Source organism: Anastrepha obliqua, chromosome 1 (genome assembly GCF_027943255.1).
Source record: "Anastrepha obliqua isolate idAnaObli1 chromosome 1, idAnaObli1_1.0, whole genome shotgun sequence".
In the NCBI taxonomy this organism is placed as follows: domain Eukaryota; kingdom Metazoa; phylum Arthropoda; class Insecta; order Diptera; family Tephritidae; genus Anastrepha; species Anastrepha obliqua.
Window position 1 is genome coordinate 38,731,115 of NC_072892.1, and position 121,896 is coordinate 38,853,010.

Genomic DNA, 121,896 nt, shown 5'->3' on the forward strand with positions numbered 1-121,896 from the left:
TCAAACTTTTCTTAACGATTTTTGATCTAGTTCTACTACGTGGATTTACTGACTATGCCATACTCACTAAGCATACCACACATAACTACGCATGTATATGCGCATATTCCTTCTACCTAAATATTAGTATCTCCTACATTTACAATATTTGCATATGAAACTACCAAAAATTCCGAACTAAATCCACTAACATACAACCAATTACGAAACTGAAATTACTGTAGTGCTTAGCCAGTGGCTAAATTTCGAGAAACTTTGCCACCACATTTACAAACAAATTGGAGATAACTCCACTAGCAGAAGCTAAGAAATCATTTACATGGATACGATTATTACACATGCATATGGATGAGTGTGTGGTTTCGAATTGCATAAATATGTATGTAGTGGTTTAAGGAGATGGATATAAGAAAAGTTGAGAAAACAAATCTTATATCCATTCAATCAGTCGAGATTGTGGAAATTCTTCATACTAAGCCACACTGCAGGTGAAATTTTTAACATGTTCCTTATAAATTATGACCAAAGGTAAAACTCATATGAGCTATGTATGTACAATGTTCACCATGTTATGCATATACAAATTTACATAAGAATTTGTGCATATGATTAACACACATAGTAAGTATGTGTGTAAGCAAATTTATGTATTTGTACAGTGGCGCAGCCCGGGAAATCATGTTGGCTCATTTGGGGATCTGTGGGTGAAGGTAGATGGGCTAGTCCTAGAAGTAGTTTACTCTATGGCCATAGTGGCTCAGAGTGATTTTTCCATTTTTATTCACACATATCCTAAAGCTCTACCGCTCTTTTGGAGTATCCCATCAGATCTTCCTGCAAAACTGTGACTGAACTGTTCACTTTGCCCAAGGAATGGTTGAAGTGATCAAAAGTACGTTGCTCAGAGTGTGGAGCACGTAGAAAAAGCATCTGCAGGTACAATTGCGCTGCTCTAAAAGCTTTAGAAAAACGCTGTCATCTCTTCAAGAATAGTCCAGGAATGTACTTGAATTTTTATGGATGCCTGGACACAGTGGTGTTCGAGGCGACGAACTAGCTGATGAGTTGGCGAGCTGCGGAGAATGAGATCGTGGCCTATTTTAGGACCAATCATAGCGCTTTCAATCAAATACATTAAGGTTTTCATTAGTAAAACTCAATCCATTGATGCAATATTAACCAACTGCAAAGCAATCTACTTATAGTGTTTTCTGAACAAGCAACGCAGGCATCATCATCTGGGTTCCCGGTCACAGCGACATTGTGGGAAACTGTGAGCCGGATGAGCTGGCTAGACAAGGGGCATGTGAGGTGATTTCCTCGCGAAGGGAGAGAATTGGGATCCCCCTGACTACCTGCGGTGTGCTCCTGGAAAGATGGGCATCGCGCCAACTCAGCGAGCGCTGGGCAAATACACAAACGTGTAAGGTCGCGAAATCCTTCTGGCCACGTGTGGACCGGAGGCGCTCGGGCGAGCTTCTGAGGCTGACAAAATATCAGCTTTCCAATTTAATGGGTTCTCTCACAGGACACAATGCGAGGAATGCATGCCGTGAGACTTGGAATCCCCTCGAGTCCTTTTTGCGCTGGATGTATGGAGGATGAGGTGGAATCATCTCAGCACCTTCTCCTTTGCTGCCCTGCTCTGGCGGGGCTAAGATCCAGGCATCTTGGCTCTTACTTCTTTGCCACGCCTGCTGATATAGCTGCCGCTGACATTAAAAATCTGATGAATTTCATCAGCAGCACAAAGCGGTTGACGCAAACATAGTCATCGTTCGTAATATGCACGCTCCTAACCATCCCATCACCACCTCTCCCCGCCCTCTCCCTGCATCCCATCGGTCTTTCCCTTTCACCTCACCTCCTTCACAATGGTATCACAAAGGACGAATCTTTCTTCGTCCAAGTGTGCTCACTCCCTGGGCAACCATACCAACCTAACCTAACGCAGACAAAATTCTGACAAAACCAGTCTTGCAATAACTTTAGAAGTTTTTAAATTCAAACAGCAGCGTATAGATCACTGCGATCCCATTGTCCATGAATGAAAGATCGCGACTTCTGTGTCGACATTACTGCTAGAAAAGTTCAGTAAACTGAAAAAACTCTCTTCCTAATAAATTAAATTTGCTTTGAACTGTAGGCACCATATCACGGCCGTATTTGCCTCAGTTTTGAAATGTTCTGTAAGCCGCCTCTGCTCCCAGCATTTTCAAGCATGTTTCCTACAGACCAAAATCTCAAGCTCTTCATTTTGTCGTATTACAATTGCTTCCCTCTTTTTCAGAAGCCTCGAAGTTCTTCCATTTCAACTCTCTCATATAGATCGTATTTCTCTGGATCGTAGCTTAATTAGTATCGGTACGATTTTTTTGGAAAGTGTTCTATATTTCATAATATTTTGCGAAAATGGCGTATGCAGCTATTTTATTTCATTTCTCAACATAAAATACAAAAGAGTATCCACTTAATTCACTTTAACGCAAAAAACACAAAAACATACAGAGAATTCAAACCCCAGCTTAAATGATACAGTGAAAAAAGATCAACTATTTATTTTTAATTTTTAAAATGTTAAGGGTATTAGGTACCTATATACCTGGGCGGAAAGTGGTTCTACTCTGGCAACCTCTCTAGAGTGAAATTTCGGCAACACTATCGGTGTGTAAATTCTTATAAAGGGTGATTAAATTGGAGGTACTTTTTTCATTAGGGTTTTTGACAGACCTCGCATGACTACTGTCAAACTAAACACATTTTTGTTCAGTATTTATTGACATTTCATCATGGAAAGACTTACGCCTCAACAACATTTACTAATCGTACAACTCGTGAGTTATTAAATGTCAAGTGGAAATTTTTTTATTAAATTTAAAATTTTTCTGAAAATTGGTTTATTTATAGGCTCGAATATAATAAGAAGTAGATTGATTTTTTTTTTTAAATTTACTAATTTTGAGATTTATCCAATGTTGAAAATTTTGATATAAAGTTTTTTTAAACTGAAATATCTTTGGTTCTTTTTAACATTTTCATAATTTTTTCAGAGCAAATATACATTTTAAGGAAATTTTGTTTTTGAAAAATAAAGGTTTCGTTTGTTAAAAATTTTTGAGACATTTTTTTTTTTGTCATTTTTGAAACATACTCACCACCTTTCAGATTTTTTCCGCCTATTTTTTTAATTAACTGCTGAGACTATGTTTAGTAGTCCTTGAAAGTTTCATAGTGGGATTGCCAAACATTTTCCAGTTAAATTCAAATGCGCACAGCGAACTAGTGAAAAATGTCAAATATCTGCTTTTTAATGTACGATGGATTTGTAAATGGACGAATGGATGAGTACGTAGAAATTTACATTGAAAAAAATAAATCTGTTCGCGAAGATCATGCAGCACTTTGTCCATTTTACGTGCGGTTTACACGCTGGCGGCATCATTGGTCATTATATCATTCGACGAAATGAAGAAGGAGCAGTCGTTTCGATTAATGGCGAGCGCTTTCGATTTCCATTTTTTGGCAAAAATTAATCAGCTAAATATCGACGACTTTTTGCCAATATTCAAGTCCCCCATTGGCGCCATACGGTCAGACTTACTATAAAAAGTAGTAAAAAAGTGGGCTGAGCAAATAATCACGTGACACGGAGATACATTGCCGGATATTATAGGGTGGGCCATGTAAAATTTGCTTTTTGAATCGGCTATAAAAAAAACTAATCAATATTTTTTCAAACTTTTTTTTTATTTTGAAGATTGAACATTTCATTTATGAATGAAAAATAATATCGTTTAAATGACTGCCAGGACCAAAAAAGCGCACCAAACAGTGACTCGTTGTGGATGCATTTGCTTCTCTACAGTAACGTGTGGATTTTCTGAGCCCCAAATCCGACAATTTTGCTTATTGGGGTAGCCACCGATGTGAAAATCAGAAAAGAAGAAGAAGACTCACCACTTTGGAAATAGGTTTTCAATATTTCCCAATTTTGTTCAAGCGTATAGCGTCCCATTTCGTAAATGTCAAACCTTTAAGTAAATTATGAACACATTTGACATGTCATTTGTGTTACCATTCTCAAAAAAATAGCTGGTTCAAAAAGCAAACGCTATATGGCACACCCCTGATATTCAAAAATAAATACCAAAAAATGATCTACCAAAAAAAAAATCATTTAAGCAATATTTATATTTTGTTTTACCATTTTAAGCTCCTAAAAAACCACCTGATATTTAAATTGTATCTTTTAAGACAAAATGAGATAATACTAAATGTTTTAACAAAGCCCCCCCTTCGTAAAAAGTCCAACTGCGCCACTTGACATATTCAAACAAATTCCTACACTGGCCGTGCCTGAGGTGTACAGGTAAAAGGTAAAATGTGAACACAGCTCAGGAAAAAGAGCAAAATGGTTAGGCAAGCGCTGGTGTGTGCAAATGTGTGCAAAAAACAAATGCATACACAAAAACCAACGCAAAATTGGTAAACCATTGCATAGTTTTAAGCCAACCAAGCTAGAAAATGCCTAACCCCTGCATAGACTTACCGCTGCACTTGTCGAAGGTACATATCACTAGCATCTTAAGCCCGTCATCCTCATCATCATCAGCGTTTTCAAACTTTGCCATGGGCATCGAAGTCGCTTGAGAAATCCTTTGAGATTGACATTGTTTTGTTGGTTTTGTGTTTTTTTAAACAGACGGTTACACAAAGTGTACTGCAACGGAGCAGGCAAACAATAAAGGGTGCATACACACACTTACTCTATGCAACGCTCTCAATTTCCCCACAATAATGTACATACATACATAAAACTGTACTTGTATGCCACCTTGTATGTATGTACGTATGTATGCCTGTGTATAAGGCACTTGTGTCTATTAGTGCCTTGCCATTGGCCTCGCTATATCACCAAACATTGATGTATTCCACCTTCGTTCGCTCCATTATGCATTCAGCTGAGAATTTTTTCCGAGCTTTACCCTCAGCACTTTCATCACTTAGAAATGAGCTTATGTAAGTTATGTAATTTATTTTACTTTGCTGCCATCCAATCTCCTTCGCTGCATATCCTCTTTGCATTACTTTACTTGCTTGCTTTGCTGCCGCTTTGTACTTTGCTTTGCTTCTTAGCTTTTCTTTTCATGGCTTTGGTAATTTAAAATTTATTTAATTTAATATGCTAATTGGTTGTGATGATAATTGAAAGTCAAGTAACAAAAGTTGCCTTCGAATGGCATTACTTGTTCGCTTGCAGTTGCATAAGTGATTGACAAAGTAGATGAGGCAGTGCGAATGGAAGGATCTGCGGGCATTGACAGTAGGGGCCAAAATATTTGCACTGAAGCTAACAAACAGTAATTTTTTTACATAAGATCAGTATTTGTCGTTAATGTAGATATCTTGTAATGTAAATCGCTTATTACCAAATAATTATTGCGCAACAGCAACAATCAATTACTAACTAGCCATGTTGCAACAACAATTCAGTTGCTCAGAGTAACTTAATGACTTTTTACTTTTTTAATAGGACTATGAATAAGTTCGTGCGGTTTTACAACAGATGGCGTAACTTGATTATTATTCCATCGATCCACATTTCCAAACATTCATTGGAGAGCTACTGTCGTAAGGCACAAACGTCAGTATAAGTTTTTTATTTGAAGCGTAAACAACAATATTTTTACCACACTTGAAAATGTCGAATTTCGTGCCAAATAATGTGTTTTTGCGGGGAATTCTTCTTCATTATTTTAATATGAAGAAAAAAGCAGCCGAAAGTCATCGTATCTTGGTGGAAGTTTATGGTGAGCATGCTCTAGCTGAGCGAACGTGCCAGAAGTGGTTTGCACGCTTTAAAAGTGGTGATTTTGGCTTGGAAGACGAAGAACGCGAGGGTGCGCCGCCAAAGTTCATGGATACCGAATTGGAGGAATTGCTCGATCAAGATCCGGCTCAAACGCAAGAAGAGGTTGCAAAAACTTTGGGAGTTGATCAATCAACCATTTCCAAACGTTTAAAAGCCATGGGAATGATCCGAAAGGTAGGCCATTGGGTGCCGTATGAATTGAAGCCAAGAGACGTTGAACGCCGTTTTATGGCATGCGAACAACTGCTTCAACGGCACAAAAGAAAGGGTTTTTTGCATCGAATTGTGACTGGCGATGAAAAGTGGGTCCATTACGACAATCCAAAACGTCGGGCAACGTATGGATACCCTGGCCATGCTTCAACATCGACGTCGGCGCAGAATATTCATGGCCTGAAGGTTATGCTGTGTATCTGGTGGGACCAGCTGGGTGTTGTGTATTATGAGCTACTGAAACCGAATGAAACGATTACGGGGGATGTCTACCGACGACAATTGATGCGTTTGAGCCGAGCACTGCGAGAAAAACGGCCGCAATACGCCGATAGACACGACAAAGTTATTTTGCAACATGACAATGCTCGGCCACATGTTGCACAAGTGGTCAAAACATACTTAGAAACGCTCAAATGGGATGTCCTACCCCACCCGCCGTATAGTCCAGACCTTGCGCCATCCGATTACTATCTCTTCCGATCGATGCAACATGGCCTGGCTGACCAGCACTTCCGTAATTACGATGAAGTCAAAAAATGGATCGATTCGTGGATTGCGGCAAAACCGACCGAATTTTTCACAAAGGGAATCCGTGAATTGCCAGAAAGATGGGAAAAAGTAGTAGCAAGCGATGGACAATACTTTGAATATTAAATTTGTAACCATTTTACGTCAATAAAGTTTCAAATTTCGAAAAAAAACCGCACGAACTTATTCACAACGTTCTTTCTTCCAAGTTGTCTCTTAGTTGTCGCCAAAACATTTAATATACAGGGCTACCGGGAAAGTCGTCCCAGATACTTAACCACTTAGGTCGGTCTCCATCTGATATCGCTAGGGACCAAAAGGTCTATGCGTGGCTTGTTGGCAACCAGGCTACCCTAACCGAACCTAAGCTAACCACTCTATTAGTTAGGTAATTTCTGAATTGGCGCCACCATAGCCGAATGGTTTGGTGCGTGACTATAATTTGGAAGGGCGCAGCTTCGAACCTCTGATAGAAAAAGTTTTGTTCTATATCGATCACTCCTCGGCAGGCAATGGCAAACCTCAGAGTGTATTTCTGCGATCAAAAACCTACTCATAAAAGCAATCTGTCAATTTAGGTTTCTCCATTTGTAGAAAAATGTCAAGGCGCACACCACAAATAGGAAGAGGAGCTCGGCCAAATATTAAATAAAGGGTATAACCACCAATTTTATATGCAAAGGCTGATCAATTAAGAGGCATCGGAGCTTAAATTGAAAAAAACAATGAAAATTCAAATTGATTAGGCAATCTTTATTATTTTCATGTAGAACCATTCATGAGATTTATTTTTTAAAGATAATCCCTTTCAAATGTTGGCCGAAATTCGGTCATTCGTAAACACCAATTTTGAGTGACTCCCTGGAGGAACTCGGTCGGTATCGCGTGAATAACTTCAGTACTGTTCGCTTTCAATGCCTCAATCGCAGCTTTATCTACAAAGCATTTAAACTTTACATATATATATATTATATACAATTGGCGCGTACACCCTTTCTGGGTGTTTGGCCGAGCTCCTCCACCTATTTGTGGTGTGCGTCTTGATGTTGTTCCACAAAATGGAGGGACCTACAGTTTCAAGCCGACTCCGAACGGCAAATAATTTTTATGATGAGCTTTTCATGACAGAAATACACTTGGAGTTTTGCCATTGCCTGCCGAGGGGCGACTGCTATTAGAAAAAACGTTTTCTTTATTTTAATCTTTCACCCAGATTCGAACCGACGTTCTTTCTCTGAATTCCGAATGGTAGTCACGCACCAACCCTTTCGGCTACGGCCCGCCGACTTAAACTTTACATACCCCCACAAATAAGAGTCCAAAGGTGTGATATCACACGATCTTGGTGGCCGATCCAGTGGTCCAAGACGAGAGATTAATTGCTTACCAAAACGACGACGCCGTTAAACCCTTTTTTTACGCGCGATATGGAAGGTAGCTCCATCTTGTTGGAACCATACATTTTTGAGATTACGGGCTTCAATTTTCGATATCAAAAAGTCATTTACCATGGTGCTTTCGCCATTCGCTGTTACATTATCGTCTTTGAAGGAATATGGGCTGATGATTCCTCCAGCCGATAGGCCGCACCAAATGGTTGTTTTGAATGGATGTAATGGCTGTTCTTGAATGGCTTTGGGTCGCTCTTCAGCCGAAATACGACAATTTTTTAATGACATGGGCATTAAGTAAAAAATGGGTCTCATCGCTGAAGAAAATTCGGGTTCCAAAACGCAGATCTTCGGCGAGTTTTCAAGAGCCCAAGCACTGAAATAATGACGCTTTGGAAGATCGGCCGGCTACAAATCTTCGACTATTTGTATTATATACGCTTCCATAAGATAGGTGAAGTTGTTGAGATCGACGCCGAATCGATTCCCACGGGACTTCGGCAAAACTCTCATTCACAGCCGCAATATTCTCTTCACTACGGGTTGTACGCGGTTTAATCGGTCGAGTATCATCAAATAATATACAATTATTATTAATTTTTCCTATGGTTTGCCGAATAGTGCATTCGATAGGACGGTTATGTACACCATAAATTGGTCTGAGCATGCGATGAACACTCTTCACAGAGCTTCGATTTTCTTAATACAATTGTACGATTTGTAAACATGATAAAATGACAAGAAATACTGAGAAAAATGATGTATTTCGTTTGGCAGTAGTCACGCGTGGTGTATCAAAAAATCCCAATTGGGAAAAGTCTGATGTGATTAGCCATTATATAATTTGGTTATATGTGCTGATATCCTCCACTATGCCAATTAATAAAAATTACCCATGAAATTCGAGCCAAGCCTTGAAAGTTCAAAAGGCTATTGGATAAAGTTTTGAGTTTCCACTAAGATTTTTCACTAAGTATCTCCCACTTTTCAGCATTAAAAAACAAATTTTGTTTGGAAACTATTATGCAAATTATGTACAGGCTATACAGTAAGTATATCGCGGCTCAAACTTTGTATAATCAAGGGATCGTGTAAACCCAACTAACAAAAGTTCGATAATTTTATGATATTTGATATATTTCTGAAAAATCTAGAAACGGTTTTCGTGTTGTAATGCCTTCTGTTATTTCATTCACAATCTCAGAAAATTCGGTAAGAATGGAGACGAGGAAACGTAAAATTAGTGATGAAAGTTCGGTAAAAAGTTTGCTGTCAATCGACCTGAAAGGATGATATTTACAGTTTTTTTATGCTACAGAAAGCATCGTATTGATTATTTATGTAGAAAATGGTGTCAATATCAAAAGAGAATTTTACGATAGGCTTTTTAAAAAATTAAGTTATACCGTTAAACAAGAAGAAGGAAGAAAACAGATTCACGGCGTGCTTCTTTCCCACGAAAATGCGTTCGTTCACAAGAATCATATTCTCCTTTAACTCCCCTGTACAAGATTGACTTCGAAACAGATTTATTTCAAACTAGCGTACCCTCGCCCACTTCGCTAGGCGATAAATTCAATGATTTGCTGAAAGAGAATAAAATTAATACGAAACAAAGCAAATTCTTTGATACAATTTCATTCGAACTTTATTTTAACACTTTTTGGTAAACAACGTTTTTGGTTTTTCCATCTTTCGCGTAAATGAATAATGACGATGGTTTGCCTACTCGTGAGCAAGCTGCATACAATTGTCCATGAGAAAAAATTGGGTTACCTAAATTAATGCCGCACATTTGTAGAGACTGCCCTTGCGCCTATTAATTGTCATAGCGAAGGCAAGGTGAATAGGGAACTGCAAACGTTTGAAATCGAATGGTAAATCCGTTGGAATCAGTGGAATTCTGGGTATCAAAACGTCTTCTCCTTCTTTGTACTTCCCTTTCAAAGTCTGGTACCGTTGCAAAGTCGTGGCACATTAATGTTGCGCAGCATAATAGTCGGTGCTCCAATTTTTAATCGTAAATTATGAGGTGGTAGGCCTGGCAAATCGAGTGAGTTTAAGAATTCAGTTGGATAATTTACGACCTCATCTTGATCAGTAATAGTGTCCATTGACTTATACGCAACTATGTCACCAGGTATTTGATCTAAAATAGCTGAATTTATATCATTGACGTCCTTATTTTTCCCAGCTAAAATTGCTCTTTCGCTGAGCCAATCATGGTTTTTGTAATGTTGAACTATGTTTGGAAATACACTCTGTATCAATGCCTCTTTAGACTGTGCAAAAGTGCAGAAATTGTTAGGCAATGTTATCATTCCTGTTGTTTTTGAAAAAAGGTTTATTTTTTTTGGTTAAAAAGTGTTTTTTGAAGTTTTGAAAAACACTTCGCTCTAACAAATTTCTTCTCAGTTAATTGCTGAAAATTAAATATTTTGAAAAAACAATTTTTTTTTTAATTTAACGTTTTTGAGAAAATTTTGGTCTTGAAAAAATTTCATACTTTTGTAAAAGTTTAAATTGATTTGTTAAAAAAGATTTTTGTCCGCTTTGAAAAACACCCCCTCGAAAAAATGTATTCTCTATTAATAGTGGAATATGAAATGCTTTGAAAACACCATTTTTTTTTTTAATTTTGTTTGGTTTTCAGAAAATTTTGTTTTGACAAAATTTCATACCCTTGAAAAAAATTTATTTTATTTTATTTGTTTAAAATTTTTGAAATTTTTTTTTTTGTAATTTTAGAAATACACCTCTTCGAAGAAATTTCTTTTATCTTTTTGAGGAAAATTTGGTTTTGAAAAAAGTTCATGCTTTCGAAATTTTTTTATTTTACTTTATTTCTTCAAAATTTTTTAAAACAATTTTTTTTATAATTTTCGAAAAACACCCCTTTGAAAAAATGTTTTCTATGTGTCATAGTGGTATTCCATTAACTTTTAGGATTATAGTCAAATACTTACAAATATCTACGCTTTCACAAATAGCAACAATAAACAAATTTCCTCAAAACCAAAAAATTTACTTTTTTTCTAAAAAAATTCTAAACAAACAACGTAATAAATTTAGAATTTTGTGTTCACGAAAAAACAGTATTGTTTTTATTGTATTAACTGAAAACCAAAATGTTGCAAAAAATCACAACAAAACTAAATTATTTTTTTGTGTTCATTTGGTCCATATGTTCCATAAAAAGTTGATATGGTAAATAATATGCAGGGTCTGATACACGCAAATTTCCATTGACCATTATAGTGACAAAATTATCGATCACCAATTCCAACAGGATTTCAAAATCAGAGTTGGAATGAGTTGTTGTGTGGTGTACTTCTGAAAAAATGAGAAATAAACAAAATAAATCTAAAAATTCGAATTCTAACTTTATCTTGTGTATGTTCTTATTACCTTTGAATTTTTCCAATGAAGCACCATTCATTTTAAATTTTCCAAGAATTTTTTTTATCATTTCGCGTTTCTTTCCTTTTTCATTCGATTCCAACATTTGTTCATAGCCGAAAACATCGTTTGCAAACGCATTCATTTCCATATAGAATTGGTCAAAGAAAGCATTGCTCAATTGAATTGAAACATTATTTTCATAAATACTTAGGACCTTAACTAATGCACCTTGGTACATACCTAACGCAGATATTCATCGCGATCTTGACATCAATACTATTGATGAAACAATACAAAGCGCTAGCAGAAGACACATAAATAGACTATTAACGCATACAAATCCTATGATGAGAAGACTACCAAATAAAGAAAAATCTACCCAAAGTCGGCTTAACCGTCAAACACCAACAGATCTTGCAAAATCCTTGTAATCAATTGTCAACTAATCGTATATATCATTGTTTGTTAACCACTTGTTTTTAAATAATATGTATATATTTCTTCTAAATGAGCTTGGGGGCATTGGCCCTTCAATATCACTATCATTCTATCTTTTTGTAAATCAAATTACTTATTGTCTAACGACAGGTGTAATATTTTATGGAAGAAATAAAAAAAAAATTTTTCATTCGAATCATTTGAAATTTCTGTATACAATACATTTCTGTATCACAATACAAATACAAAAAATTCAAAAAAAATTGTACACATAAAATTACACATAAAATGAATGTCGATTCGAAACTTACTTTAATCTAACAATCGAGCAAGTTCTGTTTTGGACAATATTTTGATTTTTTCTTTTTTTTTTATATGAAGAAAATATTTAAAAGAAATTTTTTTTTTGCTAAAAACCTTCCCCTAGTGGATCCCTATAATATGAAAAAAGAACGAATAAAATTGGCCTCGTATCGGCCCAAAAAAATGCGGACAAACGAACATCATTTCATTTTTATATATATAGATAACAGAATTTTGACATTTTTTGTAATTAAATTTTAACTAGTTTTCAATAAAAGTATAGTTCGTTCTTTAAGAAAAGCCATATTAATTAAAATTCCTAACTTTGTACGAAATTCAGAAATATGCATCAAATTTTCATCAAAAGCCCTACTTTTTAATTAGAATTTTCAGAATATTTTTGAGTAGGCAGCTTTGTAGTTCATGCAATTCTAATGTAACAGAATACAAGTTTGAAGTGACTCAAAAATCGCGTTGATTTTAGAAAAATTTATTTTGCTTACGGTGTTGAACTTTTCCTCCATATAAAAAAATGTGTTTAGATGGAAGAAAATGCACAATGCCAACCAAAAAAATAGTTATTAAGAATCAACCCGATTTTTAAAGTACAATACTTGAAACCTTCACTCTATTATACCAGAATTGAATGGGCTTTACTCAACATTTTTTAAAAACTCGTATTAAAAGCCGGAAATTTTGATGAAAATTGGATGAAATTTTCTGAGCTTTGTACAAAGTTTGGAATTATCACAATACCAACAAAGAAAGTACGACACAAATTATTTGCCATCTATGCCGTCGTGTGAATATTAAGGTCTCTTAGCTAAGCAGAAAAAATTAAAGTGTCGAGTGAAAAGTTGTGCCGAATTATAATTTACAAATTTTATTCTTAAATTGCTTGATCGGATAATATCGCGTAATTTTAAAAGTTTTCAGCTCCTGAAGCGTTCCGCTCCCTAGAAGCGATCAAGCAGTCAGCTCGGTTCTCACTGAATCAAACGAACGCCAGAGCCTAAAACTATCCTTAAGATATCATAAGATCATCACGTGATTCCAAAGGAGCATATGTATATTCACACTGAATGATGCAATTGAATGCTTTATTTTTAATAAAAACGAAAACTGGTGGATTGAAATATTTTCAAAAACGCGCCATCTATTGGTTTCATGTAGACATATAAAGTTGCAAATATTTTGACTAGTACTGTATGAGGCTGAGCTCCTGATAGAATCTCTAAATATTTTAAGTTTGTACTAAGTATGTTAATAAGATCATTGGTTGCCAAAATCTGACAAACAGGAAGATAAGTGAACCAAATTCAACTGAGTGCTAAAATAAAGTGAAATAAGCGTAAAGAAGTGTGTATGCGGATATTTATCATCAGCAATTTCACCTAAAGGCCTAACAATGATGATTTCTGATACCCTACAGAGGATTCAATAATGTGGAAATATATTTAAGTATATATTATACGAGTGGTCGTAATTATTATAAGCGAAATAAAAAAAAAACATTATTCAATTGCTCGCGAATAAATCTTATTATTTTTATTATTACTATTAGGCTAAAAGAAAAAGCAAATATACTCGCTGATCATTTTAAAAAAACATTTACAAATCAACATAACAACCAAGACATTGACAATTCTGAATTTCATGCCCACCTCACAAATAACATAAACATACCAATCAAGAAAATAACTTCAAAAGACATTCGTATAGCAATTGAGACAAAAATTGACGTAAATAAATCCCCAGGATATGACGGAATCACAGGAAGGATTCTAAAGGAATTACCTGACAAAGCAACTCTGTACTTAAGAAATGTATTTAACTCAGCATTACGAATGAAGTATTTTCCACTGCCTTGGAAGGTTGCTGAAATCATCGCAATACCCAAACCCAATAAAGATGCCTCTGAAGCTTCTTCATACAGACCAATTAGTTTATTACCATCATTATCTAAACTTTTTGAGAAGCTTATACTTGACCGCCTTGACCCCATTCTACAGGCGCGAAACTTATTTCCCTCACACCAATTTGGATTTCGTAAAAAACACTCAACAATAGAACAGGTACATAGAGTAACAAATAAAATATTATCAGAAATTGACAAAAGAAATACATGTGTTGCTGTGTATCTTGATGTAGCGAAAGCTTTCGACAACGTGTGGCACAAGGGTTTAATATTTAAACTTAAACAGTATCTTCCACTCGACTACTATTTGTTAATGAAAAGCTATTTAGCAAACAGAGTCTTTTATGTGAAATATAGAGACAAATACTCTAATATTCAACTCATGGAGGCCGGTGTACCTCAGGGCAGTGTACTAGGGCCTGTACTATATGTGCTGTACACAGCTGATATTCCCCTGCCTGCAAGTATCGACATGATAGCAACTTTTGCAGATGACACTGTCCTATTGGCAACTCATAAAACCTTAGAAGCAGCAACAAACAAGTTACAACAAATTTTGAGCAAAACACTAACATGGTTTAATGCTTGGGGTATACAAATCAATAGCGGCAAAACAATTCATGTAGTTTATTCCAACAAGAAAGTAAGACACAAGAATCTGACAATAAACCACTCACAAATCCCAATAGACACCAAAGCAAGATACCTTGGAATGACTATTGACTCCAAACTTCTCTGGAAAGAACATATTACGATGAAAAGAAATGAGGTAAAAAACAGATTCCGACAACTATATTGGCTACTTGGCAGGCGCTCGAAACTGTCATTGCTGAATAAAATACTTATATACAAAACTGTGATTGTGCCAATCTGGGCATACGGCATAGAAATCTGGGGTACTGCAAGCAAAAGTAACATTAACATTATTCAACGACTACAATCAAAAATACTCAGAACTATAACCAATGCACCTTGGTACATCCCAAACGAAGACATTCATCGCGATCTCAACATCGAAACAATAGCAGAAATCATCCGCAAACGCAGCACAAATCATATTGTCCGTTTAATGAACCATTCCAATAATGACATGCGACAACTCCCAACAGCAGAAAGGGCAAACTCTAGGCGGCTCAAACGACCAACCCCAACTCAGCTGATAACTAGAATAATTTAAAGCTATGCACATACCTACACTTGTAAACTTACACAAAAACTTAACCCAAATGTAATATTGATAATGATTAATGTTATAAAATCCAAGCTGCAGAAAGAATTACTTAGTGTCATACGACAGGTGTAATTAATAAAGGAGGCAAAACAAAAAAAAAAAAAATTAGGCTACTGCGCACTGCAACCGAAAAGGTTCTATTGTGTAAAACCTGCTAAGGTCCCCTATATTCCAAGGCTTTATAAAAGGCGGCCGCCGTAGCCGAATGGTTGGGTGCGTGACTACCATTCGAAATTCAGAGAGAACTTATGTTCAAATCTCGGCGAAACACAAAATGAAAGTTTTTCTAATAGCGGTCGCCCCTCGGCAGTCAATGGCAAACCTCCATTTCTGCCATGAAAAAGCTCCTCATAAAAAATATCTGCCGTTCGAAGTCGGCTTAAAACTGTAGGTCCCTCCATTTTGTGGAACAACATCAAGACGCACGCCACAAATAGGAGGAGGAACTCGGCCAAACACCCGAAAAGAGTGCACGCGCCAATTATATATATATATGTATATATTAGGGCGGTTCGATCGAAAAATCGCTCATTGCTCTGTGAAAATCGTATTCTAGGGATCAAAATAAGAAACTTTGCCGAAGGAACCATACCTCTAAAACGAGTTCTTATGTCCCCCAATTTAAAAATATCACCATTTTTGGCCTTTACATGAAAAAATCAGCTAAATGGTTTTGTTTTTTCTTTATTTTTATTTATTTATTTTTTCTCTTCAGAAATTTATTTAGTCAGAACATATGTAAATGAAAAAATTAATTTAAGTGAGTTATAGAAAAGAAACTAAAAAGTTCGACCCAAATTGGGGGACATCAGAATTCGTTTTAGAGGTATGGTTCCTTCGGCAAAGTTTCTTATTTTCATCCCTAGAATATGATTTTCACAAAGCAATGGGCGATTTTTTTGCCTCCCCACAAATCGACCCGGCCTATATAAATATTTTAGCACATTCCGGGGCTTATTGTTCCATAATTTATATGGATGCACGACAATACCACCAAGGAAGTGTAACCGTTTTCTGTGAAGTGCAGGAAATACACAGAATGGGAAGGAATAGTAATTATTTGTGAGCTTAATTTTTTTGATTGAAATTAAAAATTATGTTTTTGGTTTTATTTTTTTAATCAAACATAAAACTTTTTTGCCATGTCACGTCAATATGAATATGAAATGAAAGAGAATATATCCAGCTATTAAACAAAAAAGTTTTGAATAAAAAATAGTTCAACTTTTCTCCTATGAAATAAAGTATACGCAATGGATACTATGAAAAATCTTTATTTTTCTAGGCGAAAATAAACAGAAAAATTGTTTAATAGAATTTCTCAAAAATAACAAAATTTCTTTCGTTTTACATCCATATGAGCATCATTGAGTGAATATAAGTATTTAAAATCTTTTTTTTTTAATTTAGTCATTTTTAAACTCTGACAAAATCCTTTAAAAAAAAAAATTGATGAGAAAATAAAAGACTGAAAATGCAGCATTACTCTATTAGGTCTTTAGTAGGCGCAAACGCAAATTTTGCTGGACAACAAAACAAGTAAATTTTTGTTGCACGTTGTAATGTGACTTATCACAGGAAATCTTAACGAAATCCATACGAAACTTATTTCGTAAGTTTTGTAGCTAAAATTTTCTCTCCAAGTCGAATCCAGATCCCCTCTCCTCAAATTCTCTAAGCCTGTGCATTTCCTTGAAGCCAGTGTGCCTTAAATGCATAAATGTGGAGGAGGCTATTGCATCTTTGGAATCAGATATATTACTTTTAATTCTTCGAGGTCTTAAAGCTTTTAATAGCATCACCATAAAGTATCATACTAAACTCTAAGGAAGGCTGAAGATGGATACTTCACAATCTTGTACTCGTCAGCAACTTGCAATAAATTTTAGTATTTGTTCTATTTTGTTCTGTTTTTTTTTTTTTGGTTTTGAGTTTCATTTTTACTTAACCATACTCCCATTTTCGTATTTGGCATTTCCCAGAATTCGTAAAATTTAATACATTTTCCTCTTGAGAAGAGTATTTTCGCGTAAAACTTAAGCAAATCTACGTATGTACATATTGCACTTACTTAGTACATAGAATTTTATGTTTGAACTTCCGCTTCCCTCCAAAGTACTACTAATCTCGAGCGATTTAGAAGATTACCATTATTTTCAATTGGAAAGCGGTTTTGCTTTCATTTCAAAAAATGTGAGTACTTTTTCGTGGGAAATGTTGTATATACTTATACAATAACAACAAATATGTACATGCACACTTGTATTTCTGCGAATTGCGAAAAAAGAATATTGCAAGTTGTGACTTCACGCAGACCCAAGCAGCGAAACGCAAACAATCTTGATGACACTGACAGTCAACATAACATAAGCATTACATGCATACTTACGCATGTATGCGCTTTTGACATATGTATGTGTGTATTTGGTTTGTCGGTTGAAAGCTTTCGATGTTCGTACATATGTGTGTTTGTAATTTGTACTTATACATATTCATATGTGTTGGTACAACAATATTGCAACAGCAATATTTTCACTTAAATGCATTACAACAACACTTAAGTGAAATAAGGTAATCACTACAGTGGTGAGTGGAACACATAGCAAATCGGTATACATAAGTACATACATAAACATACATACATATGTAAATATATTTTTTTAGTATTGTAGTAATATGAATATGATATGCAATGTAGAGGCGCGAAGTACACTGGTCAACACAATTAAATTTTTGTTTACTAATTTGGTAATTCTCTGTAGTAATTTCGCTCACTGATCACTTTCACTGGACAACAAAATGTCTGGTTTTTAATGCAAATTTTCAATACACAATAGGAATACACTTTCCAACAAAATTAAATTTGTAGTATGCTAATTTGGTAATGCTAAGTACGAATTTCGCTAGAAGTACTTTGGTGAACATATTTCAAATTTTTTTAAACAATTTTGTTAATACTCATTAGCAATTTCGTACGAAGTACACTGGTCAACAAAAATTAAATTTTTTATATAAATTTGCATAATTCACTGATCAGGAAGATTTAAATTTGGTAATACTCAGTAGGAGTTTCGTGCGAAGTACACTAGTCAGCAAAATTTTAGTTTCTTATACAAATTTGGTTAGAATTTCGTGCGTAATTCACTGTTCAACGAGATTTAATATACATTTTATACAAATTTGGTAATACATACTAAGTAGGAAGTTCTTGCGAAGTACACTGATCAACATAATTTAAGTTTTTATGCTTATTTGGCCAAACTAAGTAGGAAACCAACATAATCTAATTTTTTATGCTAATTGTTTAGAACACAGCAGGAATACACTGGTCAACAAAATTTAAGTGTTTTATGCTATTTTGGTAGTACTAGACAGGCTTTTAGTGCGAAATACGCTGTTCAACAAAATTTAAATTTTTTATACTAATTTTGTGGCACTAAGAAGGATATTTGTGCGAAATACACTGGGCAACAAAACGAAATTTTTTTTACCTGATTTTATTGTCCTATTAATTTTATTATCATCCAAACACGAAGCTCTAAAATAAAAGTACAGTAAGGGTATTCACAGTGACATTTGTTATTAAAACTTTCTGTCCTAATTAGTTCAGATGACGTTTTGACCAACAATCGAGAAAGCCCTCCATTGCATTGGAATGCTATGTTGCATGCTAATTAAGAAGAAAATAGAATGAGATACCACGATTACAAAGTCTACATGGTGAAGTCCAAAATAAACAAGACTGAGCTAAAATAGAAATGACAGGAGCTTTGTTCTGATAACTTCGACTTTATTTATTCAAAATAGTCCCATCTGGCCTCGATACACTGTTTTTCACGATCTAAAAGCTTTCCGGAATGTCCTTCCGGATGTCGGTACAAGCCTATATGGATGTCCTCTACGGACGCAAAACGTTTCTCTTTCATGGCCAAATACAATTTCCCGAATAGGTAAAAGTCACAGGGAGCCATACCAGGCGAATGCGGTGAGTAATTTATGGTTAAAATGTGATTTCTAGTCAAAACTCAGTCACATGAGTGGATTGATGGGATGGTGCATTATCATATAATAAACGGCAGCTTCCACCTTCGCGGTATTCAGGGCGAATTCGACGAATGCGATGCAACAAACGCTTCAAAATGCCAAGATAGAAAATTAGATTGACGGTTTGGCCTGTTGGCACGAACTCCTTGTGGAGAATTCCCTTGGAATCGTAAAACCAAATGAGCATCGACTTGATTTTTGACTTCTCCAAACACGATTTTTTCGTCTGGGTCCGTCCATCCGGCACTTTGATGTTTAGTTTCAGGTTCATATTGGAAACACTACGTTTCATCACTAGTTACAATGACATAAAGGAAGTTCTCGTCTTTTCTCGCCTTTTTAATGAGCCCTTTCGAATGTTGAATTCTGAGCAATTTTTGGTCCTCAGTAAACTTGTGCGGAATGAAACGTGCACAGACATTTCGTAAGCCCGAATGATCAGTTATATTAAAATGCAATAAGTTGATGTTTTGGAGATATTCCATTCCGATTCCATAAATTTCAACGATGATTTCGGTTCATTTTTGATAAATTGACAATTTCGATGGAGTTTTCGGTGATTACTGATTTTAGATGACCCGTCTGTTCATTGTCATTTATGTCCACACAACCATCTGCGAAACGTTTAAATCAATCATGAACTCTGGTACGAAATAGACAATCATCGTCATAAGCTTTTTTCATCACTTCAAATGTTTCGATAAACGAATTATTTATTCGAGGCTGTGAATTTGACGATTCGTTAGCAATTAAGATTCGAATAAGTAGGTTGCTACCCCGCCTATCCTAGCTTGGTGATAGTTAAACAAACTGCCTACACTTCCAAGCAGGTGTTGCCTGTTTTGGTCCGCGAGTGGTGTTTTATTTCTTACCTACCCTGCCGAGCATTCCTCTCTCCGCCATCTGGTGAAGCGACCGATGGGAGACAGGCAACTCCACACGACACGCGAAGATTAAGATGCCTGAATTTAATTAAGAGCAGCTTACCTGTGAGTCTAAATACATACATATATACTAAGGCTCGTCTAAATAAAAAGCAAGAAGATACACAATTTTTAAAAGTAATAATATTCGTATAAATGCATTTATTGAAAAATAAAAAATATTTTTGTGTTTCTAATATTCCTTTTTTGTTTGTATAAGTAAGTCTTTCATTGTATTTGAATTAAGAAATTGACGAGTATATGTAAGTGTATATTTATGCCGTTCAACAATTACGAGTATTACTTTGATTTTCTTTTCAGGCTTTCATCTTTCATGGTACTGGCCTTATAGCCATGTGCACATATTTCAACGAGTATTCATGACCATGCCAGTGAGTCCAATCAATGCCTTTGCCATACTTGTCCTTACTATATTTTCCACGTAAATACTGACCATTTAAATTGCTAGAAATATAAGATGATTTTTTTTTTTAAAAAGATAGCATTTTAAAAAAAATTATATTATATATAACTATATATGTAAAAAATTGTATCGAAAAAACCAACGGCGAGTTTACCCAATGAAATATTACTTGAAATTTGTTTTCTCTAAAAACACTCACCTATCATGGCACGCCTTATACCACCATGCCCCAGTATACTCGGCTGCGCAATTGCGATCCCACATATCATGATCAGCATCTTTGGTGCTAAATTTTTGTGCTTGACTGGAACGCAAAGAGTCACCAGCGTTGCCCTCAAATTTGCCCAACACATTTAATGCATACAATTCATGCTCATCGCCGATAGCGAAATTCTCATAGCGTGCGTAACGCGTCACATTCTCAAAATCCTCCATCTGCACCCACAATTCATTGAGGCGCGCATGTGTCAATCCATGTAAACGCTCCAGGCCGATAAAGAACTCGCCATACAAATTTCCAAATCCTGCTTGATATTCATGCCAATCGCGATTGAAGGTAATGGAACCGTCTTGGCGGCGCTGCACCACAGTCCAAGCTGGACCACCATTTGCGTCCTGCAGACAGTAGACATAGAATAACTTCAAACCCGAATCGGGTAGATACAGTTGATAAATGCCGCTCTTGGCGTTAGCGCCCGCACGTGTCAACGCTTCTTCACATGTACTCGGTAAATTTGAACTGGGATAGAGACAAGGAGCGCTGTATAAGGCCGGTGCACAGGATGCCTGCGCATTGGCTGCAGGTGTTGTATTGTTGTTAGCCAGTTGATTTGTACCACCAGCCGAGGATGATTCGGCAACAGTTGGCAAAATATTTGCGCCGCCTGCAGAGGATTGCGAGCTGCTGGGCGCAGGCAAGTTTCCGCCACTTGCAGAGGCCTGAGTATTGATGCCTGGTAAATTTATACCACCAGCGGAGGATTGCGTGGACAGAGTGGGTGCGCCACCCTGTTCCTCGCCATGTACGCGCACATCAATCCATTGAGGTGATGACTTGACCGCCGGCAAACGTTCATCCAACAAATGTTTAATGTAATCCAATCTGCGAGGAAACCAAGCAATTAAATATGCACGCATGTATGTATATTACAATATAAAACTGCCTTTATACAGAGGACACTCACCTCAAATTATAAGTGTCCAACAGTAAGTGGACGTTCTCACTTGAAGCCTTAAGTTGAGTAACCTGTTGCGCCACATTCCGCAGAAGCGCATCATCGCAAAGTGTAGTGAAGGTCTGCAAAGGCGAAGAACCGCAAAAAGGTAAAGAATTGTTGGAAAAAATCTCCAATTAAATGTGTCGAACAAAACGTTTTTGCCGGCTAATAATTTGAAATACGCTTTGCTTACCGCATTGTTTGGATCCATTGAGAACAGCTGCTCGAAACTTGTTGGCTGTCCTCCCGGTGTGGCCGCGCTCAAAGTCAGCAACAATAGAGCTGATAAGACAATCGCGCTTCTGTGACGTTCATACTGAAGGTGTGTCCGCATTGCTCTTACTTTGCTTGCCCCGTTGTTGTTGTTGTTAAAGCTGGCTTATTGTTATTGAAGATGCTGTTCCCCGGCCGGTTGCCATATAACTGCGGCTTGCACTAAGCGATAAGCGCACTTTATACTGCCTGTATCTTGAAGTGTCGCAAAGTGAGTAAGCAAGAGAGCGCAAAGAAGCTTTGATAGCCGGTGATTTTTTGTTTAGTCGCATTGTTTGTTTTTCGGACAAACCCGCATTTGCTTCCTCTTTCTCGTTTGTGCAAAACAGTGTTGTGACGAATGTAAAAACTACATTTTAGCATTTCATGTAAGAATTGTTTTTAACGGAGAGCTTAAGCTCTATGAGTAAAATAAAAAAAAATTACGTTTGATAATTATGTTGCGAGTTTTAATTTTTTATAATAATTACGCTGTGTATCAATGAAAATATACGTTCTTTGAGGCATGCAGGGGCAGGGCACAGCTTATTTCGTGCAGTTTCAATTTAACAGTTTAGGCAATAATAACATGAAAAATAGTCGCAATTTAAATTTTTTTCATGTAAATACATGTTTACCCAAATCGTTTACAAGCATAGCAAGTACAGTAGTATTCACAGAAATTCCGGCTGGCAGGAAACGCAGTTGCATAGGAAGAATTTTGCTCACAATTAATTTCATGCTCGCGCTTGTCTGGGCGAGGGTCAGCGGCCGAATTGACGGTTTTTTTCTGGTTTATTGTTTCATGTAATATTTAACTGCAAAAATTGAAGTCAATTGAGCCACCGTGCGACTACTGAACAGCGGGAATCAGGCATAAATCATTTAAAACTGGAAAATTGGAGCGAAAATTGCAGAATTAGCTAATTTGAGCAATGCAACAGAGCGAAATACAATTGAGCGCTGCGTTTATGTAAATCGGATACAAAATAAATGCCGAGTGCACCAAATAAAATTTTAATATACGTGACAAGCGTTTAATTATGTGTGCAATAAAAAGAAATCCCGAACTATAGGTTCGCAAGAAAACCAAAGAACCTCAGCAGAAACCAGTACTTTTACATTCTGTCAAAAAAGTACCGGAAATTCTTCAATAAAACGCAAAATATTTCTTTAATCATCAAAATTTATTTTGTCGCCTTCAAAATAGGATAAATTCGAAACAATACACATATGCCAACGATTAGTCCGCTCATCAAAGCACCTTTTAAACGCGTTTAAAGAGATCTTCTTCAGCTCCTTCAGCGAATTCTCCGTAATGGCCTCTATCGACGTCCGCGGAGTGGCAGTTACGTTTTGAGAAAAGGAAAAAGTCACAGGGGGCTATATCCGGTGAATACGGTGGTTGTTCAATGATATTTTTCGAGTTTTTGGTCAAAAAAGTGTTCCCAATATGAGCCTTGTGAGACGGTGCGTTATCAAGTGCAAGATCCATGAGTTTTCTTTCCACAAATTGAGCCATTTCCTACGCACATTCTCTCTGAAATAGTGTGGAACGAATTCCGAGATTCCAAGTGCACAACACCATGATAATCAAAGAAAATGAGTAATACTTTTGACCGACTTTGATGTTGTTTTTTGGGTTTCGGCCGATGTGAATAGCGCCATTTAGTCGCCTGTTGAATGGTTTGCATGTCAAACTCATATAACCACGTCTCATCACCTATTTTAATGCACTAGATAAACGTTGGGTCCGAATGCACTTGCTCAAACATATCTTCAGCCAGCTTCTTCCAATGAATTTTTTGAAAGAAATTCAACTCTCTTGGAAAGAGTCGAGCAGCCACGCGTCTCATGCCCAATTGATAATGTAAAATGTTGCGAATTGATTCGTGAGACACGCTAAGGTCACGAGCTACCTTTCTCGAACTTGAATTATGATTTTCCAGCACCATTTGCTTGACTTTGTCGACGTTTTCATCCGTTGAAGACGTTGATGGGCGACCAGATCGAGGCAAATCTTTCACGACTTCTCGGCCCTCTGCAAAAGCCTTATAGCACTCGTAGACCTGTGTTTTTGATAAATAACACTCGCCATAGGCTTTTTGTAACATTTTCAACGATTCGCCACACGCAGTCCCGTTCAAAAAATAAAATTGAAGACTAGTTCTTTGTTCGATATTTTAATTCATAGTGAAAATCGCAGAGCCCATTTTGCGGTTGACTGATATAATTAAATGCCAAAAACAAGCTAATCGACAGATCACACTCAAACTCTGCGACACTATAGAGGACAGTTGTACCAACATTCCAGCGAAAAAAAATGTAGACATATGTGAAACGCACGCTTTTTGAATGAACAATTCCCAATATTTTTTTTGACAGAATGCATATTGGGAGTTTGTCAGAACTCCTCCTCCTATTTATGGGCTTCGTTTTGATATTTTTTCACAAATGAAGGAACCTAAAGTTTTATGCCGAACTCTCGAAGGTTTGCCATTGTCTGCCGAGGAGCGACTGCTGTTAGAAAAAAATGTTTCATTATTTGGTGTTTCGTGTCCGGGTTTTCGAGCCCGCGCACTTCCGAATAGTAGTCACGCGCCAACCCATACGGCTACGGTGGCTGCCGTAACGCAAATAATTATATTTATTTACTCAACTCAATGGAGCATTACACCTTTGCAGATTGAGGTTACAATTTATTTATTTACTTATTTAAGTCTTATGAAATAACTAGCGTACCCTCGCCCACTTCGCTAGGCGATAAATTCAATGATTTGCTGAAAGAGAATAAAATTAATACGAAACAAAGCAAATTCTTTGATACAATTTCATTCGAACTTTATTTTAACACTTTTTGGTAAACAACGTTTTTGGTTTTTCCATCTTTCGCGTAAATGAATAATGACGATGGTTTGCCTACTCGTGAGCAAGCTGCATACAATTGTCCATGAGAAAAAATTGGGTTACCTAAATTAATGCCGCACATTTGTAGAGACTGCCCTTGCGCCTATTAATTGTCATAGCGAAGGCAAGGTGAATAGGGAACTGCAAACGTTTGAAATCGAATGGTAAATCCGTTGGAATCAGTGGAATTCTGGGTATCAAAACGTCTTCTCCTTCTTTGTACTTCCCTTTCAAAGTCTGGTACCGTTGCAAAGTCGTGGCACATTAATGTTGCGCAGCATAATAGTCGGTGCTCCAATTTTTAATCGTAAATTATGAGGTGGTAGGCCTGGCAAATCGAGTGAGTTTAAGAATTCAGTTGGATAATTTACGACCTCATCTTGATCAGTAATAGTGTCCATTGACTTATACGCAACTATGTCACCAGGTATTTGATCTAAAATAGCTGAATTTATATCATTGACGTCCTTATTTTTCCCAGCTAAAATTGCTCTTTCGCTGAGCCAATCATGGTTTTTGTAATGTTGAACTATGTTTGGAAATACACTCTGTATCAATGCCTCTTTAGACTGTGCAAAAGTGCAGAAATTGTTAGGCAATGTTATCATTCCTGTTGTTTTTGAAAAAAGGTTTATTTTTTTTGGTTAAAAAGTGTTTTTTGAAGTTTTGAAAAACACTTCGCTCTAACAAATTTCTTCTCAGTTAATTGCTGAAAATTAAATATTTTGAAAAAACAATTTTTTTTTTAATTTAACGTTTTTGAGAAAATTTTGGTCTTGAAAAAATTTCATACTTTTGTAAAAGTTTAAATTGATTTGTTAAAAAAGATTTTTGTCCGCTTTGAAAAACACCCCCTCGAAAAAATGTATTCTCTATTAATAGTGGAATATGAAATGCTTTGAAAACACCATTTTTTTTTTTAATTTTGTTTGGTTTTCAGAAAATTTTGTTTTGACAAAATTTCATACCCTTGAAAAAAATTTATTTTATTTTATTTGTTTAAAATTTTTGAAATTTTTTTTTTTGTAATTTTAGAAATACACCTCTTCGAAGAAATTTCTTTTATCTTTTTGAGGAAAATTTGGTTTTGAAAAAAGTTCATGCTTTCGAAATTTTTTTATTTTACTTTATTTCTTCAAAATTTTTTAAAACAATTTTTTTTATAATTTTCGAAAAACACCCCTTTGAAAAAATGTTTTCTATGTGTCATAGTGGTATTCCATTAACTTTTAGGATTATAGTCAAATACTTACAAATATCTACGCTTTCACAAATAGCAACAATAAACAAATTTCCTCAAAACCAAAAAATTTACTTTTTTTCTAAAAAAATTCTAAACAAACAACGTAATAAATTTAGAATTTTGTGTTCACGAAAAAACAGTATTGTTTTTATTGTATTAACTGAAAACCAAAATGTTGCAAAAAATCACAACAAAACTAAATTATTTTTTTGTGTTCATTTGGTCCATATGTTCCATAAAAAGTTGATATGGTAAATAATATGCAGGGTCTGATACACGCAAATTTCCATTGACCATTATAGTGACAAAATTATCGATCACCAATTCCAACAGGATTTCAAAATCAGAGTTGGAATGAGTTGTTGTGTGGTGTACTTCTGAAAAAATGAGAAATAAACAAAATAAATCTAAAAATTCGAATTCTAACTTTATCTTGTGTATGTTCTTATTACCTTTGAATTTTTCCAATGAAGCACCATTCATTTTAAATTTTCCAAGAATTTTTTTTATCATTTCGCGTTTCTTTCCTTTTTCATTCGATTCCAACATTTGTTCATAGCCGAAAACATCGTTTGCAAACGCATTCATTTCCATATAGAATTGGTCAAAGAAAGCATTGCTCAATTGAATTGAAACATTATTTTCATAAATACTTAGGACCTTAACTAATGCACCTTGGTACATACCTAACGCAGATATTCATCGCGATCTTGACATCAATACTATTGATGAAACAATACAAAGCGCTAGCAGAAGACACATAAATAGACTATTAACGCATACAAATCCTATGATGAGAAGACTACCAAATAAAGAAAAATCTACCCAAAGTCGGCTTAACCGTCAAACACCAACAGATCTTGCAAAATCCTTGTAATCAATTGTCAACTAATCGTATATATCATTGTTTGTTAACCACTTGTTTTTAAATAATATGTATATATTTCTTCTAAATGAGCTTGGGGGCATTGGCCCTTCAATATCACTATCATTCCATCTTTTTGTAAATCAAATTACTTATTGTCTAACGACAGGTGTAATATTTTATGGAAGAAATAAAAAAAAAATTTTTCATTCGAATCATTTGAAATTTCTGTATACAATACATTTCTGTATCACAATACAAATACAAAAAATTCAAAAAAAATTGTACACATAAAATTACACATAAAATGAATGTCGATTCGAAACTTACTTTAATCTAACAATCGAGCAAGTTCTGTTTTGGACAATATTTTGATTTTTTCTTTTTTTTTTATATGAAGAAAATATTTAAAAGAAATTTTTTTTTTGCTAAAAACCTTCCCCTAGTGGATCCCTATAATATGAAAAAAGAACGAATAAAATTGGCCTCGTATCGGCCCAAAAAAATGCGGACAAACGAACATCATTTCATTTTTATATATATAGATAGTCCACTTGCAGACTGTGGTAAATTCTGTGTTTCTCTCAAATGACTTAGAAAGTGGTAGAATTATATAAAATTGACTCTTTACGAGGAGAAAGGTGGTTAAGGTGTTGGCCAAATGCTTGCTTTACTGCTGGAGGTATTACAACCTATCACGAAAAAATTGAAGGCAGTTTCGCTGAGAATTATTTTGACTGATACAATGTACAAGCGTCGTTCTCACATTATGGTAATAAAATACGAATTATATATATTATATAATTGACACTTACACCCTTGATGTAAGCTATGGAAAGGCATCGTTTTCAAAGCATTCATTGCGTTTAGTCGAAATCGTCTTAAAACTAATACAATAGGAAAGGAGAAGGGTTTAATAGCTCCCGAAAAAGTTCAAATCGATATCTTAACCTCAGTGGGAATTTCAAATCGCCAAATCGCCAAAAATATTGGTCGAAATCCAATCGTTGTGGATATTTATGTAAAGCAGGGTGCCTCCTATGGTAAAAACTGCAAAGGAGGAACTGTAATGGCCTTGACACCGAAGGAAACCTGCAAAGTCCTTAAGAGCGCATCAAATTCCACCCTTCCAACAGCAAAAATTTAAGAAATACCAAAGGTTGCAGCCAGGAAATCCACCTTTCGAAGGGCTTTTCTAAAAGCGCCTCATCTGAAGCATAAAAAATAACAAAAAAACAAAAACCCCCATCTTTGAATAAATTTCGCAAAGAACGAAGCCTTGATTTTGTAAGGGACCAAATGGCTTGGAGTTCGGTTACAAATAGCGATCCCGGTGAATGGGAGGAAGTAGTATTTAATGCCGAAACGAAGTTCAATCTGTATGGGCCGGATGGATACAATTACTGTTTCCAGGACTTTAGTAAGGAGCAAAGGTGCTTGAGTCGACATCACAGCCCTGAAGTTGGTGTTATGGTATGCGGAGTAATATTGTACTATGGGGCGTTTGAGTTGAAAATTGTAAACTACCAAATGGCGGGAAACAGCTATAAAGCTCTGTTAGAATCATTTTTTCCCGAGGTTCGTGAACACCTGCACACAGTTCATCATATCATATGGATAGATCTAAAATTTATCACCTGTTACACTGTCATAGACGTGCTGTGAACCACCGCGCTGAATTTCCTCAACATTTCTGTACATCATTTGACAGGAGTCTTGGTGCCTTTTTTGGGCAATTGTAATATTATTCGATATCCAACTAGAACAAATCTTCTTGACTACCAACTATTGCTCAAGGATGCTTCTATCTCGCGATATGTCACATAACGATCTGGCGTTATCAATTGACACACAGCATCGATTGTTTGTGGTATAACAACCGTTTTTGGACGGCTTTCACGAAATGCTTCGTGAAAGAATCGACGGAAACGTTGAAAACTATTATAACACATAGCCTGAAAAGTTCCGGGCCAAACAAAGAAAACACGTTTTTTTGTTCAAAATTAGCTTTATTCATCAACGTAATTTCCATCAAGAACAACTCAATCAATTCAGCGCCGCTCTAACTTTTCAATACCACTTTTCTTGAACCGTATTTTTCCCCATCAAGAAGCACTGTAAAATTTAAACACGAAATTATTTTGCCCCATTGTTTGGAAAATAGCAAAAGTAGCGTCTCTCTTAGCACAATATCTCACGAACTAATGAATAGAATATTATGAAAGGTTGGTACTAACTGAAAAAGAGGTGACTGTAATAAAACTAGTGCCATCTATGTGTTAGGCCCCATACTTTTGAGCCCACGTGTTACTAGCGTTTCACATTGTGAAGTTTGGTGCTTCAACAACTTACCTCGACTAGTGGGGTAAGTTGATCAATGCGCTCCTGTCTCGATATCATTGCTCGAAAATGTTCACTAATTAATTCCATCTTTTCGGCGAGATTACTTTTTCTCGTAAGTGAAAACGTCATATTTAAGTTTATAATAAAAAGAGGTTGTCTGTAAAGTTGGTTTACTGACGATAGTTTAACGTGATAACGTCATAAGAAAATACTGATTGAATGGTTGCATTTTTCAAAAGAAAATTTTAATTTTATTTGTTTGATAGATATTTTGTATGGATATAGAGAATGAGGTAACATTAACACAACATAATATACTTTAACATAACATAACATAACATAACATAACATAACATAACATAACATAACATAACATAACATAACATAACATAACATAACATAACATAACATAACATAACATAACATAACATAACATAACATAACATAACATAACATAACATAACATAACATAACATAACATAACATAACATAACATAACATAACATAACATAACATAACATAACATAACATAACATAACATAACATAACATAACATAACATAACATAACATAACATAACATAACATAACATAACATAACATAACATAACATAACATAACATAACATAACATGCTGTTCAAGCAAGGTAACGACGCATGAGCAAGATAACGACGCATTTTTTAGTGCGTGCAGCCGGCTACATAGAATTATTAGACGTTATAATAAAAAAATATATAAAAAATAATAATAACATTAAAACAACAGGTATTATTAACAAACTTGGTTTTATTTTAAATTCTTCAAGTAAATCAAATTAATAATAATCAATAAGAAGGCATATGCAAATACAAATACGCGAATTTATATATGTACATATGCGCATATACATACATATATACGCTCACTTAAGTAGGAGAGAGGAAGATGTCGAACGTTGCCGTTCGTTTGCTTTGTTCGTTCCGCGCTTTCGCTTGCAGTTCATTCAATGCAATGAGCAAGGTAACGACAAATAAGCAAGGTAACGACAATGAGCAAGGTAACGACATATGAGCAAGGTAACACTAATGAGCAAGGTAACACTAATGAGCAAGGTAACGACACATTTTTTCGTGCGTGCAGCCTGTTAAATCGAATTATAAGACGTTATCACGTCAAAAATACAAAATTTTCCAAAGAAATTTCGAATTACAGCTGATCACGCGCAGTGTTGCAAAGGCGCAAAATATAAACGGCAGCTCTCGTACTATGACAAATTGAAAACATGCGCTGGGTATATAAAGTTCGGTTCCACTCAGCACTCAATGACTTGTTTTAGCAATAAATGCTTCATTAATATGCAACTTAGTATAACATCGTTGCTTCGTACGGCCAACTTTAGTCTCTTTAAACGTGAATTTCTTTGTCACTTATTCAGCTTTAAGGCAGCTCTCACCTTCATTAGGAGTTTTTGTATTCTGCATAAGGCGAGTATTTTATTATTTTATTCCTTCAAAATTCCATAAAATTCAAATAATTTCTATTCAGGACTATGTGTATGTACGTGTGTATGAAATTAATTATAAGTGCCCGCAATTAATTAGATTTTATTGCTTAAATAAAATAGGTCCAAAGTGTGCAACGACGGCTCTTATAACAACAAAGAAAGCAAATAAAATAAACAACAATGCTGTTATATTTTTCAATTATTTGCGTGTCAGAATTGTTAATTGTGAATTATGTCGGTAATGCGGCAGGCACAATGAAAAATCCCAGAGCAAATGTCACCGAAGTAATGGTAGGAAGAGTTAAGTCATCAACAACAATAAGAACAACCACAGCAATGGAAAGCGTATCGTTTCAAACAACCACACCAACAACAATGAAAAGCGTGCTAAGCGTAAAAAAAGGACCCAAACGGTCGACTGTCTTTGCTTCAGGCTACTCCCACAAAAAAACTACCTCCGCGCTAAATGCCTCACCGACAACCACAACATTTATGAAACCACTGAATGAAGGGCGCACGCTTGGACTCTTATTCCCGAATTTGCGTAATGCTACCGGTGGCGCGGCGGCGGCAGGTACTGGAGCCGGTCTATTTGGTGCTAATGGATTGCTTACCCTGCTTTTGACCAATTTGGGGTCCAACGATAATATTGGCGTGATTGTGGCTAGTTTGATAAGCGCTATTGCGGAGAGAAGGAGAACTGCAACATCTGCAGCCAATACATCTGCGATGCCAGTAAAAAATGTATCCAATAATTATTTTGGTGCAGGTGCAGAAAATCCGCCATATCCTTATGCATATGCTGGTGGTTATCCTTATAATTATGGTGGTTATGATAACTATTATGCACCGTATGGTTACTACTATGGGAAATAAGAGATTGTATTATACAGGATATATACGCAGCGACTTATTGATGAAAATAAAATGCTATAAACTCTGATTTCGATGAGCAATAAACACGAAAGTTTTGGTTCTATGTTAAAAGAGTTTGAGCTTTATTTGTCACTTATGTTATTGAAAAAAGGTTTTAAATGGATATCTGTTTCTACTCGTAACAGTACCATAATCACAGAGCTTTAACAAACAAATTTTGAGACTCTATAATTTTCGATCAATAATGACGCAATTTTTGACCTACTAAAAGTTAAACTTTTTAATATTAAAATTTAATGGGCTATAAAACTGCATGCCCAGTAGGTTTCTCAAAATTTTTAGTTAAGTTTTTATGCCAGTTTATAGGAAATTGTTAAATTTTTGTGAATTTTGTACAAAATTTGGAATTTTTATAAAAAATGTAAGAAAAAAATTTGGCATGCAAAAATATTGTGAATATTGTTAATACGTAGATTATTATTACCTTGAACTCCTAGCGGAATAAGGGCACCAACAGCACCTACGCGCCATCTCGTCCAATTTCTGGATAATGTCTTCACCTGCTTTTAGCTTAAATCGAGTTGAGCCGTCGCGAAATCCACAGTTCTTTCCCAGATTTCCCTTGGCCAGCCAGCCGCTCTTCCACTAGCTACGAGTGGGCTCAATTTCATTGCCTTCTTTGCTATACTAGCGTCTTCTTTGCGTAAAGTGTGACCAACCCACTTCAATTTCTGTATTCTAATCCGAATGGTGCGTGACTACCATGCGGAAGTGCATAGTTTCGAATCTCCGTGCATGAAACACCAATTGACAATAAAGTTTTTTCTAATAGGGCTGTGTCCCTCCACAAATGGAGGGACCTACAGTTTCAAGCCGACTCCGAACGGCAGGTGGTTTTTATAAGGAGCTTTTTCAAGGCAGAAATACACTTGGAGTTTTGCCATTGCCGCCGAGAGGCGACCGCTATTAGAAAAAACGTTTTCTTAATTTTGGTCTTTCACCGAGATTCGAACCTACGTTCTCTCTGTGAACTCCGAATGGTAGTCACGCACCAACCCAGTCGGCTACGGCGGTCTCCGTATATATAGGGTTATTCAATAGGTGCGCTTCAACTTTTTTCCGATAGGGAGGGCGAACGACGCAATATTTTTTATTTTTCGCTTGTCATTTGTAAACTTCATTAGTATACATTTCATCATGGAACGCTACACACTTGAGCAACGATTGCAAATCGTGCAAATTTTTTATGAAAATAATCGTTCTGTTGCTGCTACTTTAAGAGCATTACGGCCATTTTACGGTCCATTTAACAAGCCGTCCCGTTTTGGGGTTATGTGAAGTCATTGGTCTACAGTAATAAGCCGGCGACGATTTGTTTGCTCAGAACCAATATTGAACGCGAAATTGCTGGAATTTCGGCCGATTTATGCAAAAGAGTGGTCGAAAATTGGGTTCAACGATTGGACTTCGTAAAACGTGCACGCGGTGGTCATGCAAAAGAAATCGAATTTCATACTTAAATGTATATGTTCAAACTCGATAATAAAAAAAAAATTAGTTAGTTTGTGTTTTATTCAAAAAAGTTCAAAAGTTGAAGCGCTCTTACTGAAAAACCCAAATAAATATATTGGTGCCCATTATATGTGTATATATGCATATATGTCATGAAAATGGTCGAACTTTAAGAACAACATATCGAAAAATTCGTGATTTTTGGTGGACTTGATTCGACAATTCAGAGGTTGGTGAAAAAATTTGAAGAAACTGTTTTTGTCGAAGATGGAGAAAGAACGAGCAGACCAAAAATTTCGATATTAGGCTCATTTGGATTCCCGATTACAGTGGCATAGAGGGAAACTGCTGAGCTGATGAGATGGTTAGATAGGGGACCCTCGAGTCTGTTTCATCATGAAATGAGAACCTGTGGTGTTTTTCTGGTAAGACGGGCATCACGTCAACTCTACAGGCTGGCGTACTAACGTGCAAAGTCGCGAGATCCTTCTGACCCCGGATAGATCGGACGCGCTCGAGAGAGCTTCTAAGGCTAACAAAGCCGCAACTCTCGAATTTGATAGGTGTTCGTATCGTGCATTGTTCGTTAGGTGTACATGCGGTGGGGCTTGAGATTGTTTCAAGTCATTTCTGCAGAAGCTGTCTGGAGGATGAGTGGGAAAATAAGATTCAGGCCTTTGGGCTCTCAATTTGCTACACTTGTGGATAAAGCAGATTTAAATATCACGCACCTGGTAAATTTCATCAGCTGCTTGAAGCGGTTAACGCCAATGTAATTAGACACCGTTTGGTCGTCATTCTCTAATCAAAACTCCATTTTATCTTTCCCCCCCTCGCTCGGTCCTTCCCTCTCTGTTGTTTCCCCCTGTATGACATCTCAATGAAAAAATTTGATTCATTGACCAAGTGGGCCCTCACATCGGCAGCCCTTCCTCCTCACCTGTATATTTAAAAAATTACACGGTGTGACAAAAAAAAAAATTAAATATGCTTTTATGGAGATCTAGCACAACTGGTAGGTATAGTAAAACTAAAAAAAAATGGTATAGGAGAAATTTCCAATACACCCCCAAAATCCCATTTTATGGCCATAAAACCGTTTTTCAGTAGGTTGATGTGAAGAATCACTCCTAACTTCGCCAATTTCCATCCGATTTCGAATTTGTTTTTTTTAGTTCGAAAGAACAAAAACAAGCCCTATTGACAGTGTGTTGACAATTTTTCCAAAATGACAACTGACGAGACTGTAGGCGGAAGTATTTGGATTTTTTTTATTTTTTCTCTATTTTTTCAACTTTGACATCATTTTTACGATATTATCCGTTATTGAGGATTGTTTTTAGTACACTACTGTTATAGTAAATTTAATTTTGCGTCGAATGAGCCATATTTGACTTTAATTGAATTAAAATTAATAGAGTTGTGTGAGTTTGAAGATTTTATTTTTTGTTTTTTACTAATTTGGTATGTAGTTATAACTTACGCTAAATGGGAATAAGGACGTGTTTTGATGCGTTATTATAGATACGTAATATTTATTGGAGTATATATGTATACATAAGAGTACACTGTACTGCATATAACAGAACTGGTTAGAACTTACGAAAAGATCTGACATATTATAGCACTTTTTTTTCAATGGAAATATGAAAAAGCTCCCAAGTGTACCTAAGTTCACACTGTATATTGATTAATAAAAGAAGTTTGTTAGTATAATTTAAACTTATTAAAAAGTTAAAGTTTTATTGTTCGTTTCATTGATATTCAAGAGATATAAATCAAAACGTTGCCAGAAAAGTCGAATTTCTCAATATTCTCCGATGATGTGGCATCATCAGCCTTCTCATAAACCAGATGATTGTTATTTTTATAAAACGGACGTAAACGGTCATCATTATAAAGCTCGAAAGCACATAAAGTATGATGATGTTGCAACTGTTAAGAACCCCGTAGTCTTGGACGATATGATTTACTCAACTGCAGGAACTGAAGGAAGTTCAACTCATTGCTGATGATGATCAAACTGATAACAATAAACCTGATGATGAAGAGTACTTTCCGTCTGGTTTTAAGTCTTCAGAACGACACATTGTATCAAATTCAGATTTTCAGGATCTTTCCCGTGATTTACTTCTATCGGGAAGACAATCTGAAACGCTCGCTTCTCGAGTTAAACAATGGAATTTAGTTGATGACGACTTCAGATGAATGATGATGATCGAATTTCTTACAGAGAAGTATTCAAAACTGATGAAGAGAATGACAAATGTACCGTACCATACCAAACTCCAAAGGGCCGTTTCCAATGCATTTTTAAGTTTGGAACCAGTTCCATTGTGTACTGCACCGTACCGCACCGTACCATACCGTACAGTGCTGCACTGCACAATACTCCAATAAATATTATGTGTTTATAATGACACTTGTTATCATTTTCATGCTTCGATGCATACATACCAAATTAGTAAAAAAAAAATAAAATCTTAAAACACACACAACTCTATTCATTTTAATTCAATTACAGTCAAATATAGCTCATTCGACGCAAAATTAAATTTACTATAACAATAGTGTACTAAAAAAACATCCTCAATATCGGATAATATCGCAAAAATGATGTCAAAGTTGAAAAAATAGAGAAAAAATAAAAAAATTCCAAATACTTCCGCCTACAGTCTCGTCAGTTGTCATTTCAGAAAAATTGTCAACACACTGTCAAAAAGGCTTGTTTTTGTTCTTTCGAACTAAAAAAAAACAAATTCGAAATCGGATGAAAATTGGCGAAGTTAGGAGTGATTCTTCACATCAACCTACTGAAAAACGGTTTTATGGCCATAAAATGGGATTTTGGGGGTGTATTGGAAATTTCTCCTATACCATGTTTCTTAGTTTTACCATACCTACAAGTTTTACTAGGTCTCTATAAAAGTATGTTTTCACTGTCGCACAGTGTTATGCATTAGCTTTTCACCAAGGTCGCTTAATAATCACTTTCGATTTCTGAAAATGAAAACAAAATTATTCCATTTTCAGGTGCAGTCTCTATTTGTCGTTATTTTATTTTATCTACCTATGCATTGCATGTCGTTAGACTATGGAAGCGGCACATTCGCTTAAACTATTAGGTGGCTGATAAGGTGCTCGCATGTGAAAATGAGAAAAAAACCGCCATTGTGAGCCATTAAGAATCCATTTAGGTTTAGCAAAAGTGTCAAGATTCAGCTGCTAAAATATCAACATACGTAAATAAATAAATACCTACATACATATGACGCAACAGTAATGCGTGCATTCGCTTTACCCAGTAGATAATTGAACTGATCGAGCTGACACATATTGGAAGTTCCAGACTAAGTCCGGCAGCACTTAATAAGGGTATTCGCTAAATTGAGTACGAGGTGTGACATGCTACTCGGTCTTGCCACAAATTCTTTGACAAATTTTGCAATGTATACGGCGAGAATGAATTGGCAGAAAAAAGTGCCGTTATTTTTGCTTTTATTCGTATGCATTGTCTACTCATAAATTATGCTCACTTTCGTAGCAAATTTCGCTTGTTAACTATGAAGTGGGGAGCTAAGGAAAATGCTGAAAAAACTTAATATTTTGAGAATGTTGTTTACCGCACGATAAATCGTTTTTGCCAAAAATGCCTGAATGAAAGACGGAATAAAATGTGGTCGTCCTGGCGTGTTTTGAACCAGCGCAGCCATTAAAGCCTTTCGAGAAAGATTTCGCAGAAATCCTCTTAGGGAGTAGAAAAATGTCCAAGGAAATGAATGTATCGACCACATCTATGTCAAGACTAATTGGAGATGAACTCCACATGACAACCATCCGTCGCTCAACTGGTCATCTTTTGACAATGCGCTTGAAGAAAATTAGACTCGATAGATGTAAGCAGCTCCTTCGGTGGCACGGGGTCAACGGCCATGAAAATATTATTTTCACATGAAAAAATGTTGCACAAATTTTACTTTATGGTGGATAGCGCAGCGAAATTAAATGAGCTGAATGTAAAACTGCAAGGAAAGGAAAATCCGGCCTATGTTTTGTTAGAAGAATTGGTTTGTTTTGAAGTAAAATTAATTTCTTTTGCAGAAGATATTCAGTCATAAAAAATTAAAGATGAATTTGCTGAGAAACCCAAGAAAACCGCTCTAGCATTCGGAGTAAATTCTGTCAAACAAATACATAGTAATGAAATCCACATTGAGCCATTTGGAATTGATACTGGATATCTAGAAATGCAATTGATCGATTTTAAAAGTAAAGCTTTGTGGAGTAGAAAATTTACAGAGTTTGAAGAGTAGTTTGGAAGAGTTTGAGGTCCAGAAATGTATTGCAACAAAAGTGGGCAGCTTTAAAAGAAACTCCGCAAGTTCAGGCAACAGTATTCGATGCATGGAATAGCCCTCCAGATTGCCACAGGTGATTCATTTGTGCGAGTACTATTTATTGTTGGCAAGAAAAAGTTTTATGGCCCTTTAAAAACTCTAAAATTTTGTAAATTGTAATTTTTAACGCTTTTGACTTAAAAGTTTACCGATCTCCGCTACTTTTTAAGTAGCCCAAGTCCTCCATAATTAAGTTTGCAAAAGCCTTTAGTATAGACCGTATCGAAAAAGCTCACCGTATACCTTTGATTTTAAAGTATTTTTGCAGGGCAATTTTGAATTTTTTATTTTGGTCGCACGTAAGAATCGCCTCGTTAAATTTCCTTTATATTTCGGCATTTACACAAATATCCAGAAATAAGCACACATTTCACGAAACTAAAATTATTGTAATTATTAAGAAAAGTTAAATCTATAGAACGAAAAATGTATAAGACCAATGTGGGGATTCTTGGGGTTAGTTTATAACTTGGTGCTTAGTAGTTTATGTTGGATCCTCCTTTGATTATAACTTGTTGAACTCGTCGAGGCATCGATTTGATAAAGATTTTGTATAATATTGTGATTAATTTTTGACGATTCAACATCAATGGAAATTTTATGGTACCTCTATGGCGTTTGACGCTATCAAACTGTCTTTTAGTTTTGAAAACCAATTGAGAACGTTTTGCTCATAAATTTTCGATTAGGTTAAGGTCAGGGCTGCAGGCACGTCATTCAGAAATTGGCATTTTTTCGCTGACAAAAATTTGTTGTAGCTTTGAAAGCATGAATGGTTGCGTTGTCTTGCTGGAGAAGCCACTCCTTATCGAAATGATCATCAAAAAATGGAATAAATACTTCGTCGAGAAGTTTTATATACTTGACGCTATTCACTTTTGTGGATATGAAACATATAGGCGTTTTGCCTTTGACACTAATGGCTGCCCGAAACTATGACAGAACCCCCTCCGAAATTAAGAGTCATTCACTCCTCCTTTTTCTTCCATTTATCATCCGAATACATTTGGAAGTCATCTGGGCTGTCCATATTGAATTTTGAATTGAATAAAATGTTTTGGTGACTATTTCAGGAGGACCCTGCTTTGAATGTGACACATAAAATTTTAATGATTAATAAATATTTTGTTTTTTATTGACAATTACAGGTACTTTTTTGCAGAGCGTATTAAGAGATATGTCTTTTTCCATGAATTATAAATAAAAAAAGATATGATTATAAAAGTTATGACGTCTTCCTGTTAAAAAATAAAATTTTGAAGCAAAAGAATATACTAAAAGGGTGCTTAAGCTTTGGCCAATACTGTACTTGTATTTATATGGGAACATTATTTCTATACTACTTAGAATTTTGTAGGCGTATATTCGCATTTACTCATTACTTATGACATATTGGTATTAATGAAGCGAAACAAGTTAAGATATTCCACATGAACGAGCATTGTTTTGTAAACAGAAAATTGGAAAAGCCGAAAAGCCGAAAAGTAATGACGACAAATTTGTTATCAATTATTTCGTGATGAGTGTAATGCTCAATTCTAAAACCTGTTTCATTTTTTCTATTAAACTTAAAATAAAGACAAAATGCACCTAAGCAGCAGAATTTTTTTTTATGATTAATGGCATTCAAGAAAAGTACGGGGATATGACTAATTTAATCAAATTAATCACCTAAATACATATATCTTCTTTATTTAATTCATCTGAGAAGCTACACTGTTACATACCTAAATATTTACTCTATGACGCATAACTGAGGCAACTTCTTGCCTACAGCTAAAAATTTCTTTCATTGTTCATTTTAATCTAATTAGTTTGGTTTTTCTTTCACTTTAGAATACAGCATCTTTCTATAAGTTAGAAATTAAATAAATAATTCCGAGAACTTCCGTAAAGAAGTTAAAAACAAATGTGATCTAAAAAATGGGCTTGGCAAAACTCATTGTTGACTTACATTACTTACAAATTTCATGTCAATAAGTCAATGTGAACCATAATTGACATTTAAGATGTCAGAATCACTGTAAGAATCACTTTATTGTTTTTCAAAATATTCTCCATGAAGATCTATACACTTTTGCATGCGTTTGAACCAATTGTCAAAGCACTTTTGCCACTCTGAATGAGGTACCTTCAAAACATGCATTCTGAATGCCGCAACCGCTTCTTCAGGTGTCGAAAAACGAAAACCTCTCAGTTTGTTTTTTACGTACGGGAATAAAAAGAAGTCATTCGGTGCCAAGTCAGGACTATACGGCGGATGACCCATTAATTCGATGTTTTGGGTGCTCAAAAATGCAGTTGTTTGAGCCGATGCGTGAGAGCTCGCATTGTCCTGGTGAAGAGTGATCCGTCTTTGGCGATTGGTTTTCCTACAATAGGAAATTATCATCAAACAATAGGAAAACCAATCGCCAAAGACGGATCACTCTTCACCAGGACAATGCGAGCTCTCACGCATCGGCTCAAACAACTGCATTTTTGAGCACCCAAAACATCGAATTAATGGGAAGACAACTGGCAAACAAATGGTTGTGTACCACTCAGAATTTACTGTTCTGCGTTGTTCTAGTGGTACGGTTGCGACATGTCCAGTTTTTCCGAAAAAAACACGCGACCATTTGCTTGGAAGTGCTTCGTACGCGAACAACTTTTGTTGGATTTGGCTCATCTTGAAACACCCATACAGTCGACTGCTGTTTACTTTCAAGCTCATACGCGTAAATCCATGATTCATCACCTGTCACGATGTCATAAACGTGTTTCGAAGCCCCGCAATCGTATTTTTTGAGCATTTCCTTCAACCAATCGACACGAGCCTTTTTTTTGATCGATTGACAAATTGTGTGGGATCCAACGCGAACAAATTTTTTTGACAGTCAAATGTTTATGCAATATTGAATGTATGCTAGTCCCACTAATGCCTAAGATTGTCTCAATCTCACGATAGGTCACATGACGATCTTGCAATATCAGTTCGCACACAGCATCAATAGTTTTCGGAACAACAACTGATTTTGGACGACCTTCACGAAATTCGTCTTGGAGTGAAGTACGACCACAATTGAATTCACCATACCATCGATAAACACTGGTCCTTGATGGAGCTTCATCGCCAAAAAATGAATTAAGTTCGTCCCTGCAATGTTGCTGAGTTAATCCACGTCGAAAGTTATAAAAAATAATCGCTCGAAAATGTTCACGATTTAATTCCATTTTTGGACCGAGATGAATCTTTTAAGTTACTGTAAACAACACAAATAGCGCTGGTATTTCAAAACGTTCCGAGTACGTAAAAGCCAAAAAATGTCAAATTTTGCGATACAGCTGTCAGTTTCCAGATTGCAACACCAGGGTTGCCAAATCCCGACATATAAAAGGCACCCCTCGTATTCTATTTGACTACTGAAGTCAAATCCCATTCATTTCGCGTGGGGAACTTTACCTTAAACTCTATTCCAAAGTATAGGGTAATAAAATCTGAAGAGTTGCTAGTAAGCCTTTGGCGGTCGAAAAAACACTAACCCAAAATAACATCCTAGCATTCCAAAAACCAACTTCTTTTCATTCTGAAGGCGGTATTCGTTGGTGTTAGTTGAAATTGTCTGAGTACTCCACTCTGGAGGTACTCTATCGAATTCTTTTTCGAGATCTATAAAAATAAAATAGAGTTTTACTTATTTTCCCTGTACTTCTCTATTTCCATATTTTTAAGCCACACATTCGACGCAAAATAACTTCTGCAATGTGGCGGCAGCTATTCAGCTGAGTATCAGCATCAGTACATCAAAAACGTAACTCGGTCGCTATATTGCTGTAATTATTGAGTGCGGCGAACACAGCCAAAATTGTTTCCATTTATTTTTGGGGAATGCTACTGGGACTACTTAAACCGGATTTAAATATGAATCGTTCTTGCAGCGTAGAATTGACTGTCGGTGGAATTAGATATGGTACTATTGTAAGTTCCTGCTGCCCATGGCCCACCCTGTATTTAATTTTTTTATTTATTTTCAAGCAAACATCCACTTGCATATTTCCAAGAAAAAACTGAAAGTTTGGGTTTGGTAAATTTTATTTAATTCCAAGTTGTGGCAACTGTTCTCAATTTTTCGTTTTAAATTTAGCTTTTGAATGAATTTATGTTCAAAAATGACTATATAAAAAAACATATATTAGATACAACTGCAATTCATGGATGGTCGGCAACCTTGTCATTTCTAGGTTATCGTTGTGAAAATTTTAATGTAAGGAATGTTGGTCACATTTTTTTATGTATGCGCGCTTAAAAATTAAGCACAAGAGTAATTTTTTTATTATAATTCAGATTTAATTTTTTTGAATTTTCACATTAAAATTTCCATACTTTATTCAGGAAGGATTAAAGTCTTTAAATTCATCAATCAAATTTATTTTTCTTATAATTTATAAATTTTTCGCTGCTTTTATATGATTTTTACTCTTACACAGATTTAAAATACTTCCTCTATTAGTTGATGCTCTTGTTAGTCAGACTATAAGATTATTTGTATAGGGATTATGTAATGTAATGTGTTAACTGGTATGAGTGTTTTCTCATATTTTTTATACTCATATTTTTAATGTTTTCATTTAACTTCTCTGCCACTAAACCCTTTTCTTTTTTTCCTTAATTTTAATCAACTTCTGGCATCGCAATTACAGCTTGTTTCTCATTTACTTCCTAATATTTTTCTAAATTCTTTTATTGCTCTTTAAAGCGATACTTCATTTAAGTAACAATTTGACGCACTATGTCCGGCGGCAACATAAAATTATTCTTCCTCAGTGGTATTTCACTCAGCTGACGATCGATTGGTTGGCGTGTATCATATAGAGATGGCGATTGACAGATTATGGCAAACGTACCAAAGACACACGATAGTGTAAAAGTCCAGAGAAAGAAGCGATCCAATACCATTGAGACGAACTTCCAATCTTCGACAATCTGAATAAATGGAAAAAGAAAGACATGATAATATTATAATCGTATACAAGTGGAATAGCAGAACCTTTAAATAACTGAAATAGTTTAATTGACTGATTATAAGTTTCAATAATCTGAGCTTTATAGCAACCTGGAATGAAAATATCAGCAAAAAGGCGCTAGCAATTGCACAACCCTCAATACAAGCGAAAAGTGAATGCTGCAAATGTGGATCTCCAAACTAGAAACTGTGAAATTACCAAAAACTCAGAAAAAAAATGCTACTAAGAATTTATGTCATTAAAACATTTTACAATAATTGAAGTAAGGCGGTATTATCTGAGAAGGTAATGATAATGTGGCATGCAAATCACCTCCGGCAAATCAAGAGACAGAGCTCCTCCTTCTCAAATCCGTGATGTTCGTCTTAATGTTTTCCGAGGTTAAAATGGTTGCACAGAGAGAAGGCACGGTTGGACGAAGAAATCAAATTCGTCCTTTGTGATACCATTGTGTATGAAGTAAGGAGGAGGAAGGAGGAGAAGTCAACAGATGCTGCGATAAAAAATATTCTACCGAAACTGTAGCAGCATCTTAAGCTCAAAGATAACATGTGATGTCTTCGAGTATTTGACAGCAAAAGTAATAAGTAAGGAAAAACGAGCCACATTCTGCAAGAGACTTCACTGGCAACCAAAATTCTTTATTCTTCTCATTATTGCCTTGTGATCAGCCTCAGCCAGAGCTTCTTCCCAGCAAGCAGGTAAATATAAATAAGAGTATCTTAATGCCTAAAATTTCCTTTCAAAAATTCAATGATATTGCAGGGGTCGTGTCAGTTGACAGAATCTCCTGGTTCTGACGATATCTTGCCTGTGATGCTTCAGAAAACAAGTACCTCGGTGGTTCCTGTCCTTCAAGAAATCTACTTGGCGTGGGTTGTTTTCATACCCAAGGATCACGACTCGGCCAAGAACTTTAGGCATATAAATCTTACCTCATTTATCCTAAAAGTGTTTGAAGGATTGATTGATCATCATATCCGAGAGCATATCGAATTCAAATTAATATAATTATCTCCAGAGCAACACGCTTACCTGAAAGGGAAATCCACGGAATCAGCCTTATACGAGGTCGTAGGGACTGTGGAAAAATATCTGTAAGGCAAACAATTCACTTTGGCGGCTTTCATAGATATAGAAGTTGCTTTTTATAACATCAGGGCGGAGTCAATTATCACTGCATTAGATAGACTAGAGGTGGAAAGACCTATCTGCCTCTGGATCTCGTCCCTGCTTGGCTGTAGGGAAGTTAATGCGGTCGCAAGAGGAACTAAAGTCACTAGATTCGTTCACAGGGGGACGCTGCAGGATGGTGACCTTTCGCTCCTACTTTGGCTAGTTGCTATTGACGAAGTTCTGATAATGCTAAATAAGGGTGGGGTTAAGGTAATAGTCAGTCGTGGCTAAAATTGTGGAAAGGTTCTCAGTCGCTGGGCTGCCACCTGCGGTCTTCGAGTCAACTCTGGCAAAACTGAGCTGGTGCTATTTAACAGAAACCTCCACCATTTCGACTTCCCAAATTAAACAACCACGTTCTCCCGCTCTCATCGGGAGTTAAGTATCTTGGAGTGATTCTTGACTCCAAACTCCATTGGAAGCTACACATTGAAAATCGAGTAAAGAAGGCCAGTATAGCTTTCTACTCCTGCAAATCTATGTTCGGTAAAAAAATGGGGACTCAAGCCACAGGTCGTGCTGTAGATGTACAACGCAGTGGTTTTGTCAATTTTAACTTATGGATGCCTAGTTTGGTGGGAAGCTCTTTGGAAGGGCTTTAATAACACTAAACTGGGGATAGTGCAAAGAACTGCATGCATTGGTATCACCGGAGCATGTAAAACTTGCCCCAGTGCTGCCCTGAATGTCCTTTTGCACTTACTTCCCATCGACTTTTCCGTCATGTCCATCGCAGATCAAAGTGCAATCAGGTTAAAGGAGATTGGCCTCTGGCGGCAATCTCTCAAGGGACATGTTAGCATTTTAGGGTAGTTAACAACGTATTTCTCCGAACTTCGAACAGATCTCTCTATCCGCAAGTCTGAAGTCTTTGCGATCCTGCAGACATGCAAAATACTTAGGGAACGCGGGAACGAGAAAGATATTAACATTATTTCTCAGGAAGCGCAGAAAAGATGGAGCTCCATTACTTCATGTGCTATTTCGAGAACCCTTTGGCCCCTATACGATATACGAAGGACTCAGAAAGTTCTTTGGACTCCTCGCCATTCAATTTTCAAACTTGTAGCTGTGTTTACCGGTCACTGGACTATCGGCACACACGCGGAAAAGCTAGGGTTACCATTTAACGCCCATTGCACAAGCTGTGTGGACCTATTAGAGAAGGAGACTGTAGAGCACTTTCTCTGTAAATGTCCAGGTTTGGCAGCTAGACGACTAAGGTCACTGGGCGCTCTTTTTTTTGACAGCCTGGGGCAGTGCGCCAACCTAAATCCAATCAATCTCCTCCATTATATCAACAGCTCTGCCTGGCTGTAGATATCTGCCTATTGGAGGTCTCATAATGGTATCAAAACGGCGCTTTAATGCTACTTGAGGAGTGCCAGACCGGCACTTAAACCATTTCTCCTACCTTCAAGGGTCGAGTCATTGCAACCGGTTTTTAATTGGGGCCCAAAAGGGTTATAAACAACACGAGATTTAATGAAGAGAGTAGGTGTATAGTGTGTTGAGGGGGAGAGAAAACAGCGAAACACATTTTATACCACTGCACTGGGCTTACAAAAACTCGCTTCAACTACCTAGGATATTCATAGCAACGGAAGATATGTAAGTAGTAACAAAGTTGCCAACAAAGTCAATCAGAGTGATATTGCCGATTTTCAAGTCAAAATGGAATGGTGATAAACCTAAATCACCACGGTTTCCAATTGCTTCACTAACGCTTCCTCAAAAATAATATAATCTAAGCTAATAGAGACGGGATTGCGCCATTCTATCACACGGTGAGGCCGGAGTTCAACACCAATTGCATGCATGTAACACCAAATAATGGAAAACCTTTGTTTTCTAGCGGTCGCCCCTCGGCAGGCAATGACATAATTCAGAGAGTATTTCTGTCATAAAAACTTCTCATAAAGAATCATCCGTCGTTCGGAGGCGGCATAAGCTATGGGTTCCTCCATTTATGAAACATCATAAAGAAACGCATATGTGCATGTAATATTTTATCGAATCAGCAATAAATAAACAGCAGATCAATGTTTCGTAATGTGCCTTTTTTAATTCAATGAGCGCGGAAAAAAGCCTTTGGCAGCATCGACAGGAAAAAGCTACCCTTCATACTACGCCGGCAAGAAATACCACAGACTCTCGCTTCACTAAGTACTATGTATGACTCTAACAGGAACAATATCTAATTTGATGGTACAAGGAAAAACCTCTCACCCTTTCGATGTTCTCACTAATGTCAAACAAGTTGGCACACTCTTCACTGTAATTTTTAACTGGGGTTTGAACTTTGTTGACAACGGCATCGACCTGACGCAACTATTTTCTCTAAGGGCATTCAGATCTATGACTATGCTGACGATACTGTTATCATCACAATAAATATGATTAACACCGTTTGGCTATATAGAAAATACTAAATACTTGGTTAGATCGCAAAGCAATGGTCGTTATGGTAGCCTAAAATAGGAACCCCACGTATTTCAAGAAGTCGAAAACCTTCAAGCACCTAAACTTAAGTAGTACAACAGATTCGCTTATCTGCATAAACGACAAACTGCTGGCTGCAAATAAAAACTATTAGGCACAACTTAAACTGCTTAAAAACAAACTGTTGTCAGAGGCGTGTAAGCTACAGATCTATAGGTCCCTTATAAGTCCAATTGCAACGTATGGATGTGACTACTAATATAAAGAACTATTTCTTAAATTTTGAGCACAATTTTTTGTCCTATAAGAGAGCCGCATGAATCTTATAGAATAAAACAATACAAAGAGGTCGAAAAACTGATACGTGAACAAAACATAGTGCGCTTGGTGAATGTGCAACGTCTTCACTCCGCATTTTGAGCAGAAGAAAGCGCGTACGATCACCAAGAACGTGAGCAGATGAAGTGGAAAACGACGGGCGCAGCATGAAAGCCAAGCAATAAACCAAGGCATTTGGAGCCCAACGGTAATGGAGGCATTATCCTGAGCTACAAATGCTATAATGATGATGATGACGCTAATATAATTGTATCCAATCTAGTATATTCTGATGTTATCCAATCTAATATAACTTCATGTAATCTAATTTGTTCTGATCGAATGGAATTTAATACAGGGTGGGCCAAATAAGACCTACTAATGTTAAACACAAATAACTTTTTTATTTTTTGACATATTTATTTTTCTCTTCTTGTAGGTTATAATTAAATTGTTGGAAATTTATTATGGAACCCTACCGCATGGCCACCAACAACGACTAAAATACGCTATTCGTTTTACACAATTAGCCACACAAATTGATTTTTTAAATAATGGTTTGATGTCGGATGAAGCGCATTTCCATTTAAATGGTTGTGTCAACAAACAAAACTGTAGATTGTGGGGCTCTGAAAATCCAAGGGCAACACACCAACATTAGTTGCACCCATCTAAATGTACTGTTTGGTGCAGTGTTATGGCCACTAGAGGTATCGGTCCATATTTCTTCGAAAATGAGGATGAAACGCCGGAATCTATTTCAGGAGCTTCTTTTAGAACATTGATTCAAAAATTTTTGCGGCTAATGGCGGAGCAGTATCCTAATATGTGGTTTCAACAAGATAGAGCAAATGCTAGGCAAACTATGGACCTGCTGCGTGAAATTTTTGGCGAACGTCTGATTTCCAAAAATTCAGATTTCCCTTGGCCACCTCGCCAGATCTAATATATATTTTCTTCTTCTTCTTTTACATTTCTTAATAAACCAGAGACCATTAGACAGCTGAAGCAAAATATTCGAGACGAAATATTGAGTCTTCAACCAGAAACATTATGTGGTGTAATGGAAAACGCGTTAAAAAGAGCCAATCTTCGTATCGAGAAAAATGGTGGACATTTGTCTGATGAAATACTTCATACATAATTTCCGTAAAATATATTCAATGTATAAAAACAATTAACTAAAATAAATGATTATTGCAAAAGTTATTTGTGTTTAACATTAGTAGGTCTTATTTGGCCCACCCTGTAGAAATTAACCTGACCTGAATTGATCTAGCCTCCAATATAATCTAATATATTATAATTGAATCTATTTTAATCTAATCTAATCCTAAGGAATAAAAGGTAATATAGGATGGAGGATGGTTCCATGTGTAGAAGTCCACGCAAGTGGGGAAAGTTACTGATCGCCATTCACTTGGGAATGGCCAGGACGATTCTTCTGCATATGGTTCAAGCAGGTCACATCGGCCGGGATTAGCCCACGTATCTTCTGGGTAGCTTCCGAACACCCGTTCGGGAGTGAGCTAACGTGAGAAGGCGAAACATTCCAGGATAGCTGGTTGTGCGTTGGGTTTGGGACCCGCCACTTAAAAATCCCCCCCAATGAAAACTTTAAAAGAGCCTCGGATAAGACCTCCCTATACTGATGACGACCCCTGCAAACGAACTAAGGACTATGATTTGAGGGCATGCACCTGGAATATCCAGTCCCTTAATGGGGAAGGTGCCTCTGCCCGGCTGGTTGATGTCCTCGTGAGAGTAAAGGCTGACATCACTGCCATCCAAGAGATGCGATGGACGGGGCAAGGAAAGAAAACCATAGGACATTGCGACGTCTACTACAGCTGCCATGTAAAGGAGCGCAAATTCGGCGTCGGATTTGTTGTGGAAGAGAGACTTCATCGCCAAGTACTGTCGTTCACTCCGGTGGACGAGCGTCTCGCAACAATCCGCATCAAAGCCCTTTTTTTTAACATATCGCTAATTTGCGCCCACGCCCCGACGGAAGAGAAGGACAATGCGACCAAAGATTCTCTCTATGATCACCTGGAACGTTCCTATGAGCGCTGCCCCCGCCACGACATAAAAATCGTGCTTGGTGACTTCAACGCCAGGGTGGGCAAGGAGGGAATTTTTGGTCCCCCAGTCGGAAAATTCAGCCTGCACAACAAAACATCCGGTAACGGACAGAGGCTGATCGACTTCGCCGGGGCCCGAAACATGGTATTCTGCAGCACCAGACTCCAGCATAAGAAGATTCACCAAGCCACCTGGCTGTCTCCTGATCGAAAAACACGAAACCAGATCGATCATGTTGTGATAGATGGAAGACACGCTTCTAGTGTATTAGATGTACGTACGATCCGAGGACCCAACATTGACTCGGATCACTACCTTGTTGCAGCCAAACTGCGCACACGCCTCTGTGCAGCAAAAAACGTACATCTACCTACGCAAAGAATGTTCGACATCGAAAAGCTGCAATCACAACAGACAGCCAGAAGAGAGTAGTGCCCAACAAACCGGCATCCACGAACAATGGAGCAACATTTCTCGTTCTCTACGTACCGCCGCCGAAGAAGAAATCGGATTTCGGCGAGCCCGAAAAAACAATTGGTACGACGAGGAATGTCATGCTGCCGCAGAAAGAAAGGATGCCGCCTATAGAGCCACGCTGCGATCGGGCGCAACGCGAGCCATGTGGGATCGCTACAGAGAGCTGAAAAAGGAAGAGAGACGTATTATCCGAAAGACGAAGCGAGAGGCCGAAATACGTGAGTGCGAAGAGCTTGAGATGCTGGCCAACAGGAATAACGCCCGAAAATTCTACCAGAAAGTTCGGCGGTTTACAGAAGGTTTTAAGACCGGGGCGTTTTCCTGTAAGAACAAAGACGGCGATCTGGTGACTGACGTACAGAGCAATCTTAAATTATGGAGGGAACACTTCTCGAACCTATTAAACAGTGACAGCTGCGCATGTCACCGAGAAAGTGAAGCATCCACGTCACTGTAGACAGTTATAACTTCGAGGTTGTAAAAGACTTCGTCTATTTAGGAACCAGCATTAACACCGATAACAATGTCAGCCTTGAAATCCAACGTAGAATCTCTCTTGCCAACAAGTGCTACTTTGGACTAAGTAGGCAATTGAGTAGTAAAGTCCTCTCTCGACGAACAAAACTAACACTCTACAAGACTCTCATCATGCCCGTCCTAACGTATGGCGCAGAAACTTGGACGATGACAACATCCGATGAAGCGACGCTTGGAGTGTTCGAGAGAAAGATTCTGCGTAAGATTTTTGGACCTTTGCACGTTGGCAACAGCGAATATCGCAGACGATGGAACGATGAGATGTATGAGCTTTACGACGACATAGACATAGCGCAGCGAATAAAGATCCAGCGGCTACGTTGGCTGGGTTATGTCGTGCGAATGGATACAAACGCTCCGGCTTTGAAAGTATTCGATGCGGTACCAGCTGGTGGTAGCAGAGGAAGAGGGCGGCCTCCTCTACGTTGGAAAGATCAGGTGGAGAAGGACTTGGCTTCACTTGGTGTGTCCAACTGGCGCCAGTTAGCACGAGAAAGAAACGACTAGCGCGCTTTGTTAAACTCGGCCAAAATCGCGTAAGCGGTTATAGCGCCAATTAAGAAGAAGAAAAGGTAATATAATCTCAGGGGCTTTGATCTAGTATAATTTAATCTTGTATAATCCTTTCCCATTGAGCCTAATCAAATTTAATCTCATCTAGCTGATCAAATGTAATCTAGTTAATTCAAATCATCTACTCTAATCCAATCCAATATAATCCATTTTATCTTTTATAACATAATCTAATCCAATCATATCCAATCTAATCTAAATTAAGATTGTCAAATCTAACCTAATCTGTTCTACTACTATCTATCCAGTCAAACCTATCAAATCCATTCAAGCCTGATCAAATTTACTTAATCCTAACCTAATTTAACTTATGCTTAACCTAAACCAAACAAAAATAAAGCCTATTTCAATTTAATCTAATCTGAGTTCTGCTTGTGAAGATATTAATCCACTTTTAAAATTTGCGCCATCCGCACTAGCTGTCCTTTTCTCTCACGATTGACTATATATTTAAATTATTACCTCTTGACAACTGACAAATAAACTTTGCCCGCACGAATGCCTATAAATCATAAATTCTGTTTGTTTCTATATTTGCTGTTGTTGTGCAATACGTACAACAATGAATATTTTTTTTTTTTTTTTTTTTTTTTTTTTTTTTTTTTTGTCGGGACAACTAGCAAGTGCAGCACTCAGACATTAATTGAGTCCATTGTACTACACTTGGATTCCCTTTTAATTTTCTTTAAATCTACCCGATCTCCGAAGAAATCTGAGTAGATCTTGTGGTGCCAAGGAGCCAAGATGGCCGCTTCTTAACACATCAGTGCCAAAGACCTCAAACCTGATTCGGGCGAAGGCGGGGCAGACACACAGGAAGTGGTCCGCCGTCTCATCCTCCTCTTCACAAGCTGGGCAGAGTACACTGTCTGAGATGCCCAACCTTTCCATGTGCTTTGCCCACAGAAAGTGGCCCGTCATTAGTCCAACCAGCCGTCTGCACTCCCCTCTGCTTAATGACAGAAGGGTTTGCGACAGTTGATCGGACATGACAGGTAACATCAGTTTTGTCCATCTGCAGCCTCTCTCAGCCTGCCAAGCTCGCTTGTGGGTAGTAGTTACCCATTTGCTAACCGTGGCCGTGATGGCCGCAGAGGGGAGTGGCAAAGCGGGCTCTGGGCCAAAGAAGTTGGCTTCAGAGCCCATCTTAGCTAAGGAGTCAGAGGTCTCATTACCCGCGATACCCACGTGTCCCGGGACCCATGTTAGCATCAGGCTGTTATGTCTGCCGACATAGTTCAGCCTGGATTTACAGGACTTCACTACCCCTGATGTGGTTTGAGGGCTGTCTAAGGCCATAAGCGCTGCTTGGCTGTCGCTGCAGACACAAATAGATCTGCCTCTCCATCGTTTTTCCACAACAAAGTTCATCGCTTCTTGAACTGCATACACCTCCGCTTGAAACACAGATGCATGCATTCCAAGAGCAAAGTGCAGTTTTGTCCCGCTGGATTCCACGTAGACCCCAGAGCCGGAGCCATGCTCGGTCCTGGAGCCATCCGTAAAAATGCGAAAACAGTGTTTGCCGGGCTCATTTTCTGAGTCTCCCCACAACTGAGCCTCTGGTAACACTACACTGTATCTCTTTTCAAGTACGACTCTTGATGGCATTGAGTCAAGGGGCATGGAGAGAATCGTTGGATCGATGTCCATGCCTTCTCTGTGTTCCAATGCTGGACAAGGGCCGTACCAGTTCCCACTGTGTTTCAGTCTGCAGATGGCCTTCAGGGCCTCTCCTCGGATGAAAGCATCAAGTGGTGGTAAACCAATCAGAGCATCTAGTGCCGGGCCTGAAGTAGTCGGAAAAGCTCCGGTGCAACAGATGGCCACAGTGCGTTGTAGTCTCGATAAGGTCCTCCTGACTCCCACTAGGGATAGTCTACTCATCCAGACCACTGATGCATAGGTGATAATGGGTCTTATCATAGCTGTGTAGATCCATAGGACCTTGCTAGGAGAGAGACCCCACGTTTTCCCAAAGACACCTTTGCACTGCCAGAAGGCTGTCAGCGCTTTGGATGCCTTTGTCTCAACGTGTGATTTCCATAGGAGCTTACTATCGAGGATTACTCCTAGATATTTAATTTCCTTGGATAGCTGGATTGTGACTCCTTTTAGCTTTGGCAGAACTATTCCGTCAAGCTTCCTCCTTCTGGTAAAGAGGACAATACCAGTCTTGGCGGGATTTGCCGACAGCCCGTTCGCACAGCACCAAGTGTCAATCCGATCCAGAGTTTTCTGCACTTTCCTGCAGATGTTCATAAGCGAAGAGCCTGTTACTAAACAAGCAACGTCGTCCGCATATGCTTGTGCGTAGACTCCCGAATCGTTTAAGGTGGTGAGCAGAGGATCGATTACCATGCACCAGAGTAACGGAGACAGCACGCCGCCTTGGGGGCAGCCTCTGTTAACCCCAGATGACACCAGCAGATCTTCCTCTGCTCGCACCGAAACGATTCTTTGGGCCAGCATCGAACGAATCCAATTTACTAGCACCCGGTCTACGCCGTGCCTACTAGCAGAGTTACACATACTATCAAAAGTGGCATTATCAAACGCCCCCTCTATGTCTAAAAAGATACCCATAGCGTAGTCCCTCCTGTCGATGGCCAGCTCTATCCTAGCAACAAGGTTTTGCAGTGCCGACTCGCAGGATTTTCCACTCTGATAGGCATGCTGAAATAGAGACAGAGGGTGAGCCTTCAGCGACTTCTGACGTATGCGCAGTTCCACCAGTCGTTCGAGACTTTTCAGCATGAAAGAGGTCATGCTGATTGGTCTAAAGCTTTTGGGGCTGGTGTAGTCGTCTTTTCCAACCTTTGGGATGAAAGCGACCCTCACCATCCTCCAAGAGCGTGGTATGTAAGCCAGTGCCAGGCATGCCGAGAAGATTTTCTTCAGGGCTGCTGTCACGAACTCTGCACCCTCCTTCAGCATGGCAGGAAATATGCCATCTGGCCCGGGCGACTTGTAGTCGTCAAAAGATTTGATGGCAAATCGAATGGCGGCCTCATTCACCACAGATCTGGCAACGAACCAGTCATGCCGAGAAGGTGTAGCAGCTCTGACAACTGCCTCTATCAATAAGGGCTGTTGCCGGCTGATGCTTATCTGATTACCAGGAAAGTGAGACTCCATCAGCAAGCTGAGTGTCTCACTTTTCCGCTCCGTGAAGGAGCCATCAGATTTCCTAAGTGACCCCAGCTTTGCCGTTGGGTCCCTTTTCAGGATCCTAACCAACTTCGCCGTGTCACTCAGAGATTCAATACCGCTGCAGAATTCCCTATATGAGGCTTTTTTCGATTCCCGAATAAGCCTCTTGTAGTTCTTCTGAACATCACGGTATCGCTCCCAGTCCTCTGCAAGGTTAGTCTTGAGGGCCCGGTTTAGAAGTTTTCTCGACTCACGCCTCAACATCTGGAGCTCTTGGTTCCACCACGGAACGGGAGTCCGGCTCGGGAGAGGTCGAGTTGGACAGGCTGACTCAAAACAGTCGGTTAGGGCAGCGTTAAGTTTCTCAACAGCCGCCTCAATGGCCTGTTCTTTTCGAAGTCTTGGTGGCGCAACGTCAAGGTCCCGCAACGCCTCCCTAAACTTCTGCCAGTCTGTTTTTCTTGGGTTTCTAGAGGGCAATGGCATATGTGCCTCCTCGCCACACTGAAACTCAATGTACCTGTGGTCCGAGCACGAATCTTCGGCAAGGACTCTCCAGTTCTTGATTGACCACCCAAGTTTTGAGTTTGATAGGGTTAGATCAATCACCTCCTGTCTTCTAGACGTTACAAACGTTGGCTGTGAGCCCTTGTTTTGTATGTCTAGGCAGGAGGACGCGATAAATTCGAATAGTCGAGAGCCCCGTCCATTGCACTTGCTGCTGCCCCAGATTGTATGCTGGGCATTAGCATCGCAACATAGGATGAGGCCCAGACTGCGCCGCTCACAGAACCTCACGAGACTAGTGGCCTTCCCGGGTGGTGGCCCTTCCAGAGCATCGTAAGGAAAGTAAGCAGATGCAATCACAAACTTCGACCATCCGCGTCTACCTCTATAACACACCTCAGCCGCTACCAGGTCTTGGCAACAGAATTGCTCAAGACCCGTCACAGTGAGATGGGATGATACTATAAGACCGGTCCTAGGTCTGCTAGAACTCCTGTCATATAGTAACGTGGCCCCTTTCAGCGCACTTAAGCCACAGAGACGGCCCCTAAAGACCCAGGGCTCTTGCACTGCTGTTATGTGGGGTAATGTGTGCAGCTGGGAAAGCCTTCTACTTAGTAGTGCAGTAGCGGCTTTGGAATGCTGCAAGTTAATTTGCGTCACCGTCAAGGGACGATAGCTACAGGAATCGTCCGAGTCAATCATTTGGGAAAGACATGGAAGCTGGCCGTCCCAAAGAAGAGACTCAGACGGTTCCCGTACCGTGAGCCCATGACATCAACACTGGCCTCGTCCACTCGCACCACAAGAGTAGCACCTTCCTTCCCGTCCCGGTTTTTACTCTTGGTGAACGAGACGACTCGCCAAAGCCTCGTGTTGATGCCCGGATTCTGGGCACGTAGACAGGATAGGACATCCGCCGTAGACAGGTCTGGATCCGGAATCCAGCAGATGGCCTTCCTGAGGGGTACACTCTCCTCGCTGTAGACAGCGAAGCGGGTGGTCCCCATGGGGGGCACGTTATTGACCACGGTCCTGATCCACTCGAAGTTGGCCAGAGACGCGCACGTCACCTTTATGGTGCCGTCCTTTGTCTCATAGCCCTTCGCGTTGGCTTCCGGACCGGAGGCAATAACCCGACGCATCAGCTGGCTTTTGCAGTGTTTGATTTCTGCATCCGTCAGCTGATGGTCAGGCCCCAGTTTTCCAATCACAGCCACAGGTCGTGGGCCAGCAGCCTTCTCGCTATAGGATGGCTTGGCCGCACCCTTGGATGTGCTTGGGCGAAGGTCCAGCTCCCGATCCTCCACTGACGAAGATTTCGCCGGGCAGACAGCTGTGCTGGACTTTTTGTCGAGGCGCCGATAGAGACGTGGCTCAGTAGAACCTTTTCCCCCCACATTGACTGGCGCCAAGACCGCGCTCGTACCTTGGGGGGTCGTGGCTCGGCCATTGGCGGCAACCGCAGGGCAGGGAGGTGTGCTGCTTTCAGCCGCCGTCCTTCTCCGCTTGCCTCGAGAGCGAGACAACTTGGGAGTGCCTGTGCCCACCGAAGACCCGGTAGCTTCCGTGGGTGTCACTTCCGCTGACCGAGGTCGTTTGGAAGACACAGACGCAGAAGGGCCGGCAGAGCCACATGAGGATTTCTCCCGCATGAGCTCAGCCCGCCGCTTTCTTCTCTTCCTCCTTGCCGCGCTCTTCGATTTCCCTGCTTCTTTGGGAGGTCGTGCAGCCACCGAAGAGACCTCACAACTCAGGCCCTCAGAAGCAGGGAAACGTTTTTCAGACTCTGAAGGAGAGGAGATTGCGATAGCAACCCCCGTCTCCTCCAGGATGCGCTCTCGCTCGTAGAGCTGAGAGACTTGGGTAATGGTTGGGGCCTCCAGAATCCATGCCCCTGCCGCCGAAGCGGGTGGATTGCCACTTGTGTGGATTCCACCTGGAGTAGTTAATCCATCGTTTTCCATTACCTTTTTGGTTTTTGTTCAGGACTCCTCCCTAGCCAGTTTGGTTCGCGGCTGGCACCCTGATTCTATGCCAACTTTGAGTCATCACACGAGTGTTGAACCCACCCCATCAGGGAAGGCCACTCTTGTGATGCCAGGGCTCCCTATCCACCACCTGGGACGCGCCCGATGGGAGATCAGGCAACTCCACACAATGAATATACATACATATATAACTAGTTACTGTATGATGAATGTCTATAAAGGAAAATATCCACGGCATCAATCGAAATCCCCTTAAGCAATCAATAAACTGACAACCAAAATGAAAATAAATCTTAGAACATTTCGTTCGCGCCTCTCCAAAGCCACATTCACCCTCTACAACAACGATACTGTTACGCAAAGTTTTCCCCTGATTCTGACGTAGTTACTATTTTATGATGAATGTTGTTGTTGCTTAGCATTATTATGAAATATAAAGAATAAAAAATGAAGAGGAGTAGACAACAACGCTTGCAACAATAAATGATTTTTTAGCATTGTTGTAATAACAAATGAATGTGGCAAAGCTGGAAAAATGAAATAATAAAGTAAATAAAAAATAGTACAGCAATAACGAAGGGATAAACAAATAAACAGCATAAATATTCAATTGAAAAATGCAAAGCAAGCAGCCCTTCATGTAAAATTTGAACTAGTGAAAGAAATTTCTAATTTAGGACTGGTACCATTTGGCCAATTGTGAGGCTCTTTAATATAGGGTTTTCCAATAAGAGGTGTTATTTTGATATTCAAAGAGAAATGCTATTTTTGAATAATAATATAAATGATCGGATGTTTATTTCATTATAAAGAGGAAGATATGCCGTTAATAGTGGAAAATAACAACAGGTAAATGACCACCACGACCACGCCTACAGGACAATATCCTTTTCATGAAATTTTCCATAACCGAATTGCAAAGTGGCTGCCCTATGTTCTCGATAGCCTCACGAATTCCATCCTTGAGGTCTTGAATCGACCCTGGGCTGTTGGCTGAGAAGGTCCTCTTTCATGTGGCCCCAGAGAAAAAGTCGCAAGGTATTAAATCACAAGATCTCGGTGGCCAATTGTGATCACCTCTTGGAGGGATAACACGGTCCGGAAACTTTTCCCGTAAAAGTTCAATGGTTTCGTTGCTTGTGTGGAACGTAGCGCCGTCTTGTTAAAAATAAATGTTATCCAGATCAATACCCTCCAATTCCGGCCATAAAAAATTGTTAATCATCTCTCGATAGCGCAATGCATTCACCAATAACACCTATTATTGGAAAACCCTATATTTATTTTGTCAGTAGCAATATTTGCATTTAGAATTGTGTCTCTCGTCGATTTATTTTTGTCGAATTTAGCTCTATGTATACTTCCCGAAACCATTATTTTTCTTTTTGCTCTTTTTCAGATAAGACATTGAAGACTACAACTTTACTCAGGAAATGAAGAGGCATGCAGTTATCGTCGCTATATATGTAAATCACACCGATTTAGAGATGCTATGGTTTTTTTTTCTAACAAAACAAATATTAACCAAGATTAAAAGACCAACCGCAGAAATTACCAGAATGACAGATGACTATGTTTCAATCCTACAGAGATACCTGGTGTCATGCATACGAAATTTCCAGCCATTGTTATGGTTTTGTGAGCAACAAAGCACATGTCACTTCTTTACTCAAAGATTTCGAGTGAATTCTGCTGCATATATCGAGGTTCTAGAAACTGTAGTGAAACTCCAGATTCATAGTGTACACGGTGACAGCCCATACATTCTTCAGCAAGACTCTGCTCCTTCACACAAAGCAATGTGGACACAAGAACACTGAACTTAGGGTCGCCTAACTCGCCAAACCTTAAAACCCTGGAGTATTATGGACTTTTTGTAGAATGAACTATAATTTCATAAAAAAATAACTTAAAATAAAAATAAATAGTCAAATTTTATCAAGATTTACAGTTTTTTAGTAAAGCGTTTTTCAATTGGCGCGGGTCGATTTTGGCGCCCTGTGGCAGCCATTTTGTAAGTATATTATACTTTATTATCAAAATGAGTGTTCATTAACGCAAACGTTGCGCGCATTGCGCCCATTTTTCGGTAGACGTGGTGGCCCTTCCAATTTCTTATGGCCCATATTGAACCATAAGGACCTAGACGACATGTGGTTCCAGCAGGACGATGCTACGTGCCACACAGCAAACGCCATTTTATTCCATTTCAACATCTACCCGCCCTTATTGAAAAACCCCTAAAGTTTACGGTAACAACTGAATCTGCATTTCGTCATAAGTCCCCATATGCGATTAATACTTCTGAGTGTAGAACTGATCAGTTGCATGAAAGGAGATGCAACGCGGACTAGTACTATCCCTAAATTGACCAGAAGCGCACTAGTGCGGTGCTAGTGCGCTTCCCTGCAGGGAGATACCACAAGTCATGAGGGAAACAGTGTGTTTGTGTAAAGGAAAACATCCACCTACTAAAATTTAATTTACTGGCGGGTCAGTAATAAATATTCAACATCGCTCAATTTTTCATACAAGTAGAATAATGATTTATTTGAAACACTTACCTCATTATCCTTGTCGGCATCCTTAATGTGTTGCGCAATAAAACGCACTGCACGTAATGCCTGCAGCACTTCGGGTGTTAAATTGCGAGGTATCACATTGTCGGAATCTGGCAAGTGAGAAACGGCATAGGAAAGGGAAAACATCAGTTAAACGATAGACAGACATGCAAAGCAAATGAAAGTTTGAAATTGCAAAGATTTGCAACTACAACATTACATATGTATTTAAAAGAAGCCAGTTTGATTTTTTCGAATAACTAAATATAATTATGTGTTTGGCTCAGTTTTTCTCCAACTTTGTCTTTAAGCGGAGGAGCCTACAGTTTTGTCGTTTTCAATTGCCAGTAGGCAAATTTTTTTGTCCCATGTTGTCCCTGTTACTCCACATGCGGGAATTTTGCTTTAAAAAGATTATTTCAAGAATTTGTTGAAATTTTTTAAAATGTGAATCCTTCTTCTGCACAGATTCCTCAACCACTCGCAAACCTATTTTATACATAAAATATATTATAAATGACGAAAAATTCTACGAGAACCCCAGAATGAATCCCATCGAAATATTAAAATACTCACCAATCGAGTGCTGCACACCATTATCGTAGGGCCCCTCTTGACTATCCTTGAACTCACTGGGAAAGTCGCTAATACTATCGCTGCTTGTGTTTTGATTTCGATGGCATAAGACATTTACAATAAAGAAGCAAAACAACAACAGTTTCAATACGTTGCAAAAACTATTTACAACTACATATAAGTATATAATAATAATCCGTTCTTTGCGAAGGTAGCTTTATTAATCATTCCAAAATTACATAATTCTTACAATTAAGTTAACAAATATGAGCTTACAAACTAATAGTGAGAGTCGCAATGTAAATTGTTGTTATTATGTAACAAAGAGAAATAGATTGATTTAGATAATGTCATTGAAGAAAATATCAGTTAGTGAGGGAGAAACTTGAAGAAGAGGCGCGAGAATATATATAAGTAGACTGACATTGCTATAGAAGTGCGCGTGGCCCAAATGCAAACGACCACGAGCTGTTCAGCGTGAATCGTTCTCTTTCTAATGTAGGCCTCTCACTTCTGGAAACAAATTATCATAGCCATAGCTTTCGGTCGCACTAGGATTGTTTTTGTTGTTGTTGCTTTTACAATAACAATGGAGCAACGAAGTGTGTGAAATTTCGCAACTGAAGCTTTACTGAATTTACTGAAAAAAGATGGAGGGCAAGGCGTATTTAACGCGGGAAAAAAACTTGTAGATATACTAGGTTGCTTAATAAGCTTTGCGGTTCGATAAGAGAGGGCGATCCCACTAGCCTCATTTTTTTTTTTTTGTTATGTCGGTACACTCTTCATACGAATGTGTGTAAAGTTTCATTTCAGTCAGTCAGTCACGCACCAAAAATATGTCAATTCATTCTGTATTTACAAGCCATTTAGTATCGACGTGCCACAGTATTTTCTACCATGAAAAAAATTAAGTATTAGTCCAGTAAAAAGAGACCAAAAAAATAGCCAAGTAAGTAATTTTAGGAGTATGCGAGTTTATGGTTTTATTATATAAAACCCATCACCGTGAACTTAAATTTGAGTTTTTGGGGTCGAGGGTTGTGTCCCGCGGCCGCCATCTTTGAAATAAGGGTGCAACTGGTTTTTTTTGCGTTTACCTCGTGAATTCCGAAAGTTACGAAAATTTTGTATGATATTTTTTTGTACTATAGATAATAATATCATCTACAACTTTCATTCAAAACTTTTTACTGTTAAATTAATAATAAAAAAGTTATAAACAAAATTACGCGAAAAATTAAGGGATGAATTGTTTTCAAGCGTAATAACTTTTTTTTTATTGATTTTATGGAAAATATACATCAGAGCTCTTTTATAGAGCATTCTTTTGTGAACATTTTTGTCTATAAGCTTTTCCTGCTATCTTTATTTAGTCTTATGATTTTGAGCTGCTAAGCGGAGCAACCACTACATTAGCGAAGAGCATAAGCGTATACGAATATCATATATTATACATTGCATTTATCTACTTTTCTTAGTGATGTTATTATGTATTATTGTATTGTTAATTTTGTACACAATTATATTCATATTTTATATAAATTATTGAGACTCCTTTTCGCACCACCTAAGAGGTAGAGTCTGCAGCGCGATTTTTATGTGGTCTCCCCTGTAGGCCTAATCCACTAATTTTTTATTTATTATTCAAGTCTTGATTTTTTTGATCGTCCAGGTTCTGGGTCGTCCATGTCAATGTCAGGTTCTACCTATATGTCGGAAAAACGCCGAGTGACTGAAAGAGTTTTAGTAGAAGCCCTAGGCATCTCATTGGGCATTATAAGCAATATTTTGACTGAAGCATTGGGTTTCAGAAAGCTGCATGGACAACGGGTGTCGCATTTGCTAACAATGGAGCAAAAACATATTCGAACGCGACTTTCTCAGCAACATTTAGAGCGTTTTGGCAAGGATAAAGTGGATTTTGTGCATCGATTCACCACTATGGATGAGACTTGGGTCTATCACCATAATCCTAAATCAAAACATGAGGCTAAAGAGTGGTGTGAACCTGGTTCTTCGGCTCCGAAACGAGTGCGTGTCCAGAAATCGGTCAAGAAGGAGTTAGCACCAGTTTTTTGGAATGCGAAAGGAATTTTGTTTTTAGATTACTTGAAAACTGGTGAAACATTAAATTCTGAAAATTATTGTAGCCTTTAGACTAGCGAAGGAAAAAATACGCGAAAAAATACTCAGTTTGCAAAAGAAAAATTTCTTTTTCATTAGGATAATCCACCAAGAGCATTTTTACAATGGCCAAAATCCATGCATTAAAACTATTTAGTATTGTTGGAGCATTGAGCCCTTAGCGACTTCCATCTGTTTCCAGACCGAAAAAGATGAATGCGAGGAAGGCGCTTCTCATCAAATGATGAGGTCATAACAACTTTAGGATCGTATCTTGCAGCCGCTCCAGATTCTCACCGCAAAACAACCTAGTATACTTGTATGTAATTGGCGCTCACACCCTTGTGGCGTACGTCTTGATGTTGTTCCACAAAGGGAGGGACCTACAGTTTTAAGCTGACTCCGAACGGCAAATGGTTTTTATGAGGAGCTGATTCATGGCAGAAATACATTCGAAGGTTTACCATTGCGCGCCGAGGATCCACCGCTAATATAAAAAACTTTTCTATCATATTGGTATTTTATGCACGGAGATTCGAACCTACGCATTTCTGAACGGTAGTCACGCACCAAAAATATGCTACTAATCAAATTAAAATGTTTCACAGGGTCAGTCTCATTATTTAGTAGCCTCCCCTCATATACCATTTCAGATTAGTTGTCAACTCAAACTCACCGCACATCAATTTCATTGGTGTAGCCATTGCTGGGTGTCGAATCGTCATAATCGGGCAGTGTGTATTGAGTGCGTCGCATCATCATCAACTTTGGCATGAAGTGTAAAAATAGTTTACGCACAAACGGTGACATTTTATGTGTAGACGGTGATCTAAAGTAGAAGCAAACATCATTGAAATTACAAAAAAAAATGGACGATAATTAAGAAGTAGCGCATTTCTAAGCACTTCTCCTCCGGCACTCCAAATTAGTTTATATAAATATGCACCAATTTTTAATTCTCAAAACTTCCGTCTCATCAAAATGCTCACTATAAATATTACTTACCTAAAATGTATATTTAATACACATACCGTTGTCCAAACGGACAACGAAACCAGGATCATTGTAAATAGTAGATATTTGCCTAGCAGCGGTACGGCCAGTGATGTTGGCGGAATAATTTCGGCCAACAGCAAGAAGAACACAGTCAACGAGACAAGAATTGAAATACATAACGTAACCTGTCAACGAAATTCAAGTGTAGAGTTTTCTTCTACTTACAAACTAATATACATAATTCATTATGCATTTTTACATGGTGATAGTGTAATAAAAATATTTTCGGCCTCTTTGAGATTTCTAATATTTTTATTACCTACCGCAGACAAGGAAATCCACCTAACAAACAAGCAAACAAATGAACGAACTGGTGTACGTTCAAATCAATAAACATATGTACATACATACATACACTCGCTCAAATCCATTTAATAAATGACAAAAGAAACAAACAAACGATATCAAAAACATTGCCAATTATGCATACACACATACATATACATACATTTCTGATAGTTACAAGACTGAAAATATATATAAACACAATTCAATTGGATAGAAGGATTTTAAAAATTTCGGTACAAATACAACTCACAGCGGTTTTTTTAGCGAAAACTGCTGAAAAACCTTCTAACGATTGGAAGCTTAAGAGCTCTTGGAAAGCTTATTTCATTCCATCGCTTATTTGAGCTAAAAAATTATCCACATTTACAGAAGTTATTGGGTCATAGTATGTCTTTTATATAGGTTGGCAAAAAAGTCTTGCGGTATTTCCGCAAGCTTGTCTTTGCAAGCACGTAGTTCTAGTTGTATTCGTCGCATCGGCTCACGCTAGAGCTTTTTGGAAAGCTCTTTTCACGTGCTAACACGTGTTTGATTAATTGTTGTTTGCTTTTAGTCGTTCGTGAGTTATAGCGTCGCAAACATGGAGCAAAATAAAGAGAAAATACGGCATATTTTACAGTACTACTACGATAAAGGCAAAAATGCATCTCATGCTGCCAATAAAATTTGTGCAGTTTATGGACCCGATACAGTTTCCATTTCCACCGCACAAGGATGGTTTCAACGTTTTCGTTCTGGTGCAGAGGTGATCGAAAATGCGCCACAACCCGGAAGGCCTGTCGTCGAAAATTGCGATAAAATCGCTGAATTGATCGAAAGAGACCGGCATAGTAGCAGCCGTAGCATCGGCCAAGAGCTGGGCATGAGTCATCAAACCGTTATAAACCATTTGAAGAAGCTTGGATTCAAAAAGAAGCTCGCTGTATGGGTGCCACACGACTTGACGCCAAAAAACATTTTTGCCCGTATGGATGCATGCGAATCGCTTCTGAATCGCAACAAAATCGACCCGTTTTTGAAGTGGATGGTGACTGGCGATGAAAAGTGGGTCACTTATGACAACGTGAAGCGCAAACGGTCGTGGATTGACGGCCAGGAAGGTTATTCTGTGTGTTTGGTGGGACTGGCACTGAATCATCCACTATGAGCTGCTCCCCTATGGCCAAACGCTCAATTCGGACCTGTACTGCCAACAACTGGACCGCTTGAATGCAGCACTCATGCAGAAGAGGCCATCTTTGATCAACAGAGGCCGAATTGTCTTCCATCAGGACAACGCCAGGCCACACACATCTTTGGTGACGCGCCAGAAGCTCCGGGAGCTCGGATGGGAGGTTCTTTTGCATCCACCGTTTAGTCCGGATCTCGCACCAAGTGATTACCACCTATTTCTGTCCATGGCGAACGAGCTTGGTAGTCGGAAGTTGTGCACAAGAGAGTCCTGTGAAAATTGGCTCTCCGAGTTTTTTGACAATAGGGAAGCGAGCTTCTATAAGAGGGGCATTATGAAGTTGGCATCTCGTTGGGAACTCGTCATCGAACAAAACGGCGCATATTTGACTTAAATCGCATTATTATAACCAATTTTATGAACAATTGAAAATTCAATAAAAATACCGCAAGACTTTTTTGCCAACCTTTATTTTCTTTTATTTTACATCGATTTATTTGCTGCTGGGCAAAGGGTAAGCATTTATTCAATAAAACTCTTTCTGCTCTACAGAACTACATATGTTAATTGTATAATATTTTTAAGTTATTTAGTTTTGAGGCTTAGAAATGGAATACCCTTGAGGTTAAAATCAACATTTACGACACCTGCTCTTTCATCGAGGTGAAAAAGCTGCCAAAGTAGCCCAGAACATTTGTGACGTGCATGGAGAAGGTATCATAGGCGAGTCTTCAGCATGGAAATGGGTTGCAAAGTCCAAAAATGACGGCAAAATAACGACGTCGATGACAGCGAAGGAGCTTCTTCGATGAAGAACGTCTCAAATCACTTTGGAAGGAGAATGGTCGCCAAATCAGTCATGAATTGGCAGAAAAAATTAACTGCAATCATGAAACGATTATAAATAAATCTTCATTCAATTGAATTTACCGAAAAATTGGGAGCCTGGATGCCTCACGACCTCAACAAAAAAAGCAATGAAAGCCGCCTTCGAATTGCTTCTCAGCATCTCGGCCGCCATCGAGCAACATGCGGTCATAAACAACGATTTTTGTACCAAACCTTCAAGGGAGATGAGAAGCCGGCATCAATATGAAGCAAAGAAAAGAGTAGTTGGTTCCAAAAGATACGCCAAAACCGAGAGTCAAGCCAAAGTGCATCCAAAGAAGATCATAATATGTGTTTGGTGGGCTTGGTGCACTGGGAAATGCTCGAAAAGAATGCCACGATCAACAAGGACCCAGCTCCACCGCGTGAATGAGGCTATTTGACTGAAAAGACCTAATCGGCATGGCCAAACCATACTCCTTCTGGGCAACGCCAGGTCCCATGTTGCACAAGTCGTCAAAGCCCCACTTCATGAGCTCGAATGAGAGGTCCTTCAACATACGCCGTATTCTCCGAACCTTTCAACGACGGATTACCATTTTTTCGTTCCCTGTCAAACCATATGAAGGGCGTTACCTTCGATAACAAAGAGGTCCTTAAAAACTGGCACAATAACTGCTTTGTCACCTGACCAGGCGATTTTTGGCGGTGCAACAAATTGGTCGAGGGGTGGGAAGAGTTTGTTAACAGCAACGACGAATATATAATTGATTAACTTATTGATATAAAATTTTCGGCAAAAACGCAACCAACTTATTCCCCGACCTAAGTTTTTTACAGTGAAACTTCCCTTGGACGTACATTCACCGTCAGTCTACTTTTGTTAACTCAAGAGAGGCTAATTTATTCGGATACCTAAGACTTTGTATAGGAGCAAATATCCGGCCAAGAGAACTGCCCATCTAATTCAGATGCCTGTTAGATCACACTCTACGAGGGTCGTTTGAAAAGTCTGTGCAAAGTCAGACAGATGGCACTAATGTGGCGTATCAAGCTTATGTTTAGTTAGTAGCATCTCTTGGAAGAACACACACCAAGTGTCAGCCAGATTGGTCCATTTCTTTGTGTTTGGCATTCGTTTGAATCGAGAAAGTCAAATGATTTTCCTTTTCCATCACAACAACGCACCAGCTGACGCCTCAGCAGTTGTGGTCGCAAAATTAATGGAAATAGGGTTCCAACTCGTTTCACGTGCCACTCTATTCTCTAGACTTGCCTCCCTTGGACCCCTCGGATTACTATTTGTTCACCAATTTGAAGAAATGGCTGGCGGGGCAATTAAATAGTTTTTATTTTTTTTTAAGGTTTTCATATTATCATTTTTGTGGCTTTACAAAACGCACAAAGCTGCGAAAATTTTTGATGATATTTTTTCTAGAGAAGCTTTACAATCTTCTGAAAATTATACACAAATTTCAGGTTCTTATACAATATTTACATCCTTTACAAAGAGCTTAAAGCTTCGATTGCTGGTATTTTATAATATTTTTCTAGGATAGCAAGTTTTTCTGAAGCTTTCGCAAAAATTTGAATCTTACATATTTTTAAGTTTCAAGTGAAAGCTTTCTTTCCCAACATGTTTTTCGTAGTTAAAAACCAGTGTGAGTTGTTTTGTAAATATTTCGAATAAAAACACAAAATTAACTTTCAAGATTTTTTTTAAGTTTTGAATATAAATAATAAAGTACTTATAAAACTTGTTTGGTGATTTTCCTTTGCCAATAAAAAAAATGTTTTATCTATGTACACAAATTAAGAAAAACACCCCATTAAAAAAGTTTGTTTATTTCTATTTTTTACTTGCACGCACTTCACCTCACATTCATAATGAAATCAAATAGTAGATTTCTGCTCGTATTTTGCCTGTCGTTAATCAATCTTTGTTACTTGATTATATTATATATCTATGAATCTGATTATATATTTATGAGGTCTTTCGTTAAATATATTAATATATTATTAATATATATTCTTTTGAAAACAAACAAACAACTTTGCTATCCGTCTCCAGGTCCTTCAAGCTTGGAGCAGACATATATAAGTAATACGCCAGTATACTCCCACCCTCCTAGGTAATTCTGCTAAGTAACATCTGTTGGTTAAATTGCATTCAACATACTAGGGCTATCAGAAGAAAAGGGACTCCTATCGGTCAAAGCTGCTTAGCTAATTAATTAAAGAATGGACACGAAAAATATTGGTCGGGCGAAAAACGTTATAACATTATTTTATATAAGCTATCAAACAATTTTTATTTTATTTTCTTCTTTATTAAGCGTACTATGTTAAAAAACCCCTATATCAATGCTCTTTGTTATAAGAAAAACGGCACAATTTAGACTCGACTCCTCTCATTAGACGAGAGACATTCGTTTTTGTTACGGTATCTGCCGCCCACATTGCAGCCTACGCGTATTATGTGGCTTTTGCAGTAAGAGGGAAATTTTCCGATGCGAAATTATGCAAGGACTATTAAATTCGGTTGGAAAAAGGTTGAAAGCAAACGGGCTAAATGCCAACCCAAAAAAAACCGAAATGGTTCAATTAACTAGGAAACATAATTAGGGAGGAAGCCCGCTACTTGGGATTAGTACTAGACAGACAACTCAATTGGAAGTCAAATGTCGAAAATAGAGTAAGAAAAGCAACTATAATACTTAACACCTGTAAAAGATTAATAGGATCAACTTGGGGACATTCCACTTACATTGATCCTTGATTTATACAGCAATAGTAAGACTAAACCTAACTTATGGCGTACTAATTGGTGGCCGGCTTTAGATAGGGTGTACATTAAAAAGACTTTTGATCATATATTATACAAAGGATGGCCAGTCTTTGTATTTTTGGAGCCCTTAGAAATACACCTACAGATGCATTAAATATTGTGCTGAACTTACTACCAATTGAAATATTCGGTAAGCAAGTAGCTGCTAAGTCAGCTCTTAGATTAAGGGAAATAAACAAAACGGCCTTATTGAAAATGAAAATGAGAATAAAAATGAAATAACTTTCTATACAGATGGCTCAAAATTAGATAATAAAATAGGTGGAGGGATCAACTCCGAAAAACCGTAGATAAAAGAATTAAAAAAGGAAATGAAGTCTTCATTTACTCAGCCAATCGGCTATCAAAGCGCTAGAATCCAAAATGCACTCGTCTAAAATAGCCGTAGAATGTTCTAATCTTCGAAATTACGTGTCTCAATACTACAAAGTTCACTTTATTTGGGTGCCAGACCACAGGAATATAGCAGGAAACTGCAAAGCAGATGAACTTGCTCGAATTGGTACAACTCTTAATATCCAATTGGATAAAGCGTTGATACCCATGTCCATTTTTTTTTTCTTGATCACGCCTCTCGGGAGCATAGGGCCCCGACAAGACTCAGTCTTGCGTTGGTTTCGTTAATCTGTTTTTGTTTTCTGACAGCGTAGGTGATTAGCCTGCCGCTACCAATCCCAAGTAGTGGGAATGCCCACCTGTCGTTGCCTACGAACAACGCCTTCTTACTGCTTGGAGCGCTATCTGTGTCTCACATTTTTCTGGAAGAAGGATCGCACAGATGGTTGAGTACTTCGCTAAATTTCGTGTGTCTGCGCTGTTACCGCGGTCGCCCGGTCCATAGCCACTTGTAAATTACTGATAGACAGAGACATTATTAAAATAGTAAATACAAAATGGCAAAATCTAACAACATGTGAATTAAGCAAATTGGCATGGCCGAAACTCAACAGGGGACGTTCGAAATGCCTGCTAAAACTCAACAGAGAGAATAAAACAACTTTTTCTAATAGATAACCTTGCTAGTATGCTGGGAGTTTCATACTACGATTATTGTAGAAGCTGCTATAATACAGAAGAGGAGGAATCTATTAGATACCTCCTTTGTGAGTGTGAAGGACTAGCTAGAAGAAGACTTTACACGCTTGGTAGTTCATTTTTAACAGTAGCAGCGACTATATCCGACTAATGAAGCCCCAGGATAATTTCAAAAGGATCCCACAATGTAAGGAAAAAGTTCCAGTGTTATCACAGTGGACTTACGTTAAATGTAAGTGTGTCGCATTGGCAGCCACCAGACCTCCCTACCTACCTGCCGCTATCTGTCAATTCGTTCTTAAACAACTACTAATTTTTAATTTTTTTTGTCTTGTTTTTGGCAATTTTCTTTTAACAATTGGATCCTTTTGAACAATATTTACCCCGTGATTTTCATACCAGTTCATGGCAAGACGTTAACGATGATAACTTGGGCCAGAACAGAACTGAGTTTTTATGTTACGATATTTTATAAATGGCAGCAAACGTTTTTGCAAAAACTCCTTCGTATAAATTTCTTGTTTCTACGTCCACGTGGTAATGAACGTTTTGCTTTTCATACCACACTGACAGCTGACTTGCCAAAATCAAATATTTTTTACGGAGCTTGTCCAACATTTTTTGCTTAAAGGCATCTGGGACTCCTCCTCTCTTCGTTGCAGCATAAAACACATCGTCTTGAATGTGCTTAAAGTCTGCTTTGACGTATATTTCATTATCCATAACCACACAGCCATATATGTGGATGTCTTCACTGTATAATTTTCGCGCACATGTCGATTGGGTGCTACAATCTTTTTACATGATTGTAAACCTTCACTTTTGCCCACTTTTTGGACGTAACTTTGCGACATAGAGACTTATTTTGCAGCATCTCGAAGTGAAAGGCAATTTTTTCGGAATAATGACACCGCTTCTTTGGCTTGTGACTGCGACAGGAATCCTTGTTTCTTCCACTTTCAGTCTTTCGTTCAATCGACAAGGTGTCACTAAACTTTTTTAGTACATAAATTGCCATACTTTTCGGACTATTGAAAGTTTTTTCGAAGGCATTGCACGACAAATGACCGTTTTCTTGCTTTGTGCGCACAATTTTCTCCGCAAGCTCACACTTAACTGAACACATTTTGAAGAATACATAGAAGTTACGACTAGTGAATACGCCAAATTAATAATGGCAACAAACACTATGAACGTGTACACTTATTTTTTATTTACAGTTAGTTTTACGCAAGTGATGGGTACACACAATCGACTCGTTTTTTTCATGTCCATTCTTTAATTAAAAATACGAAAATCGTTTTCTTATACAAACTATATCAGAAGAAAAGCACCGGTTTTTTTCTTGTAACTTCAAGATATATTTTTTGATTCCTTCGCGAAGGCAGACACCTTGCCGTGGTGCGGAGGCTTAGTCGAATCACTAATCAGACCTTACCAATGGATGATAGTGTTGTCACTTGAATACATTCCAGTATTGAGCGAATGCACTTCATTCCCTTGATTCGGGCTGCTTTTTGAACGATGACCAAGCTCTGCCCTGGGTCGGAACAAGGTGTTATACGACTCGTGCCGAGGTCCAGCCTGGCTGGGGACCCAGACCAAAAATAGCCCAGTCTTGAACGGAGTGCTCCGGATACCTGGCGACCTCCGGTTCTATCTAGCCTTACCTGTGCACACGGACCTCTGCACAGGCGGACCTCCCTTGTCCGACACTCGTGGGACCAAAATGAACATGACAAATAAGAAAAACATTTTTTACAAGGAGGTCGGTCCTCCCAAAAAACCAACAAAGGTGGCTTCGACTACTGCTACAGCTGAGAGCAAGGCAGTGGTCAGACCGCCGCTATTAGGAGCTAGAGGGGGCCTAAGCGAAAGGGCTGGTCCCAGCACGAGTACTGCAGGAGGCAGCGGGGGGCGAGGAGGCTTGGGTAAACCGGCCTCAAATCAGTCAATGGCAGAAGCTGCGGGGGCAGCCATCTGCTCAAAAGGCGACTTACGCTAAAATCATGAGTAAGGTCCAAAGAACAGCTTTTTTATGCATCTCTGGCGCTTTAAGGACTACTCCAAACAAAGCGCTGGAAGTGCTAATCAACTTACCTGCCCTAAATCTGGTAGGAAAACACGTGGCCGCCGCCTCGGCGCTAAGACTAAAAAGTATGGCGCTATGGAAAGACCGGTGCTTTGGCCACGCTTCCATTTTGCACTCTCTGAATAGTCATAAACAAGAAATAGACTACTCTATCCCTAGACTCACCTTTGAAAGGCTCTTCAAGACGAGTATACCGTCAAGAAGGGAGTGGCATACAACAAGGCCATGGAGAAGGGGGGAATTAAACTTTTATACAGATGGCTCCAAGCTAGACGATAAGGTTGGCTACGGAGTTTTCTCGAAGGAATTAGGACTGGAACTATCCGTTCGACTACCTGACTACTGCAGCGTCTATCAGGCAGAGGTATTAGCTATAAAAGAAGTGGCTTCATACCTAAATACGCACGCCGTAACAAAAACGATTATAAATATATTCTCGGATAGCCAGGCGGCCATCAAATCAATGAATGCGGCTTTACTAAGATCGAAGGTTGCACAGGAATGCCGGGCAGCTCTAAATGTCTGGCGTGGGGTTGACATCAATACTACGCTTCATAAGAGCCACGAAATGGTTCCACGAAGGAAGATAAATGAGGTTCCCGTGTAGCACAGTGGTACCACAACGGACCTGTAAGGTCTAAGTGAGTTGGTCGTGCAGACCGACTACCACCATAACCTAAACTAACGCAAACCAAACAAAAATGAGTGAGAAGTACGCGAAGAGGTTTGAGACGGAATTTTTATGCACGCATTCGAAAGGGCCGAAACTAATTTTCGTCGCGGCTGCAAAAGTGATTAAAAAATCAAAAAAGTTTATTGTGATGTGGAATCAGCGGTATAAGGTGTACAAAAATTTTGATGACTTTTCCGAGCGCGGCTTAAAGCGAGTGACGACAAAAAAGCAGGATAAAGTGATCGTCCAACTTTTAAGCAGGAGTCTTCTTTGTGACTACGCCAAGAACCCGAACAGAAAACTGTCAAACTTTCTACTAAAACTTAGAAGGAAAGACGTTCGGTTGATGCTCGGTATCGTTACAGGACACAACCCATGGGGTCAGCATATGACCACCATTGGAATCATTGAGGACCCAATATGCCTGTCGTGCTTGGAGGAGGCGGATAGCACTGATCATTTTCTCTGTGAGTGTCCTGCCTTTGCTAGAGCACGGCTACGAGTATTGGGTTCCGATGTCATGACAATGAGTAATATTCATTCTCTAAAACTGGAGGATATTTACAGATTTGCCAAAGAATCTGGAAAATTCTCACAGGACTAACTATCTCTATTCTTTCCTATCTCTTTCTCTGATACTTTTCTCCTTCCCTCCTTGACTATCTACCCCCTTTCCAGAGCTTTAAATACAATGAGCTCTTTAGCCTGAGTGTTTTAGGAGCCACCAAATCTCCTGGTACTCCTTGGTTCGACCTTTTCAAATTTCATTTCAATTTCACGCCAAGAAGATCGAAGGGAATAGATATGAGTATCAACATCATCGAACGACGACTGAAGGAGGTGAACATACCCTACCGTCCCACATTGTCAAAACCATTACTCTCAGACAAAAGACATTGAGAAACAACAAAACAAGAAAATGGCGTCCCAGTATTGGACTGGCCTTCCCAGTCCCCAGATGCTAACCCCATTTTAAATGTGAGGGGAATTATGAAACGCATCTTGTCGAAAAGGTAGTCCACGATTTAAAGCAACTCGTGCGTCAAGTTCGCAAAATCTGGTCCTCTTTGTCGAAGTATGCCGAGAAGATGTCAGGGTATACTCGACAACTATGGAGACTACACAGCTTCTTGAGTAATTGCGACTCGTAGTTTGGTACATACTATTATGTAAAAAAAATTTTAAATATATAATATATATTTTATACTTCATGAATAATCGCGTTTCCTGTTTTCTGACACAGACTGTATATCTCTTCCAATATATTTTGAAAATATTCATATATAAAAACAAGGGATTTTTAAACTTTACCAATATCTGAAAGCGCTTAATTTTTGATGAAAATTAAAGTTTATTTAATTCCCTTTAATGTGATACGGCCCTTTGCTTCTTAACGGACCGATAGAAACTTCTATATACTCTAATGTGATAAATCACTTGTTCTGATCGGCTAATGCATTCTCCAGACATAAGAAATTTTTAGGATCTACCCTTTTTTCTTTACTCCAAAATCATTAACATATCTGGCACAAAAAGTATGTGGATTTTCGAACTCAGCAATCGATTTTATATAGGGATTGGATGGTTTGGTTCTTGGGTACTGCTGTGAAATAATGTCTTCCTTGTCTCTGCCTTATGTTTAAATGTTCTAATATTCATGGAAAGGGCGGCAACTTCGAAACTAACTAGGGTGGTTAATTGCCTCAATCCGCTGCCAAATACAGTAATCAACTGAAATATTTATACGCCATTTATAGTATTTATGTAAAAGTCTCCGTTCTGCTATCGGAAGATGCTATGATTTTTGCAAATGGCATTTTAATGCGTAACTTCCTATGGTTTATTACTTTCCAAACTGCCCAAATATGCCCAAATATTAAGGGCATTTAAATATTGTTGAAATAAAAGAACTTTTAAACGATAAATACTTTTTTCAAAAAACTACATATCATTTTTATTCAAATTCGAACCCTCTTATCTTTCATGGCCCAAACTCAGCAAAATAAAAAACTTCAAACACACAACATTTTACAATCAACATTAATTATCGACAACTTACAAAACCAAAAAAAAAATTGATCAATTTGCAGGCAACGCAATGTGATAATATAAAAAATAAATAATTTCTCTTCTCTCTTCACACTTTCGTTATAACGATAACTGTTTTAAGTTATAAAAGTTCATTTTCTACACAAAAACAGTTACAACCAAAGAAAAAACCATATTTAACGAAAATGCATACATACAATTTCCAACTGTCAAAATGTTTGTAAATGTCAAAATTCTACAATCAAAACTGCGGCGCTACTGCGAGCAATCGAGCCGATCTCAGCTTACTTGTGTATACGAGTATGTGTATGAGGTGGTGTTGGTGTTTCCGTGTGCCTCTTTGCACCTTTTTTTGTTTTGTTTGTTTGCTCTTTGTATGCATGTGCGTGTGTGCGTGCAAGTGAATGTACGAGACTGAACATGTTTTTTAAAGGATGAGTGTTGAACTTAATTTGTGGTCATTTTTTATTCCGTTTCTTATTGTTGTTTACTTTTTACTTGACTCTTTTCACGTTTCAATTTTCGACTTTCGATGAAATTACGTTATGAGATTTCTTTACTTTTTTAAGCATAGCGCATACTTGCTTTAAGCTCTTCTTCACAGAAAAGCAATATCAATTTTTTGGATATGAAGTATGCCTTTGCTTAAATTGATGGGTGTTGGCAATCAAATGTGAAAAAAGAATGCGGCATTGTGACGAAAATGTTAAAAACTAATTGCTAATAGAAATTGTAAAATAAATCTATTCAAAAGTAGAATAAGTTCATTTAGTTAAGAAAAGCTATAAAAAAGTTTGGCGAATTGGTTAGTTAAAATTTTTTACAAATATTTTAGTTTTTATAAAAATACAATTCTTTCATTTTCTCATATTCTCTCATATTTGCTCAAGATGCTTTTCAATTATTTTTTTTTAGATTAATATAAAAAACTATTTAATATATTTTAATGACTTCGTGCGTTTAGTTTTGTAATTTATGACTTGTATTTTGAAATCTATTTCCTAAATTAATAAAAAGTAAATAAGCAATGAAGATAAATAAAAAAAAGGAGTGGTATTCACGAAACTAATTTGTTGCTTAGTTAATATAACTGCGCCGCCTACCACAGCCACCACAACATTCACGACCGTCCTACCCTCAAGGAAAGAGCGGAAACAAGACGTTGTAAAACAGAGCGACTTCTTCTATGTACACACAGACGGCTCAAAGCTCGAATACAGGGTGGGTGGAAGCGCATGTTGCAAGCATTTGAAGATCTCCTTTAGTTTTCGGCTCCCGACTACTGTAGTGTTTTTCAGCCTAAAATGATGGTAATAATTAAGACTGTGACACTGGAAAATCTCAGTACTATCGAAATCAGAAATATTCTAAAATGTTTGAAAGATTCACAAAAAAATTTTGCAAAAATAAGGACAAGTTCCCTATGCGGTACTACAATAGGCTATGAGTCTACATACATAAGTCTGTCCTATTCCAACTTCATCGGGCACGAGACAGACGAAACTGTTTGATTATACTTTCGATAGAAAGGACAATAGGTCATTAGGTAGCACTAGCATTATGGTTATTTATTGGCTACCTAACTGGCAAATTAACTACGTTTTCAAACGCATTAGTTCGATCAGTCCATTAAGAGAGAGAGATGTTCACCTTTGTCTTCAGTATAATGAGACGTTCAAGCCTAATATCCAACTTTGGCTAGGAAAATGTGCAAAATTTTAACCTAAGTTGGCCTAATTTTCTAGGTTTCCAGCCAATTAGCCACTAACTGGCATAAGACTTTGAATTTTGTCATTTATTATTTTGTATTATACTGCACCTGAATTTTCATTGTATGTATCAATAGACTCAGTGCCAAATTACCCGCTGACTTCTTTGCAACCAAGTCTATTGCGTACAGATTAAGTATTTTTCTTAGTGCTGGGTAAGACTCCGTCAGAAAATATGAGATTTGCAAGTGGTCTTTCGATTTCTTTGAAACTTTGGGAAATATTAGTTCTAGGTAAGATACATTCGAGCCTAAAAGGATTTTGAAAAATTTTCAAAATTGAGTCATCTACGCCATGTTGAAAATCGGGTCCGTGTTTTTTTCAAAAATCAATATTTCTTGAACCGTTGGATGGATTTCAATGCAATTTACAGACAATATAGAAACAAATAAGTAGTTTAAATTAGTATTATGTTAAAAAAAAAAATTCGAAATTTTGACCAAAAATAAGTCAAAAAAAATTTTTGAATCGATTTTTAGTTGATTTGGCCAGTTTTTTAGATTTACTATTATACACGTAACGATTCCTTATGATTTAACCTTTATTTTGAAAAAAAAAATTTTATGGTGTCTATAATAGTTCTCGAGATATTGCGATTTTAGTGGAAGCGCGCACCGTGAAGTTCGCGGTTACGCAGCGCGGGAGTAGAAAAACGCGCACAGACCTACAGCAGTCTGCTCCAGTCACTTCATACAGGAACACATAACGCAGCGCGAACCGTGCGTGCGCGCTTCCACTAAAATCGCAATATCTCGAGAACTATTATAGACACCATAAAATTTTTTTTTTCAAAATAAAGGTTAAATCATAAGGAATCGTTACGTGTATAACAGAAAATCTAAAAAACTGGCCAAATCAACTAAAAATTGATTCAAAAAATTTTTTTGACTTTTTTTGGTCAAAATTTCGAAATTTTTTTTTTAACATAATACTAATTTAAACTACTTATTTGTTTCTATATTGTCTGTAAATTGCATTGAAATCCATCCAACGGTTCAAGAAATATTGATTTTTGAAAAAAACACGGTCCCGATTTTCAACATGGCGTAGATGACTCAATTTTGAAAATTTTACAAAATCCTTTTAGGCTCGAATGTATCTTACCTAGAACTAATATTTCCCAAAGTTTCAAAGAAATCGAAAGACCACTTGCAAATCTCATATTTTCTGACGGAGTCTTACCCTGCTGCTGTAGGAATGCTGCAAAGGTACACAAATTATACCGAGAGAGACTCTGAACACCCTGCAACTCTATGGCTTTTGTGTTTTTATGTTTTTATTTTGGTGAAAAATAATCATCCGAATGAGGCGACAGTTCAAAGGTTGGTGGAAAAATTTCAAAAAACTTAGAAAAAGCAGACCAGGTTGTGGTTTTTTTATTTAATTTAAACACTATATATCTAAATACGCCAACAACAATTCGAGAGATGAAACACATCATCCGAATCGTGAGTGCTGTACTCAATGTGATATTATTTTAGAGAATTCTTGGATACATTAATACTCGTATGACACAAACGTGGGCATTTAAATTATATCATTTTTCACATTTTTTGAATAAAAGTAGTGAGCCTGAAAGAGTCTAAATTTTGCATGTTTTATTTTAAAACCACAACTAGGCGTGTCTTTTGAAAGACCCTTTATTTTTGTCAATTACGAGGAAACGCCTATTTTGATGGCTTTGGTGCCACAACTGAAATTTGGTGAACAATATTTTTGTAAAATATTGTATTCCTCAAATGTCCCATTTAAAAGGACTTTTTGGACATTTCGTATAAAAAAGACCCTAGCTGGCCCGTACAAAAGGAAGTTAGAGTGTCCAACAACAATTTCAGCAAATTTTCCTATGAGACATTGGAATTAGTATATCTATCAGACATCTATTATAAAATTTTTTATGTACATATAATAAAAAAAATAAAATAAAATAAAATAAATAATTGGCGCGTACACTTCTGTTAGGTGTTTGGCCGATCTCCTCCTCCTATATGTGGCGTACGTCTTGATGTTGTTCCACAAATGGAAGGACCTACAGTTTTAACTGCCGACTTCGAACGACAGCTATTTTTAATGAGGAGCGTTTTCATGGCAGAAATACACTCGGAGGCTTGCCATTGGCGGCCGAGGGACGACCGCTATTAGAAAAAACGTTTTCTTCATTTTGGTGATTCATGCACGGAGTTTCGAGCCTACGTACTCCGCATGGTAGTAGCGCACCAATCATTCGGCTACGGCGGCCAAATACTAAAACGTAATAAGTATACAAATTACTGACAAAAATTTTACGCGCTGGATTATAACTTTGTTCTACAAAAATGGTGTCCTCGTATGGTTGCTTTCTATTCCAAAATGCTGTTTAAATTGGTTTAAAACAGATCATTTAATTTGTACTTATTTATTTATACATTTTTTTTTTTCAAGCAACGATTGCAAGTTTGTTTTTGTATGCAACCTATCCATTTCGTGAATACCCTTCATAGATTTTTTATGCAATATTCGCCTATTGACTTAATTAATTTAATTTGGTGCTAAGCGATATTCGCATCTTTCCGACTGAATTCAGCAGTGCAATGACAGTATGATTAGAAAGTAGGTAAGTTCTTGAAGAGTATAAGTGTACTGAAATATTTGCATATAGTTTCAAAGAGATCGCATGCAATAAAAGCGTTATAGAGAAATACAATTAATACTATACTTGTAGATAGTTCTAACTAATCTTCTACGATACCAAAAAAGTGTAAAGAGAACTAAAATTTATACAAGCAAGTTGTACTGTGCAATCTTAAAATTCTAACCATGCAAAAAGTTGAAAATTTAAAGAAAAATCTATGTCATAAATATTGTATGAATTAATATTCCAAAAAAGTGTTTATACGAACATAGTTATTTCATTGTACACATTTTTCAACCTTAAATACACACATGCATACATATATTTGTACGAATTGAATACCTTCTCGCCAGAATCGCTGGGCAAATAAAATACCAACACTGTGAGAAAAGTCAATGCCACACAGGGGACAATTAAATTAACAGTGTAGAAGAGCGTTTTACGACGCATAGTGAGCTTAAATGTAATATCTGTGAAGAAATTTTGAAAATATTGCAAAATGTAGTTAAAATTTCAATAAAAACAATAAAATGCATAAGAGATAGATTATTTTTAATAAAAATCTTGGGTAATGGTAATAAAGAAATGATTGCAGATACTATGTACTATACAATAATATTTTCAATTTAATTGTTTGCTATTCAATTATCATATTTGGTTACTCATCGAAATATGAAAAACTGAATATTCTTCGCATTACCAGAAAACGGTTCCAAAGTGTCTGGATAATATTCCTCATTCTTAGTTGCAGGAACTTCGAGTATGTCCCATTCGACCGATAAGTAAAATTCACTTAAATCAATTCCAATTTGCACTAGATTACTGCCAGGAACCTGTAAGTGAAAAAAAGCAAAGCAAAAAAGAGCTACAGTGATGTGCGATGAAATAGCATCTTCATTAGAGAAAGTTTTCATAACCATTAATAACCATAACATAACCATTTGCATTTACATTTTTTTTATTCACCATTTATTTATTGGGATCTGTTTAATAACATTAACAATATTTATATTTAAAACTAAGATACTCTACGAGACGTGCATGGCAAGTACCCAGTGGTGCAACCTTTCCTAAATTTTTGCTTTTTGCATGAGATCTATTGTTAATTTCTTCAACCTGTTAAAGGAAATGGGATTGGTGGTAATTACTGTAGTTAGTGGGCTTGGGTGCGATTGAAGTCTTATTTTGCGTGGTGAGGAATGCATTTTGATTCTTTCAGCTTTTGTAGGAACTTTGAGATCACTATAAATTTGTGCTTTTGTGATATAGTATGGTGCATTTGCGATCATTCTAAGAGTTTTCGATTGGAATCTGTGGAGTATTTCGATGTTTGAGTTAGCTGCGGTTCTCCACAGTTGTATGCCATATGTCCATACTGGTTTGCCGATTGCTGAGTATACATAGTAGTGAGAGCTTATTTTCGAGGGATACAAGAGAATTGGGATTTAACAGCCAATAAAGACTTCGAAGTTTGATTCCTAGTACCTTGCGTTTAGTAAAGATATGGGTTTGCCATGTCAGCTTGCATTGTGAGAGTCAAGATCCATTTCGAGATATTTTGTAACATTACTTTGGGGTATGATTGTGTTCTTGAGTATATCGGGTGGGCAAGAATTTCGCTTCAGTGGCGGCCGCCGTAGCCGAATGGGTTGGTGCGTGATTACCATTCGGAATTCACAGAGAGAACGTTGGTTCGAATCTCGATAAAACACCAAAATTAAGAAAAACATTTTTCTAATAGCAGTCGCCCCTCGGCAGGCAATGTCAAACCTCCGAGTGTATTTCTGCCATGACAAAGCTCCTCATAAAAACCATTTGCCTTTCGGAGTCGGCTTGAAACTGTAGATCCCTCCATTTGTGGAACAACATCAAGACGCACACCACACCCAAAAAGGGTGTTAGCGCCAATTATATATAAAGCGTGTTTCAGTAAGAGCGCATCAACTTTTTTTTTGAATAAAACACAAACGGTTTGACTTTTTTAACTAATTTTTTTTTTTATTATCGAGTTTGAACATATACATTTAAGTATGAAATTCGATTTCTTTTGCATGACCACCGCGTGCACGTTTTACGAAGTCCAATCGTTGAACCCAATTTTCGACCACTCTTTTGCATAAATCGGCCGAAATTCCAGCAATTTCGCGTTCAATATTGGCTCTGAGCTCACAAATCGTCACCGGCTTGTTACTGTAGACCAATGATTTCACACAACCCCAAAGAAAATAGTCTAGAGGCGTCAAATCACACGAGCGCGGCGGCCATTCGACCGGTCCATTTCTGGAAATAATGCGCTCATCGAACTTACTCTTCAACAAATCAATTGTAGACTGCTGTGTGGCTTGTGGCCACGTCCTGTTGAAACCACATGTCGTCTAAGTCCATACCATTCAATTGCGGTAACGTGGCGATCGTTCTCGTCAACGAAAAAATATGGGCCAATTACGCCGCCGGCATATAAACCGCACCAAACAGTGATTTTTTCGGGATGCAACGGTGCCTCATGAATCACGTGTGGATTGCTTTCTGTCCAGTAACGCATATTTTGCTTGTTGACAAAGCCATTGAGGCAAAAGTGAGTTTCATCACTGAAGATGATTTTTCGACTTTAAATTTCTTAACAGAACACACATTTTTATAATAAAAAATGATGAAATGTATACAAATGAAGTTTACAAATGACAAGCGAGAAATAAAAAATATTGCGTCGTTCGCCCTCCCTATCGGAAAAAAGTTGAAGTGCACCTATTGAAAAACGCTATATATATATGTATGTAAAGGTAACTTGAACAAGTTTTGTTTCTTTTGATTTTATTTTCCAGTCTTTGAGCCATTGAGTTATTTCATCAAGTCCTTTTTGTAGTTTAAGAACAGCCACTTTCAAGTCAATTACGAGTAAGCCGGTGTCATCTGCAAAAGTTCCGACGAAAGTTTCCTCAGTTACAGGTAGATCCTGATTGTTGAGCAAGTTCATATAAGATGCGACCCATGATACTGACTTGGGATACACCAGTTAAACTTTCGCAGAGCAGAGATTGTTCTTCACTTTGTTTTACAAAAAAGTGCCGATTTTTTAGATAGCATTTATACCAGACGCGGTCGAACGCTTGAGATATGTCAAGAAATGCAGCTGTGCAATACATCTTCTGTTCAAATGCTTTGTGAATATTATTTACGAGTCTATGTACTTGTTTGATGGTCCATGTGTTTCTCTGAAGCCGAATCGGTGATTCGGGATTGATTTTTAATCTTCAACTATAGGCATCATTCTTTTGAGAAATAGTGACTCCAAAACTTTTCAGGTAATAGGGAACAAGGTGATGGGTCGATAATATTCCACTTTTGCGGCGCCTTTCCCGGGTTTAAGAATCATTTTTATTTGTGCGACCTTCCATTGAGGGGGAACAAAACCTCAATATTAGGCATTGTACTATATAGGTATATGCGTGAGAAAAGATATTCCTTCTGCTGGGAGTTGCTTGAGTACTTCTCCAGTGATGAGATCATATCCGGAGGCGGCCTTCATGGTTCTAAGCTTTTTTTCCGCTTCTTTCACTTCGTTTTTTTGAAATTTTTTATGGGTGGGTCCATCTGGTGGATGAGCTCCAGGGTGTCTTTAACTTTTTGAGCAGTACTTAGTGAGGGTTCGATATCATGGGGGGTCGCACGTTATTATTGAAAAAAAAAATTTCTTTTTTTTTTTGATAATAACTTAAACTACGCTTAGAAATTTTCGCTATTTGTGGATTTAAGTTGAGTACGTACAGCGAATCAGTGAAAAATACCGCAGTATCATCAACAACTCTACTAGTTTTGGCGCTAGGGCAGTCCATTTAACTGGCTCCCTGATACGCTTTTAAAATACTTTTAAATCCTTATTTATCGCACGATTCTGGCCATCATTGGGTTGTGAAAACGTAAAATTCTAAGTCGCAGAAGAGTTGCACCTATTTTTTTTACATTATGTGAACTTACTTAAAAAAAATACTAGTTTTTTAAAGTTCAAGCTCAAGACGGAACCCCTTAGTCTTCTCTCTAAGTCTTATACGATTGGCTTAATATTTTATGCTTAGTAGTTTTTTTCTGTAACATACAACATATTTCTAGAGGACGTTCCGAAAAATGCCTACAATTTCAGAAATAGCGGCCACTCAATAATTGACTTTTTATTTCAATATTGGAAAAGGGTTGGTTGGTAACCAGGTAGTTTCTTATAAAATTCTCTCATGTTGAATGCGATTATTTGGCTTTGGGTGTATTTTTAAAACGAAATCCTCCAAATATAGAAAAACAACACAATTCTAGGACTAGGACTAGGTCAGCCTAAAACTTCAGCATTATTCCTTCGAAGCCATTCTTTTGCCCTCTTTGCTGTGTGTTTTAATTTGGTATCTTATAGAAGCTCTTTCTGGCCGACATAAGGAACATATTTTACTGTATGTGAAATATTCTTATGTAATTGTGTTTCCGCCCCCTTTTTTACATGCGTAATATTATGCTAAGGGCGGAATACGGTTTTTAAGGATCAACGTACAAAGAAACCGCTTTGGTCGAAGGCAAATATATTAACTTAGGTGCCCTTTAATTAAGGAGTATTTCGCTTTTTCCTCATTTGCCGCTCAGTACTCTTCTGTGCAAATTGCAAACTTTTTTTGTATTTACTTTAGACAGCAATGGCTTTTCCTTCTAAGAAACTGCCGTAACTTGCTTTCAACCAACATTTTTCATTAAAGAGGCATCAACGTCCAAACTTCTCCTTCTTTTGTTCACAAAAGTGGGCTCCCTACCTTAATACAGAATTCACAATATTTGTAGACTTTTTCCTCCCATTCTCTGGTTGTATCTTATATTGGATGGCATTCTGGTAACGTAGACCCCATTGCCATGAGAACGAGAATCCAGCGTCTTTGATGTAATATGAATGTAAATATGTAAAATAATTTTCGAAATCAAGCGCGTTGGTGGAAAATCCTGCATTTACTTCAACCTTACTTTAAGTTAAACTTTTCTCAATTTTTTTTCTATTACGTGTCTTCATCTGCTATTCAACTATACGCGAAGGCTTTATTGGCTAGAAATGCATACTCCCTCGCTGGGTAACACCTCTGCAGTTTAGAGATCAAAATTTATAACAAAGCAAAGTAATAAAGAAAAAATCCAATCAAGCAAAGTTAAACTGGAACCTGTGGCACAAACTGGGCAGCAAATCAAACAAAAAAACCCCCAGCAAAGGGAGCTTGACCGCACTTCATGTTGTACTTTAAAAACACAAATGCACATTTTGCCAGCAATAATGTATGTTTGTACATCCCCTATGCATGTATGTGTTTTTATATTTATACATCCATACATATTTCAGCATATACAGAGGTACGCATGTGTGTACAGCTGTGGCGCATAAATTGCAATTGTGGTGCAAATGGATGAAAGTTTAAACGTATCCTAGGAGACATGTTCCGCAGACACGCACACATGTGCATTTCGAAATGAAACAACTTACAAAAAAAAGACAAATACTTGGAATACGTGTATTTGTGTATGTAGTGGAGCAAATGTTAAAAAGCCACAGTCAAAACAAAAAAGTATCCTCATTTTATAACTGCGGCTTCGGTTGCTATTTATTTGCAATATTTGCCCCCCTTCGTTTGCACTCACCTGGTCCAAATGTTTCAAATCCACTTGTGCGCCATTGTATGTCCATGAACCGAATTTCATGAAGCAGATTTGCTCATCGTACGGAAAATATTCGACATTCATTTCGCAGGATGACTTGTAGATAGCCGGCGGCTCCCAAAAGACCTCGCCGGTGAACTTTAGTGTTGCCTTTGTCATGAGTGTTACCTGAAAGAAGCACGAAAGTGTGCATGCACATACGCGTACAAGTACATACATATAGACACAAGCAAAATAGTAACTAAATTACATTACACACATTACACAATCATTTCATATTATTTCATTATCATTTTTTTTCAACGTGTAAATATATATGTATTTGTGTTACACGTCACTTTGATGCTCATTTATTCATTTATTTTATTTATTTCCTCATTCTCATTTCCGCAACCATTTCTGTAGACTTTTTGTTGTTGTGTGTACTAGTGTGATTATTTGGTAATTGTTGTATGTTGCATTCATCACTCACCTCATAATTGCCATCCCAGTTGTTGTAGAGCACTATATCTGGCACCCAAATATGCTCGGATGGCACATAAAGTTGTTCAACACCACCATATTCCTCGGGCTCCCAACGTAATTTATAATCAAACCAACGCTGTCGGCATGTTTTTACCAAAAAAAGCATAAAAATAGATGTTAAAATTTCTTTTTCAATACATATTCGGTGAAAATGTATTTATAGAAAAAATTGTACAGAGTGTAATATTTTTTTTTTTGCTAGGTAATGAAAAATTTAATAAGAAATGTCTTCTTTTTTTCAAAATATCCATTCCCATATGTACTATTTTGTTTGGGTATTAGAAGTTTGAGTTTTCCTTTTTTTGTTCAAGATATTAAGAAATAAGAATTCCCTTTCCAGTTACTTTGTTTTGTCACCGAGTTTCTTCTTTTAGGCCACCATGTGGCTGAGCTACTAAACCTAATCTAGTAGTAGTGAAATGAAATGAAATTTGAAAAGGTCGAGCCAAGAAGCACCAAGAGATTTGGTGGCTCCTAAAACACTGAGGCTAAAAAGCCCATTATATTTAAAGCTCTGGAAAGGGGGTAGATAGTCAAGGAGGGAAGAAGAAAAGTATCAGAGAAAGAGATAGGAAAGAATAGAGACAGAGATAGAGATAGTTAGTCCTGTGAGAATTTTCCAGATTCTTTGGCAAATCTGTAGATATCCTCCCGTTTTAGAGAGCGAATATTACTCATTCTCATGACATTAGAACCCAAAACTCGTAGCCGTGCTCTATCAAAGGCAGGACACTCACAGATAAAGGGTTCAGTGCTATCCGCTTCCTCCGAGCACGACAGGCACATTGGGTCCTCAATAGTGGTCATATCTGACCCCATGGGTTGTGTCCTGTAATGATACCGACCATCAACCGAACATCTTTCCTTCCAAGTTTTAGTAGAAAGTTTGACAGTTTTCTGTTCGGACTTGTCACAAAACACTTTGCAGTTCTGCAGCGTTTTAGACCGGACCATCGCTCTTTTTTTAGATTGCCTACATAATCGCTGATCCAATTCATGATTCCTGCGGAACTGATTCCGATTATTGGTTTTGGCCCTTGTGGGGAAACCGCTGATCCACGGTTAGGCAATTCATCGGAGATTTCGTTTCCTTGAACACCGGAGTGTCCAGGAACCCATATAAGTACAAGGCTCTGCGGCATTGTTGAAAAATCCACAATGTCTCCGAAGTCAGCTTCTTATCCAACATTACTCCTAGATATTTAACTTCATCGGAAAGACCAAGTGTCACACATTTCAGTGTTGGAAGACTGAGTCCATCCAATTTCCGTTTTCTCGTAAACAAGACTATGGTTGTTTTGTTCGGATTAAGGGAAAGACCTTGTCTCTTGCACCAGTCATCGATTTTGTCCAGAATCCTCTGCACTTTCGTGCAAAGCCTCCTTAGGGATTCATCCCTGAAACCGAGTTCCTGCATCTCCACTAGTAGAGAGTCTACGACCAAGCACCACAGCAGCGGAGAAAGAACACCCCCTTGGGGACATCCTTGGTTGGCCCTGACTGTGATTTGTTCGTCACTGCTCCCACCAGCGGTTAATAGCCTCTCAGAGAGCATGGAGTATATCCATTTTATAATGGCTTGAATAACTCCGTGTCGTTCGGCAGAAGAACATATCAAGCCGAAAGTGGCATTATCAAAAGCCCCCTCAATGTCCACGAACACGCCCATTGTGTATTCGTCAGCTTCCAGCCCAGCTTCAATCTTGCTAACAAGATCGTGTAAGGCTGATTCACATGATTTTCCACTCTGGTAAGCGTGTTGATTTCTATTAAGTGGACTTCTTGGCAATACCCCCACTCGAATATGTTACTCCACCACTCGTTCCAGACTTTTCAACACGAACGATGTCAAACTGATTGGTCTAAAACTTTTTGCTAAGGAATAGTCGTCTTTTCCTGGTTTCGGTATAAATACTTTTCTTACGCGTCGCCATTGTGATGGTATATAAGTAGTAGTATTATTATTTTTATTGCAAATAAAAGTATTAAGAAAAAAACGCCCGTCTGCCGATTTATTTTTCGTGCGAAACTATTATCTGATTTTCGGTGTTTATTAAGTAATCTCTGTATCTAGAGGCATATTTAATGAAACGCAAAAGTTTATCCCAATGAGCATTTTGCCCATTGAGAATCTCAATCAGTTGTGAATCATTTAAGGTAAATTTTCCGAAAAAGACTTTTCTCTATTCTCTTAATATTGGGCAACGCGCCTGAAAATGTGCTATGTTTTCAAGCTCACCTAAACTACACATTGAGCAAGTTTTATTTTCTGTATCAAATCTGTTGTTATTTAAAATTACCATGTCACCTCTAGTCCTCATTATCCACGTGCCTGATTCTAAGTCATATTTTTTTTAAATAAACCATCAAAGGCGGATATTTTCAACAATTGTGGAGATAAAGTCCACATCGTTGGAAGATCTACGGCCATACCGAGGCGATTTTTAGTCAGAGGTGGCTTGAGGATTGCATAGAAGGGTACAAGATAGATATTGATGAATAAATAAATATTTTTGTAGAAAGATAAAAATCTGTTTACTTTTTGAACACACCTCATATGTAGATATGTTATGTTTTGTTATTTGTGTATTAATAAAAATTAATATTGAAGATATGGAGTGTCTCGAAAATATTACTCTACGTTGCGCTGTTAGTTCTGCCTTCTCCAAACTGGATAAAGAGGCAAAGCGAATGGATCTGGTGGTGAACGAGGACAAAACGAAGTACCTCCTGTCATCAAACAAACAGTCGACGCACTCGCGTATCGGCACCCACGACACTGTTGACAGTTATGATTTCGAGGTTGTAAAGGACTTCGTATACTAAGGAACCAGCATTAACACCGATAACAACGTCAGCCTTGAAATCCCACGTAGAATCTCTCTTGCCAACAAGAGCTACTTTGGACTAAGTAGGCAATTGAGTAGTAGAGTCCTCGCTCGACGAACAAAACTAACACTCTACAAGACTCTCATCATGCCCGTCCTAACGTATGGCGCAGAAGCGTGGACGATGACAACATCCGATGAGGCGTTCTTTGGAGTGTTTGAGAGAAAGATTCTGTGGAAGATTTTTGGACCTTTGCACGTTGGCAACGGCGAATATCGCAGGCGATGGAACGATGAGCTGTATGAGCTTTACGACCATGATTCAATGATAAAAGGTTTGCTCAGTAAGCAGCTTTCTCGTTCTCTCTTGACAAATCGGCTCCCTTAGCAAGACACTGGGTTGCTGGCTTTAAAAATTTTGAGTAAAAGTGGAGGAAAAGTAAAATTTGTAGAAATGGTTTACTTACGAGCAACAAATCGCTAAAGAGTTTTCAGGGCTATGGTAGTATGACATGAAATACAGACCGCTTAAGTCAGGACATGATGGAGTAATTGAGACAATCCGAGATCGATGAGTGCAGAATTTACAAAGCTTTATTTCTTATGATGTGGTGATTTAGACAGAGTTCATGTTTTGCAAAAAGCTAGCATTTCCCAAAGAGTTACGACAGGGAGAATAATTGGATAGTCCCGACGCAATCGATAACATTTCAGACCTCATTATAAAAAAGTTGGGATTGACGGAACTTGTTTCCAATGAGCCCACCTTCCCATGGATGGATGAAGTGTCCAGAGGAGGCTTAGCAAAGCACAGTACCAGCATGAAAAAGCTCCACATAAAACTGTAGGTCTTTCCATTTATGGAATAACATCAAGACGCGCGTTACAAATAGGAGGAGGATCTCGGCTAAACACTTAACAGAATTGTACGAGCCAATTATTTATTTATTTTTAACAAAAAAGTTTCATATTAGCGAAACTTCGCTACCTCGCGATCGTTTTTAAATTTAAAAATTAGTTCAAAAATAAAATATTGTATTAAGTGAAATAATTTCTTGATTTAATATTAGACTTGGCGTATATTAGGCTAATAACTTCTATTTGTACCATTATTTACATCTAAATATCAATTAAAATTTATTTTTTAAACCGTTCGCAGTTTCTTTCAATTTAAGTAAGAAAATACTTTTTTGCTACCATTTTTACCAAAAAGGATTTAATATTTTCCACTTTATTCACCTTCTTAAATACAACCTTTTGTAAGGGAGTGTCAAAAATCGAATGTCACTAGTGAGCAAACCTTTAATAATTGAATCATGCTTTACGACGACATAGACATAGCACAGCGAATAAAGATCCAGCGGCTACGTTGGCTGGCTCATGTCGTCCGAATGGATACAAAGGCTCCAGCCTTGAAAGTATTCGATGCGGTATCAGCTGGTGGTAGCAGAGGAAGATGAAGATCTCCTTTGCGTTGGAAAGATCAGGTAGAGAAGGAAAGAAACGACGCGCACTTTGTTAAGCTCGGCCAAACTCGCGTAAACGGTTATCGCGCCAATTAGGGGGCGTACATAAATTACGTGAGATGTTTAAGGGGGGGAGGGGGTCGAGTCAAATCTCATCTAATCTTACGTTGGAGAGAGGGGGGGTCTCGGCAAATATCACGCAATTTTTTTTGTGATTGAAACAAAAAAAAATTATACTATTTTGGATTGTACATGCTTAAGATGTAATCTTAAGCGTAATCGTAGTATGATTAAGATTATTCACTAATTCGTTCGAAAGAAAATAATTTCATTCATACTTCGACGTTATACATTACTGCTGTCAAACCATCATATTTGTTTTATACCAAATAGCTCAATTTAATCTGAATTTACGGTACAGTGTAGCCCGTCGTTTGTTTTCGCGCCACTATCAGCCGAACGCGCGACTCGATGAACAAGAGCGTACGAGCTGAGTGGCAGCGACACACGGACAGGTTCCAACCTTCTTTGTTTATTCTTGTAAATGTTTCACTCGACTTAGTTCATGCTCTTACTAATTTAAAATGAGCTATCAAGATTTTTATAACGCATACGTCAAAATATACGTCTATAAGGCGAAGAAGTCCTGCCACGACGATGTGATAAAATTATGGAATATTGCGAAGCAAAAATTCCCGAAGAAAGAAGAGTTAATACATCGCATTAAACATGAGATTGAACGGCTTCTCAGGGAATCCACTGAAAGAAAAGTTCGGTGTACTTTAGCATTCCTTCAAAAGGTAGGTTAAATACATATATATTTTTTTAAGAAAATACTTTTTTTTATATAAAGTTTATTGTTACAATTAATAGCATAAAAAAAACTGAAACAGTGAAATTCTTGATAAAATATGCTAAAATCATAACTACAAAATATTAGCGCGGTCATTTCCTTCACTGTTTTCACATAATTCAAAATCAGCTTCTTGTGATCAACGATGATGAGGATGAAGCTTTGTCGAACACTACACCATCTAACGTACGTCCCACTCCAGCACAAGATACTATGAAGAAACAGATTGCTAAGCTGCATATGGAGGTTGACCTAAGTGCTGCAGCGCACGCCGGAGTGATCTGCATATGATTCTTCACGACCGTTTTCTGCCACCTCCATACCCTATCACTCAGGTTGATGGACGTTTGACAATTCCGGACTTTAAAGAACATGACGGAAAGTCATTTGCTCCATTTCTAATATGCCTACCGATTCAACCGCTGAATGCCTTCATCAGAACGCTTTATGATCTCTATTGCCCAAGTATACGTGATAATTTAGGGAAAAGATGCTGCAGTACATGCGGTATTTACTTCGCATCTATCACAAGAGCTGCAGAGCACAGGCGAGCAGCTCACATTGCACCAGCAAAGTGCGACCCTCACGGATTGTCACAAGACGAGTTAATGAGTTACTGTGCGCAAGCGTCAACGGCTTAGAGTGATTCTCCATGGACTGAATTAGAGTAGATATTCTTTTTTGAACCGCAGTAGTTACGATTCTATTGTTAAATTTTTATTACACTTATAACTCTCAGCAATATTGATTACTAGTCTTAACTAATTGTAAATAAAAGCACGAAGCAATTTTTTTTTCTCTTTTTACAATAACAATCCAACGCGAAGAAACCCACATTTTGAAAAATCTCACGTGAGATTGGGGGATGGGGGAGGGGGTTGAATAAAATCTCACGACATCTCACCAGGGGGGGAGGGAGGTATAGAAAATTAAAAAAAACACCTCACGTAATTTATGGACGCCCCCTTAAGAAGAACAAGAATAAATACCCAAATCTAAAGATGGTACTATTTCCTAATTGGTTTGATTTTCCTAATATCACACTACGTGGCGTCACGAAATTAATCATCATAATTTTGTTTATGAATAACTTTTTTGCTAAAAATGATTTTTTGTGATCGAAATCTTTATTTTGGCCTTTACTCGCTCCCTTGCTTGTCTGTTTGTATACTGCAGTTTTGCAATTCTAAAGTGCCAAATATGTTGGACGTACGACGACATTTGCAAAAATTTTAAATCTTCCCATAAGGTGACTAATACATACATACATACATATACATATATACAAATGCACACGACAAGATGTAAAAGAATTTGATGCGTTTCACCCAAGGCCATTTTATACAAGGTGGTGTTGTTTTATCAATTGACTGGTGCCCAATTGTAAAAGTTAGCGTATTTGTATTTTCTGTCCCTCTTCTCCATTCAGCTGAAATTTAGCAATAGCCCACCAAATTATAATATTTGTAGAATCGATGTCACCTTTCATAGATTCGCCTTGGTTTTGTCTTGAAGATGAGCAGTGCGAACGGAGTGCATCAGTTTTTGTTATTTTTACCACGTTTTTGTAATATAAATTTCAGGAAAACCTAAACAGCTAGTTTCCATTGTTTCCTTTGCCTTATTTACAAATTTTATTTACAACTAATTTTTAATAAATAAATAAACAAAATTTGTCGCATTTCCTTACTCACCTGTTTAACCCACAGATTTGTGGTCATCACTTGATTTCGCAAATTGACTTCAATGAGCTGAGACAACTTTAAGCCCAGCCATACTGTCAGTGTTTCCGTATTATTGACAACTGGCCGTATGAGGCGATTGTAATTGCTCAGCAAATCATCATAAAGACGTTTCGTATCTGGATTCGCCTCAAAACTAATAGGAGCTAAAAATGGAGATTTGTATTTTATTTGAAAAGTTTTAAACTCAATTCAAAAATTTGAATTAATAGTTTAATTATTTGAAAGCATATTTCCTGAAAAGGTAATGAAAATTAAAAATGTGTAATTATCTTCGAAATAACAATATTGGCGACACAATAATTCCAACTCAGAACGAAGGTAATGGATTTTTGCAGTCTATTAACCCATTCACTATTTAATGGAAGAGTGGTTTTTACCCTATTTTTTTAATAAAAATATATAAATTTGAGTAATCGCTAAATGGTTAAAATATTGCCGCAAACCTTCACTATGTGCTAGGGGCCTTCTCCGACAAAATCCGTATACGAAACTTGAAAAAAAAAAATACTTGGGTGCGCTAGAGTGGTAATATGTTCCATGAAAACTTCACTTATAAATGAATTAGAAGAAGGTATACATTGGTTTTGAAGTGAAACTTCTTAGGCGTAGATGGACGAGCGAGAATGGAGAGTAAAATTTCAAGGCCATACAATGTTTTGGGCATTTTCGTTATATCTTAGATACACTTAAGGGGTAACACCACTGTAGAAATTTCAAAAAATTGATTTTTTTATAAGCTTAAAAAATTCTTTGAACCTTTTAAAATACAGAACAAAAAGTTTTATACGTTACCGAAGTCTATTTCATAAATATTTTAAGCTTTTAACCAAGCGTTAGTGCCTGCTACCTAACGACTTCTCCAAATTTCCAAACTTTAAACGCGTTTTTCTCAAAACACGTTTTCTGAAATTGGCACGCAGCATAACTCAAACAATTTTAAATATTTTTAATCAGGTTCTTCACTACGTCTGTATAATAACCTTCTTAAGAGAAGAGCGTAGGGGATTTTCGATAGATGAATTTAAACGATTGTTATAATTATTTAAGTGCCGTTTTTTTAGTCCAAAATAGAGTTTTTTCCTTCAAAAGCTTGCTAATTCCACAAAAATAAATATTTTTTAAATCCCCTACGTGTTTCTCTAGCTATTCTTATCTAGATTAAGAAAAAAAATGTTTCTTTGTTCCAGATTAAAATTTGCACCCTCTGTGCTGCGTGCCGCGGAGCTCCTTCAAGAGAAGCCACATTACAAAAATGTCTCCAATGCCGCCATTTTGTAAAATTTTTCGATCAAATTTTGTAGTTTTGTATTTTAGTATATAAGTAATAACTTCCCAAATCAGAGTGATTGTTTCCCCTTTCCTTCTATACAAAAGAATTCTTTAAAAATCGTGTTTATTTTACGCGTGTACAGTGGTGTTACCCCTTAAGACTGTTTTTCCTGAGTTTTTCCTTGTGGTTGCTATTTTCTAGTGAGAAATAACACTGCCTACTTTTTGGCGCTTGTTTGTTGGTGCAATCCTGTAGGAAATATTTTTTTGGTGCCTACTTTTGGGCGTTATATTTCCTTGGTGCCTACTGTTTGGACAGTTTTTTGGTCCCAATTTTTTTGGCGTTTTTCTATTGGTGCCTACTTTTTAGCGCTTATTTCCGTTTCCTGGCTAGTGCTTATGTATGCTATAAAGTGCTATAAATTCCGGCGTCGGATTTATTGGTATTGCCTTGCGGTAATTTGTCACATTGCTGCGGTCCTGGAATCGCTGCATTTGTGCGGGTGATAAACGCTCGGAGTGGTGCGCGTTGTGGCCACGGTTTGTGTCCGGCGTTTACCTGCACCGGTTGTAAATTTTGTCTATTCGTATTCTCTGCAAATGTTGTGAACGTATTTAGATATATAGTCTTTCTCACTCTCTCTCTCTCTTATTCTCTCTCGGGTCTCTCCCTCTTTCTTTGTCTGCCTTGAAAGTTTCACTTATGTTATGTGTACTTAGCTTCACTTTTTTTTTAATTTTTTGTCAAAATTAAAAACATTGTCAGAACGACCCTTTCGTGGGAGAGTTAGTGGTTTCAATTGTTCCACAAACTCGTTAACTATTACTCCTTCAAAAAAAATCAGGTTATAAATATAAAACTTAATTAGGTAATACAAACTTTTAACTAAAATTCTATGAAGTTTCATGACTCTAAATGTCATCAACTATGGCTAACTACTTTTCCTAAAAATTCCTATGCAATCTTACACTTTTTCTCTAATTATCAGTACCACCACACATTTATGGGATATCCCAATGAAATATAGTTACTAAGAAGTAAACGGAAAATTAAAAAAAAAGAAAAAATTTAAATGAGATTAATTCAATGTTCAAAATTATGGTTTAGAATTTTTTAAAAATCTTCCGTTCTTTTTGAAATTTAAACTTTTTTCAATTTTTAGAATAACAAGTTTCTAGAACAAACGTTTTTGAAGAAAATTTTAACTTTTCTGTTCAAAAATTTCGGAAAAAAGTTTTTTTAATCTGTAAAAAACACCCCCTCAGATGTTTTCCTTAACTTTGTGCGTTAATAGCTAAAACTATGGCCAGTGAAAATAGAGACTCGATGTTGAAGGTTGTTCGGCAACACTTTGCGCTACAGCAGCGATATCCTCATTCATATCATAATAGGATCCGATTTCCTGTAAGAACAAAGACGGCGTTCTGGTGACTGACAACCAAAGCGTGCTCGAATTATGGAGGGAGCACTTCTCAAACCTGTTAAAGAGTGACAACTGCGCATGTCAATGAATGTGAGGATCCCGATACCCCAATCGTTGACGACGGTACTGTCATTCCGCTAACGGTCCATGACGATTTGAGAATAGCAAAAATGCGGCTAAAGAACAACAAAGCCGCGCGCGCCGACGGACTGCCGGCTGAGCTATTCAAACATGGCGCCGAGGAGCTGCATCAGCTCATATGTAAAATATGGTCGGATGAAAGCATGCCTGCCGATTGGAATTTAAGGGTGCTCTGCCCAATCCATAAGAAGGGCGATCCTGCAATTTGTGCCAATTACCGCGGGATTAGTCTTCTAAATATCGCCTATAAGGTTCTAGCGACCGTATTGTGTGAAAGGCTGAAGCCCACCGTCAACCAACTGATTGGAACTTATCAGTGTGGCTTCAGACCTGGAAAGTCTACCATCGACCAAATATTCTCAATACGCCAAATCTTGAAAAAGACCCATGAAAGGAGAATCGACAGATACCATCTTTTTGTCGATTTCAAAACTGCATTCGACAATACGAAAAGAAGTTGCCTATATGCAGAACTTAACAGCTCAGGCACAATTGTTTATAAGAGCGTACATTTGTTAGTATTGGTTGATATTGATATCATTGATTAGTTCCGCCTTTTCGAAATTGGATAAAGAAGCAAAGCAAATGGGTTTGGTGGTGAAAGAAGACAAAACGAAGTACCTCCTATCATAAAACAAACAGGCGGTTTGAAACAGTTATGATTTTGAGGTTGTAAGAGACTTCGTTTATTTAGGAGCCAGCATTAACACCGATAATAATGTCAGCCTTGAAATCCAACGTAGAATCTCTCTTGCCAACAAATGCTAATTTGGACTAAGAAGGCAATTGAGTAGTAGAGTCCTCGCTCGATGAACAAAACTGACTCTGTACTAGGCTCTCATCATGTTCGTCCTAACGTATGGCGCAGAAGCGTGGACGACAACAACATCCGATGCGGTATCACTTGGAGTGTTTGATAGAAAAATTCTGCGGAAAATTTTTGGACCTTTGTACGTTGATGGCCGCGAGTATCGTAGGCGATGGAACAATGAGCTGTATGAGCTTTACGACGACTTAGACATAGCAGCGGCTACGTTGGCTGGGTCATGTCGTCCGGATCAGAAAGTATTCGATGCGGTACAAGCTGATGGTAACAAAGGAAGAGGACGGCTCGGCTTCACTTGGTGTTTCACACTGGCGTCGGTTAGCACGAGAAAGAAACAACTGGCTCGCATTGTTAAACTCGGCTAAAATCGCGTAAGCCGTTATCGAGCCAAGTAAGAAGAAGAAGAAGCAATATCCTCAACAGAACGCCCAGTTTTTGGTCTACCAGTCCTTTTCCTATCCGCGACATAACCAGTTTCTTGAAAATTTTTCTCCAACCTTTGAATGGTTTCAATAACTTGAATGCAAACTTTAGAGTTTTGATTTAAAGGGTGTTTTTTTTAGAGGATAGGTTTTCAAGTTGGCACTACTTTTTTCGTAGATGGTCTTTTTGACAGCTGTCACTTGATTTATGCTCAGTTTGGTTTGCCATTTCATAATGAATAGACTTACACCTGAACAACGTTTGCAAATCGTGCAAATTTATTACGAAAATAATGGTTCGGTTCGCGCGACGCATCGAAGAAAATTTTGTTCAGCGATGAAGCTCACTTTTGACAGTTATTATGTATCTGTATATGTATATCATCGCCGCAGTTATAAGCGGAGCACGTGCGAAATTGGAAACAAAAACATAGACGTAAATGTAAACAATAACAAAAGCCTTCCCAAACATACTCAAACCCCAAACAAAAACAACTTAACCCATCATTTAAAAATTTCCCAAAACAAAAAATCGGCGCATGCGCCTCAATTGAATGTCTCACTGACAGTTGTCAGTCCACTCTCTCCTGGCATATTGCAACAAAGTATACACAAGATAAAAGCATAGCAAATTTCCACACCCAACCCAAGAAAAATCACTTATGCTTCTATTTTTTATTTGTTAAACACTCACGCGTTGCATTGGTGTATGCAAATAACAGTAAAAAATTCACAAAAACTATTTTTAACATCTTCGCACTAAGCCACCGTTATTCAATTTAATATTTTACGAGAAAAAATGGTACAAAATATTCTGGCACATTTTTGTAAATTTTTCTAATTAATTTAAAAAATCGAACGAGAGTCGAGCGCTTTGTCCGCGTGTTAAGGATGCGCTCATTCGTAGGACTAAAATGCGATACATGAGGCGAGTTGTGCGGATGCTGTATTGGCATCTTTCTGACAGATGAAATGAAGGGAAATTTCCCTTAGGAGAATTTACAGGAAGTTCCGCTGTAGAGAAACTTCCGCTAGAGAAACCTTTTTTGAAGTAATGTTTGTGTTAGTTGTAACGTGCGATAACATAAATATTGTAACGTTTTTCTACTTAATAAACTCGTATCTGACCTATAAGGAAATTAACAAATGTTATGTGTTATACATATGTATTTGTTTACTATTAATTAGCTTAAGGAGAGTAGGGCCCAGCAGTGAGAGAATGGGGAGTATGCGTGATAGCTCGATTGTGTTCAGAGTATTAGAGCCAATAGCCAAAGAGCCGAGAAAGCTCCTCAAAGATCACATAATCGGCCAACCGCTAGAACCGAGAATTATAGAATAAGAGATTGCGCCTTCCGAACTCACTGCAACTCGTGCTTCGAGAATATGCAGGGTGGCTGATGAATTTTGCTACATTAAGAAACTCAAATAACTTTTTTTTTAGTGCATGGAATTCATTTATTTTTTTTCATGTTGAAGGTCATTAAATTTTATTAAATGTAGCTTAACTAGTTTTAAAAATAATTGAATTTAAATGCCCCCCATGTTCGTTGACACAAGTGCGGCATCTTAGTAAAAAGTTGTTCATTGCTGCTTTGAGAGTTGCGACAGGAATAGCCGCAATTGTTGCCCGAATGGATTGTTTTAGTTCATCCAAATTTGTTGGCTTTATTTTATAAACTTCTTGTTTACATAAACCCCACAAGAAAAAGTCAGGTGCAGTAAGGTCAGGCGACCTGGGGGGCCAACGAAATTCGGAGTTTCTTGAAATCAGTTTATTGGGAAATTTTCGTCGCAACTCTGTCATAACAGTCTGGGTTATGTGAGACGTTGCCCCATCTTGGTGAAATCACACAGAGTTGAAAGGAATTCTCTTTCGGCGTAGTTCTGGATAGAAAAATTCTTTCAGCATTTTCAAATAACGGTCTCCAGTAACCGTAACGATGTGACCATTTTCTTCAAAAAAATAAGGCCCGACAATACAGCGTGAAGAAACCGCACACCACACTGTCACGCGAAGAGGATGCAATTCCGTCTCGTAGAGTATCTGTGGGTTAGAAGTACTCCATATTCGACAATTTTGTTTGTTCACATTGCCGTTCAAATCGAAATGGGCCTCATCAGACATGAAAAGGCAGTTTAACATGTTTTGGTCTTCTTCTACCATTTGCAGGATCTTCTGGCAAAATTCCAAGCGAATCGGCAAGTCTGCTGCATTCAGTTTGTTAACCATTTGAATTTTGTAGGGAAATAAGTCTAAATCTTTGTGCATTATTGTTTGCAAAGACTGTCGGCTGACACCAAGTTGAGCAGATAAGCTTCTTGTTGAAACCCTTGGATTGCTTTGTATAGCTGCAGCTACAGCAGCGATCGTTTCCTCCGTCCGAACTGGTGGGTTTCGATGATAAGGCCTTCTTGCGACTGTTCCTTGCTCAGCAAAATTATTCACCAGTCTCATTATGGTCCATCTGCTCGGGGGATCGCCGCCAAACATCCGCCTGTACTCTCTCTGTACCAAAACTACGGACTCCAGTGCGTGATAGCGGCGGACTATCCAAATTCTTGTTTGCGTGTCCCAGTTATCCATTTTAATAAATTTTAAAGATCAATCTGCAAATTAAAACAAAAATGGAACAGATAACTTAAAAAGAAAAAAAGTTATTCAATTTTTTTTGGTAGCGGCTTTCATCAGCCACCCTGTATTATACAAAAGGAAGGGGAATTACTTGTTTGTATAGAGGAAGAGTAGGCGAAAGTAATAGAAACTATCAAACACACACTTTCTTAGCACGGCGTCATACGCATAAGAAGGCAGAAAAATTGCATTTGGAGATATTTTTCTAATTCGTGCTTTTACAATTTAACACGCGGCACTTCGTCTTCATTAGTTTCTTTAGTTTAAATGTCACAAATCACAATATTCCCAAGCCATTCACTAAATTCTTGTAAACATCTAATTTCTCTTCCTTTTGTTTGTGTGTTTTGTATTATTGTGGTGCCTGTCGTCACACTTGTCAAAATCGCGAAAAACAAGTTAACAGTTTTCGGAAGGCGCCTCTTATTCACCTTACGCGTATGTAATTGAATTTGAGAAAAAAGTTGGTAACGCCACGGGACTTTTTCGTTTTCTTTACATTTCAGGATTCCTTAACATTTACATTTACATTGAAAAGCCAAGCCATTCTGCTACTTGGGAATTGTAAATCCATATCTATTTTTTATAAATACTTTTTGTTAATCTTCAACAAATTTTAACTACATACCGTGATGAACAAAAGTATTGGTACAGCAAGATACTTCCAGTTTAACAATATTTTTTATTATAACTCGCCAGGCAGATTATCTTTTGTTTCGTTATAATCACTACTTTTTTTTCTTTTATAATTAGGATTAATTGAATATAGCAGATAATAAAATGAATTAAAGAGAATATAATACATAGATAATGTGTTCTTCTGTCTAGCGAGTTTTTTTGTGATTAAAAATTACTTCATAGGTGGACACAAATAATGTTAAATTGGAAGTATCTTGCTGCACCAATACTTTTGTTCATCACTGTATATATTTTACCATTATTACTCGTATCAATAAATAGCATAATGATTGGCATTTATTAGATTGTTGAGATTGGTAGCGAATGGTTGTTCGTGAACTGAGTGGCGTCCTGTAGGCCGCAGCAGTCAATTCAAAAGTGAGATTAATCGAAGATAGTTCTGCGAGGTTCATAGTAATTTTCCTGAGAAAAACAACACTGCAACGAAAGTTATTTTCATTTCAAAATGAAGTCCTGCATTTTTAAGGCTCGGGGACACTTAGAATATCCTCGAATATTCAAGTGCATGACCCTTCTACTGAGTGAAGACTGGACACAGTTAGGAAGAGTGGATCCATCCATTTGTACACGAATGGGACAGTTGTAGGGGAAGTCTTAACGGCAAGGCTGAGACATTTAGGGTTCTAAGGTAGCTTAAGACTAACTAACTTACTCGAGTTGACCCATTTTATCTGTCATCGGTGATAGTCTTGTTAACTTAGGTCGATAATAAATACACAATGCGCAAAATGTCTAGTCACCGTCGATAGGCGGAACATTCGCCCATCAATCACGGTCTTTGTTAGACAATGATTGTTGGGTGTTCTTGTTGCGCGTTCTTTGGAACAACTTCTGAAGGGGAAGGAGAGTATACAAAACTTACTCTACTCCTATACGCCACTATCTAGGCAAACGCTTTAAATGCTCGGTAAGCACTTGTTAGAAGAGTTTATTGAAGAGAGTTATTGACTAATCCTTGATAAAGCATTTGGGTGTACATATACCATACTATGTCTATATCTATCTTAATTCCTTTAAGCTGTTACAGACAACAGTTATGTGAACAAAATTACGATACCCTTGACACAAGTGTACGGGTATAAAAATAGTCTATCTTTTAAACAAAATTTAAAATTATGTTAGTTTAATCGATCTTTGTAGGATAAATTTCGTGAAGGCTATCCAAAAATCGCTTAATTTGGCAATTACCAAACAAGGGCTCTTGTCGATTGGTGCAAAGATACTGATTTATGGAGCAGAAAACTCAAAAACAAAACTACTGATGCGTACAACTGAAATTCAAGTACTCCGATCAAACGTTGGAAAACACGGTTATATTGCATTAGAATCGATGTAAACCGAACCGAAACAGGAATAAACGACATCGTTTAGAACAATGTACTCCCGCAAAAACGAATACAAAATACATCTAAAAAAAAGAACACTGCTCAAATAGCAGCTATGGGAGTAGTAGTAGTGCAACATAATGGAGAGTAGTAGCGGTAGCTGAAGTACCCCAAGTAGCCCTTCGACCAATTCCAAGTTTTTGTTATTATCCAACTACAGAGAGTACTGAACATTTTTTTTAACTGTTACTCTCAGCTGCTAGCAGTAACGAATAGTAGCTTGGAGCGGAACAGCAAAACAGTTGATGCCGGATTTCCGCTACTCAGAGCAGATCAATATTTTCGTTGATATTGCGCTAGCCCTGTAAATTGTTCAATTTTATCTGTAAATTGTATGCAGAAATACGGTTGTAAGCCTATAGCAAAAGACTAAGAAGAAGAAATGCCAAAAAAATTCCACTGCGGCGTTTCAAGCTCGTCTATGACATCGTAGCACGTCTAAGGCATCTATGCATATAAGCCGGAAACGAAATAAAGATCGGCAGTATGGGTGTTCCAACACGAGCTTAATGCAATAAAAGTTGTTCGATGCACTTCACAATCTGGCTATGTCGCAACTACATATAACACTAAAGAAATTTAAAACAGTTAATTCTGGATGGTTCACAATCATTCGTTTCCCAGAAATTTTTCGGAGGTTTAAGGAAAACCAATCTGCGCAGACGAACCATCCTTCACCAACACAATGCGAGCTCTCACGTATTGGTTTCCACAAGGGAGTTTTCAGGCACTCAAAAGACCCAATTAATGAGTCTGATTTGGCGTCTTTTTGTTCCCGAGCATCAAAAATAAAATGCGGAGTCAACGTTTTTTAACGCCTGAAGAAGCTGTTGAAACTTTCAAAACTTATTCAAGCGAATGCAGAAGTATATTGATCTCCAAGGAGAATATTTTGAAAATCAATAAAGCAATTTTCATTACAATTTTCTTCTATAAATTAGTGGGCACAAAGCATTAAACGCAACTCTCGCTGGACCCAAAGCCCATCTAAAGAAAACTAAATATTTGGCGATAATTGCGAGTGACGCGTCCCTCAGTATTGGAGAGAAGAGCATTGTCACGGCAGACAATTGACAATTGAATATCAAATGCCCACTTACACCGACGACGCACAGTGCGGCCGATTCCCGAAAAGCTGGCCAAAACTCAAAAAATTAAGTAATTGATTAAAAATTTCTTACTCGGGGGTTGTCGGGGTCGCTGATTACGAATTTGATCTTAAAATTTTGAAAATCCACCCCCTTCCACCCATATTGGCCACCCTCTCACGTGAAATAGCGTATATTCAAGAACATAATCAAGATGCATGTAAATTTATATGTTTTCGGGGTCGCAAGGTAGCAAGTGGTAGCAGCTGAATCTTGTTTTATTCAGTAACCATTACTTTTTTGAGTAACCTTTAATAGGTTTCAAAGCAGCATATGACGGCGTTGTATTACTATACAGTTTGAAAACTCAAATTTTATAAAAAAAATTGCAAAAAATGTATCTACGTATTGCTGCAGCTAAAAATTTTGTGTCGAGGTATTGATATGTACTAAAGATTTCTTGTATTTTACTAACCTTCCGAAGATGATTCCATTTGGTTTTGTTCAATTTACTCCATTACAAAATCTTTCAAATGTGTACAACTTTCACTATTCATCGACAGTAAGGGGGGTAAGGGATAAACGCTAAAAAAAAACACTTTTTGCATGAATTTATTGTAGCGAAACGGTTCAAGTCAGTTTATTAAAAGTTGTTGCATATTATAAAGTAACATTTCAAGAATATTTGATAAAATTTTCATGTAAAAATATTGCAAAATGAGCGAATGAGAGCACATTTACGTAGACGTCTTTTCAAAAATACATTTTGCAGTAGTCAGCATATCTCAGCGTAGAATCATCTGAAATCAAAAAAATCGAATAATTTAGTTAAAGTATGAGTTAAACTTCCCCCAACGTTTATTTTGACGATTTATTTTCATTTTCAGCCATTTGGTAGTCGTTTGAAGTAAAAAGTGATTTTTGACGAAAAAATGCCGCCATTTTGTAGGTGTAAAACCACCTTAATATAAAAAAAAATGGCGAAAACAAACGTTTGGGGGAGGTTTTTTATATGTAAAATATGTGTGCAAAATTTCAAAAGGATCGGTTGAGTAGTTTTCAAATGCCAATGACTACGCACTTAAAAAAAAAAGGTTTGAGAAAACCGCGTTTAAAGTTTGTAACGGACTACGCGCGCAACTGCTGCGTCTCGGCAGATGTTTGAGGCGGCTCGGCTTTACGCTCTATAACTTAAAAAGTTTTGCTCGGATTGACTTAAAATTTTAACACGGTATTTTTGAAATGTTTTACTACAATAACATGCAAAAAAAAAATCGATTTTTATCCCTTACCCCCCCCATAACAGGCTACTGAATATTTGATTCGATAAACGTGAAGAAATTTATTAAATTTGTTGTCGAGCTCGGCCTATGAATAAATTTTGTTAATGTATTACTTGTAAGTCCCTAACTGTTGTTTTCTAAAAATTGTTGGGCGGTACGTTTAGTTCGATATTGGGTATATTTTTTAACATCTTCCTATTTCTATTTTATTTTTTCGAAAGCTGCTTTTTGAAACTCATCAATCAGTTCTCATAATCCATCGTCATTTTATTTTCTACCCAACCACCCCATTGCACACCTAATACATGAGGCGTACATATGTATTGCTTATAAGCCATGGTGCAATACCACCCTCCCAAACGTATAACCACATAGTTGAAAGGCGTTGCTTGGCGACCAGTGTCAACTGTCGCGCCAAACAAAAATAAATCCATACTTTCAGGAAGCACCGCATATTTTCATTTTATTTGTGCGTATATAAGTAGAATCAGTTAGCACTTCATAATGGCTATAAATTTTAATTACAATTATCCACAAGTTGCGCGCGAAGCCGGTTTCAAGCTGCGCCAATACAAGGATGGACCTATAGACTGGCGTATCTTAGGTAAGCTACCCACAGGCGTTGAAGCAAAGTTGCATTATCCGGTGTAAAAACTCTTCCCCTCCATAGGTTCCATCGAAATTGAGAGGCTTTTGCAAGATCAACGACTCGAGCAGGTGGACGCCTTATTGGCTCATCTCTCCGAAGCGCCATTGGCCACCATACTAGATACAAATATCTTAGACAGCGGCATTGCCAAGTACTTCGTAATCTCACAGTTTGCCATACAGTACCTGCTCTTCTGTCGTAAGTTTCTTGACGAAACAATACGCGAGTTGCGCGAAGCCCATGCCAATTCGCAAATGGATGTAGCGAAACTGCGCAAATCGCTGGCCGAAGCAAACAATGAAATTTTACAGCTGCACAAAAAGATCACACAAATCGAGGCCATACATGAAGTGGTATATCCATGTCATATGTGTACAAAGAGCTTCATCAGCAATGAAGCGCTAAATATACACATCAACCGGCGTCATATGGCACGTGTGTCAAACAGTGGAGCGGCAAATATCGGCAGCGCTGTTGGCAGCAATGTAGGCGGCATAGCTGAACGCCGCACCGACACACCCGCCAGCGGAAACACAAAGGAGCGTGAGCATAATGACCTGCAGCTGATTAATGCTATCAAATTGGAACTGGAAATTAAGCAGCTAAAAGAACGTCTAAACAACGCAGAACGCGATATACGTGAACGCAGTGCGGTTTCCTCAAATAGCAGACGCGCGTCCATACGCGAACCACCAAAAGCTTTGAAAAGCGTAGCCATACAGAGCGAATTGCTCGAGACAAAGGAGCAGGATGATGGCGCAGATGCCACTCTAAACAGCATCAGTACGGATAGCAGCGAGGTGAAGGAACGCAAAGCGCAATTGAGCAAACTGCAGTCGAAAATACAAGAATTCGAAGTGTGGCGCGAGTCGCAGCAGGTCAATAATGAAGAGTGCATAGCGGAGATAAATCGTAAGCTTGGCGAAATTGTGCACACGTTGGAGGAGACGAAAGCTACGCCAGTGACTATCATCACACCTGTCGAACCGAAAGCGAATCACAAGGCAGCGAATGCCGATGCTGATGCAGCAGCGCAACAAAGACGCGGCTCACCCTCGGTAGAAGATCTCGAGCGATTGTTAACCCAGAAAGTTGTTGAAATTGGACAAAAGAGCGCCGAAAAACTTGAGGAATTTGTACAAACCATGGAAAATAACTATAAAGAGAAGTTGGATGAGCTCGAGCGCGAGATAAAAAAGTGTAATCAAGCAGAGTTTGCGCGAGTGAAGGTAGTGAAAGATACTGCCATAGCAACTGCTGAAATGAAAACTGCAGGAGAGGAAACATTGCCGTTAACAGCTCCTACACCAGAAATGAATGCGCTGCCGCATAACATCACATATACTGTGGATGCAGTGGATCCCACTGAGAGCGATTCCAGTTTAAGTACCGAACCCAAGCCAGAACCCGCAAAACGCATGCCGCGCATTAAATGCAACCCAATTCCAGTACCAGAACTGGATGTTATCGATAAGGCTGCAAATAATGATGAAACATATGTTATTAACGAAAGTGGACATAAACAAAAGACGACTTTAGTGAAGCCAAAGCCAAGTGCGCGCAAACACAGAAATGTTGAAACAGCTTTGTCCAATAAAAAAAAGTCTTTGGGTGAAGATTTGTATTCGCTGAGCACGGAAAGCAACAGAACATTTGTGAAAGCAGAAAAGGCTGACGCTATGGTGAAAGATAAGGGTATGTAACGATTTATGAATGTTTCAAATAGTAACATAAAGGGTATACAAATTATATTTGAGTAGTGAATTATATTAGAGGAAATATTGGTGAAAAGAGCATTCATATTTCAAACATATTGCAGTTTGCGAAAATCAACAAATTAAAAGACGAAGCGCCTAAAAATATGCCATTGCCGCTACACCTATTCATCAGGCCTCTTCGTTTCGCCAAGCGTTAGCAAGTGGCGAATGGGGGAAGCAACTGGCATAAATGAACTGGGAATAGAGCTGCCTTAACACGTTGGCTGCCAAAGCCTTTTTAGAATTTTGATCGTTCAGTAGCAGTGTCATTTAACAATTTTGGTCACCTGAGGCCAACAACTTATTTATGTTCTTTTTTATTTCTTAGTGCCTAAAAATAAGTTTTGACTACTCGCGACTTTATTTTGGTCACTAATTTTGCAGTTATAATGGTTTTTTTGTGTCGCACATTTTCGTGCGACATGGCCTGGGAGATCATAAAACATGTTGTGGGGCCACGTCGCACGAAAATGCGCGACAGTAATTTTTTGTAGTTTTTGAGTTGTATTTGATATTTTTGGCTCATTTTACTTAGTTTTCCACCAGGAAGCAAAGGCAACGAGCTTTTGAAAAACCTCTTGCTGTTATTGATTACAACAAAGCCAAATTAGGTGTTGATATATCCGATCAAATGACCGCCTACGCCACCACTCTCAGAAGAGGTGTTAAGTGGTACCGCAAAGTGGCTTTTGAACTGTTACTAGGAATGTCTGTCGTAAATGCCTTTATAATTTATAAAAAGGCTACAAACAAACAAATTTCAATAACTAAGTTCCGGCACGCGACTTCAAATGCTTTGTTGGACTTCATGTCTCCAGAACCCATAACAAAAGGAAAACATTTTATAGAAAAAAGAAAGGACGAAACGGAAAAACAATAAGGCATGCTTGTGTATTGTGTTATGCCATGTCAAAAAAATCTGCTGATAGAGTAACAGCCAGAAAGAGCTTGAAAAAGCGCACCACCTACTGCCCAATAAACCGCAACTATGTGTAGAATGTTTTCCTAAATATTCCCACCCGAAAAATTAATTTTTGCACTGATCTCCATTAAAAAATTGAATTTTAAGTTTATTGTTTTTCTACTGATTTCCATTTGAATTTACATACATATGGGGCATTCTTCGCCAAAAAAGTTTTACTGTGAATTCTCCTCAAACATGATGCTCGGGGGTTTCTGGGTTCGCTGCTGAATATAAATATTGAAGGAAATTGCTGAAATTGGAATTTTTTTTTCATAATACAGGATTTTTTTCACAGTAAAACTTTTTTTTCTTCTGGAGAATTGGAAAATCTTTTAATAATCACTTCCTTTTTGTTTGAGATTTGGAAGCAATGGCTTTTTAGTATTTAAAAAGTGCCACATGACAAATTAAAGTACATGACATAAGCTTTTATTTCGGCATAGGGAAAAATTTTTTTTATAAAAACTGTTCTGGGCAGATGGGGGTGTCCGGTTGGCGAAGAATGCCCCATATATATTTTTATATTAGTTTTGTTCATAAATAAATTAATGTTTAAAAGAATTAATAAAAAGACAAATTTTAATTTACAACTTTTTTATTATCCAAAAAAATACCATTAAAAGTACACAACGGTCATGGGAAATACACCAAAATGTTCACCACAGGCCAGAGAATCCAAATTCTATGTAAAATTCCATATTAAAATGTACAAAAATGTGTGACGTGGCCTCAGAGTAACATTTAGGTGTCGCATGAAAACGTGCGACGTGGCAGCCAACGTGTTAAATTACATGTGCTTGTAAGATGGTGAGTTATACCAGTTTTATGAGGTATAACCATACTCGCTAGCGGCGAATCTTACTCGATAACTTTGTTGTTGCTTGCGCACGCAAATGTTTCGCAAGTTAGTCGAGCAGAGAAGTGGCGAATCGAAGGCGCATATTCTCATATACATACATTTTTCACATACAAAATTTAGTTATACAAAAATTATTTAAATCTACAAAATGTGTAACTGACGCGCCTAAAAGTGTGCCACATTATTACATAAAAAAGTTACTGGTTGTTCAAGAAGTTTTGCGGTTCGATAAGAGAGGGCTACTAGCTTAATTTTTTTGAAGTGAAAACTTCTTTAGAATCGTTGGGAGTGATTTGAGAAAAAGTGAAACGAAAAAGCGACACCAAAAAGAAGAAGAAAAAAGATATACGTATATATACGTCTACAAGCCTTGAAGACGATCCACGTCAAGGACTTCCAAAAACAGCAACAACAGAAATCGTATAAAAGAGGACAAGATATCGTATTGGAAAATCGCCGAGTGACGAAAGAGATTTATTAGAAGCCCTAGGCATCTTATTGGGCATTATAAGCAATATTTTTACTGAAGTATTGGGTTTCAGAAAGTTGTGTGCACAATGGGTGCCGCATCCGCTAACAATGGAGCAAAAACATATTCGAATGCGACTTTCTCAGCAACATTTAGAGCGTTTCGGAAAGGATAAAGTGGATTTTGTGCATCGATTCACCACTATTGATGAGACTTGGGTCTATCACGATGATCCTAAAACAAAACAAGAGGCTAAAGAGTAGTGTGAACCTGATTCTTCGGCTCCGAAACGAGTTCGTGTCCAGAAATCAGTCAATAAAGTGTTAGCACCTGTTTTTTGGAATGCGACAGGAATTTTCTTTATGGATTACTTGCAAACTGGTAAAGCAATAAACTCTGAATATCCTTGTAACCTTTAAGACCAGCTGAAAGAAAAAAATCCTGAAAAAAGGCCCAGTTTGCAAAGAAAAAAAATTATTTTTCATCAGGACAATGCACCGTGTCACAAGAGCATCTTGACTATGGCCAAAATCTAATGAATCAAGTTCGAATTGTTGGAGCATCCACCGTATTCCCCAAATTTGGGCGCTATGGTATGTGCCAGACCCAAAAACTTCAGGCACGGAAAGCGTTTTTCAACAAATGTTGACGTCATAACAGCTGTGGAAGCGTATGTTGCAGCCCTTTGTAAATGGGATTGATGTTCAGACTATACTGATAATAAAGTGTATTTCAAACTGCAAAACTTATTTAACAACCTAGTAATTTGAGCTCAGCGATATTTGCAATAGTTATAGTGGTTCAGCTCTTATTTCTTTTTTAATACTTTCAATATTTTTAACTACACTCTCACGAATTCTTCGATAACCTTAAAAATACCTAAAGGTGCTTCAAAGTTCTTTCCAGCATTCTACCAACCTGTTATTTTTGTATGAAGTTTATAATAAAACGAAAAAGAGTTTTGACCCCACTATTTTTCACTATTACTAAATAAAAAATTAAGTTTATAAAAAATCGAAATTGAGTTTTAACCCCACCATTTTTTCCAATAATTAATTAAAAAAAAAACTATGATACAAGTATGGTTTTTGCAAATGTTATATTCATCTTAAGTCCTGGTATTTCATATTTTGAACCTCTGAACTCACATCATCTTCTTTAATACGTTAATAATACTATTTTAGAATCACAAAAATCCCCAATCGACGCAAAGGAAAACGACAGCACAGACATTACGGAGACCCTAAGTAGTGAAAGCGAGAGTGAGGGAAGCAGCAGCAATACAGAGCCAGAACCACTTCCTACGGCGCCAGTAAAGCTCAAACAAAAAATAAAACTCAAGTAAGCACAATTACGTTCGGGAAAATTATCAATTCTATGTTAAGCATTTTAATTTTAAATAGAGAACCACTAAAACAAAAGCCTTTCACTCGAAATAATGCGCAGCAAATGTTAAATAAACGATTATTCGCAATCGGTTTGGAGCCAAAGTCAAATAGCATAACAACAGCAGCAATGAAACGGCTAAATGCAGAACTTGCAGACAAACGGCATAAATTGAAACAGGTGATGTACGGGTTCCTTAATAAGTAGCACTAATCAATAGCGTAATTCTATTTAAACACAGAAATATCCAAATTTCTACGCAACGCGTAACAAGATCAAAAAGCTTGTGGACAAACTTTGCTCCACACAACTACCAGCGCCTGTTGAAGATATGCTCAAGCACAACAAACCAATTAAACCACGAACAACGTACGATGTGCAACTTCAAGAGAGCATACCACTCTCTTCTAACGCTGACAGTTTTGAAACTCTAGAAGTCACTTCCACGCCAATTCAAACACCACAAAGTTTACACGAAAATGATGCATTCAAACAGCGTTTGGAACGCATTCTCGCATCCCCAATGCGCCGACCAAACTTTGACGATGGACGAGTGAGTGAGCAGCTAACGACTGCACAAGTGCATGCTTTGCCAAAAGGAGCGCCTATACCGCTAACGCGTAAACGTGTTATGTTCAATACGCTTAGCCAGAGCGCTACCGTAAGTGGTGCTACAAGTGAAGTTGAACCTGGAACCCGTAAAGCCACTGCCAACGAATTAATGTGAATTTGATTGTTTGATATGAAATATGAACGCATATTGCATTTGAAAAAAAAAAACTATAAAACAGTAATTTATAATTATACTAAGTATTAATAAGTAGTCACTTCTATTTATATTAACTGCGCTTGATTTTTATGAATGAGATCTGATACTAGCTGGTACGGTATTATGTGCGGCGAGCCCGCAGCTAAATCCACTTCCTCGTCATCAACTCCAACGACAACAGCAGGCACTATGAATAAAAACAATATTTTCTGTACCTGCATTTAACACAATTTGTAGCTCCGCGCTTACCCGCCACATTCGCTTTAATAAAGACGTGACTCATTAGGTTGGGCCGCACAATTCGTTGTTCGGCCTCTGAACGTTGCATATTAGGCATGTATTGCAAAGCCACTTGTTGGAAATATTGCTCCACATTATCCCCATACTCCTGCGCATACTTTGATTCTTCTGGTGAAAGACGTTTTTCAGACACGTCTCGTGCCTCATCCTCATTTAGTATATGACGCGTGTAATTCTCAATTTTTTGCAAGCGACAACGCAGATAGCTAGCCATCACATATCGTATGCGTTCCAGTTCCATTTGATGCACAATGAATCGAAAGTCATTCTTATCCAAATCCTTCATGTTCTCCTCCATATGTGCGACCTGACCCTGCATCAATTCCAACATGTCGGTTTGATGTTGAAGGATTTCTGGTGCGCACAATTCATTCTGCCATGCTGTTTCCACAATTTCCAACACCTATGAAAGAAAGAAGCGATTTAGAAGGCATATGATTAACCTACATGAGTATTTTAGCACTTTCTGTGCCGTAATCAGTTCTTCCTCATCCGCCTGTTCATCGAAGTCCTCTATGTGTTCGGAATCGCTTAAAGGCGGTATGATATCGCCCTCAGACATAACGTTCGTTGTTTTATCTTTTACTTAAGGAAAATCGTAAAAATACTTGTGATTTGAATTGTTTTTGGTCGTGCCGCGATAGTGCAAATAAAAATGTAAACAATATCAGGGTTGCTTTCGGCAATAATTAACCCTAGACTATTTGTGCAAATTCACAAGCGAGCAATCAAGCAAAATTATTAGTGGTATTCGTATAAACTGATCAACTTGGCAAAATGGTAATATGTATTATAAACTTGATATATAGCTGTCAAAATGAGAATGGAGATCTATCTAACTAAAGTTTATCAAACGATTTGTATGCTTGAATGTATAAATTCAAACAAAATGCAAACGTTTACAAAACAAGGTATAACATTGGAAAGGTAACTTATACCTATACGACAAAAGTTGCTAGAAACAAAATTTGTTTAGAAAATTTACCCAAATAATTTCATTAAAAAGTATGTTCAATTATTTTTATTTGAAATACCTTTTATTTTATTACCGCAGCATTATGTGCTTTGCTTTCGACTACACTTTGAAACAAACCATCATTGTAACAACTACAACTCGCGCTCCGCTATATACTACGTTTCCTTATCAATCGGTTCTACGTTACCGGAACGACCTGGGTTTATATCCAGCCAAGGACTGTCACTACAGCAGCATTGCGTAAAAATTCTTTGGGTAATGTTCAAGGTGGATTTATTAAGGTGACAGCATTCACCCAGCTGAATTTTTCACCGTAGGTATGGCTTACGTCAAAATGATATGCTTTGTTTGTATGTATTGGTATGTTTACATTCGTATGTTTACATTTGCTTGCTGATTTTGACGTGATGGTTGAACCAAACGCAACAACAAATACATGTAGGGTTTTGCTTATATGTGTTTGCTGCCACCTGTAATAAATTCGCCTTGGTAATGTTTATGCTGCCACAACAACAACAACGGTATAGACTGCGGTATACACTCCGTTATATTATTGCAATATTTGCTACAGCTCTACACAAATTATTGCAAATAGCATAGCTGAAGTTGCACTGCTGAGGATTTTTTCAATGCGATCTCAGGCCTCCTACACAGAATGGAGTTCTATGCAAAAATCTGTGGATAGCATAGCAGGAGTTGAACTGATAGGGTTGTTTCTTTAATATGCCAAAGAAAAATTACAAATGTTCATGTGATATTTCAAATGAACCGTAAATTATTATTAAGGTTTTATATTTGCACTGGAAATTTTCGAAACAAAATCGTTTTATATAACCGTTTTCTCCATAAAATTAATATTTTTTTAAAAACTCGCACAAAAAGTTAAGTTATATTAATTGTTTCCATTAAAATAAATTAGCTACCCAGTGGTGTACCTGGTTTCATAAATAGCCGAGTGATTTTAATAAATTAAATTGACCTATGACCTTTGATAACACTTTTAAAAAGCGTAAAAATTTATATGGAACCCCATTTTTGTTTAGCGAAACGGTGCGTATTTTTCATTTTTCCATCATTCATCTCAAAATCGGAAAAAAAGCAGAAACGTGAATTCTTCAAACTGCAATGAACATAGATCCAATTAGCACTGCATCTGTATGGATTTGTTATCTGAAAGAACGACTTCCAGTGCTTTCGGAATAGGCAAGATTCCAATCGGCTCTGTATCTCACGATCATTTTATAGATTGCTTATTTAATAGGCCTTGAAAATAGCAATATTTTAACAATTTTGTGTTTCAGTTGGTGATTCATTAAAAACAGTAATCCTCTATGGAACACAAATATTTTCCTTGCATACTTAAGTTGTATATACTGGCAGTTTGAAGATATTACTAATTCATAAGAAAAATTATTAGTTCATATAATAAATCACATCTTTCTAGTTTAATTAAATAAATTAAACAGCACACGACTTTCGGTGCATTGGCTAACAGGGAAATGAATTTCTAAGCCTGCTTAATACAACCCTACCTTCACGTGTAAGTGACATTTGTTTTGACAATATTCGCACACTTCTTTTTAAATCAAACAAAAATAGAAATAAGATGTCCCAAATAGATTTCCAAAAAAATTTTCGCTTAGTTTTGGAGCAAATATTCAATAGTTGGCAAAATCTGCGGTTGGCTGTAGAACATGGAATGGGTGGACGCAATGGGCAACAGGTACAATAAAGTGAGCCTAGAATTTGTTAAGCACAATAATACAACTCTAACTTCCAGCTAGCAATAGAGATCATGGAATACACTTATAAATATTGCATAGGAAATGAAAACATAACACAAGGTGAGCTGCAAGATGTTTTGGAGGAACTATTGGATCAAGAATTTGACACAATATGCGAGGATAATTCCATACCTGGTACATATCCCAAATGTAAATTTGGTAAACAATAACAGGAATATTAGTTTGATTTTCAGAAATCTGTCGCAATTTATTACGATATAAAGCACTATGCATCAATGGGGAGTATGCTCTAATAGAAAATGAATTGAGCAAATTGCCGAAAAGCAAAGAATGGCTACGACCTGATGTAAAAATTGTATATACACCCATTGCAGGAGAGGACTCATCTTCGGACGAAGAAGATGGAAGCGGTGACTCTGAGGATGGTATGGATATTGACGATGATGAAGACAATGCCAGTTGTAGTCGCGTTACACGTTCACAGACACGTCGAAAGCAGGAAGAATTTGTAGAGCCAGAAGATGGCTGGACAACGGTTCGTAGTAAAAGAAAATAAGTACTGATGAGGTTTACCACCACATCACCAACTTTGTAGAAAACATTGTAAAGTAAAATATCGATATTCTCAAGCACATCTCGTATATTTTTTATTTTTAAAATTTTAATCAAAAATACTATTAACGTCCTGTAAATCTAAAAACCGCAACGTTGATATCTGTTCATGTGCTGCTGGCAAGCGATGTGTGCCATGACAAAATTCACAATTGGGAAGCACTTTACGTTCTTTTCGAGGTGTCACTTGTTTAACATACCTCAGTTGCGCCCACGGGCAATTAATTTGGTTCTTTGCTATTTTATCACTTTCTGCATGTCGCATTAATAAAGCCGTATCCATTACGGATTCCACATCATCTACGTTAGGAGTCATAGCCAGGCCGATTGCCGGATATATAAAGAACTCGAAAACAAACATGCCCATAAGCACAAGTATGGGTAAATATGCAGCGAAATATTTATCTGGCAGATAGTTGAGACCCCAACTCTCTGTTGGTAAAAGCGCCCACAGTAAATACAGAATGAACAGAGTAAAGAATAGCAAATAGAAACCAAATCCATACACCGCCCTATGTGGTGTTGGCGCAGGTGTGTGTTCCGGCATTATTGTTAGCTGCTTCAGTACTCGGCGAAAATTCTTTGATTGTATCAGTACAAAGCAAGAGAGATCCAAAAAAGGATGTAATAGCTGTACGCAGGCTCTTTACTTGGTCGGCTATAAAGTGAACTTCTATTTGATCTCCCACTAGCCGCAATTCTTTCTGAACAAAATTACGACGCGGCTCTTTATCAACACTTAGCACACGATAAATTATCTCCGCACGTTGTGCCGACTCGAAAGGAATTTTAATGGTACTGCGAATTGAGAAATGTAAGAATGAAAGAAAGACGTTTAATAAAAATGCTTTGACTTACGCCTCAGTGGACTTCTTATTATTTTCATTAAGTGCATCCGATCCTGCATCTGTTGGAAGAGGCATTATGAATTCAGTTTGTGTGAACACTATTCCATTATCGCCTATACCGAAGAGTGAGTGGAAACAAAAGTGTTTGCTATGCTTCCTGCTAGGAGCAGGGTTCACTATATGAAAAAAAATTTGGTTTTAGTTTTGTTCTACCATCATCAGTTACTCCATTGGCAAATATATACTACTTAAAATACATTCAATGTAATTCACTTATTTGTGTATTGAACCCAATTATTAAATATATAACATTTTATAATAATTATTATAAAAATCTCGTTTATATGGAATGAATTTTCATTCTCGCTCAATGGAAAAGTAAGTACACCCTGTGCTGTCATTAACAATTTAGATGAGAAAATAAAGCACGATAATTCATTTGTTGACATCATTTCATTGAGTTTTTCTGCGATAGATGCATATTTTATACGATTAGACTAATATCGCAATTTATAAAAAATGGAAGCACTAGATATACTTGAAAAGCGTATAGATACACTATCACGCATGTTGGGACCGCTTCCTGACGATGGAAATAGGAACACTATTGGTGATACCTCGGAGTTAAGCAAACCTCCAGGAGCCGCACCCGAGACGGTCGTCGATTCTCTGCTTACAGTCAACAGCATGTTGAATGGGGTAATCGGTGATCGTGAGCAAATCGCAAAAGCTATTACACGTGCTCCAGAACTTGAAAAATACCTCGATCCAAATTTCTTAGAAGAAAACCAGCAAGTTCGTTCAAAGGAGGTGTATCTTAATGCAGTGGCTCCAGATCTACATGCGCAATTTGAACAATTGGAACGCGTTAAACAGCTAGAACCAACATTAGGTGCAGAATATTTTCGCAGTATACCTGGCGAGTGTACCGAAAAATTAAAGCAACATTCACTAGATAATGAACAATTTGCACAGCAAGCTGAGTTGATCGAGGAAAGTCTGATATTAGCGATGAAACGTTATGGAGAAATACAAGTGGGTTTATTGGAGTCACTTGAAGCCATGAACAAAAGACTTGAGGCGATTGAAGAAAAAATGGAACAAAAGAAACGCTCTGAGGCAGAAATGGAGCTTCCAATGCCCGAGTAATAAATATATTAGCTGTATTCTCAACTTATTTATCTCTATGTTTGTTAATCCAATGTGTGCTTTGGCTGATAAGAAAGTTGATTAAGAACTAAAAGGATTAGTGGAAACCCGACTTTCCGATGTGCTACTCTTGACGAATTAAATTCGAGGAACACAGACTAAAATTTGTAATAATATATTTTACACTTACACTTTTATTTATACTTTATTTTGAATAATAGTTGCTCCAAGTCCATGTCGTTTGCTCTGTCTTAAATATAATTGGAAAAATTAAACTGTACACTATAAACCTTAAAACAACTGTTTTAAATTATTCTTCAGCCACAACTACATCCGGTAAATGGCATTTTGATTTTTAATTTTCATTTATTTTGCTAATTTCTAAAAGACTTCATTTAGTATAGGGTTTACTTGTATTCACTCGTCTTCTTCCTTGTCTTTGCGATGAGATTTTTTCTTCTCGCTACGACTTGTTGAGGAAGACGTACTAGCTGTCTTGCCACTTCGATCACGTTCCTTTTCGCGAGATTTAGAACGCCGACGTGTTTTGTCACGACTACGCGATCGCTCTCGCCGCGATCTAAATACACAAACCATCAATTTTGGTGTTGTTTCGGGGAAATTAAAGAAAATACAAATACAAAATTGACAGCTTACCTTTCACGTTCGCGGTCACGATCACGCTCACGCCTTCTTCGTTCACGATCCTCATCTGCCGTACGGTCAGTGTCCTATATTTAATAATTATATTAATCAATGGTATATATGCACGTAGATGAGAAAACTAATATAATTTATTTACGTCAATTTTTTCACTTCTGTCTCGCTCTCTTTCACGATCTGGTTCTCGTTCGCGTTCACGTTCTCTATCGCGCTCACGGTCACGCGACTTGGAACGTCGTCTGGTTTTTTCACGACTACGTGAACGTTCGCGTCGTGGTCTGGAAAATAATATACATAATAATATCATATTCATAATATCAATTTATTTTCCCTACCTTTCGCGTTCCCTTTCTCTCTCTCGTTCCCGCTCTCTTTCAGTTTCACGATCTCGATCACGATCACGTTCTCGTTCACGATCTCTATCCCGCTCTCTGCGCTCATTCCGTTCATAGTCACGGTCTCTTTCACGCTCACGCTCATGGCGCTCGCGATCCATATGTAATGGGTTTGGTGGTCCACCTCCATGTGGACCCATCAGGCGAGGCGGTCCCATAGGCATTCTCATTGGAGGTCCTCCGGCGGGACCAATCATCATACCCATACCAGGTGGTGGAGGACCCATAGCTATAGAAAACAAAAATCTGTAATTAAAAAGTAGTGTCTATGTATGTAAATTAAATATTCTTGCCCATGTTTGGCGGAGGCATAACAGGCATTATGGGCGGATGTTGACGCATCTGTGGAGGCGGTCCACCAATCTGTGGGGGAGGCACGCCCATCGGTGGAACACCAGGTGGTCCGGACATTCCGGTTGCTGGCGGTGGTACCATTCCAGGACCGGGAGTTAATTCTTTTATGCCAGATGGAACCCACCCCGGATTTTCATTGTTCCATTGTGACTCTTGCGTCGGTTCATAGCCGTAATCAAATGTTTCAGGTTCTGGGAAGTATGGCTCATCTGCGGGCGGTGGTGCACCAAAATTCGTTGATAATTGTGATACCGAGCCTGGTCGAGAATATTCACGGCATTCGGCCGTCATTACTTGGATAGGGTTCTCCTTACTATTTGTAGTACTGATCGGTCGAGGTCCTCGTGGCATGCCCATACCCATACGCGGTGGGCCGTGGTGTACACCCTGCGGCGGTGGTAAAATTCCAGGAGGTGGCAGTTGCATTTGATCGTTTGCTAACAGTCCAGGTGCCATGTTGCTAATTTGCCCAGCACTTACAGCTCCATCATGCTGACGCTCAGCGGACTGATTAATATTTTGTGTTAAGCTAGCCAAACCGACACCACTTTCCTGTATGCGAAATCGTTTTTGACGCTCGCAGTAGGCACGCCATGTCTCCTCATTGAACCCATAATTGAAATAATCAGTAATATCAGCACCTGGCTTACGCCACGGTTTATCCTCCAAGGAATCGATACTAAATTCATGTGCTGGTACACCATTTATGGTGCCGACAACTTCAAAATCTTCAACACTAAATTTACCACCCGGTGCAACAGACTTGGATTTTTCTTGGCCAGATCCAGGAGGACCAGCCAATAAATTTGCGCGTTGTTTAATATTATATGTACTAGGTGCAGGTTTTATATCACCAATTACAACATTGATATCATCATCCGAGTCATCTTCATCATCTAAGTTCCCCTCGCCATCTTCTGTCACTTTTGCCTTCAAAACTAAACTTAGCTAAACTCAATTCAAACATTGATGAAATTATTTTACCTGCTGCATTTGATTGCCATTTTCTTCCCCTGCGTCAGTAGTATCTGCTGCAGTGCTAGCAGCAGCAGCCGCGGCTTCTTCATCCTCTTCCATTTCTTGAGCTGGATCTTCAAACTCACCAAACGGTTCTTCCTCATCGCGCGATTCACACTCTTTCGCTGCCAACGCGTCACCTCTTCCTACCAAGGCAGTCGCTTCATTTTCAGACTTCTGAGACAATAGCGGCGCCTCCTTATCTATGCCAACAGTAGCTTCATTATCTTCATTTGTTGTTGAATCAGGATTCGATGTGCCATACAACCAGCTATCTTCATTTGTATCATCAGCCATTTTATTATTTAATTTATAATAGCTTTATGCAAATCTTTTTTATGACAAAGGATTATTGTAAAAAGCGCGTTTAATAAAATTCACTTCGAAGTAAACTAGTTCTATAAACGCCGAAAAGTGTGCAAAGCACAGGGTGATCAATGAACTTAATTTTATGGCCAAGTTGTCAGGGGACGTTTAACTGGACTTTTCGGTTAAAAAAAGTTAAAACACCCTATTTGGTAGTTTTAACCAATACTGAAAATATGGCTCAATGAAAATTATGAAAATAACAGCTTTTTTCTCGTAGTTATAGAATGAAGTGAATTATGTCTACAAGCCTGTTTTCTTTGCATTTTATTTGGTTTTTACTTTGACGTTTCTCTTTACATTCGTAAAAATAATTATCGATAACACGGAGTTGTATCTCAAAAAGTGTGGTAATAATCTAGGATTATTTTATAATCTCAGATTTGCTTTTAATTACGGATTGGGAACTAAGCACGAAAATATTAACGTATTATAAGATATGTATTTGTTTTGGATACGATTTTCTAGCTTAAATTTTCAAAAGGAACGTATCTCTTTCATCAAACTGCTACTTTGCCCTATACATTTTTATATGATGGATAATTTTTTCGCGGTTGTTGTAACAGCATAGACATTCCCCATACATATACGGTACAGTACTGTCGTAGGAACGGATAATTTTTTGGTGTTACCGAAAGCGTCCTTGCGTCAATTAGAAATAACTATTACAGATTTTTGTGTTATCGAACGCAACTAATATTCAGTCTGCTACCACAGTATCATATCGGTCGAGACAGAGAACTCACAGAGAGACAGTCCATCTAAAGCTGATAGTTACTTTCAATTTTGCTATATAAAACGAACGGTTAATAATTAATCTTTACATTGTTAGAAATGCACGGTGTTGTTGATGTTGAACAATCAATGTTCCGCGTTTGAAAGCTATTTTAATCAAATTACAAAAACAATTTTAATAATTATAAATTTAAGTGCTAATTATTGAATTAAAATAATTAATTGCTAATAAGTCAGAAGACTAAAAGATGCGTTTAAAAATTTGGTAAGTTCTTGAACAAATTCCCAAACGGATGCCGAGATATAAAAAAAAACTATTTAAATTGCATTGAACTAAAATTATAAAAAATAATTATGATTTAGTAAAACATAATTATAAAGAGCAGATTCCGGGAAAAATTAAAAAGTATAAAAAAACTAAAATACTTAATAAATTTAATAATTTATATGTTTTACAAAACAGTTTAAAAATATGAAAAAATGTAAATCATAATAAATTTAATAATTAATATGTTTGAAAAATAACAAAGTTTGCAAATATACTTCTTAGAAAGAAAATAAATTGTGAATCATTTATGTTAAAACGATAAAAATTATTGCTTGCAAACTTTTTAAAAATACAATAGAACTTTTTTTTTTGTTGACACGATTGCTTTTTTGATTTGCTGAACAAATTTTACAAGCTTAATTTATTGGGGTCTCATTGGTATGGTCTTTTGATTTTGAGTATTTTTCGAATTTCTTTAAAACAAAAAAAGCAATTGGATATGCAAGCGAATGTGCAATTACTTTTAAATTCTAACATGTGCTACATTCAAATGTAATTACGAAAATCAAAAACCCAAATATAAGTGAATTAGAAAAAAATCAAGTGGGCGTGTGCAGTTAATCAGCTTAAAGTATTGACGTCACTGATAAGCAGAGATTATCATTATTTTACTCACAAATATTAGCTTCTCGCAAAAACAAGTTCCGTTGCTTTTCTTGCGTTTATGACGCACGGACTACAAAACACCCCATTTCATATTTGTATGTATCACATAAAAACAATATTTTACTTATCACCCAGAATAAAAATAAAAAGAAAATATGTTTCCTATTATTAAAAACATGTTATCGATCACAGTTCCAAAACCATATTGCAAATTCGGCATTTACTTAAAAAATCCGTGTAATTTTGTTTCATTAAACCCAAAGGTATGTGAAGACGCTAAAAATGTTTAGCTATCAACAACCCATCATAAAGTAAATAAAATTAATAAAGATATTTTAAATAAAAGGTAAAAGAGCATTGCTTTAAATAAAATTGTTTTCGGCAACTACATCAATCAAACTTGAAATAAGCGGTAAAGATAAAAAAGTAACAGAGTTTAAGAGATTTTCAACTGCAATAAGCTGAGAATTTTTAAATAGCCCTAAAAAAATTAATTTGTTTTTTTTTTTTGTTTTTAAAATCGTCAATGTTTTTACTAATTTAGATAGAACAGCGGTCTTCATAATCGCTTATACATACATACATAGGTATTATATTAAAATGTATGTAGTCCTATGTGAACGTAAGTTTGTAAATAATTATAGCTTGCTAAAAACAGTTTTAAGTAAGAATATAACAATTGAATTTATAAACTGATATGAGTTATATTTATGTACATATATGTAAAGACGTAAGCCAGATTGTGAGACAAGTGGCTAGAACTGAACATTTGTCTTATCAATGTCGTCAACCGCTTTCAGAAAACTCATTCAATTATTCCTATAACAGATAATGATGAGTGCCAGTCTGTCTATTAAACATCTTACGTTCACCTCCAAAACGTGAAAAAAGTCGAAATAAGAAATTAACACAATTTAACAACAAACCCCATTCATGGAAGTGAATCTTCTCTGTTGCTATGTCTAGTTTGTTAGATTACAAAAAACGTAAATATGTTTTTCGGAGCATTAATGATTTTGGGTTTTGATAGATAAACGTGCATATATATTATTATGCTTATGTAGATTTAACTTTTTTAATTTAAAAAATGACTAATTATTAGTATCACATTTTATTCGTGGCAATTATTTTGTCTATTGCACTTCATACATGCACTCATGGTTTTTGTTATTTATATGCAAAAAACATGAAAAATTGCATCATTCTTAAATTATATGCACAATATACATATCATTCACCGATGAAAGCAGCCTTAAATTTTTATAATATAGATTATCAGTTTATCAGTCCCTGAATGGTTTGGTCAGAGTAAGTAGACATAATTAATAATAAAAAAAGAGGTTGTCTGTAAAGTCGGTTTACTGACGATAGTTTAACGTGACAACGTCATAAGAAAATATTGATGGAATGGTTGCAATTTTCAAAACAAAATTACGAAACATTTATCAAATTCATGAACGATATCTTCAATTTCGATTGTGCATCAGACGTTAATAAGTCAACAACACTAAGAGGCACCATCATCGATTTGCCTTTTTCAAGACACTTTACACTCGAAACACTCCCTTTCATTTCCTACTTTTTCTATCATCGTCCTAATCTCAACAGAGAAATGGTTCATTACCATGCACACAGGAAGAAGTCATATGCAAATACAAGTACGTGAATTTTTTATACAAATGCGCATATACATACATATATATGCTCACTCAAGTAGGACAGAGCCAGATGTCGAACGTTGCCGAACGCGGGGGCCGATTGTGCTCTTTGTCGTTCGTTCCGCGCTCTCGCTTGCAGTTCAAGCACATTAGCTTACATTTGCTTGCATACGGAATAGATTCGTATATTTGATATGTCCATATGACTTGTATGCATCTTTACATATAGATTTGTTCTTTTTGAAAATTGCGCGAAATTGTATATGTATATGCATGTTTATATACATATATTAGTATACAACATATCTTATAAGGTATATGGTAAATATTACCATACATTTTTTCCTTCATATATAATAAAAAAATTAATAATAATAACATTAAAACAACAGGTATTATTAACAAACTTGGTTTTATTTTTAATTCTTCAAGTAAATCAAATTAATAATAATCAATAAGAAGGAATATGCAAATACAAGTACGTGAATTTATATATGTACATATGCGCATATACATACATATATACGCTCACTTAAGTAGGAGAGAGCAAGATGTCGAACGTTGCCGTTCGTTTGCTTTGTTCGTTCCGCGCTTTCGCTTGCAGTTCATTCAAGGTAACGGCAATGAGCAAGGTAACGACAAATGAGCAAGGTTACACTAATGAGCAAGGTAACGACACATTTTTTCGTGCGTGCAGCCGGCTAAATCGAATTATAAGACGTTATCACGTCAAAAAGCAGTCGTTTATTATTTTTCGTGACTCAAGTCGCTCAATTCCACTCCACAAATTTGGATATATTTAAATAATTGGCGGAAAAATTATATACTGAAATTATTAATTTATATGTATATATATATATATATATAATTGGTATTTATGTTGTTCCACAAAGGGGGGGTCCTACAGTTTTAAGCCGACTACCAACGGCAGGTATTTTTTATGAGGATCTTCATGATAGAAATACGCCCGGAGGTTTGCTTTTGCCTGCCGAAGGACGACCGCTATTAGCAACAACTTTTTCTATCATTTGGTATTTCACGGAGATTCGAACCAACGTACTCCGAATTCCGAATGGTAGTCACGCATCTACCCATTCGTCTACGGCGGCCATATATTATTAATTTAATATACAGTTTATAATGTTTCATATGTGCATACATATGTAAGCAGATATGTATTAAATTTTCGTGCATTCTTTATAGGAGAAAATGCGTAACACCGTAAGGGGAAAAAATTGTCGGTAATTAACGCGATTTTGAAATGCGAGTCAGTTGAAATGCTATAACATAGATGG

General features: G+C 37.6%; 10 protein-coding genes across 11 annotated transcripts; 4 read left to right on the forward strand and 6 right to left on the reverse strand.

The window, feature by feature from the left end:
• Positions 1–20,395: 20,395 nt before the first annotated feature.
• LOC129248855 (ficolin-1-like) lies at positions 20,396–22,316 on the reverse strand. Its single transcript, XM_054888469.1, has 4 exons — positions 22,101–22,316; positions 21,875–21,987; positions 20,890–21,792; positions 20,396–20,731 (listed from the first exon to the last, which is right to left on the reverse strand). The coding sequence occupies exons 1-4, from the start codon at positions 22,239–22,241 to the stop codon at positions 20,599–20,601; spliced, it is 1,290 nt and encodes a 429-aa protein (XP_054744444.1). The 5' UTR covers positions 22,242–22,316; the 3' UTR covers positions 20,396–20,598.
• An 8,827-nt stretch (positions 22,317–31,143) lies between these two features.
• Positions 31,144–31,875, forward strand: LOC129248288 (uncharacterized). The gene has a single exon (XM_054887813.1). It carries the CDS (start codon positions 31,180–31,182, stop codon positions 31,873–31,875), a length of 696 nt encoding a protein of 231 aa, XP_054743788.1. The 5' UTR covers positions 31,144–31,179.
• A 9,966-nt stretch (positions 31,876–41,841) lies between these two features.
• Positions 41,842–95,797, reverse strand: LOC129245651 (acetylcholine receptor subunit beta-like 2). 2 transcript variants are annotated; one of them, XM_054883971.1, is made up of 11 exons: positions 95,601–95,797; positions 90,774–90,967; positions 83,880–84,008; positions 83,390–83,575; positions 78,435–78,567; positions 78,077–78,204; positions 62,320–62,495; positions 61,991–62,143; positions 59,188–59,267; positions 58,615–58,721; positions 41,842–42,750 (listed from the first exon to the last, which is right to left on the reverse strand). In XM_054883971.1, exons 1-11 carry the CDS (start codon positions 95,656–95,658, stop codon positions 42,535–42,537), a joined length of 1,560 nt encoding a protein of 519 aa, XP_054739946.1. In that variant the 5' UTR covers positions 95,659–95,797; the 3' UTR covers positions 41,842–42,534. The 2 variants fall into 2 exon arrangements, with proteins under 2 accessions (XP_054739946.1, XP_054739938.1); XM_054883963.1 differs by having other exon boundaries at positions 59,188–59,270.
• A 6,586-nt stretch (positions 95,798–102,383) lies between these two features.
• Positions 102,384–108,849, forward strand: LOC129248980 (cilium assembly protein DZIP1L). The gene is made up of 5 exons (XM_054888584.1): positions 102,384–102,600; positions 102,667–104,340; positions 107,879–108,035; positions 108,098–108,260; positions 108,322–108,849. The coding sequence occupies exons 1-5, from the start codon at positions 102,501–102,503 to the stop codon at positions 108,805–108,807; spliced, it is 2,580 nt and encodes an 859-aa protein (XP_054744559.1). The 5' UTR covers positions 102,384–102,500; the 3' UTR covers positions 108,808–108,849.
• Positions 108,850–108,874: 25 nt separating this feature from the next.
• Positions 108,875–109,857, reverse strand: LOC129248987 (DNA replication complex GINS protein SLD5). Its single transcript, XM_054888592.1, has 3 exons — positions 109,613–109,857; positions 109,099–109,552; positions 108,875–109,036 (listed from the first exon to the last, which is right to left on the reverse strand). The coding sequence occupies exons 1-3, from the start codon at positions 109,709–109,711 to the stop codon at positions 108,915–108,917; spliced, it is 675 nt and encodes a 224-aa protein (XP_054744567.1). The 5' UTR covers positions 109,712–109,857; the 3' UTR covers positions 108,875–108,914.
• A 1,832-nt stretch (positions 109,858–111,689) lies between these two features.
• LOC129248995 (pre-rRNA-processing protein TSR2 homolog) lies at positions 111,690–112,504 on the forward strand. The gene is made up of 3 exons (XM_054888601.1): positions 111,690–111,848; positions 111,906–112,044; positions 112,104–112,504. Exons 1-3 carry the CDS (start codon positions 111,732–111,734, stop codon positions 112,424–112,426), a joined length of 579 nt encoding a protein of 192 aa, XP_054744576.1. The 5' UTR covers positions 111,690–111,731; the 3' UTR covers positions 112,427–112,504.
• On the reverse strand, positions 112,493–113,029 carry LOC129249003 (phosphatidylinositol N-acetylglucosaminyltransferase subunit P). The gene has a single exon (XM_054888614.1). It carries the CDS (start codon positions 113,027–113,029, stop codon positions 112,532–112,534), a length of 498 nt encoding a protein of 165 aa, XP_054744589.1. The 3' UTR covers positions 112,493–112,531.
• LOC129249012 (uncharacterized) lies at positions 112,995–113,585 on the reverse strand. The gene is made up of 2 exons (XM_054888626.1): positions 113,341–113,585; positions 112,995–113,280 (listed from the first exon to the last, which is right to left on the reverse strand). Exons 1-2 carry the CDS (start codon positions 113,403–113,405, stop codon positions 112,995–112,997), a joined length of 351 nt encoding a protein of 116 aa, XP_054744601.1. The 5' UTR covers positions 113,406–113,585.
• A 157-nt stretch (positions 113,586–113,742) lies between these two features.
• Positions 113,743–114,773, forward strand: LOC129250195 (uncharacterized). The gene has a single exon (XM_054889830.1). The coding sequence runs from the start codon at positions 113,850–113,852 to the stop codon at positions 114,477–114,479; it is 630 nt and encodes a 209-aa protein (XP_054745805.1). The 5' UTR covers positions 113,743–113,849; the 3' UTR covers positions 114,480–114,773.
• Positions 114,675–117,418, reverse strand: LOC129250188 (pre-mRNA 3'-end-processing factor FIP1). The gene is made up of 6 exons (XM_054889825.1): positions 116,876–117,418; positions 115,831–116,821; positions 115,478–115,766; positions 115,282–115,420; positions 115,137–115,210; positions 114,675–115,059 (listed from the first exon to the last, which is right to left on the reverse strand). The coding sequence occupies exons 1-6, from the start codon at positions 117,203–117,205 to the stop codon at positions 114,897–114,899; spliced, it is 1,986 nt and encodes a 661-aa protein (XP_054745800.1). The 5' UTR covers positions 117,206–117,418; the 3' UTR covers positions 114,675–114,896.
• Positions 117,419–121,896: the final 4,478 nt, after the last annotated feature.

Coding starts and splice junctions, on each gene's coding strand:
- LOC129248855 (XM_054888469.1), bottom strand. CDS start 22,241: ATGCGGACACACCTTCAGTATGAACGTCACAGAAGCGCGATTGTCTTA. Junction 21,793..21,874: donor TTGGACACTTATAATTTGAG/GTGAGTGTCCTC, acceptor GTTTCCTCGCAG/ATTGGATTACATTAAACATT. Junction 20,732..20,889: donor TATAAGGCGTGCCATGATAG/GTGAGTGTTTTT, acceptor TTATATTTCTAG/CAATTTAAATGGTCAGTATT.
- LOC129248288 (XM_054887813.1), top strand. CDS start 31,180: ATGCTGTTATATTTTTCAATTATTTGCGTGTCAGAATTGTTAATTGTG.
- LOC129245651 (XM_054883963.1), bottom strand. CDS start 95,658: ATGTTAAAAATAGTTTTTGTGAATTTTTTACTGTTATTTGCATACACC. Junction 90,968..95,600: donor TGCATACACCAATGCAACGC/GTGAGTGTTTAA, acceptor CTCCATTTTTAG/CTCCTATTAGTTTTGAGGCG. Junction 83,576..83,879: donor ACTGGGATGGCAATTATGAG/GTGAGTGATGAA, acceptor TGCTTCTTTCAG/GTAACACTCATGACAAAGGC.
- LOC129248980 (XM_054888584.1), top strand. CDS start 102,501: ATGGCTATAAATTTTAATTACAATTATCCACAAGTTGCGCGCGAAGCC. Junction 102,601..102,666: donor TATAGACTGGCGTATCTTAG/GTAAGCTACCCA, acceptor TCCCCTCCATAG/GTTCCATCGAAATTGAGAGG. Junction 108,261..108,321: donor AACGGCATAAATTGAAACAG/GTGATGTACGGG, acceptor ATTTAAACACAG/AAATATCCAAATTTCTACGC.
- LOC129248987 (XM_054888592.1), bottom strand. CDS start 109,711: ATGTCTGAGGGCGATATCATACCGCCTTTAAGCGATTCCGAACACATA. Junction 109,553..109,612: donor AACTGATTACGGCACAGAAA/GTGCTAAAATAC, acceptor TTTCTTTCATAG/GTGTTGGAAATTGTGGAAAC. Junction 109,037..109,098: donor TATTAAAGCGAATGTGGCGG/GTAAGCGCGGAG, acceptor TTTTATTCATAG/TGCCTGCTGTTGTCGTTGGA.
- LOC129248995 (XM_054888601.1), top strand. CDS start 111,732: ATGTCCCAAATAGATTTCCAAAAAAATTTTCGCTTAGTTTTGGAGCAA. Junction 111,849..111,905: donor GTGGACGCAATGGGCAACAG/GTACAATAAAGT, acceptor TCTAACTTCCAG/CTAGCAATAGAGATCATGGA. Junction 112,045..112,103: donor CGAGGATAATTCCATACCTG/GTACATATCCCA, acceptor TTTGATTTTCAG/AAATCTGTCGCAATTTATTA.
- LOC129249003 (XM_054888614.1), bottom strand. CDS start 113,029: ATGCCGGAACACACACCTGCGCCAACACCACATAGGGCGGTGTATGGA.
- LOC129249012 (XM_054888626.1), bottom strand. CDS start 113,405: ATGCCTCTTCCAACAGATGCAGGATCGGATGCACTTAATGAAAATAAT. Junction 113,281..113,340: donor AATAAGAAGTCCACTGAGGC/GTAAGTCAAAGC, acceptor CTCAATTCGCAG/TACCATTAAAATTCCTTTCG.
- LOC129250195 (XM_054889830.1), top strand. CDS start 113,850: ATGGAAGCACTAGATATACTTGAAAAGCGTATAGATACACTATCACGC.
- LOC129250188 (XM_054889825.1), bottom strand. CDS start 117,205: ATGGCTGATGATACAAATGAAGATAGCTGGTTGTATGGCACATCGAAT. Junction 116,822..116,875: donor ATGGCAATCAAATGCAGCAG/GTAAAATAATTT, acceptor TTAGTTTTGAAG/GCAAAAGTGACAGAAGATGG. Junction 115,767..115,830: donor TATGCCTCCGCCAAACATGG/GCAAGAATATTT, acceptor TGTTTTCTATAG/CTATGGGTCCTCCACCACCT.